Source organism: Sphaerodactylus townsendi, linkage group LG06 (genome assembly GCF_021028975.2).
Source record: "Sphaerodactylus townsendi isolate TG3544 linkage group LG06, MPM_Stown_v2.3, whole genome shotgun sequence".
Lineage (NCBI taxonomy): Eukaryota > Metazoa > Chordata > Lepidosauria > Squamata > Sphaerodactylidae > Sphaerodactylus > Sphaerodactylus townsendi.
The window spans coordinates 130862651-131006829 of record NC_059430.1 but is presented as its reverse complement, the minus strand read 5'-3'; the positions used below and the strand labels follow the sequence as shown (position 1 = coordinate 131006829).

Below are 144179 nucleotides of genomic sequence, written 5' to 3'. Positions count from 1 at the left end.
GATGCGAATTCAAATCTCAGCCACAAATGTACTGAATAGCCTTGGCTACGTCTTGCTCTTTGTATCCTGTCTGTAACAAAGAACACAGCAGCGGCCTTAAGGTTTTCACAAGAATCAGGCTCTTATCGTTATTATTGTTTACATTTTTAGGCTGCCTTTCCACCCAATCAGACGGCGAACATAAAAACATTAAACAAAACTTAAACAAAACTTGGTACACAGAATTAAAGTGAACAACCCCTTCTTTCTTCTAGTCCAGTGGTGGCAAACCTATGGCATGGGTGCCAGAGGTGGCACTCAGAGCCCTCTCCGTGGGCACGCACAAATAGAGCCTCCCCCCCCATCTAGGCTGGCCTGGGCCGCTGGCCTTGATTATTAGCATTAAACCTAAGACCTAGTTTTGGGGAGACACTGTAGGTAACCCTGTTAAGCGCTGTTGAACCTCACTGATTTTCATGCGAAGAACTAAAGCGCAATCCTTTATCTGGGAGTAAGCTCAGTTGCTGGCAATGGGGCCTGCTTCTGAGTAAACCCTCCTAAGGTCGTGATTCACCCGTTGGAAGGGATGCACGGTTGCTTCAAAGCAAAGCCACCGACTACCACCAAGCTTACTCCTGAGTAACGCACGCCTCTGAGCCAACCGGTTTTTCTAAACTAAAACCTCAGTATTCAGGTTAAATTGCTGTGTTGGCCCTTTGCGATAAATAAGTGGGTTTTGGGTTGCAGTTCGGGCACTTGGTCTCGAAAAGGTTCACCATCATTGTTCTAGTCTCTCCCACAAATTGCAAGCTGAGGCTGGATGAAAGGTGGGGGAATAGATGCAACATTCAATCAATAAGTGCCATGTTCCTCATCTGGGTAACAAACAGTGAGGAACATGCATACTGGATGGCAGATACACTGCTGAGTAGCAGTGTGTGTGAACGAGATCTTGGGTTACAGCTGGACAATATATGAGCAGCCCTGTGAGGCAGCAACAAAAAAGGCTAATGTGATCTTAGGGTACAACAACAGAGGCATAATATCAACATGTCAGGATGTCAATAGTCCTACTGAACACCGCATTGGTTAGGCTTCGCCTGGAGTACTGTGTATAGAGTATCTGACTTGCCTCTAGAAGCCAAAGTGTCTTTCCAGGGCACAAGAACCAATGCACTTCAACGGTCGGTCTCTTGGGCGTCCAGGGCCCATCTGCAAACTTGGGGCAGCTGCTCTCTCACGCAGCCTAGCCTACCTCATGGGGTTGTTGTGAGGATAAAATGAGGGAGAGGAAAACATCCCAAGCTCCTTGGAGAAAGGGTCGGAGAACAGTGTGATCGACGGATAGGCAGTGATGACAACGATGCCCAGCAGGTAGAGTTTTCTAAAGAGAAATGCACCAGAGGTAAATCTCTGTCAAGTAGATGCTCTTCCATGGAGCAAGGGTGCAGGAGCAGCAACGTCAGCGATGAACGTTCAAGAGCCACGCAATTGCAGAAGGCCCTGGGCTCAGTCCCTGGGGTCTCCAGTTCAAAAGGACTAGGCAGCAGGTGCTGGGGTACCCCTTTCTCTGCCAGAGACCCCGAGTTGCCAGAATTGACTCTGATGGACGAAGGGTCTGATTCACTATAAGGCCGTGGTGGCGAACCTTTGGCACTCCAGATGTTATGGACTACAATTCCCATCAGCCCCTGCCAGCATGGCCAATTGGCTATAAGGCATCTTCACGTGTGTTCATGTGTGCTAAGCTAGGCACGAGCACCCGATGGCTCTGGCTACGGCTTTCCAGCTATCAGTCAGCCTTGGGCCATCCCTTGTTGTCTGTCCTCTATCTCAACCAAGGCTGTTCTGTACTGTTCCAGATTGGCTCCCATATCAGCTGGATATGCAACCCCCCCCCAAGTCCCAGCCACATGGAAATTCCAGGTTTGAACCAGCGTTCACCCCAAGTGTCAGCGCAAGCACCCACACAGGCCAGGAGGAGAGCAACGCAGGTACCCGAGGAATGTATTTTTTGAAAGCCAGCTTCAAGGATGTAACAACAAAGCCCCGAAGACTACCATCGAGAGAGCTGTACTCTTAGCCTCTCTGTCCTGTTTGAAAGGTCAACAATAAAAAACCTCTCTCCACAATGGGCTTTGGCACACAGAGGACACACACAAAAATAGCATGTGGAACCCCTTGCCACAAGATGCAGTGACAGCCGCTGGACTTAAACGGCACCAACAGAGGCTTAGAGAAATCAGTGGAGAAGGGAAGGTTGCCTAACAGTTCTTAAGCGACGAGGGCGAGGGGCAAGTCCTGGGTCCAAAGGTAGGTGGGGACTCTTTGCTTAGGGGAGGGGCAAGCAGCAGCACAGGGGAGAAAGCTCCGGGGAGCAGGAACTCAGACGCAGAACATTTGTTCGGCGTGCAGCTAGTCCCTAGTCTCCAGTTGAAGGCGCTCAGGACCGTCTCTCGTCTCAAGACCCCAGGCAGTTACTCGCAGTGAGAGGAGCCAAACTCTGGGCCAGAAAGGCCAAAGAGCCAACTCTGCTTATACAAATATAAACCCTGCTGACAGGCAGACACCTGGAGCTATCTGCTCAACAGCCACAAAAAACAGGACCTTGGACTAGGCAGACCACCAGTCATCTTCATGACCATTTCTATCCTGCCTTCTTTCAAGGGGCTCAACACCTGGTTCACCACTTCCTCCTGAACAACCCTGCAAGGTAGGGAAATCGTCATCACTTGAGGCGGCCATGACTGTTGCCCCTGCCCCTTTGGGCAAAGGGATGCCAAATTTAGAAGAAGAAGAAGAAGAAGAAGAAGAAGAAGAAGAAGAAGAAGAAGAAGAAGAAGAAGAAGAAGAAGAAGAAGAAGAAGAAGAAGAAGAAGAAGAAGAGGAGGAGGAGGAGGAGGAGGAGGAGGAGGAGGAGGAGAAGAAGAAGAAGAAAAAGAAGAAGAAGAGGAGGAGGAGGAGGAGGAGGAGGAGGAGAAGAAGAAGAAGAAGAAGAAAAAGAAAAAGAAAAAGAAGAAGAAGAGGAGGAGGAGGAGGAAGAGGAGGAGGAGGAGAAGGAGGAGAAGGGGAAGGAGGAGAAGGAGAAGAAGAAGAAGAGGAGGAGGAGGAGGAGGAGGAGAAGAAGAAGAAGAAGAAAAAGAAAAAGAAGAAGAAGAGGAGGAGAAGGAGGAGGAGGAGAAGGAGGAGAAGGGGAAGGAGGAGAAGGAGAAGAAGAAGAAGAAGAAGAGGAGGAGGAGGAGGAGGAGGAGAAGGAGGAGAAGGAGAAGAAGGAGGAGAAGAAGAAGAAGAGGAGGAGGAGGAGGAGGAGAAGGAGGAGAAGGAGGAGAAGGGGAAGGAGGAGGAGGAGAAGGAGAAGGAGGAGGAGAAGGAGAAGAAGGAGAAGGGGAAGGAGGAGGATGGATGGATGGATTTATATCCCCCCTTTCTCAAAGGGGCTTACAATCTCCTTTCCCTTCCCCCCTCACAACAAATACCCTGTGAAGTAGGTGGGGCTGAGAGAGCTCTGAAGAACTGTGACTAGCCTAAGGTCAGCCAGCTGGCATGTGTTGGAATGTACAAGCTAATCTGGTTCACCAGATAAGCCTCCACAGTGGCAGAGCGGGGAATCAAACCCAGTTCTCCGGATCAGAGCGCACCTACTCTTAACCACGACTACACCACGCTGGCTCCACATCGTGGAGTCTCCTGAACTCAGCATCGGCAAAGCTCAGTTTCGGGAGAAAACTTTCCAAGGTTTACAAGGGTCATGTTTATAGCTGTTTGCACCAAGGCAGGGGAAGGGGGGTGCCACGGCATAGCCTGATCTCATCAGATTGCAGAAGCTAAGCCGGGTCAGTACTTGGAAGGGGGACCATCAAGGGGGACTCCGCAGAAGAAGGCAACCACAAACCACCTCTGCTTCTGTCTCGCCTCGAAAGCCCCGGTGGAGATCGCCACAAGTCTGTTGCGACTGGGTGACCCCTATCCACGTACTGTGGCTGAAAGAGAAAGGATCTTCTAGCCAGAGACTCTCCTTAGCACCTCACGGCAACTCAACCTGTTTGACACAGCAATCACAATACAGAAATTTTATCTGCAGTGGATGGAAAAGTTTGGCTTTTTTTAAAATGCAAGTCCCACCACACTGGCATCAGTCACAAAGAAAGCTACAAGCAGAGACTCACCGGCGGGTGCACACTCTGCCGGCCGCACGTCTTGAGCCCTCCCCGCGCGGAAAGCGCACGAGCACCCACGCATACCGATCCAGAGGCACGCTCAACCGCACTCGCACCCTCTCGCACATACCAATACAAACCCCACACCTCTTGCGCATATAAAATCGAGTTCATCAATAGACACGGCGTTCCATGCATACCAATGCCCACCCAGCCCTGCATTTAAACACATCCACCAACTGCAGGCAGTTTAGCAAGAGCTCTGGGGGGGGGGGGGGAGGGACAGGAAGAGTTCACAGCTGTGGAAAAAAAACAGCCTTGGGGCTAGCCCCCCCAACTTTCAATCTGGGGACAAGGCACTGGGAAATACTCATTGGTGGGATAAAGCGGGGGTGGGGGGGGGAGAGAGAGATTGCTCTGGGAATAATCTAAGTACAAGGCTTGAGATGTCTGATGATTGGAAAATTCACACACACCCCTGCAATCACAGAAAGGTCAAATGAAAGAGTTTAAAATACGTGGGGCTGGTTAAAAGGTGCTCATCTCAACCTGCCCAAGAGTCTGCAGCACCAGATATACAAAGACAATGGCACACAGGAGTTGGACCGGAAACAGACAGCCATTTTTGTGACTTTAAAGGACCCGTCTTCCTGGGCACATTTTAGGCAACCAGAAACCCAGAACAATTTTCAGTTCAAAGGAGAACTGCAGGACTGGTTGGAGGGAGAAACGTGAGGTTCATTCTTAAAACAGCCAGAATTATTATCCCCAGGTAGCGGAAGGGGAGGTCAAGGTTGAAGGATCAGGCTCGGGTGCCCAAGTCTGCCGAGCCAGCTCCTGACACGGGCGAGATTTGAATCAGGGAGGCCTTAGATGTGATGCCAACTTCTGAGTGGCTGTGTTGGAGGATCCCTTGCCAAGAGATCTAACGAGATGCCACCATTAACCCTGCTGCTCACTCACAGGCCTGCTTCCTTTGTGACTTTAGACAGGATTCCGGGCTGCACCTCTCGGTCACGTTTGAGCAATTGGGATGGGAAATGTGGCGTGGTTTTGGAATGGTATTTGACACAGTGGCTGCGGCCACACGGAACTGTGCATGGCACAGAAGCCCAAGATGAGCAACAACAATAAAGAAAATGCAAGGTTTAAACACACAGAGAAACACTTTTGATTTACACTCAAACACTTTTTGCAAAGCAAAACTTGCTCTCAGCTCAACCAAAAGAATACCTAGAAACTGGGATTAAAAGGGGGGTGGGGCGGCCTTCTCCAGAAACATCCCAAATGACAGGGGACATAAGCACTAGAAACCAGGGTTGAAAAGCATCCAGAAAGGAGACACTTTTCATACCAGGGTTTTGTGGGTTTTCCGGGTTGTATGGCCGTGTTCCAGTAGCATTTTCTCCTGACGTTTCACCTGCATCTGTGGCCGGCACCTTCAGAGGATCTGAAGCAGGTGAAACATCAGGAGAAAATGCTACTGGAACACGGCCATACAACCCGGAAAACCCACAACACCCTAGTGATTCCAGCCATGAATGCCTTCGACAGTACTTTTCATAGCAGCCCACCTAAACACAGACACTCTTGAACAATCTCTGCTCTACAGCCCTCCAGGAGAATTATCCGGTCAGTTCGCACCCGGCACCAATTGAGCTTGGCAGAAACACCGGATGCGCTTGGATTTAAATCAGGATTCCAGCCACCTGGACCCTCCATGTTCAGAGGCAGTCTACCTCCAAATACCAAATGCTGTGAACAAACAAACTTCCTTCAAGACCTGCCTGTGAGATTTTCCCCAGGAAATCTGCTGCCAGAGTCAGGCAATTGATCCGGCGGGCCTCTTTTGGGGAGCTTCACTGTCAAAAAATACGAAGCAAAAACAGAGCACAAAGCGGCCCCCTTCTCACAGTGGGGAGCTGCCACCATCCCCCCCCTCCCCCCGCGCGCGCAACAAGGATTCCAGTCCAGGGAAACTATTCTGATGATCAACAACATGGGTCTTCAAACTACGGCCCTCCAGATGTTCATAGACTACAATTCCCATGAGCCATGGATTCCACTTGGCCATGCTGACAGGGGCTGATGGGAATTGTAGTCCATGAACATCTGGAGGGCCATAGTTTGAAGACCCCTGCTCAACAATAACGGGTGTGCTGCGACTCCAGCAGTTGTTTGGTTTCCAAGAGATGGAAAAGGGAACCACCCGGCTCTTCTCAGAACACCAGGAGGAAGCCAGAAATAAGCGTGGCTGTTCTTGGTGCGAACACCCGACCCACTTCTAGCTTTGCGGCACAGGTCTAGCAGGTTGTGGTGCTGTTTCAAACACCTCTTTGCCAAGGCTGGAGAGCGAGGGGGGGGGGAGAAACAGCCCCTAAAGCAGTGATGGTGAACCTATGGCACGGGTGCCAGAGGTGGCACTCAGAGCCCTCTCTGTGGGCACGCGTGCACAGAGCTCATCATGTGGGGGGGGGGAGTAAATTGCCTCCCCACACACATCTAGGCTGGCCTGGGCCACTGGACTTGATGGGCGTGCACCTCAGAGAGCAGGGAGGACTTGGCTGGCGGGCCTGGTGCCTGTGCTCCAGGTGGCTGCTGCCCGAAGGCGGCAGCAGAAGATGCCTAGAAGAGCCCAAATGAGCGCATGTAGGACTTGCTGGAGGCTGCAGAGCTGTAGCCTGCTCGAGGGTTATTCGGTTAGAGTGCCATGTTGGCGCTGCGATAAATAAGTGGGTTTGGGGTTGCAATTTGGGCACTCGGTCTACGAGGTTAAGCCATCCACTGCCCTAAAAGAGAGCAAGCTTCTCGAATGCCTCTGCAGTCCCTTCCAAAAAATGGCTCTGCTTCTGCCTCTTGCACAACCTCAGCAACCCCCCCAACCCCATCAGCTGGAATCAGTTCAGCTGCCCGGCACGCCAAGAAAGGCAAATCTTGTAGCTTGACATCCCCAACACACAAAAGGGGACAACACAGCATGATGCGAGGCGGGCAGGACAGAGATTTCTTTAGTTTTGGTGTCCACCAGAACATTACTCCTCAGAACAGAACACCACAAGGCTGCCAGATGAAAACTGGGCAAGTTTCTAGCCACAAAGGTCTGCCCTGCTGGCATTTCACACAGGCGATTGTCATTTGTTGGCCTGAGAGAGAAGCGAGTTTGCGCCGACTGCTCCGCCTGGTTGTCTGGCGGACCCCAGGAGCTCAGCTTGTTCGGCTTCTGAGATCCTCAACGGGGGCGGTTAGGATTCACAGGGTTACTCCTGTGCCTGGGCAGTCGTTCTGCGCAGCAATTCTTAGTTGCCACAGGTGACCGTGCAAAAAAAAAGAAAATCCCAATTATTTAGAACCCTGCGCAGTGCCTCTTCAAACCTTCCTACTTTGGTTCCAGTGGGGCCTGTAAATTAGCCGATCCTTACAGGTATAGAGTCATAACTGCTTTCTAAGTAAGTCAAGCGTAAAATTCAAAGGCATTTTTAAATCAGCGTTTCTTTCCTGGGCAAGCCAAAGAAATGTGGAAGACACCTTGTCGAGGTCTTTCAGGGCGGAATGACTTCTAGGCGTGAGTGGGGTTTCGAATGCGTGGCAGCGTTCGGTAGCATTCTCTCCTGACGTTTTGCCTGCATCTGTGGCTGGCCTCTTCAAGAACATCACCTGGGGCCAGGCTGACTTACAGACCCTGGAACAAAGTGGAGCAACGGTTTTGAAGGGCACTTAGCAGGGAGTTCTCTACATATACTCTACATATATACCAGAATGGCAGACCTTTTGAGACGAGTGCCCAAATTACATTAAAACCCCTTATTTATGTAAAGTGCCAGCCACTGACGAATTTAACCTGAGGTTTTTTAGTTTTAGAAAAAATTATTGGCTCCAAAGTGCATTACTTTCGGGGAGTAAGCTTGGTGGTAAAATCGGCTTGCTGACAACCGTGCAACTCTTCCAACAAGTAAATCACGACCCTAGGGTGCTTAACTTGCTCAAGCAAAGCCCCATTGCCAGCAACGGAGCTCTCCCAAGTAAGGATGTACTTTGGATTCTTCTCATGAAAATCAATTGGGTTTAGCGGCAATAGGGTTACACTGCTTCCCAAAACTGGAGTCTTAGGTTTAAAGCCCAATAATCGAGCCCAGTGACCCAGGCCAACCTAGATGTGGAGGCAACTCTGGGCTGGCATTATGCCCACAGAGGAGCTCTGAGTGCCACCTCTGGCACCCGTGCATAGGTTAGCCACCAGTGATATATACTCTAGTTGCTACGAGAAAAATGCTACTGGAACACTGACCATGCAGCCTGAAGCCCCACAACACCCCTTTCCCTTAAAACACGCCTTTGAGCCATTTCAAAGCTAGGCCCTTCACGCTCCCAGCCAGAGTTCTCCGTGGAAAGTCCAGTTTCTGCTCTTCTCTAAGCTGCCTGCCTGCCCTAATTCTGGCCGGCCCCTAATAAAGGAGTGACATGGCTCTGGTCTTTACCGCTCCTCTGCAGACCCAGCAGCTCTCCTAAAAGCTGGGGAACTTGCCTGCGCCAGGGAGAAACCACCTCTTTCCCGGGCTGCGGGTTCCTCCCTCAGTGCCAACTCTGCTTCCTCCTGCAGCCCTGCTTATGGACCGGGCGTTCCAGTGCCACAGCCCGCAAAGCCCCCCAAGGTGGCAAAGCTTCGGCCTTGGGCTGCCCTCAAAGCCTCTTTTCGACCGCCAGAGGAGTCTCAGGCCATGTGCAGAGTGTCTTATCTGCACCTGATGCTAGAGCGTCCAGCCTCTGGATTTCAGAAGGGCCTCCAGACAAAGCACCCCCTTGCCCTAAACACTAACCAGTAGGTTCCATCTGTGGACAGGGAGCCTCCCGGAGGAGTCAAGTCTCCCCGCACGCACACAGCAAACCTACGAGATTCAGGAGTTACTCAGTTCCACTCGGTCCTTATGGAGCCAGACTGAAAGCCGATATTAGTTCTTTTACAAGGGCCGAGCCAAAGATGGGCCCCCATCAACAGGTGCCCCTCACTCACGGCCTGCATAGGAGCAGGGGGGGCAGAGAGATTGCCAGCTCGCCCATGTGATCAGAGGGCTAGAAACGCCAGCCCAAAGGGTAAAAGAAGGCTGGTGCCCAGATGCCCCTACCTCGCAAGAGGCTGGTGCCCAGCGCCCTCACCCCCGTCTGATTTAACCCAGGTCAGAAGTGGGACTGAGTGCGTGATGGAGTGATGGAGAGGGGCTCCCGTCCCCGCCCTGGATCGCTTCGGACCCTCAGCCCTGCCCGAATGGTCCAGCCCCGGGGGTCCCCCCCGGCCCCCATCCTGCTGCCAACAGGGGACAGCCCGGGAGGCCGCAGCAACTCGCAGGGATCGCGCCCCGACACCTCCCAATTGCAGCGGCGCCGCAGAGTCCCCAGTCAGAGCCCTCCCCAGCCCCCGTCTCCATTTGGCCCCGCCCAGGGAGTCAGAAGCCCCGCCGTCCCACTCCCGAGGGGCTGTCCCCGCCCGCCCGCGCGGGGCCCCAGCAGGCGGGACACCCCTGGGCGGCGTCTGCCCCCCTCCCCCCCCCCCCCTCCGCTCCCCTGGCGCGCAGGCAGGGCAGCTCGGCGGGTCCCCGGCGGGCTGGCCGGGCAGGGGCCTGGGGGCAGCAGCGAGCCCCTCCTCCATGGACCGGAGCCGGCGGCGGGCGGAGGACTGGAAGCCGGACAGCTGGGCCGGCGTGGCGCGCACGAGGGAGGGAGGGAGCCGGAGCGCGGGGAAGGAGGAGGAGGAGGAGGGAGGCGCCCACCAGCCCGGCCTGCCTCCCTCCCTCCCACCCTCGCTGGAGCTGCCGCCGCCTGCCGCCGCCGCCGCCTTTCACATGGTGATGAGCGGGCGCGCGCCGTTGCGCAGCCTGCTGATGCCCACCACCGGCCGGCCCGGGCGGGGCGCTCTGCACTGAGGTCCCGGGCGCTCTGCACGCGCTCAGAGGGCGAGCGGCGGAGCAGGCCGGCGCTCCCGGCAAAGTTGGGCGCACTTGGGCTGTTGGCGCGCGTTCCGTAGCTGCGCCGCCGCCGCCGCCGCCGCCGCCGCCGAGCCAATGGCGAGGCGCGGGGGAAGGGCGCAGCCAGCCAATCGCCGGGGACTGGCCGCGCCTGGGCCGGGCTGGCCCTCAGGAAGTGTGACCTCTCCCCGGGCCTGCCCAGGAGTGCTTGCCAGGTGGCTGCAGTGCGCCACCGGGCTCGGGGATTTCGAATCCCGCTCAGCCATGGAAAGCTCGCTGCGTGGCCCAGGTCACTCTGGGAGAATATCAGCCTGGCCTACCTGGCGGGGTTGTTGTAGGGGAGTGAAATGGGGACAGAGGCCACGCTCGCTGGGGAAAAGAAGCGGAGTACAAATAAGAGTCCATAAGTAATAGGCAAGAGCCCGTCGGCTTAGCATCAGGGACCGCAAACGCCTGCGGGTCGTCTGGCTGATCGAACCCCGCGGCCGCTGAAGGAGCCGCTCTGCCCGGCTTTCCGGTACCTGTGAGGGGCGCCTTCCACTGCGCACCGGGTGGGATTCGAACTCGGACCCTTCCTCATCGCGCTGCTGGGATACCAGAAGGGGTGGGGTCCAGGATGTTTCAGAGCCAGGGCCGATTCCGACGGCGGATTCCTTTCCGTCCCTTCGCATTTGCGATTCCCACGTCGGTGTTCACGTTTAGACGAAATCAATCGATCCCTCCCGTTTCTGCCCCTTTTTTGTCTCGGGTTTCTTCTGGAGGGTCCCGATCCGCGGCTTGAGCAGGCCTGACCCAGGTCGGAGGGAGGAGACGACAGTCCGACTTCGGGAGGTCGCGACGCCGGGTTGGGGAGTCAAGGCGCGTTCGCACGTGAACACCTGAACGGGTCTCCTCCAGGCGCTCGCTTCTTGGTCCTGCAATTAAAGGCGCACGGAGGTGCAAACCCCGGGAAGCTCCAGGGAGGGGCTTGAGATCGCAAGGAGACCTCAGCCTGGGGTCGCTCCGACCGGCTCGACCGACCAAAGCCGCTGGCGCCCCCCCCCCCATATCTGCGGGCGCGGGATGGGTGGCGAGCCAGCTGAATTAATGCAGGCAGACGAACGCTGATGGACAGCTGTCAGCCGTCAGGATCGAGCAGGGTCTGGCGTCACTTAGGCGTTTGAATTGACAGGAGGAGGGGGGGCGCCTCATGGAGTGGGGGGCGGGGAGGACGGAAGAGCCCCCCCCTTTGCGGAGCCTCCTTGCCCAGACATTTGGTCATCGGAGTTCCCTTGCGATGCCTAGCCATTGCGACTTCAAAATGGCGTCAGTATTGGAGCGCAGGCTTGACCCGTGTCCCGGCTCGGGTGGCCCTTAGAAATGGGAAGACCCCCACCCCCGCCGGGACTGCAGCTGCCCCGTGACATTCCCGCCGCGGGCCTCCCAGGGGCGACAAGGGGCCGTTCACACGAGCAGGTCAGGGGATTCTTCCGCCGGCCGCGGCTCTCCCCGCCCGTGCAGCTCCTTGGTGCCAGCGTCCGGCGAGGAGGCCGAGAGCTGACCCGGGAACCCGGCAGGAAGCCCGCGCGGCTCTCGGCCTGCAGCGCCGCGCTGTCAATCAATCAGCCCCCCGCCCCACACACACTCACACTCCCACACACTCCGGACGGAGCTCAGCGCCGCCGGAGCACCACCCACCCCCCCCCCCCTTTTTCTGCCCCGCGCCCATTTGGCCCAATCAGCAGCTCTTTGGGCAACCCCAGAGCACTCTTGCCCGCAGTGGCTGGAGGACAGTTGCCTGCCACAGCCCCTCCTCCGGAATAGGCAGGAGCAGGTTGCCAACTCAGGTGACAGATTCCTGAAAGATTTGGGGCAGCGCCTGGGGCTGGGAGGTGATGCCCCAGGCCCCAGTCGCGGGGGGCAGGGGAAGGATCTCTACGTGCAGGGGAAGCCCCAGCCGCCCCCGCCGGGGGGCAGGCCCAGTCAGTGCCTGGGCTCCGCTAAGGCAGAGCGCGGTTTTGGCACCTGCTCCAGAGTCGGGGCGAGAGGTGTGCCAGGGGCAGGGCTTGCCCAAGTCAGAAAGGAGCGGGGGGAGACCCCAGACGGTTCTTTTCTCGGCAGTCCTCCACGGGAATGGCAAAGAGAAACGAAATTGCGCCGCCTGCTGGCGGTAAAATCATTGCGGGCGGCTGCTCAAATCAGAGGGCCATGGTAGCCCCTGGGAGGTTCAGGCAACTTCCCAAAGGCAACTTGGTGGGGGGGGTGTGTGAGGGGTGCCAGGTAGGTATAGCCCGGCCCAGGCATACAAAGAAACTGCTAAAAAAAAAAAGCTGGCCTGGGATGGCTCCTGTTTGCTTCAAAAGGCCGTCTTCCTGGGCTCCTGCGGGGCAGCTTTGCTGATACCGGGCAGGGGGGGGGGGGGGGGGGGGGGGGGGGGGGGGGGGGGGGGCGGCAGCAGAGATGCTAGAGAGGCCCAGAGCGGCGCATGTAGGACTTGCTGGAGGCTACAGCAGGCTGGCCCCTGCTCGAGGGGGTTATTCAGGTTAAATTGCCATGTTGGCACTTTGCGATAAATAAGTGGGTTTGGGGTTGCAATTTGGGCACTCGGTCTCGAAAAGGTTCGCCATCACTGCCCTAAAGGAAACGAAGCTTCTCCCGAATGCCTCTGCAGTCCTTCCAAAAATGACTCTGCTTCTGCCTCTTGCACACAACCCTCAGCAACCCCCCCCAACCCCCCCCCCCATCAGCTGGGAATCAGTTCAGCTGCCCGCTTTGCCAAGAAAAGGCAAATCTTGTAGCTTGACATCCCAACACACAAAAAGGGGGACAACACAGCATGATGCCGAGGGGGGGGGAAAGCGGGCAGGACAGAGATTTCTTTAGTTTTGGTGGCTCCACCAGAACATTACTCCTCAGGAACAGAACTTCCTGAGAGCTGCCCAGATTCAAGAAAACCCCGGGCAAGTTTCTAGCCCACAAAAAGGTCTGCCTGCTGGCTTGTTCACACAGGCGATTGTCATTTGTTGGCCTGAGAGAGAAGAAAAGAGAAGCCGAGTTTGCCAAAACTGCTCCGCCTGGTTGTCTGACGGACCCCAGGAGCTCAGCTTGTTCCCGGCTTCTGAGATCCTCCAACGGGAGATGGTTCGGATTCCACAGGGACCTCCTGTGCCTGGCGCAGTCGTTCTGCCGCAGCAATTCTTAGTTGCCACAGGTGACCGTGCAAAAAGAAAATCCCAATTATTTAGAACCCTGCGCAAGTGCCCTCTTCAAACCTTCCTACTTTGGTTCCAGTGGGGCCTGTAAGTCGCCCGTCCTTACAGGTATGAAGTCATAGCTGCTCTCGTAAGTCAAGCGTAAAAATTCAAAGGCATTTTTAAATCAGCGTTTCTTTCCTGGGCAAGCCAAGAAATGTGGAAGACACCTTGTCGAGGTCTTTCAGGGCCGGAATGACTGGGGCGTGGTGGGGTTTCCGGGCTGCGTGGCCGCGTTCCGGTAGCATTCTCTCCTGACGTTTTGCCTGCATCTGTGGCTGGCCTCTTCAGAGCATCATACCTGTAAGGACGGGCGACTTACAGACCCCACTGGAACCAAAGTAGAACGGTTTGAAGAGGGCACTTGCGCAGGGTTCTCTACATATACTCTACATATATACCAGAGATAGCGAACCTTTTCGAGACCGAGTGCCCAAATTGCAACCCAAAACCCACTTATTTATCGCAAAGTGCCAACACGGCAATTTAACCTGAGGTTTTAGTTTAGAAAAAATTATTGGCTCCAAGGCACGCATTACTCGGGAGTAAGCTTGGTGGTAGTCGGCTTTGCTTTGAAGCAACCGTACAACTCTTCCAACAAGTAAATCACGACCCTAGGAGTGCTTACTCAGAAGCAAGCCCCATTGCCAGCAACGGAGCTTACTCCCAAGTAAAGGATCGCACTTTAGTTCTTCTCATGAAAATCAGTGGGGTTTAGCAGCGCTTAATAGGGTTACCTACACTGCTTCCCCAAAACTAGGTCTTAGGTTTAAAGCTAATAATCGAGCCCAGTGACCCAGGCCAACCTAGATGTGGGGGGGGGGGGCAACTCTGTTTGCGCGTGCCCACAGAGAGGGCTCTGAGTGCCACCTCTGGCACCCGTGCCATAGGTTCGCCACCAGTGATATATACTCTAGTTGCTTTACGAGAAAATGCTACTGGAACACGGCCATGCAGCCTGGAAACCCCACAACACCCCCTTTCCCAGCAAAACACGCCTTCCCGAGCCGCCATTTCAAAACTGAGCCCTTCCGCTCCCAGCCAGAGTTCTCCGTGGAGAAGTCCAGTTTCTGCTCTTCTCTAAGCTGCTTCTCCTGCCCTAATTCTGGCCGGCCCTAATAAAAGGTGTTTCATGGCTCTGGTCTTTACCGCTCCTCTTCGAACCCAGCAGCTCTCCCTAAAAGCTGGGGAACTTTGCCTGCGCCAGGGAGAAACCCTCTTTCCCGGGGCTGCGGGTTCCTCCCTCAGTGCCAACTCTGCTTCCACTCCTGCAGCCCTGCTTATGGACCGGGCGTTCAGTGCCACGGCCCACAAAGCCCCCCCAGGTGGCAAAGCTTCGGCCGCTTGGGCTGCCCTCAAAGCCTCTTTTCGACCGCCAGAGGAGTCTCAGGCCATGTGCAGAGTGTCTTATCTGCACCTGATGCTGAAACCAGCCTCTGGATTTCAGAAGGGCCTCCAGACAAAGCACCCCCCTTGCCCTAAACACTAACCAGTAGGTTCCATCTGTGGACAGGGAGCCTCCCGGAGGGCAAGCCCCCCCCCCCCCCCCGCACGCACACAGCAAACCTACCCCCGAGATTCAGGGAGTTACTCAGTTCCACTCGGTCCTTATGGAGCAGACCCCAAAGCCGATATTAGTTCTTGCAAAGGGCCGAGCCCAAAAGATGGGCCCCCCCCCATCAACAGGTGCCCCTCCTCTGACCTGCATAGGAGCCAGGGGGGCAGAGAGATTGCCGGCTCGCCCATGTGATCAGAGGGGCCAAACGCCAGCCCAAAAGGTAAAAGAAGGCTGGTGCCCAGATGCCTACCTCGCAAGAAGGCTGGTGCCCAGCGCCCTCACCCCCCCCCCCCCCCCGTCAAAACGGGGATCAGAGGGGGGAGGGGGGGGGGGGGGGGGGGGCCCCCCCCCCCCCCCCCCCCCCCTGGATCGCTTCGGACCATCAGACCTGCCCGACTGGTCCAGACCCGAGGGTCCCTCCCGGCCACCATCCTGCTGCCAACAGGGGACAGCCCCGGGGAGGAAGCGCAGCAACTTCTGCGGGATCGCGCCCCGACCCCCCCCCCCCTCCCCAATTGCCTTTGGCGCCGCGGGGTCCCCCCAATCAGAACCCTCCCCCCCAGCCCCCGTCTCCATTGGCCCCCGCCCAAGGGAGGTCAAGCCCCCGCCGTCCCCCCCCCCTCCCGGGCATGTCCCCCGCCCGCCCGCGCGGAGCCCCCAACGGAGCGCCCCCGGACTGGAGCGGCGTCTGCCCCCCTCCCTCCCCCCCCCTCCGCTCACCTGGCGCGCAGGCAGGGCAGCTCGGCGGGTCCCCCGTGGCGGCCGGAGGGGCTGGCCGGGCGGCGGGGCCTGGGGGCGGCCCGGCGGAGCCCCTCCTCCATGGACCGGGCCGGCGGCGGGCGGAGGACTGAGCCGGACAGCTGGGCCGGCGTGGCGCGCACGAGGGAGGGAGGGAGGGAGGGAGGGGGGCCGGGCGCGGGGGAGGAGGAGGAGGAGGAGGAAGAGGAGGCGCCCACCAGCCCAGCCCTCCCCTCCCCTCCACACCCCCTCGCAGGAGCCGCCGCCGCCGCCGCCTTTCACATGGTGATGAGCGGGCGCGGCGTTGCGCATACTGATGCCCACCACGCCGGCCGGCCCGGGCGGGAGGGCGCTCTGCACATGGTCCCGGGCGGCAGGGCGCTCTGCACGCGCTCAGAGGGGCAGGCGGCGGAGCGGGCCGGCGCTCCCGGCAAACTTGGGCGCACTTGGGCTGTTGGCGCGCGTTCCGTAGCTGCGCCGCCGCCGCCGCCGCCGCCGAGCCAATGGCGAGGGAGCGCGCGGGGGGGGGGGGCCGGGGCGCGGCCAGCCAATCGCCGGGGACTGGCCGCGCCTGGGCTGGGCTGGCCCTCGGGAGGTCGGCGACCTCTCCCCCGGGGGCCCACCCTCCTGCCGCCCCCAGAATTAACCCCCCCCTTGGGTGGCTGCAGTGCGCCACCGGGCTCGGGGTTCGAATCCCCGCTCAGCCATGGAAGCTCGCTGCGTGGCCTTGGGTCACTCTAAGAATATCAGCCTGGCCTACCTGGCGGGGTTGTTGTGGGGGTGAAATGGAGGACAGGAGAACCACTGCGCTCCTTTGGGGAGAAAAACGGAGTACAAATGAAGTCCATAAGTAATGAGCAGAGCCCGTCGGCTTAACGCATCAGGGACCGCAAACGCCTGCGGGTCGTCTGAAGCGAGTCAGACCCCGCGGCCGCTGAGCCGCTCTGCCCGGCTTTCCCGATGCCTGTTAAGGGAGGCGCCTTCCGCCGCACCGGGTAGGATTCGAACTCGGGACCCTTCCTCATCCCGCCTTTCGCACTGGGATACCAGAAAGGGGGGGTGGGGTCCAGGATGTTTCAGAGCCGGGGGCCAGATTTCCGACGGCGGATTCCTTTCAAGTCCCCCCTTCGCATTTACGATTCCACGTCGGTGTTTCACACGTTTAGACGAAATCCAATCGATCCCTCCCCCCCCCCCCGTTTCTGCCCCCTTTTTGTCTCGGGTTTCTTCTGGAGGGTCCCGATCCGCGGCAGGCAGGCCTGACCCCGGGTCGGAGGGAGGGGCGACAGTCCACGAACTGGGAGGGTCGCGACGCCGGAGTTGGGGGTCAAGGCGCGTTCGCACGTGAACACCTGAACACGGGTCTCCTCCCAGAGCTCGCTGTTGGTCCTGCAATTAAAAACCTGCGGGGAGGTACTGGAGAACCCCCCAGGAAACTCCGGGAGGGGCTTTGAATCGCGGGAGACCCTCAGCCTGGGGGTCGCTCCGACCGACCGACCGGCCGGCCGCCGGCGCCCCCCCCCCCCCACTCATCTGCGGGCGCCCGGGATGATTGACAGGCCAGCCTGATTAATGCAGGCAGACGAGCAACTGATGGACAGCTGTCAGCCGTCAGGATCGAGCAGGGCCTGGCGAGTCGCCAGGCGTTTGATTGACAGGAGGGGGAGGGGGCGCCTCGTAGGGTGGGGGCGGGGGAGGACGAACGAGCCCCCCCCTTTGCGGAACCTCCTTGCCCGAACGAGCCCCCCCCCCGTCTGGCATCCGGGTTCCCACGTGCCTGGCCGACACGCGACTTCCAGGCTCTTGGCGTCGAGTAGACGCAGGCTTGACCCGCGTGTCCGGCTCCGGGTGGCCTTAGAAATAGGAAGACCCCCCCCCAGCCCGCGGGGACTTTGCAACTGCCCCGTGACATTCCCACCCGCGGGCCCTCCGGGGGCGACAAAGGGCCGTTCACACGAGCAGGTCAGGGGATTCTTCCGCCGGCCGCGGCTCTCCCGCCCCTGCGGCTCCTTGGTCCGCCCGCAGCGTCCGGCGAGAGGAGGCCGGGCTGACCCGGGGCCCGGCGGGGAAGCCCTTTGACTCCGGCCTGCAGCGCCGCGCTGTCAATCAATCAGCCCCCCCCCCCCCACCCAACACACACACACTCCGGACGGAGCTCGGCGCCGCTGCCAGACACCCCCCCCCCGCTTTTCTGCCCGCGCCCCATTGGCCCAATCAGCGGCTCTTTGAACGCCCCCAGAGGCACTCTTGCCCGCAGTGGCTGGAGGACAGTTGCCTGCCACAGCCCCCTCCTCCGGAATAGGCGGGAGCAGGTTGCCAACTCCAGGTGGGCAGATTCCTGAAGATTTGGGGCGGCGCCTGGGGCTGGGGAGGGTGATGCCCCAGAGGCCCCCACGGTCGCCGGGGGGCGGGGGGGGGAAGGATCTCTGCATTGCGGGGAAGCCCCAACCGCCCCCGCCGGGGAGCGGGCCAGTCGGTGCCCTGGGCTCCGCTAAAGGCAGGCGCGGTTTTGGCACCTGCTCCAAGAGTCGGGGGCGGGGAATTGTGCCCAGGGGCGGGGCTTAAGTCAGAAAGGGGCGGGGGGAGACCCCAGACGGTTCTTTCTCCGGCGGGTCCTCCACGGGAATATGAAGCAATTGCGCCGCCTGCTGGCGGTAAAAATGCATTTGCGGGCTGCTCAAATCGGGGGGGGGGGGGCGTAAAATAATTTTAACCCCTGAGTTCAAGGCAACTTCCCAAAGAGCAAACTTGGTGGGGGGGGTGTGAGGTGCAGGTGGTGACCCCCCCCCTTAGCCCAGCCCAAGGCATACAAAGCACTTCATGGCCTGGGATGCTCCTGTTTGCTAGGCCGCGTCTTCCCCTGGGCTCCACCAGGGCAGCTTTGCTGATACCGGAGCAGGGCCTTCTGCGGGTGCCCTTCTGCAAATGGGCAAACTCTACAGCTGCCAGTGTAACCCCCATGCTCAGAATGGGTTGACCCAGAAAGGGGTGGAGACCCAAAGCAGGAGAAGGCTGCAGAGCTCATGTAGTTGGAGGAGACAAGGCTACCAGACTCGGACCTTGATTTATATAAGCCCTTAACACCTTGTTAAGGTAACTGCAATATTGTTGGGAACTACTGGGAAGGTAGTTGTTTATATTTGCTATGTTGTAAATGTTGGAGTTTATTGTTTCAGGGTTTCTTTTTATGTTTGTAATGGGTGAGAGTTCTCCTGGAAACCTTCATCATGTTGAATCCTGTTCATCAAGCCCTTGGGAGTCTTCAGGAGCCAACCCACTTGCAAAGAAGAATTGGACTGGGCAGTATCAGTAGACTGTAAATATAAGGACTTGAAAATGCAACCTGAACAGGACCTTGAAGTGTGATGTTAAATGTTGATGTTATATGTTAAGAAAGTAAACCATTTTGTTTTAAAAATTTGTTGTTGCAAACTCATTCCAAGTTCTGCCCCACAGAACCCACAGATAGAGGTTACACAAGCAGTCTCAAAGCGGCTTAAAATTTCTTCCCTCCTTTGCCCCCACAACAGACACCTAAGGAGGCAGGTGGGACTGAGAGAGTCCGGAGAACTGTGACTGGCCCAAGATCACCCAGCAGGCTGTATGTGTGGGAGCGGCGAAACAAGCCCAGGTCTCTAGATGACAGCCCACCTGCTCTGAAACCACCACTCCCTGCTGGCTCTGCCAAGTTGGACTTGCAGTCCTGAAGTTTATTCCAGAGTAAAAAATGTTTCCCTCCCCCATCTCAGTTCCACTAAAATACTAAAGTTGATTTCTAAAGTGGCTCCTTTTCCAGAGTCTTCAGTGCACAAAAGCAATTAGACCAGTGATGGCGAACCTATGGCACGGGTGCCAGAGGTGGCACTCAGAGCCTTCTGTGTGGGCACGCACACACAGAGTTCGTCATGTGGGGGCAGAAAATCACACACACACATACATCTAGGCTGGCCTGGGCCACTGGGCACGATGTGCGCGCACCGCAGTGAGCAGGAAGGACTCAGCTGGCAGGCCTGGTGCCTGTGCTGCGAGTGGCTGCTGCCCGAGGGGGGGCGCAGAGGAGGCAGAGATGCTACAGAGGCAGAGAGCGGTGTGCGCGGGACTTGCTGGAGACTAGAGCAGGCTGGCCCCTGCTCAAGCGGGTGGGGCGGAGGAAGAGGGAGTCACCCAGTTTTTTCTAAACTAAACCCTCAGCATTCAGGTTAAATTGCCAGGTTGACACTTTGCAATAAATAAGTTGGGTTTGGGTTGCAATTTGGGCTCTCGGTCTCAAAAAGGTTCGCCATCACTGATTTAGACACTTTGGGGCTGGCGGAAAAAACGACGGCCACCCAGCCACGACTGAGTGAGCCTGAGCCCCCCTGTGGTCAGAAGGCAGGGCAGCATGCAGGTTCGTCACAGCCACAGGGGTCCACAAAGCGCTCCACGCCAGGTATTTTTGACCCACAGCAATGTGCAATCGGGTAGAGGCCATGCTGGTGCCACACAAAAGTGCTACGGGGAGCAGCTTGGCACTAGAGCTTGAGGGGCTCCAATTCCCAAGTATTCAACCTGGGAACAGACTCGCCTGCCACGGCCTTTCTCGTACACGAGCTGCTCTGCAGGAAAAGGGCCAGTGGCAGTGGGGTGAAAAAATCCTGTCTTGGGACACAACTCACCATATTCTATGTATTGTCAAAGGCTTTCACGGCCGGAATCACTGGGGTGCTGTGTGGTTTCCGGGCCGTATGGCCGTGTTCTAGCAGCATTCTCTCCTGACGTTTCGCCTGCAATTCTGGACCACGCTGACAACCACTATGTCAGACTGCACAGAGAAGCCATTGAAATCCACAAGCACATGGACAATTTCAACAGGAAGGAAGAAACCATGAAAATGAACAGAATTTGGCTGCCAGTGTTGAAGAACTCTAGAATCAAGACAGTGACTAATCAGCTCCACACAAACACAGGACAACTATAGACAATAGCAATCAAAGGAAACAAAGACCAGGATACTTCTATTCAGATGCATTCACCTATTGACCTTGCTATCTTCATTGTTACTCCCAGGCTACAGACTTCTTTGTGACTCACAGACCAGGCTACTCTATTCAGAGGGCCTCACCTTTTGACTTCACAGTATATATACTCCACTTGCTTTCCATTCCTACTATCAGATCCTCTGAAGATGCCAGCCACAGATGCAGGCGAAACGTCAGGAGAGAATGCTGCTAGAACACGGCCACACAGCCCGGAAACCACACAGCACCTCACCATATTCTGACTCCCTGGGCTGTGACACATTTTGGCCAATCCTGCTCGATCTTCCGCAACGGAAGAGAGAGGGGGGGGAGGGGGGAGAGGGAGAGAGAATGTTGCCTCCTTTGCAGCCTGATTTAAATTCTACACCAGAACAGCCTGGCAAGAGGCTCTGGCTCTCCGTTTGTCTGGCAAGCCCACAGATGCCTGTTCTATGCCGGAGTCACCATGAGGCCTTCCCGTCACAGAGGAACAAGGCCGTCAGCCCACAAAGAATGGCTGGCTCCCAAGAGGGGCGGCGGGGGGGTGGGTTGAACACAGGCAAGAAAGCACATGCTCCCCCCCCCACCACACCATTTTTCCCTAAGGCATTCAAGGCCCCCCCTTCCTTCCTGTTTGCTGAGCTGAAAGGGTGCCCCTGCCAGGCAACAGGGCAGGGTGCCCACATTTTTCTTGGGGGCGGCGGGGGCTGAAGGAGAAGCCACACAAAGACCACGTCCACGTGCAGAAAGAGAGCTGAGTGGGGGGGAGTTGGAAGGGATCCTTTTTGTACAAGATTGATTTATTAACTATGATACATATCACGTAAGGCCTTGAAGTTTTTACACCATTCCCATTGAGACACATACAACACTCGGTAGCAAATACATGATTTTTTTTCTTTTTAAAGTCAGCAGAAAAAGGGCTCTTCTTCTTTTTTTTTTTTGTTCGCCCAGAGCTTTCAACATTTTCATGCACTAATTGGATTGGCCTGGGGGGGGTGGGGGAACCACAAATGGTTTAAAATGTCCTTAAAAGAAGCATTAAAAGAAATATATTCTATCACCAATAACTAAAGGATGTTGTTAGGCTCCTAAAATACAGAGAAATAACCATTATACTTTTCTTTACATACAGCTCTTTCAGTATTTTTGTTTCTGTGAAAAAAGAGTGTTTCGGGCACATACTTAGCTGGAACTACTAACACATTTTTTTAATTACCATTAATATTTTTTTTGTTCAACTCCAAAACGAAATTTGTTAATTCAACATATATAGATCATTTTACATGTGAAAATACAAATTTTTTGAAGAGCCAAGTGCAGAACTAAATCCAGCTGTTCAGGACAAGCCTTATTCCCCATACAATTTGAGAAACACAGATGGGGCTGTTTTTTTTTAATGTACACAGAAAAAAAATTAAGTTTATTTAAACAATAACTTATGCCCTGCCTTAAACTACATTTAAAATACAATATTTCTATCGTATTTCGACTTTACAAAGATGTGGGGGAAGAGTTAAGCCTAACAGTCAAAACTAGGACCTATTACACAAGCTGTGGGGGGATGCTCCCCCCCCCCCAACTGAACCTCTACAGTCAGAGCAATAGTTTGAACGGACAGACAGACATGCCTTGTGGGCCGCCGGGGGTCACTGCTTGGCCCGGGGACCACCCAGCACATCCCGCTGGCTACGCAACAGAAACCAAAGAGAAGCTGCTGTACGAAACAGCTCAAGTCAACAAAGCCGACGGCACCTGATCCAGGCAAACAATTATTGTTTTAAGAATTCCTTGATTGGGCTTCTTTTGAGGCTTTTTAAATTCTTTTTAGAAGAATCGCGTGTTTATAAATTATCCGTCAACCGCAAGAGCTCAGCAGAAAACCGGCGAGAAGGGGCCGTGGGTGGGCGGTTCCAGGTTCGAGCCTGGCGACTCCGCTTAAAAGAACCAGGACAGTGGGTGATCTGGAAGGTCTCCACCTGAGACCCCGAAGAGCCGCTGCCGGCTTGAGAAGACAGGACTCTCCGTCATGGACTGTAAGGCAGCTTTGTATGTGCACACGTTCGTGTGTGGCAGGCGGCTGGCAGGAAGCAGAGAGCTGCTGGCTGGGTCTAGCCGCATTGGTCATTGTCAACCACAGAGGAGAGTGCTGCAGATTTTTCTTAAAGCAAAGCCCTTTGCACAGGAAGCCCGTCCCGGCAAGGACAAGGGACGCCCCCCGCCCGCTACAGCAGTACACGATGAGAAGCTGTCCCCACTGGTGTGACCACAGGCTTTTGCAACGAGTTTTGGCTTAGCCAGGCAGGGAAAGGGCAGTTCTTTCCAATCTGAAAAAAAAGGATGTCCAGTTTTAACACAGAGTTGAGAGGCCAGAATGGACCCTGCCTTCTTCTGAGCAACCCCCTTTTCCACCCAGTCCCTGGGTGACAACCTCACACTGAAATCACCTCTCAACTGTAAGGCCACGGCGACAGCCACAGAGAATGCCAGGAATATTCACGCTGCGCACAAGTGATAAGACACGGCTCCCCAACCCCACCCCACGAGTGGCCCATCAGCCCTGGCAAAGAAACGTTCCTCCTGGGGCAGAGTGGAGGACAGGAGGTCAACTCCAACCGGAAAGGACGAACTCAACTTACAAAGCGCCTGACAACTGGGGAGACTGCAGGTAGCTTAACTTTATCCACAAGGAACCAAAAGGAGTACAGTGTAAGGACTCATGTGAAAACCAGTCACCCTGCTCCTAGCTGTCGGATCACGCACTCAAGCGTAGACAGTGCAATTTAATACCAAAAATGTGCAAATGTGATATTAGACACGCACGCATGCATGCACACACACACTGGACTGGACTATCACTTACATGTTTTAGCAAGTGCTGCTATTGTATGAAATAGGAACTTGTGTGTGTGTGTATACAGTGGTGGAATTCAGCAGGTTCGCACCACTTAGGCAGAACCGGTTGTTAAAATGGTGCTTGTAAACAACCAGTTGTTAAATCATTTGAATCCCATCTCTCTGTGTGTGTGTATAGACCAGTGGTGGTGAACCTATGGCACGAGTGCCAGAGGTGGCACTCAGAGCCCTTTCTGTGGGCACGCGCAGAGTGCCCCCCCCCCCACACACCTAGGCTGGCCTGGGCCACTGAGCTCGATTATTAGCATTAAACCTAAGACCTAGTTTTGGGGAAGGAGTGTAGGTAACTCTGTTAAACGCTGTTAACCCACTGATTTTCATGCGCTGAACTAAAGCACGATCCTTTACCTGGGAGTAATCTTGGTTGCTGGCAATGGGGCTTGCTTCTGAGTAAACCCTCCTAGGGTCGTGATTCACCCATTGGAAGAGTTGCATGGTTGCTTTGAGCAAAGCCACCAGCTACCACCAAGCTTACTCCTTAGTAACGCATGCCTTGGAGCCAACCGTTTTTTTCTAAACTAAAACCTCAGTATTCAGGTTAAATTGCCATGTTGACACTTTGCGATAAATAAGTGGGTTTTGGGTTGCAGTTTGGGCACTCGATCTCGAAAAGGTTCGCCATCACTGGTATAGACATATAGAACATTTGCACGTTTACTCTTTTTTTTTGCACTGTATTGATATTAACTTGCACTGTTGGCTTAACCTTCTCCCCACAGGAGGAACAAGATTCAACCCCATTCAAAACGGGCACTTGAAGTCATGCGTGTCAAGCGGAGAAGACGGGGTGGGAAGCAGGCAGGCAGGAAGGGGGGGGGCATCAGCGCACGTTTCTTCTTCATGCATGTAGCAGACTTGCAAGGTTGCAGGTGGGGAAAAAGTGGAGAGAAGAGAACTGTGAGGTCCACCCCACACAAAAGCAGTAACTCTTCTGCATCTAAAAAAAGGGTCCTCAAACCTTTGGAACTTGACTGGTAGGCACAGCCACAAGATGGGTGCGGCAGGAGGCAGATACAAAATGGCTGCCCCAGCTTTTCTTTAGCCACACAGTGAAGATCCTCGCGATATGTTGGCAGTGGCGGTGACAGCAAAAAAAAAAAAACCCTGCACAGCCAGTCAAATTTTCAATGGCCAATCAGAATCCCTGCTGGGCAACATTCCAACCTGGCCACACCCAATTTCTTAAAAACACCCAGAAAAGGTGTCAGCAGGTGCCAATGGATCATAAGCCCCAGGCTGGGGACCCCAAATAAAACTAAGCCTATGGTAGACTTCCAACTAAAGACAGATCTGGAAGGCCATAGGTCAGGGGTAGGGAACCTGCGGTTCTCCAGATGTTCAGGAACTACAATTCCCATCAGCCCGTACCAGCATGGCCAATTGGCCATGCTGACAGAGGCTGATGGGAATTGTAGTTCCTGAACATCTGGAGAGCCGCAGGTTCCCTACCCCTGCCATAGGTGGTCTCCCAGAGAGAACTACCAAGGTTGTGTTTGCCGGCCGCACCAGCTGCAGGGTCAGTGAGGGGCATTTAAGGTGTGCTGCCGGGGGGGGGGGGGGTCGAAGGCAAGCTGTGAATTGGGAAGGAAGGAAAGGATGCCACAGGGAACAAGCGTTCCCACGGACACCTGGCCAGGAAGGCTAGCCCTGTCTGTATCTCCACAGGTGTTGAGGAGTCTTGAAGATGGTTAGCATCAGACCCAGAGAGAAGGCACAGAAACACACACTTTGCATACAAACCAGAAGTCACCTGCCCCACGTGGAGAGAAGCATTTCCCAGCAGCCTATGTTGTTTGTAGCCAAACCCGACACCCACGAGCACAGCCCGGCATGAAAGCAGCTCTCCCCTCTGCTAGGAGGAAAGCTGAAGGGGAAACCGTCCAGCATCACCTTCCTCTCTGCTCTGTTGATTTTTAGCATTATGCGTGCACAATTATGGAGAGAGAGGAGGCATATTCAGTTTCCCTTTGTTAACATTCTAAAAAAAAAAAATAATCCAATATTTACATAAAAGCTTCATTTCCAAACACACGAGAATACAAAACTTGGGAGGGACGCCCACAAGTGGTTCTTCCTGACACCGGTACAGCTTCTCAATTCTGATTGTGAAATAATGAGCACATGAATCAGTTTATTTAGAGGAGAGAACAGATCGCTGAAGATGCCGGGAGGGGAGCTTATGTAGGCCAGGCAGAAGTAGAGTAAAAAGAGGGGCTTGATTGTGAAGGGGGCGGGGGAGGACACCCCTTTCCCTCCCCCAGGTATTTCACTCAAACATCCTTGAAATGCTTAAAAAAAAAGTGATAAACCACAGGTTGTTTTAAAGTGCGAAGAGACAGAAGGGACTCTTCATCCTCCCAGTGGTACCGTGGGAACTCCAGTTTAAAAACTGCCCTGTTTACCTGCTCTTTCTTACACTCGTGCACTGAGAAATGCCTGCACGCTGGACACGGACAACTGCCCTTCCCCCCTGCACTGGTAAAAGTGGAACACTGGATGGTTCTCACTAGTGGTTGCCTTCTTTGTCTCTTTCCCTACAGGGAGACAAGCAGAAGTCACTTGAGGCAAAGGGACATTGTGCAGCTTATCCAGCACATATCCTGGTTACGAAAGGCATTGGAGATTACAGGTTTGAGGTCTCATCAGGGGAGACAACGGCTTTTGGCGTGGGCAAAGGGCAACAGAAAGCGGGGACAAGGAAGCTAGCACACTGCTGCACGAGAGCACACAAAAAACAGCGGAGATGTGGCACGGATATCTTGCAGTTTGGGGGCAGGGCGGAGAATGGGCCACAGCAACTTGGGGGCATGCACAGAGCGCTCTTCTCCTGTGCTGGTTTTGGCAAGGCAGCTGATCCTGCCACAAGGCTGATATGTTTAAAGACCTTGAAGAACCTAACAGCGACCTCGGCCGCTGCCCTTCAACATGGTTACTGAGAGATCCGAGCAGTAGAAAGCAACGAAGGGCCTGGCCCAGACCCTGACCCCAACAGCCCCTGGAAACAGGCTCTGGGCCTCCTGAGTCAAACACACCCAAGAACCCACCCCAGGGGGGTCACAGCAGCATGTGGCTCTCTTAGTCTCCAAAAGCAGCCTCTCCCAAATTCAACACTCAGTGGAAGGGAGCTTGACAGACCTGCAATTCCCTCCATTTCAATCCTGCATCACATTCCACACTTGTGTGTGTTTTTTTTAAAGTTTCCATTGGCAACTTTTTCAAAAACTGTGGTTCTAGCACACACACACACACCCATTTGCAAGCGATCTCATGCCCCACATGAGTACAAAAACACACACATTCAAACAGTGTTTCTGTCAACATAGTGTTTCAAAAAGGAATTCGAGCCCAAGTCAGACGGCAAAAGATAGGACTGTTGGCAAAACACAGCTGTGCTCACTGCCCCCCCCTCCCCTAAGTGCTAACACCAATATGCCATGAGGGGGGGGGAGGCGGAGGTGAGAGTGAGAGATGCAGTGACTTGCCAGATGGAGGCAGGACAAACCAGGCCTGATTTAACCCAAGTCACCTTCCCCCTGCCCTTATGTCTGCCATGCACAGATTCTTCCCTCATAGAAAAAGAGCCAGTTGTCAACACTCGTTTGCAGACTAGGGACCACCCCCCCCCCCCCCCGCCCAGCCAGAAGAATTGGAGGGAGGGGCATCCTTCCGGTTTTTTTAGCATTCCTTTCTTTCCCCCAGCCTCTTCAGGAGTTCCCTCCCTTTTTACGACTGGCCGCTGCTTCACAGTCAGGAGAAAAAGTGACATTCCGGCCTTGTCAAAATGCAAAAAGCCTTCCCCTCTGACGGACTTGCTGGTCCGGGCCTTCAAAGCAGCGAGGCTGAGATGACGTAAATTGGTCTCAGATGAAATTGTGGTCCCCTGAAAAATCAGCGAGATGTCCAGCAGTGTCGGAGAGTCCTCGGTTACGACTTGTGGAATGTGTTGGGTGGAGGAGGTGGCGGCGGCTCTATCAGGCCCGCTCCGTTCATGCACAGGGAGGGGGGAAGGAAGTGATTCCCACACGCCCATCCGAACCCTCACATCAGGGCCTCCCAGCTGGACTTCACAGCGTTCACCCAGGGCTCTGGGTTCACGTGGGTCTAAGTGTACCCCAACTGAACAGATTCGGCATTCAAAGAGAGAGGCCCGCAAATGCCTGGTGCCCAGAGCAACATCCAAAGGGGCCACGGACCCAGCGGGCCCTTCCACACCAGGCACTGAGACAGAACCAAGGCTTCACAGGTGTCCAATGCCCCAGCAGGCCACTGCCGGCGTGGCTGAGGTGAGGAAAGAGAAGGCCGACGGGCACCGGGGCTGAGTTCCCGAGCTCTGCTCTGCGGGCAAGAACAGAAGCAGACCTCTGTTCCGAGCTGCTCTTGAGGTTTCACAGTGTGTGCTGCTCAGCCTGAAGCTGGGGGGGGAGGAGGGGCTGGAGGGGGGACTGCGGAGAAGGGGGAGGAGTCTGTGGAGGAGAAGGCTGGGCCATCACGGGTGTGGAGGAGAGGAAGGGGGCGCTGGCAGGAATGGTGGAAGGCGAGCTGGGCATGGCCCCGGGGGGCTCGATGATGGGCCGATTGTAGAAGAAGAAGGGGCACTGGTGGATGAAGAGTTCTATGATTGTCTGGTAAATGCGGGTGGCGGTGAGGGCATCCATCGTGCTGAAGTCGGGCCTCATCAGGGTGGGCCAGAAGCAAATGGAGAGGTTCTCGCTGGTCATCAGGTTGAGTCTGCTGTTGTGGCTCACTCTGCACAAGACACAGCCGGGCAAGGTCAGCAAAGTACCCAGGGAACAACTCCAAGCAGCATTGCCCTGCTCTGAACAGATTAAGTGCCCCCCCCCCCCCCCCGCCCCCGCTCCCGCCCCCGCCCCCGCCCCCGAGGCAGCAGAATGGGAATCTCCAGATCCCCAGCTACTTGCAAATTCATGACAGAACCTTTATTAGGCATTGGTTGCAAAGCTGTGCCCTGATTTCTGGCACCCTGGTTTATATTGGTGACACTTCCTAGCACTGGGGAGGGGTGGGTGGGTTGAAGACCGGTGAAGGGACTGGTCCACAGGTAAAGCCTGCAGATAACATATGATCCCGTGACTCTTCTGTTCATACAAGACAGGAAGAGGGGATTATTTTACATGCTTCTCTTTCTGGGACTTGCAAAAGCATTCCAGATTGAAACACTCAAGTGCAGGGGTGGGCAATTATTATTTTTATGGGGCCACATAAGAAACAGAAAATATTGTGGAGGGCCTGGCCAAAAGTAGGTTTAGGCGCTTTGAACGCCGCAGCCAAGGCAACCGCTTCTGGCTTTCAAGGCGCCGCTTCCCGGCAGAGTGGCTTTTGAGCGCCTGCTTAGAAGCCAAGGAGCAACCGACCGCGGAGACTCCAAGCCTAAACAACTGCCCTGGCAGGGGGGCCAGTCAGGGTCATCTGGCGGGCCAGATGTGGTCCGCGGGCCGTATAATGCCCAGGTCTGCTCAAGTGCATGTAACAGGGAAGCAACAGTATTTGGCCGCCGTGTTTTAAACCAGAGCGCTGTTAGAATGTTGTTGAGAACACATCCTTGAAGCACTGAACAACTGCTGCAGTCTGTCAAGAACTTTGCGAGAGCAGAACCGAAGGGGCTGGGTGATTAATTCGGAACTCGTTAGCTGCAAACTGAAGAGTGCGGCTTTGTGAACACAACCTCTGCCAGGCAACCAAAGCCCTGTGGCCGCGGCTAATGAAGCCGGGCAGACCAGCAGGCCCGATAACAGCCTCTGCCAGAGCTCTGTTGCCAATTTCTAATGGAGCAGAATTTACTGAACTTAATGAGACCCTTGATAAATGCGGCCTTAACTGGAAGCCGTGTCGGGGAAGAAAGGCAGCCACACGGCAGCTAGGAAACAAGCCGGCGCTGCACGGCTCCTACACTTGTTCGGGAAGCCCACTGCCCCCTCCCCCCTTCTCCCCTGCCTGCTTCTCAGAGGGGTGCAAGAAGACACGTGTTGGACATACTTGTTCAAATGAGAGATGACGTATTTGAAGACCTCGTGGTTCTCCTTGGGAAATTTCTTCAGCACCTCCTTCAGGGCATGCAGTTTCGTCTCTCTGTCATTGATCTCTGTTTTTCAAGGGATGGAAAAGAGCAACAAGCAGCAGGTTATTTCTGATTCGTGGCTGTTGGCAGGCAACACAAGTACCGATGCTCTGAGATTAAAACGCAGAACGCCTCCGCCTTCTCAGAGAGGGATCTAGGGGGGTCACGGGAGGTCACGGGACCCAGGCCCCACTCGCATGCATCACGCAGGTGGGGAGGCATTTGGCCAACAAGCCAGGAAGGCGGCAGTGAGGAAGAAGGCAGGATGGGCCAGGGAGAACAGGGACCTGAGGCTGCGGCGTGGCCCAGCAGTAGCCCGGCCGCTTCAGGAGCTGCCTACCCCTCCTGACTCTGGTTCATCCCCAGCTGAACCACCAGAGGAGCACAACAGCTGCCACAGCGCCCAGAGAGAAGAGAGTCCACCAGAAAGTGGCAGGCAGAAGCCAGAGGAGAGCCAGTGGGGGACTCCAAGGCAAAGCGGTTGTGCAGCCCTTCACACAGCTGTTCCTCAGGCTGCTGGTGAGATGTCCAGTCTAGGAGCATGGTGGGTAAAGGGGGGGGGAGGGAAGGGAGAGAGCGGGAGAAAGGGAAAAGTATCTGTCCCTCTCTGTCGCTTCTGTCAGAGACAACTCGCTGGATTCCAACGGTTGTGGGGGGTGGGGGAAGATCAACTGTGCCACGGATGGTGGGGGGGGGGCAGTTTCACTGCTTGCCCCAGGTGCCCTGCACCGCATTCTTAAGAGAAGGGAACCACCCATCAGTCTGCGCTGAGTCCAAACACAACTAATTTGGTTAAACATCAGAGGGCTTCATGCAGGAAGGATCAAGGTAACCGGCAGGCAATTAAAACAATTTCCCCTGTTATTTTATCACCACTGTGGCATGAGCCAAGCTACATTCAATATACACGTTCCACTTGTTCTACACCCAACCTTTGACCAAAGCTACCCTGAAACGTGAAGATCTTGGCTCGGATTTTAAGGGACAGGGGAGAAGATCCAGATCAGAAAACTTTTCAGGAGCAGAAAGAAACGTTGCACCTCCATTAACTACGAACATTAAAAGTATAACTTCTTTTCCAAATGGAGGCCACGTCCTGTACCCACTCACGAGCTGTAGGCAGACTGCTCAAAAAAACTGCCGGAGATGTGGCCATTCCTGACTGTTACAAGATCTGCGAAGTCCTGCTTTCTGTCTGTTAGATCCAAATCCAGCAGCACCTTAGAGGCCAACCTAAGTTCCAGGATGTCAGCTTTTAAGAGTGAAAGCTCTCTTTGGCCGACATGAGTAGAGGAGAAATGTAGATCTGAGTCCTTTTATCCTAGCCAGAAGGCAGGAGGTGCTTTGTGAAGGATGCTTGTAAAGGATGCAAAGGAGCAGCAGTGGCGTAGTGGCTAAGAGCAGGGGCTAAGAGCAGGTGCACTCTGATCTGGAGGAACCGGGTTTGATTCCCCGCTCTGCCGCTTGAGCTGTGGAGGCTTCTCTGGGGAATTCAGATTAGCCTGTACACTCCCACACACGCCAGCTGGGTGACCTTGGGCTAGTCACAGCTTTTCGGAGCTCTCTCAGCCCCACCCACCTCACAGGGTGTTTGTTGTGAGGGGGGAAGGGCAAGGAGATTGTAAGCCCCTTTGAGTCTCCTACAGGAGAGAAAGGGGGGATATAAATCCAAACTCTTCTTCTACCATGAACATGATCATCAGAGCAGAAATGCTTGGGGGCAGAAAACAAACTTCAAGGGGCAATGGCAACTAGCTAATTTACAAGTTTAGCACAATGGACCCCATCCCTAAGAAGAATAGGGAGATAGGATTCCTACTTACTACAGCTGGTAATTTCCTGTCCGGTGTTCATATCCAGATTCCCTATCTACGCACTGTGCAAAGAAGGGCCATCTGTGGCGTGGTTGAAGGATCTCACGGCTGGAATCAACGGGCTGTTGTGGGTTTTCCAGGCTACGTGGCCACAATCTGGTAGTGTTCACTCCTGATGTTTCGCACATGTGCAACCTGCCTCTGAAGAGGCAAGCCATGCATGCGGGCAAAACTTTAGGAGTAAAAACGACCAAATCCCACAGCCTGGAAAACCCACAACAGCTGGCCATCTGTTGCCTAAGATTTTTAGAAGACTTAAAAAAAAAACCTTGTGTGCCAAAAGCAGGAAAGGCAGCTACCATCAACTCTCCGGAATTTAATGGAGACCGGCTCTAAAACGAGAATCGATTCAGGTGAGACTGAAGCAAAAGGCTGCTCAGTGCTGAGTGTTTTCCAAGAACTGAGAAACTTGAGGATGTCTAAAGTTTCCACTGGAAACAAAGTCCTTAAAATTGTAAGGTGTAGGCAGCACCCCCCCATAGTGCAGAATTCTACGGAGAAGTGCTATGAAGCAGGTGCAGGTATTTCCCAGGGACAAGATGGCAGTGAGGTACGATCCGGTTTTCAACAGGTTACGAATCCACTTGCTTCAGAAGCTGTGAATGTTTTCAAAGATGGTGGGATTAGGGGGAAATTTCTCACCACCATATTCTGCCTGAGCATCTCTGGGACTATGCTTTTCTCTTCCTTTGGGATACCCCACTTTAGTACTCAAACATATCCCCACACTCAGCCTTCACTCTTTGGCCTTTGCCCATTCGGTGCTCCCAGGAAGTTTTCCCTGGGCAGGAGGAACACACACAGGAACACTTGGAAGATGCCTGACCCGGAGTCAGACTGTCTGTCCATCAAGGTCAGCATTGACCACTCAGGTGGGCAGGAACTCCTCCAGGGTCCTTCGCAGCACCCACAACCCAATCCTTTCAACTGGGGATGTCAGAGATTGAACCGGCAATCATCTGCATGCAAAATGGGGGCTCTGTCACTGAGCAACGGCTCAAAAGGCCTTTTCCTTAAATCATGCACCTGGTATGGCAAGAGCATCATATCAGTAGATATGCTAGAAGTCATTTATATTCTACTTACTCCAAGGACCATTTAAAAGCAGTGTTCAAAACGGACTGGCGGAATAATCACATATCCCAATTGGCAAGATTTATACAACTGACATGGCCTAAATCAGGTCGAAACAGGGCTTGAGCTTAAATTTTGGAAATAAACACCTGTTCATTCCAAAGGGGGCTTGTGGGACAAATCCCCAACAGGTGGTGCCCCACAGAGCCAGGTCAGTTGATTCTCTACTCAGCTGCCCATGGGCACTGCCCAAAATCCCAGCCAAAGCATGATACGGCTGCTACTGGTAGAAAGAATTTAGAGCAGCAGACTGTTTTCTTATACTGGGCTATCCTTTCATGTAACTCGCCTAAATACATGTTTTAAAGAAAGTAAGCAATGGCGTACTTGGAGTCATTTACTTTTCTCGGGGGGCGGGGGGGGGGGAGATCCAAAAGATGCTGCCTCAGCAGTTCTCACACAACGTAATTCTTTTCGTGTTATTTTATTTCCTATCTCTAGGTGGTGCTATAAGTGAAGTTCGTATCTATTCATAGAAGCACTTCAAGAGGGGGGAAAATGTCCTCTAAAAATAAAGTATTTTAATAGCTCCATTAGGAGCTCTGCAGAGAAGATTTGTTCCACGTTACAGCCAACCTGTTATTTCTTTCTTAGTGAAATTTATACATATATTCAATCCTTTTTATGGCAGCCACAGGGCCCCTTACAGTTCTTCTCACGGTTATACACCTGTGCTGGAAGCGGCCCGTCGTCATTATGCTTAAGGGACCCCTAAAGCCTGCACCCTTTGTTACTTTATCTGTGGCTCTCCTACAGAGTGGCCTTAAGAGCACCCGGGCAGCCGTCAAGCACGGGGCACAGGCCAAAGCCTCCCACTGCCGGCTACTGGGCTTTTCTGGGCTGTGTGGCTGTGGTCTGGTAGTTTGGCCTCCTAACGTTTCACCTGCATGGCCCGGGAAAAAAACATAATAGCCAGTTGATTCAGGCCATGAAAGTCTTCAGCAATACTTCCTCCGGCTGTTACCAACCAGCACTGATAATTCACAGGCTGAAATGGTGATTCTAAACTGCTGTGGACAACAGCCACTGATGGGCCGGTACTCCATGAATTTGTCAAATACCCTTTTTAGAACCAACTGAAAGGAGATCAAAGCAAAGACAAGATGTCATTATCTCTTCTACCCAGCCTCTGCCTCCATTCTTCAAGAAACTTGCCTCATAACACACATTTTGGCTTTTTTTCATTCCCTGAAGTTTGCCTCTCAATCTTTTCATGTTCTTCTCTGTCAGAAGTCAGCCATAACTTCAGGGAAGTCGCCAGTGTTAAGCAGAAAAACCTTAATTACTTCCTCATACAGATTCTGCATCAAGGCAAGTTATTTATTTGGAATAGAGGCTATGTTGAAATAGTTTTGATCAAGAGGAGTGGTTCCCAATCTGTATGTATACCCAGTGGTGGGATCCAGAAATTTTAGTAACAGGTTCCCATGGTGGTGGGATTCAAACTGTGGCGTAGCGCCAATGGGGCTGGGCGGGGCACAACAGGGGTGTGGCCGGGCATTCCGGGGGTGGGGCATTCCTGGGCGGGGCTGTGGCAAGGACGCAGCCGCTGCGCCGGTCTTTGGGCGGGAAACAAATGCACTCAGGCTCAGGCTGCCACGCACGCTGGTGCACCTCCTGCTAGACTGCTTCAAGTTCTGCGCGCTACTGCTGAGAGGAGGGGCGTAACTAAGGCAAAAATCACGTGGCAAAATCACCAATTAGTAACCCCCTCTCGGCACACACAAATAATTAGTAACCTACTCTCGGGAACCTGTGAGAACCTGCTGGATCCCACCTCTGCGTATACCCAATCTGTGCGGGGGTATGTATACCCCCAAGGGTATGCGGAAAAAATATTACATAACAGGTTTGCAAATATGGGATTACAATTTTAGGGAAATGTGTTGCCAAGTGGTATGTGAGTGAAAAAAGGTTGGGAACCACTGATCTAGAGGGGTACACATCTTTATTTTATAATAATAATAATTAGCAGCAATCCCTAGGAATTGCAAGGGAAGCTGTAAGTAGAATTTAAAAGCAATCTTTATTTACTTGCTGTTGTGGATTTTCTGGGCTCTGTGGCAGTAGTCTGGTAGTTTTTGCTCCAAACATGAAACGTTAGGAGCAAAAACTACCAGATCACAGCCAGACAGTCCGGAAAACCCACAATAGCCAACTGATTCTGGCCATGAAAGCCTTTGACAAGACAATCCTGATTTACAAACTGGGTATTTTTGATCTCCTCTAGAAGGCCCTGTTTAAATAAATGTAAGCTTCATGGGAGCCCCACATGGTTCCACCCGGATAAATGGCTACAATGCCTGAGGGGTTCAGGTCTTTACAAGAAAGCCTCAGGATATACGGTAGGATCCTAAGAATTGGGAGCGGGAAGCAGAGGAGTCACTGAATTAGGATGCCAAGTGTGCGCGCAAAATTTTCCAAATTTCTCTTGTTACAAGGGATGCATGTTGTATATTTGCTAGCTACATTAGTAACATTCAGGAAGGCAGTTAAAAAGGGAAAATGCTGAATTAAAAAGGGCACCCCCCCGGGGGGGGGCATTTTGTGAGTATTTTGATGCAGGAGAATAATTAGTTCTTGCAATTTGAGAAACAGGAAGAAGAAGAAGAAGAAGAAGAAGAAGAAGAAGAAGAAGAAGAAGAAGAAGAAGAAGAAGAAGAAGAAGAAGAAGAAGAAGAAGAAGAAGAAGAAGAAGAAGAAGAAGAAGAAGAAGAAGAAGAAGAAGAGAGAGGAGGGAGGAGGGAGGAGGAGGAGGAGGAGGAGGAGGAGGAGGAGGAGGAGGAGGAGGAGTTTGGATTTATATCCCCCCTTTCTCTCCTGCAGGAGACTCAAAGGGGCTTACAATCTCTTTGCCCTTCCCCCCTCACAACAAACACCCTGTGAGGTGGGTGGGGCTGAGAGAGCTCCGAGAAGTTGTGACTAGCCCAAGGTCACCCAGCTGGCGTGTGTGGGAGTGTACAGGCTAATCTGAATTCCCCAGAGAAGCCTCCACAGCTCAGGCGGCAGAGCGGGGAATCAAAACTGGTTCCTCCAGATTAGATACATGAGCTCTTAACCTCCTACGCCACTGCTGCTCCCATTGGTCCTTACCTGTGTCCTCTGAGTGTCAGGGGACATATTTCTGGGTAATTTCCACCATTTATCTGGGAGGCAGGAACAAGATATTTCTGTTTCCTGTGTTCAGTCTGATTTACCCAGAGTTCCTCAGCTCTGGCGCTCGGAAAAGCTGTAGTAACTTATGTCAGAACTTTTAACAAAGACAAATAGAGTCAGCATAAAAGGAACTAAGAGAAACAGGAAACTCACAACAGTGAAAGGTTAGTCAAATTATGCCCGTCTTAACGATGATTGAGAGAGAGGGCAAGATGCCCTCCAAAGCTCAGAGGAGGAGGACCCTTTACAGGTAAGGACCAAAGGTCACTATCCATCTGAGCTGGAGAGCATCTTTCCGGGGACTCCCGAGCTGTTCTAACCTTTATTGGGCGGGTCATCGTTGTCCACTCCCACACACGTTGCAGGATGTGACGACCAAAGGCAGAATCTGACGAACTGCACACATCGATCCTGTAGTGCCAATGAAGGTAGACACAGATGCCCCCGTTGCCGCCTTGCAAGATTTCCTCCATGGAAGCATTCTTAATCAGGGCTGTGTTCGTAGCTGTGCTTCACACACAGTGTGCTGTAATTCCAGCAGGTGGCACCATTTTACTGGCTCTGTATGCTTCCACTGTGCATTCCCTTAAGCATATTGTCGAAGGCTTTCATGGCCAGAATCACTAGGGTGTTGTTGGCTTTCCAGGTTGTATGGTCAAACACAGCCAGGCAACCTGGAAAACCCACAACACCGCATTCCCTTAAGCATTCACTGATAGTAGGTGTAGAAATTTTGCATTCTTTGTTGGGGGCAGAAATGGGCACAAAGAATGCATCAATTTCCCTAAAATTCTGTGTTCTGATGATGCAGGCTTTCAGTGCCTTTGGACGTCTAGGTTGTGCTACAATAATTCTTTTGGATGTGTGGGATCCAGACAGAAGATAGGTAAGAACATTTCCTGTTGACAGTGGAATCTAGAATCTACTTTGAGATGGAACAGCGGGTCTGTTCAGAACACTACCTGGTCCCAGTGGAAAACACACAACTTTGGATCTATGGAAAGAGCCTCCAATTCCAACACTTGTCTTGGGGACGTAATCACTATTTGGAATATGACCTTCATTCTGAGAAATATCCTGTGGATATGTCCTGTACTGGTTAACACAGTGAGCAAGGTATTTAATCTCCAAGTAGAAAAATGGTACATTTGTGGAGCGTCATTGGCCGCTGCTCCTTTAAGGAATCTAACCACATGAGGATGTTCCGATGTCAAATTTCCCTCTAGGACAGGGGTCTGCAACCTGCGGCTCTCCAGATGTTCATGAACTACAATGCCCATCAGCCCCTGCCAGCATGGCTAATTGGTCATGCTGGCAGGGGCTGATGGGAATTGTAGTTCATGAACATCTGGAGAGCCGCAGGTTGCAGACCCCTGCTCTAGGAGTAGCACCACCAACACTATCACTGCCACTTACTTGTCTGTGTAATTGAGCTTGAATGCCATACTGTAGGAAAAGAAGAATGTTGGCCACTGCACCATCATACAAACATTTCCCAAAAGTAATCATCTATCTCCTATCTTAACTTTTCCCTGGAGGCAAGGATGGTCTCTGTCACCTGCGAACTGTAGCTTAGGTTCGAGAGAATGTGCCATTCAGCTGCCAGCTGCCGCTTGTCCGGGCTGGGATGCAAGAGAGATCCCTGCTGGAGAAGATCCCTGCGATGAGAAAGTCTAAAGGGAGGTTCTGTGGCAAGTTGCAGTGCTGAAAACCAAGCCCCGCTTGGACAAAAGAGGGCCACCAGCAGCGCCTTTGCTCGTTGTTCCTGGACCTTCCTGAGCAATTTGGGAAGTAGTAGAATTGGCGGGAAGGTATACATTAGTGCATCTGCTGCTTCCACCTGCGGGTGGCGGAATCTCTTGAAAAACCTCAAACGTGGGTGATTTTGGGGTGATGCAAACAGGTTGGCTTTCAGCAATCCCATTTTGCAGGTGATGCTCTAAATCACGTCCTTTCCCAGACACCATCCTCCTTCCTGGAAGTCCTGAGAGCTGAGCCAGTCTGCCTCTATTCAGCTCCCCTTTGCTGTGTTTCGCTTTCAAGGACAGTCTCTGCCCATCTGAATATCTTGGACGCCTCTCAATGCAGGGCCAATGACCTCAAATGTCCCTGCTTGTTGAGATATATCTCAACTGCCATGTTGTCCATGTGAATAAGGACATGACAACTCACAATCTGCTTCTTGAAGGCCTGAGTGGCCAAGAAAACCATTCAGAGCTCCAGCCGGTTGATGTGGTCTCCTTGGAAGTCTAACATCTTTCTTTGGGGAACCAACAGGCTTGCATCAGTGAAGATCAGTTTGTAACTGGGTAGGTAAAACCCCCAGGTTGCTTGATGTTCTGAAGACTTGCCCACCATGACAGATTGCTCCTGACTGTTCTCGGCATGGTCAGGGACAGATGGATTTTGTTGGTGATCTGGTATAGATAGGGTCAGGTGGGAATGATATCAATCCCACTTGATGGCATCCAGACTAAAGATGAACAGACCAATGAGACCCATCAGGAAGGTGAGTGAAGAGGTTCGACTGGCAATCAGTAATTGGACCATGCTCTTGGTCTTGTGGGCCTTCTAGTCTAGTCTGTCATGAAAAAGGTACCCTTCTCGGTGCCTACGGTGACACCTAGATGTTCCAAGGTCTGGATTGGAATCAAAGAGTGTTTGGATGCATTCACTAAAAATCTGTGCTGTTGCAGACACTGTAGGATATGGGCTGTTGTATAGCACCTGTTGAAGCGACTCCAACTGACTCAATAGGTTGTCACAAGTGGACATATATTCTGCACTGCTGTAACAAAACCATCAGGCTGATTACCAGATTTGAGAACACCCTGGGTGACATGCACAGACCAAAGGGCAGGGCCTTGTATTGAAAATGCCTTCCACCTACACAAAACCTCAGATACTTCCTGTGGTTTTGGAGAATTGGTATGCCTCCATGAGGTCAATGGATGTTAAGAACTCCTTTGGTTGCAGTGACTCTGCGATAGACCACAGCATCTCCATGCAAACATGGTGCAATCTTATGAAGCAATTTAGAGATTTTAAGTTCAAAATCGCACACCAGTCTCCATTCCTCTTCAGGATGGTGAAGAAGAATGAATACACCCTCTTCTCCTCTCCGGGACAGGGACCTCATCTATTGCCACAGGTTTCTGTTATGTTGAAGGCTCTAATCCTCTTGTCGTGATTGTGGGCAAGAGGAGAGAACACTAAATGCTCCGCTGAGAACCTCAGGAAGTCAATGGCATACCTGGAGGTCACCACTTCCAAGGCTTTGTTGGACTTGGACTCCTTGTCGGAGCGGTCACTCTTGCCTGGGAATCTCCTGTTTATGGCATTCTTTTGGGGGATTATTTGGCTGAATTGTAGTTGTTCCTCTGAAAGTCCTGTTTTGAAATAAGGAATGCTGGATCCAAAATTGGAGCCCTAACAATGATCTGGGCATCGCCTTGGCTTTTTTTATCACATATCTCTACCAGTATGTGATTGACAGCATCATCAAAGAGCTTTCCCCTTGAAAGGGATAAAGGTAAAGTTCCCCCTTCAGTCATGTCCGACCCTGGGGTACCATAGGCAAGCCGTTTCTGTGGGGTAGTTTGCCATTGCTTTCCCCAGCTATTCTTTACCCCCTAGCGATGTGCTAGGTACTCATTTACCGACCAAGGAATGGATGGATGGCTGAGTTGACCATGAGCCAGCTGCCAGGATATCTGACCCACAGGGGGCTTGAACTCCTGACCGAATGAATGGCAGTGCAAGCACTTAACCTAACCGAATGAATGGCAATGCAAGCGGAGACTTATGGATCCTATTGGATTCCTGAACGCTCTGTGGGACCCTGAACCCGCCAGCACTCTCGATGAGCAAGTGGAAGACTGGAACTCCCACCTTTCTGATGCCATCGAGGTTGTTGCTCCCCGGCGCCCTCTGCGCCCCCGGTCACGACTGGCTCCTTGGTATACTGAGGAGCTACGCCGTATGAAGCGAGAGCTCAGACGGCTAGAGCGAGTGTGGAGGAAAACCTGTGACGAGGCCACGCGAACATCTTATAGGACGTTTATGAAGGCCTATGAGATGGCGGTGAATGGCGAGGCCCGAAAGGGAACATTTTTTCTCCTCCCTCTGCTTGCATCCGCCAGCTCTACGCCCAGCACCATTATTTCATATTATTCGGTCACTAACCTCATTATCTGAGGGCTCTACAAATCACCAATTGTCTATTATCTGTGAGTCATTTATGAGCTTTTAAATCGTGGATAAAAGTTGCGTTAAGCTCCGCCCAGGACCTTCAACCTTCCACCTTAAGAGGTCCAATAAGCGAACTGGGAGGCTCCCTTGCTGTCTTCCGGCCCTTGTTTGGCCCAGTTTTCCCTGCTCTCCGAAGCCGCTGTTGACAGCAGGGCCTTGGCTGCTGTTAGACCACTACTACCTGTCCTCTGGATCCGTGCCTCTTGGCTTATATAAAGGCGTGCAGCAATGAAGCGGAGCTATGGCCCCCCACCTGTTGAACATCATCAATAGCTCCCTTGAGCAAGGAGTTTTTTCAGGTGGGCTGGAAGGAGGCAAGTGGTCCGCCCACTCTTGAAAAGACCATCGTTAGATCCAGGAGATCTGGCCCACCATTACGCCCCGTCTCGAATCTTTCGCTTCTGGGGAAGGTAAATTGAGAGAGTGGTCGTTGGATGCAGCTTCAAGGGCTTTCTGGAGGACACATGTCGGCTTTGCCAGATCCCTTCCAGTCCGGGCTTCCGTGCTTTCGGCATGGGGACGGAGGGAACTGTTCTTAATAAGCTGTCACAGATTATGCTCCGTATACAATAGCCTAGACCGGCGAGGTGGATGCGGCGCTGCTGGAGTGTTGCTAGATCTCCACTGCAGCGTTTGATGTGAGTGCGACCACGACCTTTTGACCCACCGCCTGAAACTGCTTCTGGGAGTGCGCAGGCACTTTGTCCTTCCAAGTGGATTTGCCTCGTTTCTCCGGGACCGGACACAGCAAGTGTGGTGTGGGGACCAAGCCTCTCGGAGGTGCCCACTTCAGTGTGGTGTGCCTCAGGGAGCGCTGTTGTCCCCGCTATTATTTAACATCTATATGCGACCCCTTGCTCAGCTGGTACAGAGCTTTGGGCTGACTTGTCATCAATATGCTGATGACACTCAGCTCATTCTGTTGATGGAGGGGGGAACAGTCATTAAGCCCCTCTTGGCTCTCCCAGCATTGTTTGGAGTAGCGGTTGCTGGTTGGTTGAAGCAAGAGCAGGTTAAAACTATGAATCCATCGAGAGCGACGGAGATCCTCTGGCGGGAAGGGAGGCACGCTGGGGATTTTCAGCCACTGGTGTGGGAGCGAGGCTACACATTGGCACCCGGCCTTCCTCCGGCCTCGCAGCCTGGGGTCCCACCTGGATTGCGTCTCTTTTCAATGGAGACCCAGGTGGCCCATATAACCCTGGGTTGCATTCTTCCATCTCCGCCCAGGCCCGGGCGGCTGACCCCTTCACTCTCCCAAACGGACCTGGCTACTGTGATCCATTGCAACGGTCACCTCCAGGCTAGACTATTGCAACTTTCGCTTCTACAGCGGGCCTTCCCGCTCGCGTCTGATTCGGAAATTAAAACTGGTCCAGAATGTGGCTGGCTTCGTCTGCTTACAGGAGGTGCCCCCAGAGACCATATTTTACCGCAATGTGCTCGCGCCCGCTTGCACTGGCTGCCCGGGCTTCCGAGTTCCAAAATCATTTTTCAAGGCTGTGTGGTTTTGACCTTTAAAGAGCCTTAGCAGCTGGCCTGGGGAACCTCTGTACCCTCTGGGACCGTCTTGCCCCATATGTCCCAAAATGTGCGACCTTCTGCGCTCAGCAGAGGCCAATCTGCTGGTGATCCCTGGTCCCTCCATGATGCGGCTGGCCTCCACCCGGGCCAGGGCTTTTACAGCTCTGGCCCCCGCCTGGTGGAACGTTCTATTTCCAGCTACACGGGCCCTGCAGGACCTTAACGAGTTCCGCAGGGCCTGCAAAACTGAGCTGTTCCACCGGGCCTTTGGGGAGACCGGCCGCTGATGGCACCCCCCCCCCTTTTCCCCCTTCCTTTTATAATATCTGCGGATCCTACCGTTCCTCCCTCCTCTTCTTTTTGGGGATCTGTTAGTAGGACGCCATCTATTTATATTTGACTGAACGCTGCTTTTAATGGGGTAGTTTTAATACATATAGAGCCACTGTTTAATACTTATTTATTCCAATTTGATATTACTGATTTTATTGTGTGCTCTACTTCTATGTTTTGTTCACCGCCTTGAGCCCTTCGGGGGAGGGCGGTTTATAAATACAATAAATAATAATAATAATAATAATTAACCACTATACCATGCGGCTCCTTATTGAAAGGGATATGCCACCACAATAGGCTTAGATTGTAAACTGGCCTGCTAGGCCCTCAACCAATGGAGTCTTCCAGTCGCCACTGTAGAGGCCAAGGCCCTTCCAGAAAAGGCATGGTGTCCAAGATGCCTTAAGTTTTTTCATTCATTTAAGTTTTTTCATTCATTTAAGTTTTTTCATTCATTTTTCATTCTCTGGCAGCAGCTGTATGATCTTGCACGCCCAAACTCTGGTGGCATGGGATACTAATAAGGCTGTTGCTGATGATCTGATGGCCACTGCTACGGCTTTGTGAGTTGTCTCTGAGCTCTGATCAACCTTACAGCCCACACTCTCCCTGGTGTGCCCTTCGTTATCCTCTGGGAGCATCGAGAAGAGGCGCCTGTGAAAGTTCACTGGCATGTGAGGGCAACGCATAGATCTTCTTAATGAACCCGGGAAACTGCTTGTTTGACATGGGCTTAGTCCACTCAACTTTAAGCTGTTTCTGAAAAAAATGAGGAAAGGGAAAGATTTTCTCCTAAGGACTTGAGTAGGAGAAAAAAACTCTCCCTTCCCAGTGTGTCTAGATCTGGGAGCAGATCTGGGAGAGATTTCTTTAGCTCAAGGGCTGCTAGTGTCTTTGTTAACAGATACGGATCATCTTCACCCTTTGAAAAGCGACCTGCAGGTTCAGGGATCTGGATTTCTTTTCCTTCCTATTCTTTCTCAGACAGAAATTTTCCCTCCTATCTGGAGTCCTCATTGTCTCTGACTGGGCTGGGTCTTCCCCTCTTCCTTGAAGCTTTTGTGAGCCAGGAAGATCTACCTCCATCACCCCTGCTTGTCCCTGGAATGTGCTTCCTTGAGGGAAAAGGGCAGGGGGAAGATGAACACGGGCTCCTTCTGCCAGGCCGGGGCCCCTTGCTGCATAAAAGGGGCAAATTTTGCCTTCGTAGCGCTCTTTATAAAGCCAGCTAATCCTAAGGATTTTGAGGAGCCATCAGAGCTGCAGGGGATACCAGATGGAAGATCTTGCTCTGCCTCCTTGTCCCTGGAGCTTCGAGGAGTCACTGCTGAAGTTCCCTGGCCCGATTCAAGTTGAGGGATGTCACATCTCACCACTGGCAGCCACACTGGAGTGGGGATTCTGGCAACCGTTTGTCCTTGGTGCACTTCGAGCCGCTAGAAAATGGTGCTGAGCCTGGCTCTCCTAAGGTCAGAGGAGCCCGTTTCTAAGCCACGCCTGCCTGGATTTCCTCCTGCACGGCCACCACCACAATCAAAGCCTCCATGTCTCCAAGGCATCTTTCAACACTCTACAGTTGTTTGGGCCCGCCTCCAATTGAGTGGCTCTGAGGAGACTACAGAACAGCCAACGGGCTGACGAGGCTTTCCCTCCGCCTTGCCACACAAGAATCGGTACCCAGAGAGGAGAGGAGAGGAGAGGAGAAAGAGGAACAACAGGAAGGACTTAGAAGGTTAAAGAAACAGATAGAAGAAAAGAAGATTAGAAAAATGTTAGCAATGAAATAGTAGCGGCAGGCAAGGGGCCGCTACTCCTGGCCCTGAGGCAGGAAAAGAACTGAGGAACTTGGGGAAAATCCCACTGAATTTAGGAAACAGATTTTGTTCCTGCCACCCTGGTTAAAGATGGCAAATTACTCAGAAAGACAACCTCCAGCTCAGAGAGAGACGGTCCCAGACCCCCTCCCCGGGGCTGTAAAAACAAAACGTTTAAAAACTGCTGACTGGTGCACACTCACTGTGAGCCTCCACCAGCTCGACCTGCATGTTGTAGGGAACCAGGGGATCAGGCAGCTCAGAGAAGAAACTCTTCATGGCTCCAGCGACAGCATTCACTGTGAAGTCCTTCTCTGCAAAGTCCAGGCCGTGATCTGCAAAGAGAGGATTGAACAGCAGTCGCACCACACCAATCCCAGCTGCTACAATGAGGCAGAGGAGATGTGGGAACAGCACGTCCACTACTGAGGGCGACTGTAATAACACAGAAAGGGGTGAGAGAGAGCAACAGAGGCCGGGGGCTGGGGGTGGGGGTGGAGTGGGGGGAGAATAACTGGCTACAAGCTGGACAGAGACGTTTTAGCATGCAGGGACCACAGGCTCACCAGCTCATCCACTGATATGGGCGGAGGGGAGCGGGGCAGACAGCACAGCTTTGAGAAAAAGTCAGCCAAACACACTGGGCAGAACCAGGACGTTTGAGTCCTTTCCTCAATGAGCATTACAGAGCGCGGGGGGGGGGGGGGGTTGTTCTGTTTTCAAAATGCCCAGCAACCCCATTTCTACTTTTGTGTTCATGTGCATTTCTCTCACGACCTTCCAGATCGAGCATTACCTTGATCAAACTGCCGCTGTAAGCTCTCCATCTCAGACTTGTTTCCACTAACCCGATAGATACCTTCTGTGCTCAAACCTGAAGAAGAGAGTAGAAATTAAGCCTGGAATGCAGCACATCAGATGCTCATAGCCTCATTCTTGGGGGGTGGGGTGGGGGTGAGGACCTTCACACTAATGGAAGAAAAAACATCAAAAGAGAGCAAGAACCACAAGGGACATGAACGCATTATCTTCCACCTTTGTAATCCACCTTCTCTATGATGGTACACCATGACTCAGTTTTTGTTTGCATCATTTTCTAATTCTGTCAGCCTGGTACTTAACTGCATTGTTTGGGAATGTCTTATACTGCCTGACTGAATTGTTCTCTGCATTTTGCCATCCGCCTGGAGTCTAAGCAGGCAGGCAGATTGTAAACGAAGTAAATAAAATTTAAGGAGCTCTGTCTGGAGTTCTCCAACTTGTAAAAAGGCCCTTCTCCAAATACCAATAAATTCTGTTTGAGAAATAAATCTACACAATTTCCCACCAGTTGTAAAATTCTCTTCTCCCCATCGTAACATGCTTTTAAGGTTTTAAAATAGGTGGTTCTTTGTCACACATATTCCTAGAGACCAGGCACAAGATGTGAGGTTTTCAATTTTTTTCTGCAGTGTACAGAACTCAGGAAGGGCAATGTGGGTTAGAAATCCCAGCACCACCTGCTCCAGATTCTTATCTGCCCAGCTGCAAACTCTAGATAAAGATGTATCTGATGGGGGTAGCAGAAGGACAAGAGGAAGGAGTTTCAAACCAGGTCTTCTATCTCCACTCAACCCCAATCGCTACGTCACTTGTATGTAATCAAGGCATGTTCCTGCCTGAGGTTCCCCAGGTATTTGAGACACAATTAATGCAAACTGCTCCTCAAAATCGTTGCCCCTTCCCTCATCTCTCCACACAGGAAATGCCTCCACACAGAACCTCTTGGGGAAACTATGCAGCAATCCTGCAAGGAATGCATGAAAACCTCTCGTAAAACATGGTATTCGCCCATCTAGCCAGCAGGGGTTCTCAGTGCTCAGACCTGAGGCCAGAGATCCTCTTCAGTCAGGGACACACAACCCCCACCCAAACCTGCAACAGATCTGTGCATGCAAGCTTCACGCTGTACCACACAGCTAAAGTACTGTCTCCAAGTACTATAGTTTAAGGAACAGCAAACAGGCAAAGAGACTCACTCTGATCTCCCCACGACAATGAATTTATTTTGTGGCCTTTGTTGAGCCATTCTTTCAGTCTCTTTCCAAGACAGCATTGGCAAATCACCATTCCAAACACCTAAAAGCACTACATAAATGCTTCGTGCACGGTACCTATAACACACCTTATCATTTCTAAGACGGCCCATCTTCTTCCACTAGGGGAAAGTGAAAGAGGAATGGATCCCTGGAACCGAACCAAATGAGCAACTTCAAGAGAATTAATGTGATTGACCTTATAAAACATAAAGGCCTTCAGTAAGAGGCAGGAGCAACACTTCTAATTCAGCAATGGGTTAAAAAAACGGGTTCTTCCTTGGAATCCTACATTTGGAAAGGAAAAAGCAGGACGCAGGCCTCACAGCCTGGGATCAGACTGAGGGTAGGTGAAATCTGGAATGAGGAAGATTTATTAGGAGCACTACGGGGCTTAAAAGCTCTTAATTGCTGGAAGGGCTGCCTGTACAGGGACCTCATTTCATAGAAAGCAATTCACCTCATCGGGGAGGAAAACTGGGTTAATGGACCAGCCCAGAGGGCTGCGTGATTCCAAGGCTAGAACAAAAGAATCACTGTGCCCCTGAGCTGGGAGTGAGAAAGCAGCAGCAGCAGCTGCCCCATAAAAACACACACACACACACACACACACATATATATATATATATCAAGTACCTGTTGTACTTGCTCAGAGGCCAGGTGAAATATGGTAGATTAGAACACCATTAAGGCTAACTGAGTGGAAGCAAGACAGGATGGCCCATTGGAGGCTCTCCTGGGCACACTTCACTGATTGATCCTGGCTCTCATATACCGTGTTTCCCCGAAAATAAGACAGTGTCATATTAATTTTTGCTCCCTGTGGAGAAATGGCTCCTCCCCCCCCCCCCTTCCGTTTCCTTTTTCTTTCATCCTCTCCTTCTCCAACCAGGTACCAGAGATTTGGAGGACTTAGAAATCCCAGAGATACATCAGGAAATGCTACCTGACCTTGGGGGAAATGATATCTTGACCCAGCCTGACCTGGTCAAAGGAGGGTGGGGTCTGGGATCTGATAAATTGAGGGGAAGAGAGGGGTGAGCTCTTGGCTCAGGTCTCTCTGGAGGGGAGCAGAGCTCTTGCCTGAACTGGGAAGGCGGCTGCCATTTTCTGGACCATGTGCTCAGCCAGGTAATGTGAGCTCTTTGCCAATGGCAACATTTTACGCTTTAAGGACCTACCCTGCTTTCTACCATCTTTAGCCAGGGTATGTATTAGTGATAGGAAAAGAGGATTTGCGTTTTATCTCCTTTTATTTTGTAACCCTTGCTAAATCTGGTGTGTGCTAAAACATATGGTACTCAGTTTCCTTTTAATAAATACTTTTTAAAACCTTAGCTGTGGAGGAAAGTTCTCTGTACCACTTATGCCCTACTGTCTTGGACACGCTATGTAAACAGGAGGTAGAGGAAGGCTGAGCAGCTTTTCCTCCAGGATCTCCAGTCTACCCTGTGGAACCCAGGAGAGGGGAACCAAGGGGAAACTGAGGCAGGGGCCTCGTGCAGTTGGAGAGGAAGCTGGGAAATCCTGATCTTCCCCAGCAGGCAGTCCTCAAATGATCAGGTGGTGGCAGCATACCCAAAGAGAAAGTTAGCCCTCCCCAGGAAAAGTCAGTAACTCCTGGGGGTGTGCAGAGTGTGAAATAGGGCCTGCCAGCCAAAAGCAAGCCCGTTTCGCCACACTCCCAAAGATGCAGTATGTCTTATTTTCAGGGGATGTCTTATTTTTCTGTGTTCCGTTCGTCGGGCCTGCTTCCAAACAAAAACTTTGCTATGTCTTACTTTCGGGGGATGCCTTATATTTTGCACTTCAGCAAAACCTCTACTACATCTTATTTTCAGGGAATGTCTCATATTCGGGGAAACAGGGTATATATATATATATATGAGCCAGGATCAGTCAGTGAAGTGTGCCCAGGAGAGCCTCTATATATAGGGGGGAGCTTCCAGAGAACCATGTGCCTTTTGGATTTTCTGCTCAAGCCACCAAGACCTTTTGGGTCAGCTCTGCTATAAAACAACATCTTCTCGATCACCTGCTTCACATCCGCCTCATCAAATGGGAAGGAGAAAGCTCAGCTGCCCAGGGGAGGTTTCAAAGGCTGAAAAGCTGTTGCAAATGTCCCTGGACGCACACAGCACCCTGCGATGTCACTCACAGCAGCCTGTTTGCTTGTCATTAGGACACCCTGGAACACTGTTCTAGTGACAAAAGGGGGCTCTTTACGCTACCTCTCCCCACGCGCACACACCAGTTCCATTTTCATGCATAGCAGGGCCCAGACAGGAAAATCAGAAGGACAGCATGTTAAAATTAAAGAAAGGGGGCAGGAACCTGCAAGAAACATGAAGGGCTGTTTGAACACCCTGGCACAGTCATTAAGAAGGCTGTGCAAGCGCAGCTCTCCAGTTAGCATGACCCAAAATCTCCCCTGCTGCTCTACACCAAGCAAGCTAGTCTTGTTCCTGTGGTAGGAATACGAATTCCAGAGAGCTTGGCATTATATGTCTTCCCAACACAGCAAAATCACCATCACCATCAAACATTTTAGCAATTTTTATCAAAAGCCAGGCTATGTAGAAACAGAAGGGGCCTACAAAAGGGCTGCATAGTTTGCACCTCATTAGTGTGCCCCCCCCCCACCTTTGGGGAATGTCTGAGCTTCTCAAACATATATACGCCCTAATCTTCATGATGCAAACATCAGAACATCAATTGCCTCAGAGTTAAAAAGCTGGCAGCAGTTTTATAAATCACGCCACACACCGGGAATGGATGCAAATCAATTGCAAAAGCCATTCAGCTTCACAGCACAGAAACAGCTATGTTTAACTAGAGGCTTAATATTTCCTGCAATCCACTTCCACGTTTACATTACAAAATCCTGTCTCACACCATACTTGGCCTTCTACAACAGCATATGAGCTACGTGCATGCCAAAACAAAAGGAAGAAATCAAGAACGTGTGAGCTCTGTGGCACAGAATGGTCAGCTGCAGGACTTGCAGTCTGCTTAAAACCTGAATTTGATCCCACGGGGAAGTCGGGTTTAGGTAGCTGCTTCAAGGTTGACTCAGCCTTCCAGGATCGATAAAATGAGTACCCAGCTTGTTGGGGGTGAAGTGAAGACGACTGGGGAAGGCAATGACAAACCACCCCATATGTCTGCCTAGTAAACGACATATGATGTCACCCCATGAGTCAGTAATGCACAGTAATGCACCTTTGCCTGTACAGTTGACAAGAGATCCAAGATACCATTCCCATTCTATCACAAGACCACGACCAACAAGGCAGTAAAGAAGGGGGAAAACCGGGGGGTGGAAGAGAACTGACAGCACTGCCCAGATTTCTTTGGAGGGAGTGCAGAGTAAAAATCCAAGACAGACAAGACCCGTCAGCTGCCAGGTTCATTCAAGAGCACACACAAATCTACGTCAGTTCCAGGCCTCATCCAGGCAGCAATTACACAAAGATGTCACCCTGTTCGTAGCAGATTACAAAAGTCACTGATCCTATGAGAAAAGAGACCCCAAGCACCTACTTACCCAACGAGGGGGTTGTGTGGAATATCGGGTGGCTGCCACAAGACCCCACCCCCAAGCACAAACTGCTTAAAAAAATCGTTTTGGCAAGTGTATTTCACCTGAGCAAGCCCAACATTATCTAGCTCACCCACTGATTCAGGAATTCTACGTTTCCCTTAGCTGGTTCGCATTTAGCTGTACATTCCTTGTGGGGGCTACGCTCCCAACCCCCAGATTCCACACTATAGTCCAGTGGTGGCGAACCTATGGCACGGGTGCCAGAGGTGGCACTCAGAGCCCTCTTTGTGGGCACGTGTGCCCAGAGTTCATCATGTGGGCGGGATGGAAACCCCCCCCACACACACACACACACCTAGGCTGGCCTGGGCACAATCCTTTACCTGGGAGTAAGCTCGGTTGCTGGCAATGGGGCTTGCTTCTGAGTAAACTCTCCTAGGGTCATAATTCACCCATTCAAGGCGTTGCATGGTTGCTTCACCAAGCTTACTCCTGAGTAACGTGCACCTTGGAGCCAACCCTTGTTTCTAAACCAGGGGAAGGGAACCTGCGGCTCTCCAGATGTTCAGGAACTACAATTCCATCAGCCCCTACCAGCATGGCCAATTGGCCATGCTAACAGAGGCTGATGGGAATTGTAGTTCCTGAATATCTGGAGAGCCGCAGGTTCCCTACCCCTGTTCTAAACTAAAACCTCAGCATTCAGGTTAAATTGCCGTGTTGGCTCTTTGCGATGAATAAGTGGGTTTTGGGTTGCAATTTGGGCACTCGGTCTCGAAAAGGTTCGCTATAACTGCTATAGTCGCTACTGCAGCTTTTGAGTTTCCTGTAATCCAACAGCAAACCAATACAAGACCGGCTAGGGAGGTCAGGCTAAGCAAAACAGTTTTGCAAGTTTTGTTTGGTCACAAATACACTACAGTAGGGGAGGATCAAAAGGGAGCATGCACGGAACAGGAAAACACCGACAAGAGATAGGGTGATCCTACTGGAAAACTTCCCTTTTTTCCTAGAACAAAGGGATCACTGCTAAAACATGGATACGAGGTCTTGAGCAGCCTATTTGTCTGTTCCCAATTTTCAAGCAGTATTGAAATTTGCATAACAGAGCTTCATTTTTGCCCCTTCTATAGTGTGAGAGTAAGAACTCCCATGGCAGCTACAGTGGCTGCAGCCTCCAGTCCAAGGAAGCCTTAGGAACACCCTGCTACCTGTAATGGCTGTTGTTTTAGCTCAGGGGTAGGGAACCTGCGGCTCTCCAGATGTTCAGGAACTACAATTCCCATCAGCCCCTACCAGCATGGCCAATTGGCCATGCTGGTAGGGGCTGATGGGAAGTGTAGTTCCTGAACATCTGGAGAGCCGCAGGTTCCCTACCCCTGTTTTAGCTGTTAACACATATAAGCATTGAAAGGGGTGTCACACATGCGCCCCCTGGGGCTAAGGCTTCCTGATCAGGCCAGCGAGCCAGAAGAGACAACTGCCTCCCTCCCCCACTCCCGATCTGGCCAGACTGGAAAAGAGGGGCAGGGATTGCCTCAGCTGGCTCAGGGACCTGATAAGCCCTCTCAAGCCCTACCCGGTGTGGGCTCACCAGTACAAGCATCACCCCCCCCCCCCCACACACACACACACAGTGCCGTTCCAAGGCCAGATGAGGTAACCCTCTCCCCCCCCCCCAACCTAATCACATTTACGTCTGATCTGGCTGTCACCGTAACAAATGAGTTCAAAACACATACACACACACACCACCAGCAGGTCTCCATGAGCCTCCCAAAGAAATTCTGAGGCTGAGTAAAGCTTCTGTGCTTTTGGGATTCCTCTAGCAGCTTGGGGGAAACCTGGACACAAGCACAGGTCTCTCCCCTCAAGCAGATGGGCTGGAATTTTAGGAACCTGCCTCACTGCAGCGGCAACAGACTTTTCCCACATGCAAGCCTCAGACTGTAATCTGTTGAGAGTAGAAAAGCCATTTCCTTTCAAATAGCTAGAGAGAAACTTGGCAGAATAAGCACATTATGGCTAATCTGCTTTCAGATCCCCCAGTGGCTTCCTATGCAAACATATACACTTCATTCATCAAACATCCCTACGGTAAAGCTGTAATGGAACCACCAGCCAGCTACTGTTACAGGAGGGGCGCTGGGAACTAAGGCGGCTCCCCCCCCCCGCCCCCCCCCGCCTTTATGTGTACCCACGAGCTCCAGCAAACTCAACTGCCTTACTCCACTGGGCACTTCCACACATCACAAGAACCTGAGAACACGAGACTCCACCGAGCATCAGAGTCCTCTTCCTGACTATTCCCGGAGCAATCTCTAAGCGCACACTTACAGCAGTTACATGTGTAATGAGGACAACCGTTTTGAAAGAACAAATCGGCTCAGAGGAAGACTTTCACTGAGAGAGTTAACAGCTGACTAGTTGGGGATGGAGTATCACTCAACAGAGGAACATGAAGAAGTGCCCTGGGGCATGCCCTGCAAAGGAGTTCATCGGCTATAATAAATAGCCCAGTTCACAGCTGGTGGAAGCATCAGAAAGATGTCAGGATTCTGAGTTTGCCCCCCAGGAGACCTGAATGGCCCCAGGACACTGGCTACAGGAGCTACAAATCAAGCTTCCTCCATTCAACTCTCATCTCTGCCATAAAATAACTAGCCCTGTGGTGGCGAACCTTTGGCACTCCAGATGTTATGGACTACAATTCCCATCAACCCCTGCCAGCATGGCCAATTGGCCATGCTGGCAGGGGCTGATGGGAATTGTAGTCCATAACATCTGGAGTGCCAAAGGTTCGCCACCACTGAACTAGCCAGTCTCAGGCAATGTCCATACTGAATACCAATGCTGGCCTACCTTCCAGGGTTGCATGGTAGCATGAAGAACTATAAAAAGCTACATAAACACTAAGTAGCATCGCAATGCATACGTGGATATCACCCGATGACCAAGACAGAAATCCAACAAATTACATAATCAGAAGCAGAAGACAGAGAAACTCTTTTCTCTTTGCTCAAACAAGACCAGAAGTTGATTGTGGTACAGATCATGATAATCAAAGATTAGAATAAAACTGGGGAAAACACACCAAAACACTCAAGTGCCAAAATAAAATCTAAACAACACTCCTGAAGATGTAAAAGACCATTTTAATCATAGATCTGCATTACTATATCCATGTGAACAGGAACCAGAAGAACTATGGGTTGAATGCAGAGACTACTATAGTTAAAAGAAATGAAAAGCTTCAAATTTAAATGCAGTGTTCCAGTGACTTTCACTGGAGAATTATTACAAAAACCAGTGAAAAGTAATAGATGAGAACAACAAAAAAGAAAGAACAAGAAATCTGTTCCCCAAGATCCAGGTAATTAAGGGAAAAAAGCATGGTTAGGCACAAGAAAATCCATTAACTGAACAGGAAAAAATAAAGAACAGATGGGAACTCTACAGAAAAGATTAAAGGGTGATAGATTGCTGCCCAGTAAAATATTTTGAAGGCTCACCTCTAATTGTAGAAAGTGAAGTGAAAGCTGAACTCAAGGCAATTGGGAGAAACAAATCACCAGGAATAGATGGGGTATCAATAGAGCTATTTCAAACCATCAAAATCTTAACAAGACTATGCCAACAAATATGTAAAACCAAACAACAGTCCACTGACTGGAAATATTCAGTTTACATGAAAAAATGAGAGGTCAAAGACTGCAGAAATTATTGGACTAGTCCCATGGGTCTGCATTAATTCCCTGTGCAAGTAAAGTGATGCTCAAAATCTTACAGAGCGTTGCCATACATGGAACAAGAAATGTCAGATGTTCAAGCTAGATTAAGAAAAGGGAGAGGCACTAGAGACCATATTGCAAATTTATGTTGGTTACTGCAGCATACAAGAGAATATCAGAAGAAAATAACCTTGCGTTTCATAGATTACAGCAATGTTTTTTGTTGACAATGAAGAAACTGACATTATTCAAGATTTTCTATTCCTTGGCTGAATGCAATCAAGAAATCAGAAGGTTGCAGAAGAAGACTGAAAGTTCGATAATGTGAAAATTGGACAATGAAGAAACTGACAGGAGGAAACTGGTTCTGGTGGGTTTTCCAGGCTGCGTGGCCGTGGTCTGGTAGATCTTGTTCCTAACATTTCGCCAGCATCTGTTTCACACTGTGTCTAGTGAGAAGGGAAAGTTTAGTAAGGTATATTTACAATACACCTTGGGACACGGACAATATACCCCACTAAACTTTCCCTTCTCACTAGACACAGTGCGAAACGTTAGGAACAAGATCTACCAGACCACGACCACACAGCCCAGAAAACCCACCACAACCAGTTGAATCCGGCCGTGAAAGCCTTCGACAATACATTGACAGGAGGAAAGTTTTCATCTGAAATGTGGTATTGGAGAAGATTTTTCTGGATATAATGGACTGCCAAGAAAACAAATAAGTAGGTTCTAGATCAGTGGTTCTCAACCTTCCTAGGTGGTTCTCAACCCTTTAATACAGTTCCTCATGTTGTGGTGACCCCAACTTTAACATTTATGCACTTTACAGATGGAGAACACAGATGCAGAGAGTCTTAAACGACCCCTGTGAAAGGGTCGTTCGACCCCCAAAGGGGTCGCGACCCACAGGTTGAGAACTGCTGTTCTAGATCAAATCAAAACCAATCCTGGCTAGTGTTTGAATGGGAGACCCCCAAAGAATATCAGGGGCATGATGCGGAGGCACACATTGGCAAACCACTTCCAAATGTCTCTCATTTTGAAAGCACCAGGTCAGCTGTGACCTGATGGTCAAAAAAAAAAAAGATCAAATCAAGCCTGAATTCTCCCTATAAGCTCAAATGACCAAACTGGGGTTATCGTACTTTGGACCCATTACGAAAAAAAGACAATAATGCTATGAAAAGCAGAAGGCAACAACAAAAGAGGAAGAGTCAAAATGAGATGGGTCGACTCAATACAGGAAGCTGTGGCCCTAAGCTAGATCTAAGCAAGACCTAAGCTAGGCTGTTATACCTAAGGGGAGCAGCAGTGGCATAGTGGTTAAGAGCAGGTGCATTCTAATCTGGAGGAACTGGGTTTGATTCCCTGCTCTGCCGCTTGAGCTGTGGAGGCTTATCTGGGGAATTCAGATTAGTCTGTGCACTCCCACACATGCCAGCTGGGTGACCTTGGGCTAGTCACAGTTCTTCTGAGCTCTCTCAGCCCCACCCACCTCACAGGTTGTTTGTTGTGAGGGGGGAAGGGAAAGGAGATTGTAAGCCCCTTTGAGTCTCCTACAGGAGAGAAAGGGGGGATATAAATCCAAACTCCTTCTCCTCCTCCTCCTCTTCTTCTCCTTCTTCTTCAAATAACAGGCCATTTGGAAGGTCATTCATTGATAGGGTCAGCAACCTGACAGCACTTAACACCAACACAACTCTTCCAAGTATGGTCCATCCTTGCCCAGGGTGTCAGTATTAAGGATCCTAAACCATGAGAAGATTGCAACCATTCACATAAACAAACCATTTCTATGGCAGATTCAGCATAGGCCAAAAACAGCGGTGTCAAAACGCTGATAGTGAAAACGATGTAAAATGGTTTAAAATGGTGTTAAAGGGTTTACACCATTTTCACACCGCTGTTTTTGACCCATGCGGAATCCACCTATGAGATGTTAATTAACTTTTCATCATTGTATTCCCAAACTATATTTAGCTCCTTTCCTACAGAGTTTTAAAAAGTTAGATTTGTACTGGAAAATGGCCAAGTGCGCGAACATTTGTTTAAAAAGTCATTTTACACCATCACTTTCTTACAAAGTGCAAAGCTCTGCTTTTGTTCATTTTCAAAAAGGTATGATTAATATGAAGCCAAATGATACGACTTTTTAAAAAGCCTAGCAGAAATATAAACGCCCATGCAAAGTTACCGTATAAACTCGTGTATAAGCCAATTCGTGTATAAGCCGAGGCACCTAATTTTACTAGCAAAACCTGGGAAAACATATTGACTCCCGTATAAGCTGAAGGTGGGAAGCCGGGAGGCAGAGGGAGCTCCTTATTTGGGCAGTGAATCCCCCTGATGTCACTGCCCAAATAAGGAGCACCCTCCACCTCCCTGCTGGGTTTGAGGAAGCCAAATAAGGAGCTCCCTCCACCTCCCAGCCGCCTGGGCTTCCTCACACCCAGGTGGAGGGAGCTCCTTATTTGGGCAATGACATCAGGGGGAGTCACTGCCCAAATAAGGAGCTCCCTCTGCCTCCCTGGGTTTGAGGAAGCCCAGCCAGTGTTCCCCTTCACCCTCCCAGGAGGGCAGCAACAAGCGGCTTGTACAGCCGCAGGGAGGTCGTCCCGGCCACGCCCCCAGCCTCGGCAGAGGCCTGAAGAGCCGGCTGGTAAGCAGTGACTCATGTATAAGCCGAGGGGGCATTTTTCAGCCTTAAAACAGGGCTGAAAAACTCGGCTTATAAGCAAGTATATACGGTACCTAAAATAAAGACATTCCAAAATCTTCAGAGGACACTTATTTCATAACACAAGCTATAGTTCCCTGATCCATTTAATTTGGGTAACTGTTAACATTTCAGCAAGGAGGGATGGGCAAAATTACTCTGAGCTTGTCTCCTTTGGCAAAGACAAAACAGGATTTTACAAACACCTTAAAGGCTATTTATTATGGCACAGTTCTCATGGGCCTCAGCTGTTACAACCAGCAGTTAGACTGTAGAACACAGAGAAAAAATTAAACATAAGTGACAGAAAACCATGAACTGCAAGTAGTATACCACCCATTACATTTCGATGTACAGTGTCTATGTGCACAAGATAAATATATTTATTTTTCACAATTCGGAACAGAGGGGGAAATATGGTTGTTGCTGGGATGGGGGAATAACTGGTGGTTAGACCAGACTAATTTTGTGGCATTTACCCCAATGACATCTTTATAAATAATTGGCTAAGGGTTTGAACCTCCAATGACAAGCCCTTAGTCAATTATTGTGCAGGACACACAGGGACCAAAGCCCTGTGCGTCCTGCACTTCCACTGGCCAGCCCCCTCCTGCCCACAAGCACGCTGGGCCACATAGGGTCCCGCAGCAGCAGCCCCTGCCCCCCTTGCTTACTGGGCAGTGGAGGGTTAGTCATCCCTTCCACCCTCTCCAATCCCTAGCCATGCCCTCCCACCCTCCCCCCACCCCTAGCCACCTCTTCCCACCCTTCACAACCCATTTACACCCCTTACCACCCTCCCTCCACCCCCTACCCACCCTAGCCCCCCTTGCCACCCTGTCCAACCCCTAGCCACTCCTTGTCACCCTCCCCCATCCCTAGCCAACCCTGCCGTCCTCCCCCACCCCTAGCCACACCTTGCATCTCCCCCGCAATGGGCTTTGCTGCTAGTTTAATTATATCTGACAACAGAAGTCAGCATGAGTCACAGTACACACCAGTGCATGCCAACAAATCAATACATACTATGTCATGTCCTGTGGTATATGAATATTCCAATGACAACTGCATTTCTTTTATAAAAAACTAGCGGGCCCAGCCACGCGTTGCTGTGGCAAATGTCCTTCTCATCACAGTCTGCAACCCACACAGATGTCCATGCAGGTCCAATGATCCCCAGCATAGCCTTTTTGGGTGATCAAATGGAATCCATCTTTCTTTTTTCAATGCACATCATTATATGGTGCTGTCTTGTTTTTTTAGTATAAGGTAACCCTTCCCATTCCACAACGGAACTGTCCAGAGTGCGAATCCCGCTGTCCATGAGGCTGGTTGACACGCACAGTCCTGGCTTGTGTAAGGCAGAACTGGGGTAAGCAGCCTATCCCAGTCAGGCAGCAGAGGCAGGGTGGTGATGCACTCAGATCGAGACCAGCTCCCTGGGTTCGTAAAGGGCCATGTGCAAAAGAAGCGGAGCCGGTAGTGTTGGTTCGCCCCCACCCCGCGGATTTTCTTAGAAGAAAAAGGCAAACTCCAGCTCGCTTTTAGTAAAAGAAAGCTGTGGCGAATATGGGTGAGGAAGTGGGTAAGTGGTGGTTGGATGTGAGGGAGGGGGGGGCAGAGTGAAGATGATGTGAAGATATGAGCTGGATGTGTGTTCGGTGTGGTAGCAGTGGGTGGTTGAAGCACAGAGAGGTGAAGAAGTTACACCTGCGTGTGAAGGGGGGAACCCCACCTGATGTCTCACACGGCAAAGTGTGTATGTGTTTCACTTCCACTTGTATTACCTAACAGTGTTACCTATTTACTGTTTTCACTGCTCCTCTCTGCCCATCTGCGCGAACATTCTAAGCCCCCAGGCCACAGACAGACAGGTTGCACGAACATTCTAAAGGTGACAGTTAAACACAGCCTGCTTCATGGCCTGGTGCGCCAGGAAAAAGACATTTTACCTGGCTCAGGTATGGACTTTCGGCGGTTTGAAGGTCCGAGTACCTGCCAGCAACAGGGAGGGACGTCCTGTGAAAATTTGGGGGTGATCCATCCAGCAGCTTCTGAGGTACACCATCAGGGACAAACACACTGTTAGATTTTTATATATATAGATAAACAGTTCTATTGAAAACAAACAGCTTTAGTGAAGTTTCTAATGGAACAGCTAGGGTATGTTTGTCAGAACATGTGTTTAGATGAGCAAAATCTAAATGACAGCTGGACCCTCCTTCTAGCAGGTGCCATGTGCATAATTAGGACTGACTGCACAACATGTACCGTGTGCAAAACCTGATAAGGTGAGGGCACCTGATTGGTACCACTTTTGTATATAGTTAGCACAGATATCTGAGTGATGTGTGCCTGAAAACACCTATGGTCTGGCGGAGCACTTTGTCAGTAGTTAGCAATAAACAGAACTGCACTGGTGACTGTGTGTCTTTCAGTTCTTGTCTACATTGCATCCTGCAAGGTGATCTACTCTGAGTAAAGCCACTGCTTCAACAGGTTATGGGCCCAGATCCTGCCTTTACTTGTGAGTAACTGTTTTAGATGTTACCCCAGCAGGAAAACCTTATCTTTTTTTCAGCTGTAGAGGAACCCATAACTGGCAATCAATTTTCCTTCGGGATACCCTGCAACTAGAGCCCCTGGGACTTATTTTGTACTTCGTGGAACCTCAAGAGCCAGTTCACGCTGTTACCTTCTGACACTTAGTTTTGAATATATGATCCAATTTTCCGGGGTATGACAGTCATGCACAATTCAAGAGAAGCTCTCTGAGAATCAACTCCCCTCGTCTCAGATGTATCCAGCGCCTTTAACTGTCAGCTATGTTTCCGCTGTCAAGCTCTTTCTCAAGCAGGATCTGCAGCTACAGAACATCCAAGGGAGGTCACATTTATTTTTAAAGCCTGCAGGTATTAATAATGAAGCATCATCACTATACAGATTGATTCAATGAAGGGAACCAGCCTGAAATCTTTTCATAGGGAAGGGGGAGGGTAACATTTTCATTTATGCTTGCTGGGCTCATCTCTAAAATCCTGACAGGTTATCACTGCTTCACATATGCAGTCTCCACTGAGCAGCACAGAGGGAAGGTGCCAGACAGCTCAAGAGCCCCCTGCCCGGTGATTTGCATCTTTTATGGTATGTTTTGAATGTGGCAGAGGAAATCTACATACAAGGAGAATGTGCCTTGCTGGAACAAAGCCACCGCCTTTCACCACCAGTACAGGCTTGCGAGATATATTTGGTCTGTTGTGACAGCCACAATGGGTGCTGTCCCAGGGACCAGGTGCTATAGTTCTTCTAGTTCATGTGGCCAGCTGTGCCACAAAAGTCCTTTGTGTACGGGGGGGGGGGGGGGGGGGGCAGAAAAAGGTGCAAATAGTGCCCCACACTTGGAGCCTCATATGAACTCAATATTGGATGGATTCTTTTCTGCCTGCTTGTCAAATCATAGAAAGGTGCCTTAATCTGACTCAGACCACTGATCCATCACTCATGTTTTATATTCCACCTTTGTCACAGGGTCTCCAGGCAGATTACATACACGGAGTCAATACAAATAAGATTTGGGCTGTAGATCCATCCAGAGGGGCAAAAAAGAGACCTCAGCAAAGATTACGTGTTAACGTGGTGCATTAAATGATGAAAAAATTACACAATAGGATCCAGCTCGCAGCAAACTATGCACGATACATACCACAGTCCCTGGTAATTTATCCAAGTAACTCTGTAAACCCTTTTGTGCAGTGCCACTCCAAAGAAAAGCCCTCTCGAATAGGTCCACTTTGTGCAGTTTGCAGAAAGCCAGAACAGGAGTCTTTCGGGACTCCTCAGGCAGGCCGTTCCATAAGGTGGGGGCCACAACAAAGAAGGCCTGCACATGGGCAGTTGTTGATTTTGCCCATTTGCAGAGTGGCACCTGCAGAAGACCCTGCTCCCATAAGCAAAGTTATCATAAGCGCAGGGGGTAAGGCAGTCTCACAGAGAGTCCAAGGTCATGAAGGGCTTGGTCAAGGTCAGTCCTGTCCGCTCTGCCTCCCAGCAGCTGTCTAGATAGAGGTCTTTCATATCATCTGCTGCTGAACTGGAGTTGCTGGAGATGGAACCTGGGATCTTCTGCATGCAAAACAAAGATTCTTCCACTGAGTCCCATTCTAACTGACAACAAAATGGAACGGCTATTTTCATTAATGAATGCACACTAATATTTGCTCGGGGGCATACACAGGATGTGGAACTATACACAGTTGCAATGAAGCCACTGGTCTCTCCAGAAGTCATCAGAATCCTGATGAACAACGTTTTCACTTAAGGGGGTGTCCAACTCTGGCACCCCAGATGTTCTTGGACTACGATTCCCATCGGTCCCTGCCAGCTTAAAGTCCTTATTGATGAAGAGGCAGGCCAGTTGAGCAGGAGGACTGTCCAACCAGACCACCTATCCCCACAGGTCATTCTATGCCATTCAGATCTTTTCCCCCTCCCCACAGCAGACCTTTTGTCAGGTAGGTGGGGCTGAGATAATTCTGGGTGAACTGTGACTGGCCCAAAGTCATCCAGCAGGCAGGGACGTAGGTATAGATTCTTTAGGGGGGGGGGGGTTTCAGGGGAGCCACACCCTCACCTGCCCCTAGGGCATGGCCACGCGCGCACACACACACACGCATGGCCACGCGCGCACGCACACACACACACGCACGCACGCACGCACGCACACACCCGGGCAGCCGCTGTGATGCTGGAATCCACCCCCAAACAGCATCACTTTCAATGGTGTTTAAACTAGAGAGCCCAAATTCTCCTTTTAAATCCACCTTAAAGGGAGAATCTGGGGTCCCCAGTTAAACAACATTGAAAGTGATGCTGTTTGGAGGTAGATTATCCCCCACCCTGAAACAGCATCACTTTCAATGTGGCGTGTCAGTGGTTAAGAGCAGGTGCACTCTAATCTGGAGGAACCGGGTTTGATTCCCTGCTCTGCCACTTGAGCTGTGGAGGCTTATCTGGGGAATTCAGATTAGCCTGTGCACTCCCACACACGCCAGCTGAGTGACCTTGGGCTAGTCACAGCTTTTCGGAGCTCTCTCAGCCCCACCCACCTCACTGGGTGTTTGTTGTGAGGGAAGAAGAGCAAGGAGATTGTAAGCCCCTTTGAGTCTCCTACAGGAGAGAAAGGGGGGATATAAATCCAAACTCTTCTTCTTCTTCTAAACTGAGGACCTCAGATTCTCCCTTTAAATCCATGCCGAAGGGGGTGGATTTAAAAGGAGAATTAGGGGAAACTTGGGGGTTGCCTGCTGTCAGGGATGCAACTGTTAAGCTAGAAGCACCAAACTTTCAGGGTATCTTTAGGAGTCTCTCCTAATGATACCACCCAGGTTTGGTGAAGTTTGGTTCAGGGGGTCCAAAGTTATGGACCCTCAAAGGTGTAGACCCCATCTCCTATTAGCTCCCATTGGAAACAATGGGGGATGGGGGCACCCCCTTTGGGAGTCCATAGCTTTGGACCCCCTGGACCAAACTTCACAAAACCTGGGTGGTATCAATAAGAGACTCTCCTGATAGTACACCCCAGGTTTGGTGAAGTTTGGTTCAGGATGTCCCCCACCCATCTCTTCCACCAACTACATTATTTTCAAAATATGGTCTGAAAATGTAACCTCCACAGTACTGTAAATGGGAGAGAGAGAGAGAGAGAGAGAGAGAGCTCCAATTCAGACATCTGACAGAATTTGCAATTACAAACCAAAGCACAGGCTAACTTCAGTCCAGGTCTTGATAGAACGTGCTATGCTTGGAAAAGATATTAAAAGCAGATTTCTAAATGATGTTCTGCCTTTAGAATCAAAGTTGGTATCCACTTAGCATTTATTAGCAAGGCTCACCGCCATGACATATTTTCAAGCAAAGGAGAAACTGATGACTTCACTGCTCAAGATAGGAAAGGATTACTCAGCTCTAAAGGGACTTGATACAGGAAGACAAGCAGAAGATTAATGGCAAACTCTGATGACAGCTATGACAGTTTTTGTGGATGTGACAGCTTCAGTTTTACGGTCTAAGGACAATCCAGCAGGCACCCTTGGGGCAGAGGGGCTGAGGAAGTAACCAAGTGAGCTTTAAGGTAGCTAACAATTGTGATATTCTTTTACTGCAAGCTTCCATTCACACAGACACAGCCTGCAGTTTAGAAGGAACCTGGTAAGGAAAATGCCCAACCACAGAACTCAAACATGATGTTTGAAGACTATGTGCTAAGGTAATAGTTGTAAGATAAATTAGCAGCAAGAACACAAGAGAATGCTGGATTTGCATTTTATTTATTTATATCCCACTTTTCTGCCCAAGTGAGATTCAAAGTAGCTTAGAACATCATTCGCCCCTCCTCTGTTTTCTCACAACAACCCCCCTGTGAAGTGGGCCAGGCTAAGTCTGTGACGGGCCCAAGATCACCCAGTGAGCTTCCACAATAGAAATGGGGATTCAAATCTGGGTCACTCAGGGCCCCAGTCAGTCACTCTATCCACGGCACCACGCTGCATTGAGCTGGGCACGTGGTTTTGGAACAGATGATGCGGAGCTAAATTTTTAACATACAACTGGGAACATTCCTGAACTCCAGGAGGTGGTTTAGGAAAAGGCCCGAAAATGGACATTTCGTCACCTTTATTGGTGGAGATAGGTCCTATCTTACACTTGCTCATCCAGTCACAGGTTTTAAAGCCTGCAGAAAATCTGGACGAAGACTTGCCTTTGCTTGCAGTTGAAATGAGAAAAAATGGAACCTTAGTTACTCACTGTGAGGGTTTCTTCTGCTCTGAGGTTAGGAGGGCATCTTGAACTTTGGGTGATGCCCACAAATTGCTCAGGAAGGCAGAATCAACTCTCTCGCCTGGGAGTCATCTGGCTCAGTTTGATTACTTCCAGATACAGTGAACCCAACAGAGATAAAACACCTCTATTGAGGTAAAAAGCATTGTTAGATGCAAAACACCTGATAACCAGAGGAAGAACATGAGTGGATTAGGGAGGGTTAGAGCAAGGAAGCATCTTGCCCATTGCTTGAGCACGTAGCACTGATCCAAATCAGGATTTTGCTTTTCATAGATGTCCCTCTTTTCTTATCTTTCCATCTTTCTGTGTTTCTCTCTCCCACCCCCTTGGTAGAGTAAGATACCCTCCTAATCTCAGAGCAGAAGGAACACTCACAGTGAGTATCCAAATTTTCCTTCCTGCTCTGAGGCAGAGGGCATCTTGAACTTTGGGAGTTCCAACAGCAGTGTCCCAAGAGTCAAGCGGCAATTAACTACCATCCGTCACATGCTGCGGCACACTATGTCAGAAGGCGGCATTGACCAAGGAGGGGTAGTCAAATTTATAATGTTTAGCAGATGTTGAAACTGAAGACCATGGGGCAACCTTGCACGTTTCCTCCATTGAGGCTTCATGATCAAAGAAAGACTGCAGTGGAGGCTGCACTTCTCACGGAGTGTGTCATGATCTCTGCTGGAGCCAAAATCTTGTTTGCCTTGCAGGCATGGGAAATGAACTAGTAAATGGATCTGAATGCCTTCCTCCCCTTATTCAGGGCAGTTGATGAAATGAAGAGAATCCGTTTTTCTGATTGACTCTATATGGCGTCAATAGATATTGAGGGTTCTCCAGAAATCAACTTTGGGGTGGCTAGGTCACAGGCAGAAGGATATCTTGACTCCTTTGGAAAAGTGAATTCATGACGGGAACAGAAGTGGGGTCCAGCTGAAGCACCACCTTATCCTTGTGGAAGACAAACAGCGGACGTCACTGCCATGAGGAAGACTGCTTCATGTAGAGCAGGGGTCTGCAACCTGCGGCTCTCCAATTGACCATGCTGGCAGGGATTGATGGGATCTGTAGTCCATAAACATCTGGAGAGCCACAGGTTGCAGACCCCTGATGTAGAAGAACTTCCCTTGGGGGTTCAAAAGGAGGTTGAGTGAGAGTCGAAAGAACTATCTGCAGTTTCCATAAGAGGAATCTGTGACCACAGGAGGGTTGATGTGAGCAACCCCTTTGAGGAAGCGGACAATATGAGGATAGCTATGTAAGGGGACACCGACTGTCTGAGATATTATCTTGGCTACAGCAGCCGCTTGGCAACAAAGAGTGGGTTTCTATTTTATCTTTTTAATGACCCAGGCCCGGGCTAAGAGGATTAACCCACTTGTGCTAGCAACACCTTGCAAATTCTCCCAGGTAGAATTGTAGACGTGCCATGCAAAGGCCTTTCTGGAGGCCTTGATGGTCTCTGCAACCTCTGAGAAGCAGTCTAGGTTTAGGAGTCCATTGCTTTCAAGAGCCACTCAATCACAAAGTGCCACTCTGGGTCTGGATGTCAAAATGTGCCCTGCCACACAAGGCTAGGCTCAATGGAATCTTCCAAGAGGGCTTCGCTGAGAGCTACACTAAGAATGGAAACCATGACCTGTGAGGCCAACTGGAGCCACAAAGGTCCCCTCTACCTCCTCATGACATACCTTCCATAGAGTTTTCAAGATCACCAGAAAAAGTGGGAAGACCATGGGGAGGTCAGAGCACGTACTTGTTCTGATCAAGGGAGAAGAATCTTGGTATTTGATGATTGGATGCCAAAGCAAACAAATTCACCTTTAGAAACTCAACCATGGGTACAATTTGTACAGAGACCTCCTGTTTGAGAGACCTTCACTTTTGTTGGTGGTCTGTCTGCTCAGCCAGTCCACACGGCAGTTCAGGTAACTTTGGATGTGTTCTACTAAGATGGTAATGTGCTGGGAACTGCCTATTAGGTTCTCCCTTCATCACCCTTTCGAAGAAATTGGGGGAGGGAACGACCACTGGTACATCCATGAAGTACATTGGTACTTCTCGTCTGAATGGAAGGAGGACATCTAGTGGGTGTTTCCCACGCTGCATTCGAGGAGGCAGGAAATTACATCTGACTTCCTCTTCCTGTTGCCATGGGACACCCCTTCTTCAGTCCAGTAACTCTGAGAGCCGAGCCCCTGGAATAACTAGAGGATTTTAAGCAACAACAACAATAGGAAGAGGAATAACAGCAGTTTGCTGTTAACGTTTAGCAAAGGTAACAACATAGCAGGGAACAAGAGAACAGTAAACATATCAAACAATATTAGTCAAGGGTGGGATGCCTGTTAATACGGAATGAAAGGAGAGAACGGTAAGTAAACAATGGCCAAGGAGGACAGATGTCCTCTTTCCACTCAGAGGAGGACCCTTCATGGGCAAGTACCAATGGACGTTCTCCCCTGAGTCGGAGGACAGCTTGTGGGACCTCCCACAGCAGTATCCCCTATGAGGATGGGTCATCATCTGGAAAGGATAACACATGTTGCAGGACCTTGCGACTGAAGGCTGCATTTGCCAAGCTGCACAGATTGATCACATAATGTCTGATGAAGGTTGACACAGAGGACCAGGAGGCTGCCTTGCACGCTTCCTTCACCGAGGCGTTGGTCATGGCTTCTCTCACCAAGTATGCAGTGATGCCTGAAGGTGGCAGGAGCTTGAGGGCACGGTAGGCCTCAACAATGCATGACCTTAAGCATCGACTGTGGTGCTGGCTGGCTGGGAGGCTTGCTGGTCGTCGTTGCCTCCATGCTCTGTCATGCTGCCGGTCTCCTGCTGCCTGCTGGAGCCCTCCAAGACGAGAGAGCAGCCAGGCATACTGGCGGGAGTATTTTTGGGCCACAGCAGAGCCTTTGCACCTTTCCTGTGCTCTGCCGGAATGGCAGCCGCCGTGGTGATTTCCAGCGCCGGGATAACCATTGGGGGCATGTCTGTGGCAGTTCTTGTGGCCCTGGCCTCAGGGGGCAGTCTCTTTCATCCTCAGACAGGAGGTCCGAGTGGGAAGTCCCCTGCATGCTGCTGCTGACATTGGGTTCTTGTTGGTGGTAGAGCTTGATCTCCTGCCAGGAGGTTGGCACTGAGTGTGGGGAGGGGCAACCTGGGGGGGGGGAGAAGGAAGACCAACGTTGAGTGATAGAGGAGCAAGCCAAGAAGGCTGCAGACCAAAAGCAAAAATACTTAAGGGTTTCTATCCCTGGCGGGCTGCCATGGACCATGGTAGAGAAGGAGGCTACCCAGGTCACCTCGGTGGGCCACTGGGAGCAACCCAACAGGATGATGTCAAGGAATCCATCTGGATGGGAGTGGGGGTGTTTCCAGCAAAAGAACTCATAGCCTGCACTGTAGCCCTCAGGCAAAGCCACTTGCACCGAGGTGCTGTTTTCCCGCCTTTTTAATAGTGCATCTTTAAGCACTTTTGCTTTTGGTCTGCAGCTTTCTTGGCTTGCTCCTGGCTCCAGCTTGAGAGCTTTCTCCATGAGCAACACTGCTCTCCAATGCTCTGAGAGAAAATCTCTTTTGCCTTCTACATCCCTCCAAAGCCTCTGGGGTTTGTAGCTGTGCCATTAACAGGGAAGAGGGGTATTGGGGGGGGGGGGAGAAACACCTTGATGAAAACAGAAGTAGGAGCAGAGCTGAAAGGAGATGTAAAACAAAGAGAAAGAGAGCCAGGCTGGAGAGAACTAGAAGGCACCAGATCTGAATCACTCAACGACCAAAAGGTCGAGGTAATCCCTTCTGCAAGTATTGAGCCATTACTGGCCCACGGAAAGACATCACATCACGGTGTTTACTGTGTTTATGGGGTGGTTTGTCATTGGCTTCCCCAATAGTCTAAAATTTACGAAGTTGGTACTCTTTTTACTGGCCTCGGAAGGATGGATGGCCGAGCCACCCTTGAACCAGCTACCCAAAACTGATCCCCATCAGGACTGAACTCAGGTTATAAACAGAGCTTTGGCTGCAGTACTGCAGCTATCACTGCAGCCAATTGGCCATGCTGGCAGGGGCTGATGGGAATTGTAGTCCATAACATCTGGAGTGCCAAAGGTTCGCCACCACGGTCCTAGGAGAAGAGCAAGTTAAAAAGGGGGGAGGTGCTAAGAGCTTTCCCCCCCAGCTGCACTCCTTCAACGAGGCAGGAAGCAAACTGGGTCAAGAACTCCAGACCAGGAGACAGGGAGTTGTTAAAGTTGGTCCAGCCTCCCTGAGCCATTGGTGGACCTCACCCAAAGTTGAAGATGCTGCCTCCTCAGAGCAAGGAGAAATCCTATCCAGAGACACGGGCTAAATTTATTACTTCACAGTCACCTACGCAGCTCAAGCAATTCTTGTTGGTCAACCTCCAGGCCGCAGGTTTCGGCTTTATGTCCTGCAATAATCAGGGACCAAACTACTGTTCAACTGGAACATTCATGAAAATTCTCTCCATTCAAACCATTTTTCTAAGCACACTAATAAATGCCATAAGGTAGATGTACATGCCTGAGAATGACTGGATTTAAAATTTTCAATGCCAATCTGTTTTGTAAAGATCTCTTGATCTCTGGGGAGGGGTAAAAAGGTTTTCAAAAGAAACAGTTCCATGGCTAATGTAAAAAGGTAAAATATAAAAACCTGTGTGCTCACACAAGATCTTTACCCAATCAGTGTAGCAAGGCAACAGAGGTCACAAACACTAACAAGCAAGATAAAAAGATCAGGCTTTCAGCCGCAACACAGAAGTAAGATCTCTGAATGACTCATACCATATGATCTAAGGTAGCCACAAATCCACAGCTTCAGGTTTTATTTCTGGCTAGCAGGCCCTGGCCCCGGCCTGGTGGAACATGCTGCCGAGTAACATCAGGGCCCTGCGGAGCCTGACCCAATTCTGCAGGGCCTGTAAAACGGAGCTGTTCCGCCAGGCCTTTCCATTAAGCCAGCCAGATGTTTCCCGATTACGGTTTCTCCCAAGCCTCCAGTGGGAGAAACAATATGTCTCATCATCTGGGGGTTTTACCAGGATTGTTTTAAATGGTTTTATGATTTGTTTTTATTGATTGTTATTTATAGGAATTTTATGTATGATTTTAGGCTTTATGCCATTGTAAGCTGCTCTGAGGGTAGGGCAGGATATAAATATAAATATAAATATAAAAGAAAGAAAGAAAGAAAGAAAGAAAGAAAGAAAGAAAGAAAGAAAGAAAGAAAGAAAGAAAGAAAGAAAGAAAGAAAGAAAGAAAGAAAGAAAGAAAGAAAGAAAGAAAGAAAGAAAGAAAGAAAGAAAGAAAGAAAGAAAGAAAGAAAGAAAGAAAATTGGTGCATATGCTCAAACCCTGCAACTAAAACATATAATATTTCCTTCCCACAAGAACTTCTGCATTATCAGAAGTGATGAAGACCATCAGCAACCTTGCTGGTAAATTGTTGGGTTAACTAAGCCATACTCCTTCTGCCACAGAGAAATAAAATTGTTTCAACACGTAACCACACAAAGCCACAAGCAAATACTATTCATACCACAACATGAAGCCACAAGCCAAGATGTCTCCTTATAAGGAGGAAGTAAGGACTAGGCTAGAAAGCCATGCAAATGTTTTAAGCCCACAGAGTAGCTAAGCATTCTTATTTTTGTTGCAAATTCTAGAGCAGGCTGTCCACTTACAAAGTCCACTTTGCAGTTTTCACCCCAAGGTTCACGGATCATTTATCCTAGGGGGACACACATTTGTGAGGATCTCTTTTAAGACTTCAAGATCAACCTGGCTGACAATTAAATATTAAAACAGTCTACAGATGTTATCCAATTTCACCTACTGTTGCTGCAATGGATAAAAAGAATCCATATTCTGTTTGAACTTCCACTGTTAGGCACGCTGACTTTAATTACCGATGCAGCAAAGAGGTGAGGTGATGAAGAATAAAATTCAGAGCATCATCAAAGAGACAAGGCCGGATTTTAAGCAGTGAATCTGGTTTAAAGTTTAAACCAGGGATATCGAACTCATTGGTTACGAGGGCCCGGGGTAGGGGTGGCTGCCTCGGTTGGCCCCAGAACGCCACTGGGAGGACAAGCTTGCAGCAGGGTGGGAAGGCAGCCTCAAGAGGGTTATAGGGTCCGCAAGCCAGCTGAGGAATAATCCCCCCCTTGTCCGGCTGGGCTTATTGCCTCAACTGGCTTGCAGTTGGGCCACATGTTTGACGCTCCTGGTTTAAACCATCAGTGAACTGAATTATAACTTCCATTTTTATCTACTGGACTCATGATTTGGGTTGATGGGGTTTTAAGTGTAATGAAAATTACACACACACTCTTATGCCAGGGTGTTCACCCACCCATGTCACCTTCATATCAACGCTAGAGAAGAAACCGCACACAAAGCTGCCTTAGAATCACAGAGTTGGAAGAGACCCCAAGGGCCATCAAGTCCAACCCCCTGCAATGCAGGAACACTGCACTCCCAACGTATGTTCATCCAGCCTCTGTTTTAAAACTTCCACTGTCAAACAGCCCTTACTGTCAGAAAATTTTTCCTGATGCTTAGGTGGAATCTCTTTTCCTTCACCTTGAACCCATTACTCCTGGTCCTAGTCCTGGAGCCGCAGAAAACAAGCTTGCTCCCTCGCCAACATGACATCCCTTCAAATATCTAAACATGTCTATCTGGTCACCTCTCAATCTTCTCTTCAGCAAACCAAACATCCCCAGCTCCCTAAATCTCTCCTCGTAGGGTATGGATTCCAGATTTTTTATTATTTGGGTTGCCCTCCTCCAGACCTGTTCCAGCTTGTCAGTATCCTTCTTGGACTGCAGTACCCAAACTGTACACAATATTCCAGGTGAATGGAATATTTCTTCTCCTGAATCAGACCAACTGTCCATCACAGTCATTCTTGTCTACTCTGGCAATGGCCCTCCAACTTAGCTGGAGGTCTCACATTGCCTATTGCCTGATCCTTTTTAACTGAAGATGCTAGGCCAGTGGTGGTGAACCTTTGGCACTCCAGATGTTATGGACTACAATTCCCATCAGCCCCTGCCAGCATGGCCAATTGGCCATGCTGGCAGGGGCTGATGGGAATTGTAGTCCATAACATCTGGAGTGCCAAAGGTTCGCCACCACGGTGCTAGGCACTGAACCCGGGAGCTTCTGCATGTAAAACAGAGGTTCTTCCACTGAAAGACCCAAGGCCATCTTCCAAGCTTCGTGGCTCAAGGAAAGTCTCCGTGGTCGAAGACCCCACTCACTATGCCACACTAAACTCAGTTTCAGAACGCCAAAGATTTCAAATTCATTCCAGGTAACCAGAACTCCTTGGAAGCTTGTCGTTTCCTCGGTAGGATGTTCAGTAACACAACATAGGTAAGCTCCCCTGAAAGACATCTTGCCCTCCACTGCGGGCCACGAACAGAAACCTGCAATTAAAGAAGAATGCTGGGTATATTCCAGGTTGCGTTGGCAATTCACGAGGGGCAAGAAGGTGGAGCTAATCAGCAGGCGAGTGCCCTGTGAGATCTGACAGCTCGTCCTGTACCATGGCCCGGTATTCTCTGCCAATGTGCAGAGGTTTCATGGCAGACGACATGATCTAGCAAGGATTCCCGAATATAGATATTTTAGAAAATCAATGCCTTCAGTGGCCTGAGGCACAAACAACTGGAGCCTAAATTGCAAGATTACACTAAAAGCCCAGCATTTCCAACAACAGTAACTTAGCTCTAATGTATATAATGTGCCCCTGGTCATATACTGGACAGTTTTGACGGTGGCAGCTGCTCCAAATCATGTTAGGACCAGCAAGAAGACAAACGGTTCAGCTGGACTGTAACCTTTAATGAATCTGATCCAGGGGTAGGGAACCTGCGGCTCGTGAGCCGCATGCGGCTCTTCTGCCCTTGCACTGCGGCTCAATGAGCCGAGCCGCTGGCCCCATCCTTGCCCGCCCTGGCGCACCAACTGCCCGCGGCCGGCTGGGCCGCGCTGTGGGCTTCCCCTTTCCCGGCAGCTGGCGAGGCTGAGCCATTGGCCCCATCCTTGCCCGCCCTGCAGGCAGCAGGGCGGACGCATCCATGCGCTTCTCAGAATGAGCGGAGTAAAAGGTAAAAAACCCCAATATATACAGTGTTATCTTTATTTTAAATATCAAAAATTATTTGCGGCTCCAAGTGTTTTCTTTTCCCAGGGAAAACGGGTCCAAATGGCTCTTTGAGTGTTAAAGGTTCCCTACCCCTGAGTTGATTTAAATCCTCCTTGATCAACTAAAAAGGGGCCTTTGATTAACCGGGCAGCAGGCTTCCAGGCAAATGTTTCTTCAAAAGGGCGGATGACAAGCCCCACCTTAGGAAAAGAATCCACCTTCAGAAAGAATAACACGTGACACAGAACATATGAACACTATCTAGAAACAAATCTACCCTCTTCTTTCAAGATCTCTCCTCTGCTGAACAAGTTTGCTCAGATGAATTATTGGATAATTGAGAAACGAAAAGGTCCTAAATTGGGCGGCCACATCCACCGTGATGTTTGGGAAGACCCCCATGCCAACTCACGCCTGCACAGAGGACCACCCAGCTACAACCCAGACCACTGGTCTTGGGCAGCAGGAGGCCAAAAGCCTAGCTGGAGGACTTCTAACATTTCTCAAGTGATCCTTGGCTCTGAGGTCCACCGCCCAACCATGAAAACGCTGTGATGCTTGCTGAAGGCCTCCCACAACTCTTTCAGTTTTGCACACCCTGTCTGAAAGTTGAAGATGACCCTGGCATGCTAGGTAGGGCAGAATTTAAGAATGACGCAAGACAACATGAACAAAATGCACGAAATAAGAAGGCACAACTATTAATGCTTGAAAAACCACTGTTAAATGACACTTCTACAAAGACAGATTTTGTATGTTATTTGCCCCATCAAAGCATGGCAAGAAAATCTCCAGACTCCTGGTGCTTCTTCAGACTTTACCCCATCATCCAGAAATTAAATATTTGTTTAGCCCAATGTAAGGCAATGCCTAGAAATCTGACCCTGCTCCCGAAATATGAGGTGGTGCTCAAGAATTCAACATGTCTTCATCCTTTACTCTAAATCCAACATGATATTATTGTGGGGCTGGCCTCTCACCCAGCCCGGTGCTGCCAGGTATGCCATCCCTCCTTCTCATTACCAGGGTGATTTATGGCCCATCCTGGCTCCCACTGGTCTGGAAGCAGGCTGTCCTGTCTTGCTACTTCTCATGGGTCTCCTGGCCAGCCCCCGTTGGCTGGACTAGTGAGGTATTCAGCTGCTGGTGGCTGGTGGCAGTTGGCTGGTGCAGACGAGACAGGTCGGCTTGGGCCTCAGCTCCTTGGCCCAGCCTATGAAGTCTCTCCCTGACTCTCTCTTCTCTTCCCTCCTCCCCTTCCTCTCTGTCTCACACTCTGTTTCCCTATCATATTTTCCCTATCTCTCCTCTCTGCTCCCACCTTCCTGCCCACCCCTCTCTGTCTTCCTTTTATTTCCTCCTGCCTCCGAAGACCCTCCCCTATCTCATGATTGGGCCATGGGCTGTGGGAAGTCAAGTGCTGTGATGACATGTGAAGGAAATCAGATGGCTGCTCCACAAATTTAGCTTTCCTGAAGTTATCCCACCCCTTGAACAGGATTCTTGCTTAGGATTGCCTCCCCTGACTGCCTTTTTACTTCAATTTTGTGGTGGTGGGGTTATTGGGTTTTGGAAACGAAACGTTTTACTTCCCTCTCCCCCGGCGCCCCTCCCCCTTCCCCCGCCAGGCCCCCAGTGTGATAATAGTGTAATTATTTCAGGGAGATTATTAGCATTAAACCTAAGACCTAGTTTTGGGGAAGCAGTGTAAGTAACCCTGTTAAGCGCTGTTAAACCCCACTGATTTTCATGGGAAGAGTAAAGTGCGATCCTTTACCTGGGAGAAAGCTCAGTTGCTGGCAATGCGGCTTGCTTCTGAGTAAACCCTCCTAGGGCCGTGATTCACCCATTCGAAGCATTGCACAGTTGCTTCAAAGCAAAGCCACCGACTACCACCAAGCTTACTCCCGAGTAATGCGCACCTTGTAGCCAACCGTTTTTTCTAAACTAAAACCTCAGTATTCAGGTTAAATTGCCATGTTGGCACTTTGCGATAGATAAGTGAGTTTTGGGTTGCAGTTTGGGCACTCAGTCTCGAAAAGGTTCACCATCACTGCTAGACCTTCCTGAGGAACTTCGGAATGACTGGAGTTGGCGGAAACGCAAGGCATCTACTGCTTGGGCTCAAGGATGAAAGTATCTGGTGAAGAAGACGGGGAGCTGAGCATCCTTCTCCAAGGCAAAAAGGTCTACCAGGGGACTGCCGAACTCCCGGACAATCAGTTGGAATATGGATGGATGGAGTTTCCATTCTGCCTCCAGTACCGTCTGACGACTCAACCAGTCGGTCTGTACATTGAGATTCCCCTGGATGTGCTCTGCTGATAGGGAGAGAAGATGAGATTCCACCCATGAAAGAACGGTGGTTGCTTCCCGGCGAAGACAAGGGGATCTCGATCCACCCTGATTGTTTAGGTGAGCCTTGGAAGAGACGTCGTCCGTTCTGACGATGACGTTTTGGCCCTGAAGGAGAGGCTCGAAGTGTTGCAGAGGCCAAAGAATGGCCCTCATCTCCAAAAGATTGATAGGGAAGTAGACTTGGTCCACCATGAGCTGGACAGACCCTGTGCGATATTCTCTTAGAGAGAGGCGCCCCAACCACGGAGACTGACATCTGTAAATAGCTGTAGTCGGTGCCGATGTAGGTAAACCCTCCCTACGGAGAGGTTCTTGTGATGGACCACCATTGTAGGCTGCATTGGATGGTGATCTGCAGGGATCGATCCCTCTTTCTCATGATCTGCCGTTGGTAAGGGCGAAGGAACGACTGCAGTGTTCGCGCATGGAATCTGCCCCACTGCAACATGTTGATGACTGAAATAAACAACCCCATCAATCTGGCAAGTTGTAGAAGCGACGCCCATTTGGCAGTAATGAAGACCGCCACTAGCTTCTGGATCTTGAGAACCTTGGCATGTGGGATAAACAGAATTGTGAACGGTGTCTATTATTGCACCCAGATGCTCCATTCAAGTGGATGATACAAGGGAACTCTTATGTAAGTTGACCAGGAATCCGTGGTGCTTGAGGGTCATTATGACCATGTTGACATCCGCTAGGGCTTGTTCCCTGGACCGAGATCAGACCAGAATGTCGTCCAAATAGGGATGGACATGGAGACCATGTTCTCTGAGAGCCATGATGGGTGCTAAGAGAACCTTCGAGAACACTCGCGGAGCCGTAGTGAGGCCGAATGGAAGAGCCCTGTACTGGTAGAGATCCTCCCCCACTGCAAAACGGAGAAAGCGCCTGTGGAGAGGGTTGATCGGAATGTGGAAATATGCCTCCATCAGGTCCAGAGATGTCATGCAGTCGCCTGGACAGAGGTTCTCCACTATGGACCTCAGGGTCTCCATCTTGAATCAACGCAAGTGGATGAACTTGTTTACGTACTTGAGATTCAAGATGGCTCACTACTCGCTGTTCCTTTGGCACGGTGAAGAAGTGAGTAGACACCACAGGAGTGCTCCGAGGTGGGCACTGGTTCTATGGCTTGGATGTTCAACAAGTGACAAATATATTTTATTTATTATTAGTTTTATATATCGCCCCTCCCCCAAAGGGCTCTGGGTGGTGACCGAAGGGCTCTGGGTGGACCTGACAAATGGTCTCCTGGGTCCTCTTGATCTTGTCTGGGTCACACTGGGGTGGTTAGATTTGGAATCGAGCTTTGGTAGCGACGAGAACTCTAGGAGGTAGCCTGACATGATGACCTCCCTTGTCCATCGGTCGACGTGATCTCCCACACAGTGGTGATGAAAATGTCGTAAGCGGGCACTGACCGGGATGCTGTGATGGTCACGATCTGGGAGGACAGTCTGGCTGGAATGTTTTACTGGGCCTGGCTGACTGACGAAAATTGGAAGAGCGAAAGGAAGAGTTGTTAAAGGTATCACGCCTGCAAAAGGATTGCTGGGGAGACCAACATTTGCCATCTCTGGGAGCCCTAGCGAGGGTGTGTTGTGAACGAAATGTTGTGTAAGGCTTAAAAGAGGAGGAGCCTTGGTCCGTTCTTATGTACCTGGGCATGGCTTCTACTCGCTTCCAAATTTAGCCATTCCCTCCTAATCCAACGCTCGAAATATTCTGGAAGAGGGAAGGTTTTGGGGTATCCTCCATTTCTGGAAAGAAGCCCTTCTTTCCTTTGGGGCATCCTTTGATGGGCTTCTTGGAGGTTGAAGGGGCAAAGGGGTCTTCCACATCCACGGGGTCCTGTAGCTCTAAGGCTGACATTGTTTTTGCCATAATCAGTGCTAAGTTCTCCTGTTTGAAGAACTGAATGCATTGTTCACTAGTCTCAGTAGAACCCTCTTCCACCTCTGAAAAGTGTTCAGAAGAATCCCCTAGCTCTCCCTCACTACTGTCCCCCTCTTCTGGCAAGTTGAGGGGGTCTCTATAAACAGAGGTGGGAGGGGATTGGCAGATCTGGAAGATGAACTGGATCTGTGACTGCGCCTATGACCTGCCCTAGATCGGGATCTACATATCCCCCTGCGCCTTGCTGTCTCCTTTTCCCTGTCATGGAGGTTGATCTCTTCTTTCATTGTTTTTCTGAAGAGATCCATCAGCTCAGTAGGAGAGGCATTTGCCCAGGAGCCTGGGTCAGGGAGGGTAGGGGTGGAAACAGCAGCAGAATTGCCCTCCCCATCCATTTCCCCCCAATCTTGCTTGGCAGTGGATGAAGCAGAGTCCACTGGAGATCGGGGCCTGGCACCTCCGGCAGCCGTGTGCCGGCAGCTAGCACCATCCTCTGCCATCGGCGTTCCCCCATCTCAACAGCCCTGCTGGGGCTGGAATCCGGCCAGCTCTCGTCCCTGGCTAGAGGGCGTTGGGGAAAAACAGGGGCTGCACCTGCCGCGAACCTGCCAGGGTCACTGCTGCTCCTGTGCCTCGGCGCGGTTTGAGGGAGTTCCCAGCGCTTCTTTTTTGCCGCCAGGGTCATCACACCAGACTTTCCCACTGCAGTCTTATGTACTGCCGATTTTCTTGCCAATGCTGAGGGGGCGATTAAGGAAACCTCTGCAGAGGCTGCAGGTCGATTGGGCTTTCGCAAAACCTTACAGGTTGCTGCCCAGGTGCCCTCCGCCACTGACCTTCCAAAGGACTCTGGTGGTGGTGAGAAGGAACGTGAGGCGGCCATTTTAAGGCGGCCCTGTTCTGGTGGGAAAATATAAGAGGTACCAATGACAAGGACCACAGTGACTAGGGAACTCACAAACGGCTGGAAACGAAAGACAAAGACTTACTAACAACAAAGACGAATGACAGTGCCAAAAAACAGAAAAGGAAAAGAGAAAGGAGTCAAATAGCATGGAGCGCGAAACAAGCACTGCTCTCCTTGCTGAGGCAGGAAAAATACCGAAGCTAAGATGGATGCCCAAGCCTTCTACAGGAAGTAGCAACTTTAAGCTCCTGCCTCCCTGAGAATGGGTTGGGAAATCACCCATCCAAGATGCCCTCTATCGCCTCCAGGAGAACATGGAGGAGATAACTGTAGGAACTCGAGAGCCAAACCTTGAGTTACCACCACCCTGGCCCAGAGGTCGACATGATCTCCCTCTGCACTGGTCCCAAAAGTGGAGGAGATGTCCACCGACCGGAGTGATGAAAAAGTCATGACCAGGGAGCAGCATCCTGCTTGGAGTACTCGTCGAAACGGCCCTGGGAGCAGAAATTTCCTCTGAATCCTCCCGTTCTCTGAAAGGAACCCTTGGACTTCCAGAAAATGGACCTTCCATCTCTCTGTTGCCTGGGGAAGAACCTCTGGGAACGAAGGGAACTCTGTGGCCATTGTCTGGATGTTTCTCTGTCCACGCGTGGCAGAGCTTTCTTCTTGTCCTTGGTTTTGATTAACAGTTGGTCGAGATCTTTGCCGAACAACATTCCACCTTGGAAGGAGTAACCAGCCACTAAGGATTTGGAGTGGGTGTCTGCAGCCCAGACACTAAGAAGGGATTGCGTCTGGCCACTACCGCTAAAGCCACTAACTGAGCGGAAAGAGTTAGGGCATCTAGGGTGGAATTGCTATGAATGACATTCTCATGATGATGTAATCCAAGCCCTCTTTAATGGCTGTCTCCTGGGGGGGGAGTTCTAAGATATGGTGAACCCACACGAGGATGGCCCTAGTCACGGTGGATGCAGACGCTATGGCTTTCATAGCCAGTGAAAGGGACTCATGAGAACATTTTAACACTGCTGCAGTCCTTCCATCTAGCGCAGGGGTAGGGAACCTGCGGCTCTCCAGATGTTCAGGAACTACAATTCCCATCAGCCTCTGTCAGCATGGCCAATTGGCCATGCTGGTAAAGGTTGATGGGAATTGTAGTTCCTGAACATCTGGAGAGCCGCAGGTTCCCTACCCCTGAAATTCTAGCGCATCTTTAAGCGATCCTTCCCCACCTTTAGAGACGAAGCCTCCATTCTGAAGAGCTGCTACAGGGGCATCCGCTAGCGGTGTCTGCAGCACCTTATCCACAAACGAGCCGGAGGCCCTGCCTGCTCTCTATGACCCCCAAGGATCCAATGTTGAGGAAACCTATCCAAAGTATGGGAAGTAAACTTGGCCTCTCTGGAAGAAGAAGCATAAGTACCTTCAGGGGGATGGTAACCAGTAGCCCTGGTTCCCCTGCCCTGGTGGGTCCTTTCCATTTGTCTGCGTGGGGGAGGGGAATTGCCAGTAGCCCTGGCTTCCCTGCTCCTATGGTATCCTGATGGTAAACTATCAGAGGAAGGAGAAGTGCCAATAGCGCTGGCTTCCCCCCCTTCCCCCAGAGGATAGTCCAGATCTTGGCTGTGGCTGCGGAGAATTGCCAGTAGCCCTGGCTTCCCTCGCCTGAGACCCAGTGGGAAATGAAACTTGGGGGAGAGAATTGTCAGTAACCCTGACTTCCCTCTCCTGAGCCCCTTTAGGACATGGCAATTGAGGGTGAGAAGAGCTGCCAGTAACCCTGGCCTCTCTGCCCTGTTGGAGTCTCTATTAAGAAATCCAACAAAGTCCATAGGGGAGAGAGAACTTCAGTTGAAGACACTGGGAACATTAACCACGCTCCTCACTCCCTCGTTTCCCCTCTCTGCCACGCTACCGGGTCACTCTTGCCTTTCTCTGGGTGACTCAACACAGGGAGGTGTCTTGTTGCGATTGCTGGAGCTTGCCTCTGCTGGAGGGGGAGAAGCAGCTTGTTTCTTCTTCTTCTTGCCGCCACCGGCGGTGGTCTCTGGCGCATCCGTGTTCTTCTTCTTGCTTTTCTTTTTGGCAGGCGGAGCTCCATGCTCCAAAGGCTACCCCATCGGTCTGTTTTGCAGGTTAGGCTTGGGTGGCCGCCACTCGGAGCCTTTCAGACCCGGGTCAGCTAAGGTGGCGGAGGTGAGAGGACTCCTGTTTCTAGCAGCAGTCCTCGTAGCCTCCATGGCCAAAATGGCGAAAATCACAGGCCAGAGTCGCTTGTCAGCCATTTTCCCTCTCTCCTATTGGCAGGAAATTAAAATCCTAAGCTGAATCCCTCCTGAGACAAGAGATCTAACCTAAACTATGTTAGGATGACAGGAAGGATCAGACTTAGAAAGGAGAGGGAAAAGGTAGGAAGAAAATATGAAAAATAAGTAAGACTGCTGGAGGAGTCAAAGAATCTGTGCACTCCCTGTAGAGGCAGGAAAAATACTGACAAAATGGGAGTCCAGAGCCTTTACAGGAAGTGGCGAATTCTTTCTCCTGCCTCCCTGAGCAAAGGCGAGAAACACCCACCAAGATGCCCTCCGCCTCCAGGAGAAGCAAATGCGTTTCTGAAGCACGGGTCAAGCACCAAAGTCTTTCTGACCTTTCAACATTCAGGAATATCTATGTACGGCTTAAGGATGAGCTCATGACACAGCTGAGATCCATAGGATACTTTAAAATACCAGATTCAAAACCTGCTGAAACAGAAAGCCCTAAGTGGATTTGCCAAGTATTCTAGTCTACTCCTTTAGATGAACTGTCAAGGAATCCTTTGAGATTATAGTCATGGAGTAACTTGCTACTTCACACTTCCTTGATTCATTTTATGGCTGCTGATTGAATAACACCCCCTCCCCCAACACCATCTGTGAACTAAGATCAAGAATATTAAAACCTACTAGTTGTTCCACATTTATGCCCTTAGAAGTTCACATTCTACAAGTCCTGCTTGTGCTAATTCTGCGATAACCATGGGCCCCACTTATTGCCCTGGCAAGAATTTGGGTGCTCGAGTCAACATATGGCATACTGAAGTCTACTATTTATTTTTAATCAACTGCCAGTATCTGTCTGCCCTAAGAATACAGGACAAAGCATGTTATTGCTTGCTTCCTTCTCCTAAGTGACTGGGGCAAAGGCAGATGGGACAAAGCTAATAGTTGTCACAGAGAACCTCAATTCAAACAGCAGTTGGGTTAGAGGGGGTTATATACTACTAGCTCTGGAAAGAATAAAGACAGGTAAGGAGAAGGCACCTGTCTTTTCGTTGTATGTGAACACAGTGAACACACATAGAAACACTTGTATGTATACCTCAGCAAATCTGAGTCAGGAATTCAATCTCAGTCAGAGCTCCACACATCGTTAGATTTTTAACGGCTCATGTTATACACATCTGTTTTGGCTTCTATGCAGCTAAAGAAAAGCAAAAACAAAGCAAAAAAATCCCCTAGGCAATTTTAGGTCTAGACTTCACGTTTAATAAACATGGCTAGTACCTTAGTGCACCTTACCTGTTGCTTCAATGTACTCGATGCATCTCTCAATAAAAATGGGAATGGGTTTCTCTGGTGTCACCACAGTGATCAAAGGCACCCCAAAGTAGTTGCTCTCCCATGTCGTCTTTGTGATGGACGGCCGAGGCTTAGGCTTTGGTTTCTGTAAGATAGAACCCTGCCAGGTTAATACCCTCGAAAACAAGCAATTTTAACAAATCAGGAAATCATTGCTTTTGAAAGAAATGTTATCAAAGCAGCCAAAATAAGCCAACATTAAAGTCTGGCAGATTTAAAAATGCCACGGTAGTCTTTGAAATCTTTTGGTTGTTTAGTCAAACAAAAAATGTACTGGGGTGCTGTGTGCAGTGACGTAGGAATAGATTTTTTATGGGGGGGTTCGGGGGCAAGGCCACGCCCCCACCCACCCCTGGGGGCATGGTGGCCACACCTCCCCAAGCCCCGCCCCTGGCCTCAGTGCTTATAAAAGCAGCTCTGCGAGGCCAGAGATGGCAGACTCTGAAGATGCCAGCCACAGATGCAGGCAAAACGACAGGAGAGAATGCTGCTAGAACACGGCCATACAGCCCGGAAACCACACAGCACCCCAGTGATTCCAGCCATGAAAGCCTTCGACCATACAAAAAATGTACTTCTAACCAAAGGTTTAACCTGCCATTAACTTGGTTTTTGCTCAGTAAGTAGCATATCAGCATGCACAACTATACAGCATTTTTCTAATACACAAATAAAATTAAACTTTTTAAACGGCTAGTTGTGACATTTGCCTATCATAGCCATTTTTATATATAATGAATACCTTTACACCTCAAGGTCAAGAGATTAAAATTGCAGTAACCAGCAGTAAAACACAAAATAAATCCAGCAAAATCCTACTAGGAAGCAGGATGCTCCTGTGGTAACTACATTCTACTCACTGGGAGAGGGGAAGGGAAAGAGACAGACATGTTCTGATGCCAGCAGGTATTTTCTTCCCACAGTGGATAAAGAACTACAAACAAATGAGGACTGTTTCAGTCCCAAACAGATCTACTCAAGCAACAATGTGCCAAAAACAGCTTAGCAAGCACAAATGAGGGCATGAAACAGCAGGTGAATCTACAACTTTCTTTTGTGCAGAACACCGCAGTACAACCTGCGCTTCACGAGGAGGCAGCAACTGAACCGGAGGCAAAGGACACAAATTGGCTACATAAGAGATACCGGTAATTTTAAAAAACGGGACAGATAAAGAGGGCAAATGTGATCAGCACTTTTCTCTCAACGCATGAACAAGCATCGCTCCATACCAAGAATCCCCTAGCAAATTCTATGGTCCTCTCCAGGGCTGCCAAAATATTTCCAAGAGCCAAATATCCAACTTTTGATTCCAGCAGTGCACAAGACTTGGGACAAATATTTCACTCATCTTAGATGCCAACATTATTATTTTTACACCGGCATGGTGCAGTGGTTGAGAGCAGTGCGCTCTAATCTGGAGAACTGGGCTTCATTCCCCACATGAGCAACAGACCCTTTCCTGGTAAACTGAACTTGTAACCCCTCTCCTCCACATGAAGCCTGCTAGGTGACCTCGGACTAGTCACAGTTCTTCCAAACTCTCCCGGCTCCACCTACCTCACAAGGTGCCTGTTGTGGGGAGAGGAAGGAAAAGGAGTTTGTAAGCTGCCTTGAGTCTCCTTATAGGAGAGAAAGGTGGGGGTATAAATCCAAATTCTTCTTCTGAAATCCTTGTCCAGGATTTCCAAGATGTTGCCAATGTAGATTCTCTCCACCTAGGCACCCCATTTGATTCTGTTTCTAGTTTGCAGATGTCACCTCCTCGGGAAGGTAAAACAATAAGCTACAGTGCAAATCTCCTCTATTTGTCCTGTATTATCACCCTTGAGATACATGGGGTCCAACTGTACTTTTCCAGCGCTAATGTTCCTCTTCAGAAACTAAAGCGGTTCTCTTCCTGCAGTGCCCACTTCTAACAGCTGCACACAATAAATGGGGAGATTTACGGCCCTTTGGATTTACGAAACTAAAAGAAGGGGTTAAACAGAGCAGAGCACATTCCTCATGAACAGCTCTGGAATTTGTCTGATGACATGTATGAGGAATGTTTTCCAGACACAGGCCTCAAGCACCAGCCAGAGAGTGGAAGGGCAGTTCCAAACACAAGAATTTGAGAATCCCTTTTCATCGGTTTCTCCAATATTTTTTAAAACTGTGAACATCCAGTAATGGCAGGTACAGGATATAAATAACTTTACACAAACACAGAATTTCCACTAGATGAGGCAGATGGCCGGAAACCTGGAAAAAGGTGGACAAGCTGCAGCAACTGAGAAGTTTCAGTATCTGGCGTATGACTCAGTCACAAGGAGGCTTCCAGCTTGACAAAGAAATCACACAAGGGGTAGGCAGGTGTCCTGTTATTTTGAGCCCAGGCGGAGATTAAATTGCTCCCAGCCAGCAGCTTCCCTTGAGGACATCTGGGAAATCTCCTTCCCCCTTCCTCCACTGTCTATGCCCTATTCCCCCAGCTGAAAGCAATCACTTCCTGTTTAGTCTGTTTTCGTACAACTTCCTTTTCTCAAGCACTGGTGGCACAAAAATATTTTGAGCGTTTTTTCTTTGCAACAACAGGGAATGGGGGGTGTGGGTAACAATTTGCTTCCAAACAACAGCTATAGCAAGGGACTTTGCTCTTTTTCTGCATAATGTATATCAAACCAACCAAACAGTGAATGAGCCAAAACTCTACTACTTGGGAGTCAAGGGATTTAGTGACACATGGTTTAACCACATGCTCTGCTGCTTGTTACAACTCAGGACATATGAAAGCCTTTGTTACTCTGTAAATTAAGTCCCCTACGGCAGACTGTGTTTCAAGTTTATATGGAACAAGTTCAACATATGCTCTTTAGGAAGCTGCCTGCAGGAACTCACTGACAGAGATTGTGCCACTATAGAAAGCTCACCACTAACACAAGCCCATTCAACAGGCAATACCAGCAAGCATATGCATTTGATCCTGTCCCTAGTACAGAACAACATGAAATCCACCTTTTAAAGGGGCTGGCGAACTTGCAAAGCAGCATCTCAGGGGTTTAAAAAGGAGGAAAGACGAGTGCTGTGGTGAAGCAAGAAAGGATGGTTGTGGGAATAGACTCCCTGGAAGAGTTGCTCTACCGGAACCGGCTCAATGGCTTTGATGGCAAGGAGATGCGAAATCGCTGTGGCCATTTCTCTAGATTCTGATAAAGTGGAGATGGAACAAACTTTGGTTTTGTCCAGGTGTTGAACTCGAGACAGTAACCGGAGGAGACAATTTCTCTGGTCCACTGATCTACATGTGTTCCCTTTCACTGCTCCTGAAAGAGTAGGCGACTCCCAATAGGCAGGGTTGGACAGTCATGCTTTATTTCCGGGTTGTTGTCGGAAAGAGTGATTTGAAGAGTTTCCTCCAGCATGAAAGGACTGCCGCCCACGGAAAGGTTCTGATGGTTGCCAGTTGGTACGTCTACCATCTCTGGGGGGTCTAGGCAGGGTCCAAAAGGAACGAAAAGGCCGAAAGGAGGGCCAAAAGGACTGAGGCTTGTCAGAATGCACTGATTTTGGCATGACTTTGCACTTGTCTCTGGTGTCAATGAGGATCTTGTCAAGATCCTTGCTGAACAGGATACCCCCATGGAAGTCATAACCGGCCATGACAATTTTGGAGTGTGTGTCAGCTTGCCAAGGCTTAATCCAGAGAAGCCTGCGAGCCACTGCGGTGGCCGCCATGGAGCTGGAAGAGGCTAACAGGGCATCAGCAGACACATCCCCAAGGAAAGACACAGCGATGAGAACACGTTCTATACCCTCACGTAACCCTTGGTCTTCTGGGGGAATTGAAACTAAGATCCTTTTCAACCAGGAAACAGCAGCAATGACCACAGTAGCTAAAATTCTAGCAGCGGTGGCCAACCCTTCGTGAGCCCTTCTCAGTGCAGTGTCCAAACACTTATCCAAAGAGTTTTTTTAGAAATGCTTCCCCATCCCTGGGCACCCAGCCCTCCTGAGTGGAGTGAGTATACAGGTGCATCCACTAAAGCCGTGGTGGCGAACCTTTGGCACTCCAGATGTTATGGACCACAATTCCCATCAGCCCCTTCCAGCATGGCCAATTGGCCATGCTGGAAGGGGCTGATGGGAATTGTGGTCCATAACATCTGGAGTGCCAAAGGTTAGCCACCACTGCACTAAAGGGATTTTTAACATGTCCTGAATGTGCTGGGGATACAACTTTTTAAAGATAGAGGGAAGTAGCTTGGAGGCAGAAGGATTTTGCCATTCTTTCCTGATATTACGTTCAAAAAGCTCTGGAATGGGAAAGAAGGCTGCACCGGAGTCGTCATAGTGAAAATAATCCTAACTACTTTTGGGGCAACCCTTAATGTGCTTTGATCCAGAAGCCGTGGAAGGATCCTAGGCATCCTCTGAATCATGCAAATTGAGGGCAGAAATGATCTTGGCAATTAGTAATTACAGATCGTATAGCTTGAAAAGCCTCCGACGATGGTCTAAAGAAGAGGGAGCTATCTCCTCGCTGTCTGAAAAGTGCTCGGAGGCCTGGTCTACCTCTCCCTCACTTAAATCTTGATACCACTCTTGGAACGGAGAACCAATGGGTCCCTCTTCCCTGCGGCCATGGGAGGGAAAATAACCTCTAGCGGGGGACCTGGATTGGGACCTGAATAGAGGAACGTCTTCTACAACAAATGCGCACCTCCTCAGGGATAGTATCGCACATGGCCGAGAGAAGACATGAGGGGGGAAAGTGTTGCCACTCAATGAGATATTCCCTCAGGCTCCCTTCCTTCCCCCCGGTTGCCCCGATCTTGCCTGCTCAGCAGTCAGCTTGCAACGATCCCATCGGACCTGCGGTTGGGAGCGGGGGAGGAAACTTGCTCCAGCTGAGAAACCGATGCGGCCAGCCCCTCCTGCCCTAACAGAGGGCTGTTGGGCTATGTGCTGCCGCTTGGACGCTCCCTTGGCCCGGTAAACGGCCGAATCAGGCGCCAGAGACCCTTGGCTGCGCCCTTCCCGATACGTGCAGCCTGTGCACTCTCTCGACCAAGAGGCTGATGCTGGCGCTCGCAGCTTCACAGTTGCGTCTCGCCTTTGACCGAGGCCATGAGCAACTGTGAACTTGCAACCGCGTGACCATGACCCGGAGTCTTCCCCAACTAGGCCCAACCAGCTGTGAGGGAGGAAGTCTTCTTTGCGGCCACACGAGTGTCCTCGGCAGCCAACCTAGAAAAGGAGTCCCTCTGAGGGGAAAAGGATAGAGCAGCCATTTTAAGGTTGCCTCTCCTTTTTTGGCAAGAAGGGCACTGAAAGCTTACCAACAGGAAAAAATAGCGGAGAAGGGCAGAAATCTGAAGATATAAGCGATAGGTCGAATTTTAGGACAGATGGAAGAAGCAACAGGTAGAAAAATGCAACAACTAGAGAGAGCCTGTCGAACAGTCTGCACTCCCTGGCGAGGCAGGAAAAATACTGGAGAAGATGGACACCAGCCAGGCAACAGGAAGTGTTGAAATTCTGTTTCCTGCCACCCTGAGAGTGGGTGGGAATCACCCAACAAGATGTCCTCCATCTCCATGAGAAGATAGTTGTTCGCCCCTGCCCCCGCCCCACTATCTCTTGGAGATCTAATGATGCAGCTCGAGTTTGAGAGAGTAGGTCATTGAGGACTGCTAAGGGATTTCTATCTCCTCTTCCTCCCCATCTGATAAAAATTTTCCTTCCTCTCTGTCTTTGCTGGGTATGGAACAGGGGCACTGGAGGAAGATTCCCAGCCTCATTTGTTATGCTGCACCATTTTCTGAGCTGCTTTAGTCGGTCACTTGTTTGAAGGAGCCTGCCTATAACCTAACCTCACAAAAGGCTTCCATTTCCTTCCTCGTGGACTGTCTTTAAAAGGTTATCAGCTTGGTTGGAATAGAAAGTCTTTCACGATTAGTCATCATCATCATCATCATCATCATCATCATCATCATCATCATCATCATCATCATTATTTATTTGATTTAATTTACCGCCCTATTCCCAAAGGGCTCAGTAAAGCTAGAGAGCATTCAATAGAGCTGGAGGTGGGTACTCGGGCCTCCCGGACCTCCCTGCCATTTCCCATGCCTGGCTGACCTTTTGGTGGGGTTTTGTGCATGAAATTGGAGCCATCCAAGTCAAGGAAGAGCGATAGAGGCAGTGTCATGTTGGTTATATAGTATTTTTGTGGTCCTATATACCACTTAACCTGCAACCTAGACAGAAAGGCTGACAATGACCAGATCTCTAGATGACATATGGAATGCTCTCTTGGGACATCCATGGTTGCTGAGGTAAGCAGAGGCACCGAGACAGCACCATCCACACCAAAGTCCAAGTAGTGTTGTGCATAAGAAAGGGAAGAGAGCTTGAAACAGATCCCATGGATTTGGAGCATATGTATGACACTGCGACAGCTTCAGGAGTCTAATGGTGAGTTCCAGGAAGAGCCACGGTATTGTGAGCAGGACAGAAATCTGCCTGAGTTACTCTAGTGGTGATGAGTCAGGTGAAGGGTTGGAAATAAACTCACAGAAGGGAATTCAGTAACTGGATGTCTGAAGGCTGAATGGTATCAGACAATGGGGTTCTCAGGATTGAGATGATCTCCAGCATCCAATTCCAATAGTACCATGATTGGGTCTACCAAAATACAAGGGTGAAGGGAGCTCATCTCTTCCTTGGGTTGATGTTTCCTATTTCTTGGTTCCAATGGTGATTAGATCCAACTCTTGTGCTTCAAATCTTGATCAGTCTGCTATGGGCCAGGTAGAATTGGTATAAATGATTTCAGCATCGTAATGTGGATCAGCAGCATACAATGCCAAGGACACTCCAATTGGTCATCTGCTGTGCCAAAAGCTGAGAGGGCTCTCTCCCAAAACGAATCTTGGAGACAGGAAGGTCAGTAGCATTTGTCTTTTATGCAAAAATAGCCTCCACCTTTAAAAAACTGACCCTGCCTCAGAGGTGCCAAGGTGTGACAGAGACTGGATCAAAAAGTTGGAGAAGAGAAAGAAGGGAGTGAATGTCTACTTGTATTTGTGAGTTTGTTGCGGGGAAGAGAAAAAGGAATTTCTGAAAAGAGTACTCCCAAACACAACTATGACAGAAGAAAGAACTGAACAGGAAAATGTGACTCCTCTCCCCGAGGCACGTGCAATCAAGAGGATTTTCATGCTTAATAACTCTAAAAGATTCCCCGTCACAGGCACAACACCCGGCATGATGCACAGAGACCTGGAAGAATAATCGCCGCTGCTCCCCAGAGAACCATCCAAAAACCTTCTTAGAATATGTTTCCATTCCTTATTAATGAAGCAATTATATCAAAATCCATTTGCAAAGCCCAATTAACTCTAATATAAAACTAACATCAAACCATATTTAGCTTCCTCACAGAAACTATAGCTCTTTCTTATGGAATTGTCCAAAATGTCCGAGCCCCATAATTTACCTGGGAATTTTGTCCTTAAATGGAGGGTTCATGCACTTCCTTGAAAGAGGAATATACAGACGAAGAAGAAGAAGAGTTTGGATTTATATCCCCCCTTTCTCTCCTGCAGGACACTCAAAGGGGCTAACAATCTCCTTTCCCTTCCCCCCTCACAACAAACACCCTAGGAGGTAGGTGGGGCTGAGAGAGCTCCAAGAAGCTATGACTAGCCCAAGGTCACCCAGCTGGCGTGTGTGGGAGTGTACAGGCTAATCTGAATTCCCCAGATAAGCCTCCACAACTCAGGTGGCAGAGCTGGGAATCAAACCTGGTTCCTCCAGATTAGATACACGAGCTCTTAACCTCCTACGCCACTGCTGCTCCACCAGCACTATTCTTATCTGCCAACATCAGCAAACTGCAAATGTGCTAATTCTTGACATTCTTCTGTGCCCGTGCTATGATAGGTTTCTCCGATTCCTTGCAAAAGGTCAGTCTCCTGACTTGGTTCCTGCAGCCAGCTTCTCTCTGATCTCCTGTAAGCTAAGGCATAGCCCCCTGACCTCTACACAGAACCACGGTACCAAAATCATGTGCCTCCCTCTACTCACATGCAGTACCTCTCATTAAACCTCATCAGCAGCCTCCTGTACAGAATACCTCCTTACCTCCAAAGCCCTCTGTGAATTCTCCTCACTTACTGCAAAAGCTTTCAAGGTGCTGGGTGCTGTGGGTTTTCCGGGCTTTGTAGCCATGGTCCAGCAGTTTTTGCTCCTAATGTTTTGCCTTCAGATGTGTTGTGGAAGGATGCCTTTCTCTGCAACTGCAAATGTACTCCACCAGGACACACGCAAATGCACCTTGCGCCCCAGTTTTGAGGTGGACAAAACGTATATCCCACCACACAACCACTTCATATTGTGCCACAGAGAGAAATACATCTTACCATGGCATGCCTCTGAATCCCCTCCTCTCTAAGAGGAAAGGGCAAACAGGCAAAAACAAAACAAAACCCTTGGGTGTAATTTCCTTCAGCAAATTTGAACCAAATTACAACAGAGTCTGCACTTAGGCAGAAGAAAAGAAATGCACAGATGTAGGATGGGTGACACCTGGCTTGACAACACTACATGTGAAAGGGATCTGGGAGTCTCAGTAGACCACAAACTGAACATGAGTCAGCAGTGTGATATGGCAGCCAAGAAAGCCAATGCAATGCTGGGATGCATCAATTAGAGTATAGTGTCTAGAAGATCGAGGGAAGTAATTGTACCACTCTTCTCTGCATTGGTCAGACCTCACCTTGAGTACTGTGTTCAGTCCTAGGCACCGCAATTTAAGAAGGATACTAACAAGCTGGAAAGGGTCCAGAGGAGGGCAACCAAAATGGGAAAAGGTCTGGAATCGCTGCCCTATGAAGAAAGGCTGAGGGAGCTGGGGATGCTTGGTCTAGAGAAGTGAAGCTTAAGGGGGACATGATAGCTATGTTTAAATATTTGAACTCCCCCTGCCGAGTGGCACCTTACGTATGCAGCACCAGTGAAGGGGTCACACAGCCACGCATCCGCATCGCTTACAGGGAACGCTGCTCCTCACCAGTATCTTTTTATTTTCATATCACAATGTATCCAGTCCCTTGAGAGGGCTCATCACCATGAGCCAGCTGAAGCAATCTCCCCTTCTCTGGATCAGATCAAGAGCAGGTGGAGGTGTTGCCTCAGCTGGCTTGCAAGCCTGATAAGCCGAGATAGTCATCCCCCAGGGCCGATCTGCACGAGGGGGTCCAGTGCAGTGCAACAGCCAAGCCAGCAAACACCCCGATCCCCCGGGCCCGCCCCAACCAAGTCACATTTATGTTATGTCCGGCCCTCAAAACAAATGAGTTCGACATCCCAACTTCACTCTTCCGCCTTCAACGATCTGTTCATTCCAATGACTCCCCCCTACTGTTTTCCTATGCCTGGAATTGTCTTCCAGGCCATCTTAATAATTTCTGCCTCTTTTTCTTCCTTCCTTCTTGAAAGCCCCACAATTTATCACAAAGTCTTTGGCCCAGCACTTTACTACTCGGTCAAGTCTGTGCAAGTGAACTGAATGCATCCTCTTCTCCTTTTTACCCTCCCCTCTGAAGTGCCAAATTTTACACTGTAAGCTCCCCTGTCAGGGGACATGGCTTGCTGCTAACTCGTAAACCCCACACTTACCAATGCTGAGTAACTAAGAATAGTAATCATGTGATTTGTCTGCTGCACAGAACACAAAGAAAGGGCATTTAAACGCATCGGCTTTAAAAAGCACAGAAAACAACATCAGGATACCAAGATGAAAGGAAACAACATAACAGTTCAGCTGCTTGGCTTCTTAAGAGAACCACCTAATAACCTTCACACACAAAAATACCCTGCCTATGCAACCCCCATGCTCAGAATGGGTTGACCCAGAAAGGGGTGGAGACTCAAAGCAGCAGAAGGCTGCAGAGCTCATGTAGTTGGAGGAGACAAGGCTACCAGACTCGGACCTTGATTTATATAAGCCCTTAACACCTTGTTAAGGGTTTTTTATGTTTGTAATGGGTGAGAGTTCTCCTGGAAACCTTCATCATGTTGAATCCTGTTCATCAAGCCCTTGGAGTCTTCAGGAGCCAACCCACTTGCAAAGAAGAATTGGACTGGGCAGTATCAGTAGACAGTAAATATAAGGACTTGAAAATGCAACCTGAACAGGACATTGAAGTCTGATGTTAAATGTTGATGTTATATGTTATATGTTAAGAAAGTAAACCATTTTGTTTTTAAAATTTGTTGTTGCAAACTCATTCGAAGTTCTGCCCCACAGAACCCACAGATAGAGGTTACACCTACTCAGCCACAGTCCATCATGCGGGCGTCCTAAAATGTGTGAAATAAATGAATGAGCTGCAGGGTCCAGAGCTGCCATAAAACACCAGAATAAGCTTGGACAGGTGAGCACGGGAGCTCAGAACATAGAGGATGAGATACTTATGAGCAAGACCTACCCATTAATCTTGAGACAAAAAAGAACTGTACAGATAAAGGCAACTCCACACTTCAGTGACATATGAACTTCCAGAAGGCCAATCCAATGCAGGGGAGGGTGTGGCTCAGATCCTCAATGATTAAATATAACCAAAACTAGGAAGAATTTCAATGAACAGAACAGATGCAGCCAGCGGTCCAGATGACCCTTATTATTAGGTGCTACCTACTTGCCTCAAGCTCAAAGGCAACTGGGGCTCCTGTGCTGCTTTGCTCTGGGACAGCAGTTTCAGTTTACCCAGGAGACAACTCCACGGAGAAAAAGAAAGATCCCCAGTTTTATGACACATCAGGTGAACCTTATTCCACAAGGGAAAAGAGCAGATGTTGGAAAAACTTCAGGTGTTCAGTATCAACCAGGTTTCTTTGAGTAAACTAGCAGTCCAAGGGGTTTCCAACGTCAATGCCATTTTGAGTTTCGAACACAACTGGCAATATGAGGATCAGTTAATAATGCTAGGCATGCTAGAAACCTTTCCAACAACAACCTTGACTGGGACCAATTAATGAACTGGTAATTGTGACATTTAGCATTCTAATGAGCCACGGGTGGTCATAAGAACATAAGAACATGCCAGCTGGATCAGACCAGAGTCCATCTAGTCCAGCTCTCTGCTACTCGCAGTGGCCCACCAGGTGCCATTGGGAGCTCACATGCAGGATGTGATAGCAATGGCCTTCTGCGGTTGTTGCTCCCGAGCACCTGGACTGTTAAGGCATTTGCAATCTCAGATCAAAGAGGATCAAGATTGGTAGCCATAAATCGACTTCTCCTCCATCAATCTGTCCAAGCCCCTTTTAAAGCCATCCAGGTTAGTGGCCATCACCCACTCCTGTGGCAGCATATTCCAAACACCAATCACACATTGTGTGAAGAAGTGTTTCCTTTTATTAGTCCTAATTCTTCCCCCCAGCATTTTCAATGGGGGGTGTTAGTTTCAGTTAGTTTCATGGTAGCTGTGTTGATCTATAGCACAAGAGCAAGATTTGAGTCCAACAAAGCTTTAAGAGACCAATGAGATTTTTGGGTTATAAGCTTGCGAGAATCAAAGATCCCTCTTAGTCAAATACAAGCCGGAATGCAGATCTCCAAGTATGTATATCCCAGTCAGAGGGAAACTGGAGGTCGGAGTAATCTAATCACTTTGGGGCCAAAATCTGGGGAAAGCAATGGGGTTGAGCTAACCATATTAAGTGTCCTTAAGTTTTCTTAAGCAGAAGACAGTGATTTCTGCTAACTGCCCCCAGTGATTTTTTGCTAACTGCAAACCATCACTATGTTTCTCCTGAAGGACTGTTACGCCCATGGAACAAAATTTCAGGGGGTTACGCAGACTGGAATAGGAGAGAACTGAAATTTAACATCCCTTCATAAGAAAACATAACGGCAACTTAAGTTTCTTTTGCTGCACAGCTAGAGTCATCCTAGCATATTTGAGATAGATTAAATAGTTCACAATGTTTAATCTTCTGCAGCAACTAAAAAAGATGGCTACAGCAAAATGTAGTCAGTCCCTCCATACACAGTTGACTTCGGCCATATGCTGAATCAGCTATTAAGCTCTGTAAGAATGGAGATAAAAAGGGGAGGATTTATCATGAAGGAAAATCAATGTGGCAGAAGAAAGTAGAAATCCATGAACCAAGCATGTAAGAGCTGGGCTGATATAGTTGCAGGCGATAGAAGGTTTAAGCATTCAACATCCTTGCTACATGGATTAGGTTAGGATCGTAATGCTGCCCAGCCTGAAGAGAAACTGATTTGGGGGGAAGGGAACCAGGGAAAGGAATGTATTCTAAGCCTCTTTTGCCCAGAAAATAAAGCGCGTGCTCACTACTTGGAACTCTTCCGGAAGATACTTTCCACAGACAGGAGGCAAGAGGATTATCAGCAAATAGCACAGCTGAGCTATAAAAGGTGACAACGTGTCATTAAAATGAGTACAGTCTGAGAAATCAATCAAGGTGTCAGGGAACAGACCAAACTGAAGACCTGGAGGCCCCTCCCTTGCATTGCTATCAATGCATTCCCTTTCCTAAGAGTCGGTAATCACACTCATCTCGACCCATTAAACAATGCCCCAGAAAGAAAGCTGTTCTCAGCCTAAGAAGAGGACGACAAGGAAAACAACATGCCCCGGGGCAACTCCACCATCTGATGAAATGCCAGGAGACTTGTGGGATCTGGCACCTCACCTTAACAAGCTGGCCATTGAAATCAGGAGGATGCAAAGGAAGCATGCCCTGAGCACATTTGCCAAGCTCAATTACCTTCTAGAGAATTTTAACATCAACTGCTTGGAACGTGACCCATGGAGTCAGTCCCTCAAAGCTGCTTACTCTTTTGCATCTAGGTCAGGCCTCTAAGGGAGATTGTAAGTAGGCTCTGGGGTCACTAAACAACTATGTTTCATGAACTAAGAATCTTGTGGCAGTGCTGAATCAGTACCTGAAAGCTTGGTCAAGTGGCCAAGGGGGGAGTAAACTGAAATAATTCTAGATGAAGGTGATATAGGTTTGGAAGACCAATGTTCTGAAAAAGACCCATCTGGCACCTCCAGTCAGGGGCAAATCCAGATCCTGCAGAATAGGTGAAAAGTTCTGGAGTACTCCTGAACCTCACTCAGCCGTTCGAGAAGCAGGTGGCTACAGCTGCCGTGAGTGCTTTCTTTCAGCCACACAGCTCAAGCTACTGGAAAGCATCCACACGTTTTGAATTGAAAACCATATTGGATGCAATGGTAAAGAAGAAGTGTATAAACAGATCTCCCTTTCTAGACTCAGCTGGTCAAGATATACTCAGTACTGTACTGCAACCTCCAGGCTGGACTACTGTCACATATTCCATATGGTGCTGCCCCTTGAAAACATGTCAGAAGCTTCAAGTGGCGCTAAATGCAGCCGCTTGGTTTGTGATGGGAGCAAGCCAGTGCAGGCCGATCACGCCAGTTTTAAAAGAACATCACTGGTGGCCTTTTGACCTCTGGGGTTCCTGGCCCAGGACTCACATCCCCAGCAGAGACCATGTTCGGCCTTTGCCTACACATAAGCTTGCTCAGTTACAGCACTTTGCAGAGTTAAAGGGGGATGACGTTTTTGGTGAGTGTGTTCTCTTGGAGGCTTTTTATTAAGTGTAAAGCTTTCATCTTTTTCTTGCAACTGTGATGCTATATTATGAAATTCAACTGATTGGGTTTTTTTCATAATATGTATAACATTTTACTATCCTCAATAAATGCCTGTTGGCATATAGATAGTACGTCACTTTGAATTATTTTTGAGAAAGGTGGGATACAAATGTTTTTATACATTACCTATTCAATGAGCAGTTTCTAATAACTGGAATTAAATTATTGATGCACCTAAGAAAACTCTTCCCTCACCACCAAACGCTTATAACCAATCTGAATAACTAGCACAAGGTGCTCAAGGTGGTGTCGCAGACACCTTTCTTGGGTCCTCCCAGGTGTTTTTAGAAAGTAGGCAAAGCCAGGTGGGGCTTTTGCCCAGCAGGGCTTCTGACTGGCAGATTTTTAAACAAATTGCTTTGGCAGCAGCTGCCACCTGATATAAAAATTATAAAGATATGCTGGCTGCAAGACCACAGTTGAGAAATATTCATAGCTGAAAATACATTTTGCGGTTGCACTCAGGAAATCAGTGACTGAGTGCTATTGGAACCGCCGCGTTTGCTATTTTGCAAGAACCAGCAGATACTTGCTTATGAGTGAAAGGGCAACAGTGAGCACTGACCTAGGAGTTTGAAGTATATGGAGATGGTTCACCCAACTGGTTAGGCTTTTTGCTGATCATGCTTGCTGGACAGAAAATATACGTAGCCCCATACGTAACCAAGTCAGATGATGCTGAATGTATTCTTTTAAAAATATATCTTGGAATGTGCTGATTTGCAACAAGTCAAGATTGTGAGCCTGCGTGGACAGCCGGCCAGGATTGGCCAGAAGTGGTCAGGAGGGTCTGTTCAGAAATGTCTTAAAATGAGCTGTATTGCAATGCAGACTTCAGAGAGTTGGTACCACGGTGTTACTCTCTCCATGTCTGCAGACATGTCAATAAACCTAGCTTGCTATTAGCCATCCTTGTGTGGAGTTTTTAATGGGTAAAAACTTCCATAACACACCCCAGCACCGTGGTGGCGAACCTTTGGCACTCCAGATGTTATGGACTACAATTCCCATCAGCCCCTACCAGCATGGCCAATTGGCCATGCTGGCAGGGGCTGATGGGAATTGTAGTCCATAACATCTGGAGTGCCAAAGGTTCGCCACCACTGCCCCAGCACAAGGACCTTCTAGGTATGAGTGGAGATAAGCTGTGTGTAGGCAAGAACATGTTTTTACCCAATACATTAATTTTAAAATGCATCCTGTTAAAAAGAGCTGCTGCCTAAAATGCCGGAGAGTTACTCTTTGTGTTATAATGAAGAGTTACATTTTCCAATTTGTCACATCTCCTGCGGCAGCCACTTTGGCTCCGCCTCCTGCGGGAGCCGTTCTGTGACTGTGCCCACCATCCAACATCAGAATTCCAATGGTGTCCATAGAAGTCAACAAGGGTGGGGACACCTGATCTAGCTTATAGGGTAGAACGTCCAGGGTAGAAAGAGAGAATTTTGAACCGGCACTTCTCATTTTTGGAATTAAGCACTGAGACCCAAAGAGCAAGCTGCATGCTGAGATCCAGTCCATCTTGACTTAATGGGCATATTCTTTATAACTGGGAACCCACCAACCATAGCTGCTTACTGTATAAGCCCAAACACTTCTCTCTTTATTGTGCCTTCCTTACCTGCTTGGCAAGTATTTAAGATGGTCTTCCTGTACTTCCAACAGAGCTTGAAATTAACAAAAGCATCCAATTTGCTTAATTGTTTACATCAGCCTGGCAGCTGACATGCACGCCCTCTGCTGGCTCTGGAGAAGCATAGCACAGAGCCACCCTCCTCCCAGACCCTTCTGTTCCCCCACCCCTCCGATTTTGAAAGCATTCCAACTGCAGCTTTCATCCTGCTTTCTGGCTGATGTATTCAGAGGCAACACTTTTACGAACTGCACATCTCAAAACTGCTGAAAGCATTGAGGGTACCTTCTTCTGTTCAGCAACAGATGAAAACGAATGCTTCACACAAAATCAATCTGCATAGGTTTTACTGGTCCACTCCCTGGAAGAGAAGGGGTTAATGACATTTGCACTCTTTCTGATCAAGGCTCCAACTGGGAGACTTGAGAAATTATTGTGGGATTCAGAACTACGGGGGTGGGGGGGGGGGCTGTATTCTACTCTTTATTTCCACTGTATGAAGCTGCAGAATTGTTTCTATTTTTAAAAGAAACATACAATAGCAGGCTTTTTTTTAATTGCAGGAAAAATAAAACTCTAAGCTTCCTCTAAGACTTTTTGCCTGTTTAGCCCACCTTTGTGTTCCTTCTTCCCCGGCCCTCTCTCTCCCCCTCTCTTCCAGGAACAGGGCTCTAATGCCAATGAAGAGAAGTATTCCCTCCTGGCAAGGGGACAGCTGCTGCAAGTATGAAATCACCACTGTTTTGCAAAGCAGTCACGACATTGTTTAAAGAGACAAAAGTCTTTGCATGAAAGAAGTGAACCTACTTCTGTTCAGTAGCTCTTTATATTGTGTTGCAATAGCGCAGGGCGGGGAGAACCACACTGTTCTAAAACGCAGGTTAAAAAAAACTCTCAAAGGAAATATTACACCTCGTGAGGAAAAGGTAGCTTCCTTTATATGTCCTATTTACAGCATTAAAGCTACAGTTTAATTGGCTTCTCTGAATATCTTTGGATAGCTATGGAAAGAGACTCCTGTTAGTTCACAGGTTGCATTCCGAATCCTTCGAAATCCACGACTGCTTAAAGCCATGGCCCCTAATCTTCTGCAGACACCTTTGGAATTCTGACACATGGTGGTGGACACCAATACAAAACAGCTGCCACAGGAGGCAGAGCCCATCACAAAATGTCCAGGATTGAGGTCCTGCATAACTTCAACAGCAACTCTTCAACATTTCAGGCAGAAGCTCTGCTTAACAGGAGACCTTTGACAATGAACGCACAGAGTCACGCAGTGAAAGATCCTTGTGTAGTTGCAGCACATGTTGCTGAAGCAACTCTTCAAAAAATCTGCTCAGCCAATCAGATTTCCAGTGGCCAATCAGAAGTTCCTGCTGGGCAAAAGCCTCACCTGGCCCCACCCATTTTCTAAAGACCAGTTGGCAGGAACCAGGGTGCTCACGGACACCAGGGTGGAGATCCCTGAGTTACAGGGATTAGCTTTTCCATAATTTGCTTTTTTGATTCAGGCTGCTAAGGGGGAAAAAATCAATTATCTTCTCTTTACAGCATATTTTTCATACTGATAAGCAGGCACAACAGATCTACCATCCTGATCAAAGGTCAGCAGCAACCATCACAATATAGGCATCGTAATCCCTGCTTTTATGCTATTTATCAGAGTTGGGGCAAACATCTGGATTTATTACAGAACTACTTGCCTCCATTCCAAATATGAAGAACACCTCTCAGCCTTTCAGCCCTCCCAACTGTACCAAAAGGTTTAGCGAAATACGAATCTGAGTTGGGAGTTAAAAGTTGGAGGTAAAAGGCTGTTGCTCAAACACTGGAAGGCATAAAATATATTACCTTTGTGGTCCTCCTCAAGCTACGCAAGATGTTCCTTTTCCTCGGATCTTCATCAGTAGTTTCATACGGGATGATCGCATTATCTCCTTTATATCCTTGGGAGGTCGGGTCTTCCTCTTTCTTCCTAATGGGCCCCAGCTCATCATCACTCCCTACACTAAAACTGGTCCTGTAACTGGCAAATCTCCCAAGCCTCGAGCACCTTGTCCGATACAACACTGGTTTGCTAAGGGTGGACATCTTTCGGCCACGTTCAAGTGAGCTGGTGTCCATTTCACTGTCTGAGCCATTCCCGCTACCGTTGGAGTGGGTTTTGTTAATATTGCGAATGGTGATGATTTTGCCTTGGGTGCTGTCGTGAGGCACAGAGTAGATATTTTCCTCCTCATTTCTCGGTTTTACTACCGCATCCATGGGCTCTGCGTAATCAGAAGGGTCAAAGCCGTCTGTGGCTGGCCAGTTACTGGAAGTCACAGACTTCCTCTGTCCCTCCCTATGCCCTGGATCCAAATAAGAGAGATCCCCCTTTGTAATATCAAAGTGGACAGGGGGCTTTGGTTTCACTGGCGGAGGTACTTTGTTGTTCAGTTTGCTTTCAAAAGTGCTCATTACAGAAAAGACAGAAAGACCATCGTTCCCCTCCAGTTCCATAGAAAGTTTAGAAAGATCTTTGGACAAAGTGGGCATAGATGTGTCCTCTCTGAAAGGGCTGTAGGTTGGAGGCTCAATGTCCTCCTCTGAATCCTGAAGGTTTGAATTACACAGAGGAGAGCCAGCCCGGGGGGAATTAAATACTTCTTCTGTTGTACTGCAGGCTTCTGCCGCATTATCATACATATGGGTGGCTTCAATTATGTTTTTTTTCTCCACCACATCCTTGAAAAACGGGTGAAAAATCTCAAGTTTGTGTTGAGGGTGACTGCAAGGAATGGTTGTAAACTTTCCATCTATATCCAGGGCAATTTCCTCTCCCTCTGTTAGCTGTTCTCTGCTCAAATCGTTGTCTAGGACATCTATGGAGCCATCAGTGAGAGCCACTATCTGAATGGGGACGATGTCCTGTACTTCACAAAGAAAGGCACGTAACATAGCCAAGGATGCTTTACGTTTAGCTGAATAGAACAAAATGTAACCATGGACCAACCAGCTTTTCCTAATGCTAAACGAGGAATGGTACGAAAGCAAGGACAGTTCGATGCGCCTCTTGTGCGGTCCGACCGGAAGTTCAAGTAACACAGAATTGCTGCTTCCACACTGGGAGGGCCGACAGCTTTGGGACTGCAGAATGGGCAGAAGGATGTCGTCCGCGTTAAAAGGATCTCCGCACAACAAGCACATGACAATTCGAAGGTCAAGGTCAGCAAGATCTTTAAGGCTAGCTGTTGAGCTCACAAGGTTTAAGTTGCGCTTGGAGTCCAGCAGTCCTTTGAGGACCTGGCTGATTTGCTTCTCATTAATGTTGCGCCCATACCCAATGCCAGCAGAAGCTGGGTCAAGGAAGACACACTGCAGCTTACTGGCAATCTGCTGGCCTTGCTGTATCAAGCTGTGTAGTGTTTCACCACTGGTATCGCCTCTCTTGTTCACTAGTATCAGAGTCAAGGGAAGATGAACTAAGTGGTTGTCCCTTCGGCCTAGAGTCGACTCCCTACTCTTTTCAATGCTTTCAACAACGTAAGACAGAGATTCCTTAGAGTTATAAAGGCAGAGGCAACCGTGCGGCTGAAACGTTGGTGTCTGGAAAGAATTAACAGGAAGCCTAACATTACCCTCTATTGGCCTCAAGGACAGCTCGTACATTTTCCCGTCTATCACATACTTGTCATCATTTGTGCAAAGAGCTCGAATCTCATTTGCCAGCTCCCGGGCAAGTCCATCTTTACCAAGAATCACGAGATTGATTCTGTCAATACTGCACTCTGAAAGCAAGTTCTTCTGATTGCGATCAGACGGCCTTATAAACCTGGAGCTTATCAAATGCTCAATTTTAGCATCTATGCAGATTGGACAACTGGGGCACGTTTCTTTCATTGGGTGGTAGACGAAATGAATGTGCTTCAGAATTAGAGCATCTCGTTCAGCCTGAAGCTTCTGTAACGCTTTAAATCTTTGCTCTTCACCCAACACATCCTGGATAACACCCATTTTCTCCTTGCTGGGTTTGGCATCAAGCTCCAGCTCATAGAACAGTTCGGAATATTCTAGAAGCAGCTCTTGAAACTCCTCCTTTGCCTTCTCTATGATTCGCTTTTGATGTTTGCTATAAATATCCATGTAAACAGATTCTTCAAGCCACATGTAAAATTCTTCATTCATGATGAAACTGCGCGCCTCTTCCCAAGGTTTTCCAGGGGTTATGAAAGGGGATGTCTCCAAATTCTCCTTGAAAGCCCTTCTCATTTCTGCTTTCTTCCTCTCATTCCTCAGCTTTTCTAGATGGGCTTCATAGAGCTGCTGTGCAGGCAAAGTCTCCATCAGGTCAAATGGAATGCGATCGTTCTCCATGTTGTCTATATGACTGGTTGCATCCCAGGGAGTCTCCTCAAGAACAACAAACCACTTCAAAAAGTCCGGCTTACTCTCCAACTGCTTCTCCACTTTGAGGCAGCTCAAGTGATTTATTTCATCCAGGTCCGGAATGAGGGCATCAAAAGCACGAGGCAGAGAGGCCAGGTACAATTTCCTCCGGCGCTCTATGTGCTCCTGTTTGAGGCGATGGATGTGCTGCAGGAAGAGCTTCTTGGCTTTCTGCGTCCCTTCCAGATACACGTAATCCTGATACTCCGGGGAGGACTGCATCTTCCGCGAGACATTCGACCAAGTCTCGTTGTGGCTTTTGACAATGCGGCTCACCAGCCACTCGTACTTATCTTTCGCAGCAGCGATCTGCTGACTCTGCTGCTTCAGAGCCTCAAAGTAAGGGATAATTTTAGTCTTCCCCCGGCTCTTGTCAATCAGCTGCACTAAAGTGCTGAAAGCCAAGTCGACGTTCACATTGGATCTGGCAGACGTCTCCACCACCTGGAGGTTCTTCTTGCTTAAGGCAAAACTGTGCGCGTCTCGAATGTACCGCTCCACGCCTTCGTCACACTTTGTCAGGACCACTACAATGGGCTTTTTTGTTTTTGTGAGCTGATTGTACAGGTTCGAGACAAACTTGACCTGATCGTCGAAACTCCGGTTCATCCCCCGGCTGACGTCGATGCAGAGAAGAAAGCCGTCTATCAGTAGTTTCCCGTCCGGCATCTGCTTCTGCTCAAAGTCCTGCTCCAGTCCGAGCTGATCAGTGCAAAAGTACATAAGCTTTTCAGCCGAAGCAAGTTTGGTGGCAGCTGCCCTTTTAATGTAGGGCTGGAGGGCTGTGCTGCGGTGAGGCTGGAAAGTCTGGTCATCAATAAATTCAGTCTGTTCCACAATGTGCATTTTACATTCCACACAGTCCTCCAAAGAGCGAACCACTTCCCCCCAGTACAGGAAGTGGTCATTGTTAACAACCCTGCCTCCGAAGTCGCTCGTGCTGAGAACCGAAGTGTGGTCCAAGTGGAAGTCATCTGCCCTGGGACGTACGAACCGATTACAGAGGCAGGACTTCCCAATGCCGCACTGCCCCTTCTCTTTTTCCGTCCCCGACAGCCCCACCACACTGATGTTGTAGGTGGGAATGCGGACATCTTGCTTCCTGGCCATCATCATCGTCCAAACATCCTGCCACACTTGGCTGCTTCCGAGAGTATTAGTGTCTTCCGGACCCCGATGCAATTTCAAAAATGGCTGGGTGACTATTTGCAATCCAGACAGATTATCGCCAGGGCAACGAAGACAGCTGTTCCCACACTGCATACGCCAACAAGCAGCTCAGTTGTCACCAATCCTCACAACTGGACGGGCGGCATTTCCTCCTAGAGAAAACAAAGCAAAAAGTCTTAGGATGTTTGAAGTCAGAGCCACAAGAAAGATCTCGAAGTACAGTTTTTATAAGGCAAGCTTTCAGGATATTCACCTAGACAGGAAGGGAGTACAGAACTGCCTCCTTCGCAATGCATTTGAGGAGTTCTGAAAGATGCCCACAGAACTCTCCCTCCCTCAACTTCCAGAAAGTGAGCAGCCCCCTTTATGAAGTCTTTACAACTCAACCCCTCACAGCAGCAAGAGGCAGCATATAAGGCTGGGAAGGACAAAGTCCTGTAGTTAGTTTCCTTCACCTACAGTGAAGGCAGAACACTCCTCTGTGGAGGAGCAGTAGATGGTAGCAGTGAGCCACTCCCTCTTCTTTTGCATAGCACAATGCTATGCCCTGTTCCACCTAAGTAAAATGGCTACTTCATCCTGCCATTTCTCCTCCCCCCACACATGCTCCATGCTCCCCCCCCCCACTCAAACCCTAGTCCGGACCAGGATGCGACGAGTGGGGCGGGATGGAGCACGTGCATGGGGGGCGGGAGGAGAAATGGCGGGATTAAGCTACAAATTTTACTGAGGTCTTTATGTGGAACACAGTTATAGTCAGACTGCTCTTCATCCTGCAGGCAACCTCTCAGATGATGTCCCTATGGGCGGGGCTCTCTCCTCCCGGCTTTGGGAAGGAAAAACCCTAACCCTAGCCCTCCTTGGCAAATCCCAGCCAGCAGAGCAACGTCCTAAAAGCTGCTTGCGGAGCTCACTCATTTCCAGGAAGGCTGGCAAGGAGAAAACCTTGCCTGCAGCTTTCAGAGAGCTGCTCTGTCGGGGCATTCAATCGAGAGGGCTTTTTTTCCCTCTTCCTAGAACGAAGGAAGAAAGGGAAAGCCCTGCCCACAAGCTCCACAATGCAGCCCTGTTAACAGAGGCAGCGTCAGGGAGGCTGCGTGAGAGAGGAAGAAGCACCACTTTGTGCAAAGCAGAACGGTGGCTGGGAGGGCTCCTGCCCCTCAAGCTTCCCTTTCTGATGGGGGAGGGGGGAGTTGAGCCCATGACAGCGTAGATGGGAGAGCCAGTAGAGCATAGGATGGGGAAGGGGCCTCAGGGGCTAGGCAACTGCCCTTTAATCTTCATTCATAAGGGTGCTTAACGTTTTCAGCATTCAAACCCCTTTAATGTTTTTATCTCACTCATCTTCAGTGTTGGTCTATTCTCATGATAGTGCTGAGAAAAAGTGAAACCAAAGCTGCCAGGTGCAAATCAAACCCCCTCCGCTTGTCAGCGCAACTGTAACAAAGATCACGGCCATATCATGAATTCTGGTTTCATTCTTTAAAAAATAGCTTTAGCCATCTCAGCCACTATCAGAAATTGGATAGCTTTTAAACATCATACTTCCCACTGCGCAACAGCAGTCGAGCAACATTTAGACTCGTAGCCACTGCCGCCGGCTGGAAATTTCACCTGACGGCATTCCCAAAAGAGACAGAGTAGTAGTCTCACATGAGTCACACCTCTGATATCAGTGCATAATCCAGGAAGCTCTTATCTTGCTCCAGGTGAGTCCAAGTTCCCCAGTCAGAAGAATGTATGCTTGAGTATGAGGCAAGATCATTTCCACAAGGTCCAAAGACCAGAAATATACAAGAAAAGCTCACTCCGCTAGCTTACAAACCAAGGAGTTTTATTCACCAGGCAAAAGACTATGCTAATAAAGGTTCCAGTGGTCAACTAGGTACCTAAGTTACTGCTCTGGCAGCAAATACTAACCAACTACCAATTAAAGGCCATATCATGTGGTCTGTGGGCACCAACCACATGTAAAATTTCATGCCTGCAAACTATAAACGCTGTCAGTAACCTGGCTACAAAACCCAGTTAAACTACTGAAGGGTCAGCAAGGATGGTAGGAAAGTTGACCCAATCTGGCAAGAGGCCAGGAAAGTAAGAGGAAAGCTGCAACAGCTGCAAAGGCACAAATAACTGGACTGATGAAGGCATACCTCTACCCCATCTTACTTCCCATCTTTTTAACATTACGCAAAAGCAGTATCTCCCTTGATTTTTGTTTGAGCTCAAGAATGGTACCAGATATTGGCTTCCTCTTATCAGTAGGATTATCTCTCCCTGAACTCCCAAAATTAGGCTCAGAATCTCAGTAAATTAAAAGAGTAAAAAGACTCCAGTAAATTATTTAGGAATCGTCAGTTAAGTAAGATTTAGGTACTAAAAGGAGATGCTACCCTAAATTAAAAAGCAAGCAGAAAAGTGAATGGCTTTTACAAGTTTAAATATTCTAGGTTTGGTTTCTAATTCGGATATAAACGACACTGTGGTTCAAAAATTTAGCCCGGGGGGTGGGGGGAGAGAACCTGGCACTCAGGTGATAGCGCTGGCTTGCACAGCTCCACCAAGCCAGTTGTCAGAGAAAGTGGACTTTGAATACGCAGCCAGAATAAATCATTCTTTGCTTTGATAGCTGAATAATGTAGTTCGACTCGTTCTTCAGTTGGAATGAGTTACACAAGACAAAAGACTGCTGTAAATCCGAAAATGCTATTGTACGCCTGAGTCACAAGTAGAACCCTTTCTGCATTTGATCTTAAGAGCATTCAACTTTTCTAAGAGGCGGTTAAAAAAAATCAGCTGAGTCACCAGATTGGGTTTTTTCATACTACGACAGAAATGGGACAGAGGAAGCTGACATGAGCTAGAAATTAAAGGCACCTCCTAATCCTAGGCCAAACGGAGATTGTGATCCTAGAGCAGCCATTCTCAACCAGGGTACCATGGTACCCTGGGGTGCCGTGAGCATGTCCCAGGGGTACCGTGGCAACACTACCGCCCCCCCCCATTTTTGTGGTGTCTCCCACCAGCACCAGCAAGGACATGGAGCTGGCCCATGGGGCAGGGCCTGCCACAAGGTCAGCAGCCACCACCACCCCCAGTGCTTCCCTTCACCCTGGGAGGGGAAGGTGGGGTGTGTGGCAAGCAGGGGCAATGGGAGGGGAAGGTGGAGGGTGGCGGCAGGGGTACCGTGAGATATGAAGAGTGAGGTCAAGGGTACCCTGACCTTGAAAAGGTTAGGAAACACTGTCCTAGAGGAATACAGTTATAACTCAGAGTTTTCCAACTGATTCAAGGCCCATTTCAGTGTGGGGCGGATACCCCACACTAGAGACAATGTTTTCAGGAAGAGTGTCTGAAGAGTCAAGTCAAACACGTGATAAGAAACCAAGTTCTAGTCTAGGTCAACTGGACAAGTCTCTGGGCCAAATGTTCTACCTCCAAGAGTTCGGAAAGCACTTAAACACAAAACTGCTGATGTTCTATGCCAGGGATGGGGAACCCTTTTTCTGCCAAGGGCCATCTGGATATTTATATCATCATTCGCAGGCCACACAAAATTATCCAAAGGCCACACCCCTCCCACCTCTCAGTAATTCGTTTCAGCTCTATTCTGACCTCTCTGCAGTCCACTGCTGACGTTCACCCAATCTCCGGGCAAAAGCATCACCTTCCCAACTGCCTGCCAACTAAAACTCTCGGTGAGACCCAATTTCAACCAGCGGCGAGCCAGAGAGAGTGAACGGCAGTGACAGAAGGAGAGGAAGGGAAAAGAAGAGCCCAACCGCTGCTCCTTCTTGTGACCCCCCCCCTCCCTCGCTTTCACGCCTTCATACAATGGAATTAGTGTCTGTGGCTCCTGCCATGCTTTGGTGGCCTCAGCCCCCGGAGCAGGTCTTGTGGCACCAGCTCCAGCCGATGGGCGTCCCCGGCCAAAATGAGGGGGGCAGCAATGTAACCGACGGAGCGAGAGCAAAGCGGCAGTGAAACAAGATGGCGGCAGGCTGGGACTGAGATGTAGGGTAAGCCCCGCCCCTTTTCCTCCTCCTCCTCATCTTCTTGACAAGCTCGATTTCCAGATGCGAGAGAGATGGGTGGAGGCGAGCCAGACTAAAGGATTTCGGAGGCCTTATATGGCCCACAGGCTGGATATTCCCCATCCCTGTTCTTTGCGGTATAGGTAACCTGTTGCTACAATCAGTTTCCATACCAGAGGGCTGGAAAATGACAAACAGAACACCAACTTTTAAAAAGGAATCCAAAGGAGAGCTAGGAAATATGCCAGTTAGTCTCATATGTCTTTCAATTAGATTAGAAGAAATGTTTAATGAAGACAGTAGAACAGAAAAATCAGCATGGCTTCTTCAGTGGAAAGTCCTGCCTCCTCAATCTTTTGAAGTTTTTTTGACCGGGTGTTAACAAGCAAATGGGTAAGAGTAATCCAGCAGACACGACGTTCTTGGACTTTTGACAAGCTCCCTCATCAAAAACTCCTGACTAAACGTAACAGTCATAGATGGGTGTCATAGATTTAAAATTGACTCAACAACAGGAAGCAGACAGAGATGTAAATAGAAGGAAGCAAACAGCAGTGTCCCACAAGGATCAGTACTGGAAATCAATGCTGTTTAATTTGTTCATGAGTGATCCGGAATAGGGGAGGGAATAGAATAGTGATTATAAGTTCATAAAGGACTTCGGATGGACAGTTCAATTCAAGTAAAAGCCCTAACTGCCTGGGGCCCACTCCCATATGAACCTGGACTCCTGTCAGTATTTTTGATGGAAGCCCTTCTTCTGTGCTCCCACCAAGCAGATCAGGGAGAGAATACTGCTAGAACAAGGCCATACAGCCCGGAAATCACACAGCACCCCAGTGATTCCGGCCGTGAAAGCCTTCGACAATACAGATCAAGGATAGAAATAAAACATAAAAGATTTTTGACAACATCACCTCAATTGTGGAACTTAGTGGTTAAGAGCAGGTGTACTCTAATCTGGAGGAACCGGGTTTGATTCCCTGCTCTGCCGCTTGAGCTGTGGAGGCTTATCTGGGAAATTCATATTAGCCTGTGCACTCCAACAAACGCTAGCTGTGGGCTAGTCACAGTTCTTCTGAGCTCTCTCAGCCTCACCTACCTCACAGGGTGTTTGTTGTGGTGGAGGGGGGGAGGGAAAGGAGTTGTAAGCCCCTTCTTCTTCTTCTCTGAAGCTTCTCAGCTGGTGCTTAAGTCTTTTCAGTTTTCAGCACTAGATGAAAACTTTTTGGTCTTTAGATGAGATAAACCATGTTGCTGCTGTTTCTAATTTGAATCCAAATGTGCATTTTTTTAGCTAGCAGCATCTCTCATAAGCCAACAATACCACTTGTCATACTGACAGGAGATTATTGCTGGCTCATGATAAACGCTGATAGGCCCCTGCAAGAAGCTGTAAACATTCATTTAAAGTAGTTATTAGCTGTCTTTCTCCCTTGAGGAGCTCAAGGAAGCTTACAAAATAAATAAAACAATTGTAAAAAAAAACAATCCACAACAAAAACCACAATTCTAAAACTCATAAAAGTCAGTTTAATCATTCCAATTACCGTATATACTCGCGTATAAGTCGACCCGCATATAAGTCAAGGCACCTAATTTTACAACAAAAAACTGGGAAAACTTATTGACTCGTGTATAAGTCGAGGGTGGGAAATGCAGCAGCTGCTGGTAAATTTCAAAAACAAAAATAGATGCCAATAAAATTACATCAATTGAGGCATCAGTAGGTTAAATGTTTTTGAATATTTATTTCAAAGAAAAACAGTAAACTGGCTCTGTAAGTGGAAAAGAGGGTCAACAAGAACAATATGGGTATCAACAATAACTTTAAAAGTTCAAAAACCTTAGCTCAACCAGCAACCAAGCTAAAAACACAAGAGCTAAAATCCCTGAAAACCGGGATTCCTCATCATCATTCGTGTATGTCCAAAATGTAACCCAACTTTTAGATTTTAAGAGGGATATTATCGTAGAAATGGAAAATCTACTATTAGCTTCCATTGGAAACAATGGGGGATGGGGCATCCCCTCTGGGGGTCAATAACTTTGGATCCCCTGACCCAAACTTCACCAAACCTGGCTGGTATCATAAAGAGATTCTCTTGATGAGACTAGCCATAATTTTGTGGAAGCTATTCAGAGGGTCCAAAGTTATGGACCCTCAAAAGGGGTAGCCCTCTATCTACTAATAGCTCCCCATTGAAAACAATGGGGAATGGGCGAGCCTCTCATTTGGGGGTCCATAACTTTGGACCCCCTGAACCAAACTTTACCAAACTTGGCTGGTATCATCAGGAGTGTCTTCTGAGGGTACCCTGAAATTTTGGTGCCGCTAGCATAAAAACTGCGCCCCCTGCTGGCCAGCAAAATAAAAACACACACAAAAATTAATGACCCGCATATAAGTCGAGGGGAGCTTTTTCAGCATTAAAAATGTGCTGAAAAATTCAACTTATACATGAGTATATACGGTAGGACTGCCAATAATAAAAGCAAAATCAATCAAAAGGAAGTCCTTCGTGAAACAGCCATCAACTGCCTCCTGAAGACTGACAATGAGGGGGACGGGCACACCTTCCTCATTGTCAATTTTCAGGAGGTTCTTCCACAACTGTGAGGCTGCCACAGAAAGAGGTCCTAATGGCGACATGGGATATTCCATGCCCCCGGGGGCACACCGTTTCATCCTGCCCTCTCTGCAGTCTGGCTACTGTCCTCCCCAGGTCTGCAGGGAGGCTGGGAGGTGGGGCTCGGGGGCCAGCGACCCAGGAACCGGCCTGCCACTGCAGCATCCCCCCGAGTCCCAGCTTCCCCCAGCCTCCCTGCTGGCTCCCATAAGTGGGGCGTGGGAAGCCAGGCAGGGAGGTGGTCATGCCCCCGGGGCCTCATTTAGGCCTGATATGCCACTGGTCTTCTCCTGTATATCAACCAAATGAGTGTATTTAACTAGTGGGACAGTCAGGATGGCATCTTAATCCTTAAGCTGGAATGTACAGGAGAAGGCAATCGTTCAGTTAATTTTTAATTTTAATTATTTTCTAAGTTTACCCAGTCCTGACCCGGATGGCTCAATCTTATCAGATCTCACAAACTAAGGGGAGTTGGCCCTGGTTAGTGTTCACTAAGAGGCCACTAAGGAAGTCTGGAGTCACCTCACAGGGGCATCTCAGAACAGTTTCCTGCCTTGAAAATCCTTTGGAGCTGACATAAGTTGGCCATGGCTTGACTGTACTTTCTACCACCACCAAATTTGCTCATGCTAAGTACATACCCAAAGAATGTACAGCTCACTCTACAAAAAGACGTGCACAGAAGCGAAAGGGGATCTGTCCCAAGGCAAGCTCTGGAGAAGACTCTTGACAGCTGTGCATTGAAAGCAAGGCTCGAGGCAAACAAAGCAGTTTTCTCCACCAAGTGCTCTCAGAGCTGGTCAAGCTTAAGTTCCTGGGAAGAGCACACAACAAACCAGCCACAAAATAAAACATTAAGAGCTGAAGCAGACCAGATGGAGGCTGCTGGTGTAGAGGAGAGAGCTGGAGGCTACCACAGCAAGCCAGCAATGTTGACACACACCGACTTGTCAAAGGAAAAGGGCCATCGCAGTGCTAAAAAAAGACGCTGAAGACTTTTCTCTGAATGAGACAAAAGGAGGACACATGCAACAAACTGATGACACAGCTGAAAAAAGGGATCATCAAGATATCTGCTTGGGAAACTTGTCAAGTGACAAGCACCCTCAATGGGGAACAACATTTTTAAAAAACCCTCTTTGTCGGACACCAAAACTCTCTATCCTTTTGAAAAACTCTGCTTACTAAAACAGTTCAGAGAGCTTAATGAAGCCCTGTGGTTTTGAGGCATCCTAATACAGACTGCTATTCTGCCCAGATCTGGCTGCTCTTTTCCTTAAGAGGGGAATTGTAAACATTTGAGACAAATGAGGTGTCAGCAAGCCCTAAAATCAATAATCAGAGGGGAAAAAACTACAAGTGATAAATGCCTCAATGGCCTTATAACCCGCTGACCATTTTCTTCCTCGTTCTTTCTCTGTCGCCTGGCATTCTGGGTAATCTAGATCTGAAATCTGTGCACCAGGCACCCTGTGTGGGTGGCCCCACAGCGAAGGATGACCAGTCTGGCCCCACTAGGGCACCATTTCAGTAGGGAAGGAGAAAGATTCTTGTTACAGGCGGCATCTTTAAAATACAACAGCTTCTTCACAATTTAATAGAGCTGTCATTTGATTAAAGAAATCTCAGCTGACCATATAATTTTAACTGCAAATTTAATCTGTGTAAATTTGCATATGAATAAAACAATAGTTCTGAAGGAAAAACTACTTTGCTTTCAGATGCATCTCACAGCAGGTACCTTCTTTTAAGAAGTACGTCTTCCTAAGAGGACGAGTGCCTCTTCTCAGATGGTGCTGGCCACCTGCAATTCTTACAGGTAATTATTTTTTTTTTAAGTGTTTCTCAATTAATCAAGGCTCGACTATAGTAGCACTTTACAGATCTACAAGATTTTCAAGGTACTAGCTTTTGAGAGTCAAAGCTCCCTTTAGAAACAAATCTGAGTCATATCTGGTGAAGGGAGCTCTGACTCATGAGAGCTCATACCTCGGAAATTTTACTGGGCTTTAAAGTGCTACTGAACTCAAGTTCAGCTATTGTATGGCACACCAGCACAGCTACCCTCTGAAACTACCAATTAATCAGGGACGTCTTTAAAATTAATTCTACAGGTTTTTAAAAATCCAATTTAGGCACCCGAATGGATGTTTCAGCTCTGAAATTTAACTTGACCTGTATACCCAGGCATGCCCAATGAGATCAGATCTTGGAAGTTAAACCGAGTCAGCCCTGGTTAGTACTTAAATGGGAGCAGAGGTGGGGCTACTGGAAGCGGGCAGTGCGCCACCCACTGGGCGCACAGTTTTGGGTCACATGGGGGGCGCAAAATTCCCCCTCTACCAGGCCCCTCCCCCTTCCCCCCGCGGCACCCCCCACCCCCCTTTCCCACACTTACCTTAGTTCCTTTCCTTTTCCTAGAACTTTTTCAGGCTGAAAAAAAGGCCTGTTCACAGTACAGGCTAAAAACGGCCTGAGGAACTACAGTTCCCAGGAGACGGGGCTCATAAGGTCTCCCGGGAAGCATAGTTCCCATCAGGCCATTTTTTTAGTCTAAACTGTGAACGAGCCTTTTTTTCAGCCTGAAAAAGTTCTAGGAAAAGGAAAGGAACAAAGGTAAGTGTGGGAAGGGGGGAAGCCACGGGGGGGGGGGGGCGGGGAATGTAGACTCCGCACCGGGCACAGTTTGGTCCAGCTACGCCTCTGGATGGGAGGAAGTCTAGGGTCAAAACACACAGAGGCAGGCAACAGCAAACCACCTCTGAATATCCCTTGCCTTGAAAACCCTCCAGGGTCTCCATAAGCCAGCTGTGACTAGATGGCCCACCGCATAATTTAACTGGCACCGCTTCTAAGAATTGGTCCAGGGACTATGCTGAAGGTTCCTCTCGTCTGCGGAAGTCACAGAATCACAGTAATGCAACAGCCTGAAGAAGACTCTCTATCCATAAGTATGATTTGAAAAGGGGGGGGGGGATAGAGGAAATCCAGGATTCCACAACACCATAAGCAACTAGATAACCACAGCAGTGCGGTCCAAGAGTGAGCCCAAGGTAAGCCTGTGCCAGATACACAAAAACACAACCTTAAATTAGGACGTTATATTGACGGAATACAGCTCCCCTGCTGCCACCTGCACAACTAAATGATCTTTCCTGCTTGCCGGATACTGTTCTTATGCTAAATTAAGCACATCCCAACCTAGCACTTTCTTTAAAACGCACCACAAATTAACCTAATTTAAGCGGTGTCTGCTATAGCAAACAACATTTGCAGTATTTTGTATTTAATGCTAAATTTCAGTCTGGTGTGGTTTTAATGTTCAGAATCACATTGCTGAAAATCACTTTTAATAAAGGAAACACAGAATGACCCTGAAGCACAGCGGCACAAGGGGGTGCCGCTTCAGTCCGCTGAAGATACTGTCTATGTAACAATGGGCAAAGGATTTCCTCACAGAATCGTAAATTTTCTCACTTCAGCCTTGTGGCTCAAGTGCAGAAAATCTCTGAAATGGGTCATTTGTATCTTTGGAAAGGCTGATTTTGAACCATCTGCATCTGACTCGTTTAATCTCAGGCAACAAACGTGCTATTCTTAGGTGAAGGAAACGCAAGAGCTCACAGGCAATCCACACCAAACCCAAATTCACCCCATCTCTGGACCCTCTGAAAAGTCACCTAGATACCGTGTTTCCCCGAATATAAGACAGTGTCTTATGTTAATTTTTGCTCCCAAAGATGCGCTATGTCTTATTTTCTGGGGATGTCTTATATTTCTGTGTTCTGTTCGTCAGGCATGCTTCCAAACAAAAACTTTGCTACGTCTTACTTTTGGGGGATGCCTTATATTTCGCACTTCAGCAAAACCTCTACTACGTCTTATTTTCCAGGGATGTCTTATATTCGGGGAAACAGGGTATGAGGGGACACTCCATGTATAGGTGAAATTCACCTGGGTATTATTTATTTATTTATATTTATTTATTTATTTATTTATTTGACTTGTATACTGCCCGATCCCCGAAGGGGATTATATTGTACACACCTTCCACTTATTTCATCGGTCTTGCAGAAGGTAGTATGTCCAAGCCCTTCAAAAAAATGAAGGTTGCTGAATGACAAGTGTCCACTGAATGCAGCTCTTACATTGAAGCAGCCCACTCTCGAGAGAGAGGGTTTTTTTTTCCTTTGCTATTTCCAAAACATACCTTTTGGTGTGACTGTGCTCAGTGTACATCTTCTAACATTAGCAAGAAGCTTCGGCAGCAACATGGATTCTCAATTTAAGTAAATATATTGCAAAAGTTTCCAAATCTATGACACGTTACTAGCTCAACACAACCCCACCAGGGAGAACTGAAGGAGAATCCTTTCAATTTTATGAAATAATTTACCATTTATTTTGCAGTTCTCTCAAGGAAAACAAGGATCCCAAAAGATCTTCTGTGCACATGCCTAAGTGCTTCAACAATTCTCTTTTTGGAGTAGCAGAAATCAAGCACTGTATTAAATACTGCTCTACGTATTGAGAAGTTTTTTCCAAGAAATGCAGAGGAGCAGGAGGAAAAGGAGAACAGCCGACATTCCAGTGTATGCAGTGAAGTTCACACAACCCTTTGGGCCTCATGTGGAAAACCTGCTCTGTACTTAATAAAAACAAACATTAGTATTTTTAAAAGAAAACAAAAATGTTATTCTTCCTAGTGAAACAGACAAAGGCTTCACTCTTGCCCAATTCGTACTGACTTTCATAGGGTGTGCATACTTATTTTTGCAAACAAAGGATGGTTTCAAAAGTGTGCAGTTCAATCACAAAAGTTAACACCTGTTTAAGGCCAAAGATTACTATGCATGCCCAGCTTTGTTTTGTACACAACATCACACATGGAATGTTGCACAAATGCACCACTGCTTAGAACTGCCACAGGCTTCTAGCTGTGTATTTCCCAAGCTAGCCCTGAATGGGATGTAATATCCTTACCCCCAGGTAGGAAAATCAAGAGAGCATCATCAGTTTAAAGGGACAGCAGTCCTTATCTTGCTGTTCAATTGTGGCAATATCTTAAAATATTGCCTGATAATGGGCAATATTTTACATAGACACGCACAATCAGTAATAAGTTTAAAAACTCAAGGCACGTCGTTACCACTGGGATCTAGAAGATTAAACCTCCCAAGAATGCCACTGCAGAGGTAAGGAGCCAGGTTTTTCTTCTTATCTGGCCCCCAAATGTTTTTGGAGGAAGACAACTTGGCCCCAGTGAAGAAACAGATTTGTAATGAGAACTCACATGAATGAACCTATGTCAGCCACTTGCTTCACCATTTCTTGCCTTCAGTTTTTAAATAATGAGACTTCCTACTTAATTATAAATAGAAAATCAGTTATTAATCATCACTTAAGATAGCAGACATGAAAGCACCAAGGAACTTAGAATAACACATGAATAGCATAGCTAACAACATCAGAGAGCTATTGCAATGTGATTATTTTGGAAGCCAGTCTCCTGAGAAGCTTAATCTTAAAATGAAACGTGCCCCATTTGCAGGACTCCTGTTTACACATGGGCACACACCAATTTTTTTTTAATGAAGGCTCTGCGGAAAAATAGTATGCTACTTCAGATGCCCATCAACTAGTTCACCATAACCTCCTTTTTAAAATCGTAGCACATTGATTAGAAGGAGAAAACTAGATCCTAGTGACAAACACCTTTTGCAGTAGGATTCCTGAGTAGGGCCAAGGACATGATTGACACAGACGTGGATAGCCCAGGCTAGCTGGATCTCATGAGACCTTTGAAGCTAAGCAGGGTCAGCCTTGATGAGTACTTGGATGGGAGACTACCCAGGAAGTCTGGGGTCGCTAGGCAGAGGCTGGCAATAGGAAACCACCTCCAAATGTCTCTTGCCTTGGCCTGTGGTAGCCTGATTTCATTGGATCTTGGAAGTCAAGAAGCGGGGGCTCAGACTAATACTTAGATGGGAGATCACCAAGGAATATCAGGGTCAGTGTGCAGAAGACGACAATGGCAAACTACCTCTGACAATCTCTTGCTTTGAAAACCCCAAGGGGTCATAATGACTGCACTTTCCATCACCATGGAAACAGTTGGGCCCAGTAGGGTTTTTTACTTTTATCTTCCATGAAAAAGCAACCGCCTCCCACCCAACATGAATGCTGACATCTCACAGACTGAAACAGAAACTCCTTTCTGGTTCAAAAGCAATTTTAACATTGCAGAATGTGATGCCGCAGGGCAGCAAAGCCACTTCTGCTCACTGCAAACAGAAATGGTGAAAACAGTCCATTGGTTACCTACCATGAAGGGGCCTTCTACTGGAAGGCTAGGAGGACATCTTGATGGGTGTTTTCCAACCAGAACTCAGGGAGGCAGGAACTTGAATTTCTTGATCCTCAGTAGATGACTGTCAAAGCAGTAAAGAAGCACTTCCCACAAAGAACATCAGGAAGTAACCCAACAAAACATGGAAGCGACAAATACAATAACTAACTGTAACTAGGACAAGCACAGTGAATGTGAACCGATTCAGGGATCCCACTGAGGATAGTGTGGAGGATGACTGGAGACTAATGATGGTCCTTGGAAGGCCAGTAGAAGGCCCCTTCACGGTAGGTAGCCAATGGACCGTTCTACTGGAGGCAGAGGACATCTTGATTGGACCTCCCCAAGCAGTGTCCCTCAATGGGTGGGTCAGGATCAGTTTCCAATAATATGCTCCAGCACTCTTCTCCCAAATATAGCCTCTGAGGCTGCCATGGAGTGGATCTTATAATGCCTGACAAAGGAGGACACCAAAGACCAGGTGGCTGCTCAGCAAATATCAGACACTGAGACTTGTCTCCCGAGTGGAGCATTAGTAGCTGCACTTCGTGTGGAGTGGGCCGTGATCCCCAGGGGAATGGGCTGATTGGTGGCTTTGTAAGCTTCAATTATGCATGCCTTGATGGAACGACTGATGACTGCTTTAGTAATCTGCCCACCCAGATTGGGGGGGGGGGGGATGACAATGTTAATGAAGAGGCTGCTGGATTTATGGAGGGATTCAGTCCAGATGATGAAGGCCTTCAATGTTCGCCTGACATCCAAGTTGTGCCAGAGCCTTTCTTTTGGGTGGGACGGAGTGGGCAGAAGTTGGGGACTACAATGTCCTGATTCAGACGGAAGAAAGACCTGACTTTGGGCATGAAGGTAGGGTCGGGTCTGAGTACCACTCTGTCCTGATGGAACGTGCAGAGGTCGCTATTGACTGAAAGCGAATGCAATTCCGAAACCCTTTTGGCTGATGTAATTGCCAGGAGAAACAAGGTCTTTATCCTAAGCCACTTAAGGTGGATGGTTTGGGTGGGTTCAAAAGGTGACTTGGTTAAGGCTGATAAGACCAGGGGCAGTCTCCACGTCGGGAACCGATGGCTAGCTGGAGGTTGAAGCTTCTTAACTCCTTTTAAGAATCTAATGATGTCTGGATGTCTAGACACAGGGAAGCCCTGGTTAAGAGGCTAGATCAGCGGTTCTCAACTTGGGGGTCGAATGACCCCTTCACAGGGGTCACCTAAGGCTCTCTGCATCAGTGTTCTCCAACTGTAAAATGGATAAATGTTAGGGTTGGGGGTCACCACAACATGAAGAATTGTATTAAAGGGTTGCGGCATTAGGAAGGTTGAGAACCACTGGCTAGATGGTAGTGAGGGCCGCAATCTGCCGTTTCAATGTAGCGCTACGCAGGCCCATTTCAAAACCGTCCTCCAGGAACTGAAGGATTTAAGGAATTGATGGAGATTCCAGGTCTACTTGTCGGCTTTTGCACCACCTCATGAAGGTTTTCCAAGAACAATTGTATATATTATTGGTTGACTTCCTGCGGGAAGCTAGGAGTGTGGCTGTAACTTGTTCCAAATACCCCTTCCTTCTCAATAGTCAACAACCTTCAACAACCAGGCAGTTAGTCAGAACCACTGGGGTTTTGGGTGGAGAACTGGACCCTGGGACAGAATGTCCTGTGGAGTCGGAGGAGTGAAGGCTGGTTCGACTGCCATCTCCAATATGGACGACAGCCTCGGACGATGTGGCCAGAAGGGTGCCACCAGAATTACTTGAGCCTTCTTTATCAGGATCTTGCTATGACCTTGGGTAAAATCTGAGCCGGAGGAAAAGCATAGAGTAGGGTCTTGGGCCAGGGGCGACGTAAGGTCGTCTACTCCGAATGCTGCCGGGTAAGGAAATCTTGACATGAAGGTCCGTAGTTGATGGTTGGATGCTGATGCAAACAGGCCCACTTCTGGTTTGCCAAACCTCTGAATGATTTGTTTGAAGATTGAGGGGTTGAGTCGCCACTCCGCTTCCACTACTGCCCAACAGCTCAGCCAGTCCGCCGTGGTGTTGAGTCAGCCCTGAACATGTTCCGCTGTCACTGATAAAAGGTTCCAGGAGGACCTGGAACCCTCCTGGTTGTTCAGGAAGGCCTTCGCCAACACGTTGTCCTTACGAACCAGTACGTGGCACCCCTCGATGACGGCCTGAAGTGTTGCAGAGCCAGCAAGATGGCCCTGGTCTCCAGCACATTGATGGGTAGTTTCACCTGATCCACTGTCTATTGACCTTGGATTAAATGTTCCTTCGTGGTGGCCCCACAGCACTGGAGGCTGGTGTCTGTGAACACTTCCATCTGGTTTAGATGAAGGTACACTTTGCCCATCTCCAGATTGCAATGGCTTGTCCACCACCTGAGACTGCATTTTAGCTGAGGAGGTAGAATCAGAGTTCGATCTTGTTTGTTCATGATTTGGTGTTGGAACGGGCGAAGGAATCGTTGAAGCGGCCGTGCATGAAGTCGCCCCCATTGGACCATATCGAAAATCGACACCACCAGTCCCAGAAGGCTGGCCAGTTGCAGCAGGGACGCTCTCCTGGCTGTGATTTTGTGACATACAGAGTTCTGAATCTTCTCTGTTTTGTCTGGGGCAGGGGCCAATTGGCCATGCTGGCAGGGGCTGATGGGAATTGTAGTCCATGAACATCTGGAGAGCCGCAGGTTGCAGACCCCTGGTCTGGGGGGACAAACAATGCATTCCTGGTGGTATCTATGATAGCCCCCAAATGTTCCATCCATTGAGACGACATTGGCGACACTGACCAGGAACCTGTGCTGGCGAAGAACCTCTTGGGTCTTGGTAACATCTTTTTTCGCTTGCTGACTGGACTTGGAGCGAATCAAGATGTCGTCTAGATATGGGTGGGCATGGATGGCCTATTGTGGAAGGAGGGTGATGGGGGCCAGGAGGACTTTGGAGAAGACCCTGGGCACTGTAGATAGGCCGAATGGGAGGGCCTTGAATTGAAATTGTTCCTCTCCGATGATAAAGCGTAGGAATTTCCGATGGGATAAATTGATCGGGACGTGAAGGTACACCTTGGTTAAGTCCAGAGAGGTGAGGTGATCCCCCGGTCGCAGATTCTCCACTATGGAACATAGGGTTTCATCCTGAAGTGTTGAGGTCTGATACTTTTGTTGATGAACCAAAGATTTAAGATGGCTCGCCAATCGCCGTTTCTTTTGGGCACGGTAAAGAAGTGAGAAAATACGCCCAAGGACCTCTCCGATGGGGGTACCGGCTCGATGGTCGAAAACCACAGTCTCCTTGGCCAGAAAGGTGCCACTAATATGAGGGTGGTTCGTTCCCTCAACAGTCTGCGCAGTAGATTGGGGATGAGTGGGATCGGTGGGAAGGCATACATCATGCCCACTGGCCAAGGTGACACTAGTGCATCTGTTTCCAAGGCTGAGGCATGGAAATATCGGGTCATAAACTGAGGTAGCTGAGCATTCTGTGGAGGTGCGAAGAGATCTACCTGTGGATTGTGGAATCTGAGCATTATCTCCTGAAAAACCTCTGGATGCAGTTGCCACTCTGAGTTGGATATCACTTGTCGGCTCAGCCAGTCCACCTTGGTGTTCAGTACCCCGCTGATATGCTCCGCCCGAATTAAAGCTAGATGACCCTCTGCCCATGACAGAATCTTGGAAGCTTCCTTCTGTAGGGTTGATGATCTGATGCCATCCTGATTGTTTATATATGCTTTCACCACCGTATTGTCCGTTCTCACGAGGACAAGTTGATCTTGAATGCTGTGAGTAAAATGGTGAAGTGCTAGGTAAATTGCCCGCATTTCCAGAAGATTGATGGGCATCTTCTTCATTACTGCAGACCATATCCCCTGAACGATCTGTCGATTCAGGGTCACTCCCCAACCCGTCAGGCCAGCATCTGTAAATATTTGATTGTTGGACTTTATCAGGTAGATCTTTCCTTGTGACAGATTGTTGCTGGAAGTCCACCATGTCAGACTCCTCTTGACGGATGTGGGGACCATTAACTGCCTGTCTTTCTTCTGAATGCTGTCCATCTGATACGGTCTGAGAAAAAGTTGCAATTGCCTGGAGTGGAATTGGATATATTTCACTATGTGTAAAGTAAAGCCTTTGCAACGGAACGAGAAAACACTTCCAGAGGGGGAAAACGGTGGGATGTCATTTTGCCCAGCGCAGTTTTGGCGGGGAGGGGGAGAAGAAGGCAGTCCCGGTTTACACCAAGGAGACCTTCTTAACACAGATGGGAGAAGACAAAATATAAGACTTACAAGATGGACAAGCACAATTAACAGAAGGTCAAAGTTTCTCTGAAGCTAGAAGAGCTCGCTCAGAGTGCTGCTTTCCCTGCTAAGGCAGGAAAAATACTGAGGATCAAGATGGGCGACCAAGCAGACCACAGGAAGTGACAAAATTTGAGTTCCTGCTTCCCTGAGATCTGGTTGGAAAACATCCATCAAGATGTCCTCCACCTCCAGTAGAATGTTCTACTTCTAGGTGAAGCAGCCAGTGTCTGGGCCAGTATCTCTTGCAGCATCACAGGTCAACAGTTTCTTAGATCTGTGTGCAACAAAGAGGGCTTGGTTTCTTTCCTCTTCCCATCAAGCAAGATAATTGTGCTTTCGTGGTCTGATTTTTAAAAGGAATGAAGGTCCATTTCCCTCACCTTCCTGCTGTAGGGCCCTAAACTAGCAGATGGAACACTGCCTGCCCGCTTTGTTCTTTAAGCAACAAAGCTCCCTGTCTTTGCCAGCAGTTAATTAAAAATGATAAATGAGACAGAAAAGGAAAATATATATGTCAACAGCATTTACAGCATTTAGTATTTTCCCCACTCACCCTGGAGGTTTCCACAGTTGTCGCAGGACCAAGAGCTGTAAACTGCATGCGCCCTCCCTTGAGAAGGACTGCCTTCAAAACTCTCACATCTACTCAAAAGTTACAACTGAACCCTGCAATGTCAAACTCCTTCATAACTTATGATGAGCCAACCACAAAGTCAATGAAACCTATGCTGTGTCCTTTCGTCCTGCCTCACCCCTCTACTTTTTAGCATCAAGCTCAGAAAAGAAGTTCTGCAATACCCAGAAGCTATTTCACAGCTTAGAGGTTTTAGCTGCCCTTAATAAAAAGTGTCACAGCCTCTATTCAGGTTTATTAATTATACTATAGAGCCCTGTCAAACTCAAAGCTGATAAGTATGATTTTTTTTCAATATATTATTTGAAATGAAGTGGAGTGTGGCAACATTTCATCCGCATTTGTTAATTGCAAATCTAGGACCCAGGAGTGGATGGATCAAATCAGCAGAAGGGAAAGTCTTCCGTTAAGAGGAAAGAGCAACGGGGCAAACTTTGTGCACTGAATAATTATGAAACTCTCCATTCCAAGATAAGCAATGCTTTAGTCAGGGAAACATCTGAAAATAAACCTGTACAATTTCTTTACTGAGCCCAATGCAACCGTGGGATGAATGTATGTCCAATCCTTTGAAGAGCTATTTTTATCAGTAAGGTTTCACAAATCACCTTGCATCATCAAATAAGAATGTTCAGAATCGTCATTGTAAGGTGTTAGTAGATCTGGATGCCAATTAAGATGTAAGAGCACAAAACCAAGTTCTGAGATGCATTATCACCCTGAATTTGTCATTCTTCTCACTTTACTGGGGACCTGCCACTGTGCAACTGCCATTCATTTTAACTAAGCTTCTTTCAAATGCCCAAAATGGCAAACCACAAGTCCACGATATACCTCTTCATGATCTATTATATGAGCTTTTTTTGGCCATCTGTGCATTCGCCTCACACTGTTACAATCCAACAGAACTATGCTAACAACAAGGACTTTCTTCCGCTTTCTATATTTGGAAAGACGAGGCAGGCACAAGCCACCAAGTCAAGCACATTTGTCGGGAGCAATGAAAGTCCTACTTTCCCATTTAAAGAAACTCGAGCAGCAAGAAAAAGACCCAGTTCTGCTGGCGCCCATTATTCACTCTGAGCCAGGGCTTACTACAATCCCAAAGAAAAATTTCGGGAAGCAGAACTGGGTCTTCAGTGTATAAGAATCATGCAAATAATGCAAGGCATTCTACAGCTCACTTAGGCATTTCCAAAGCCCCTATCACTGCGGTATCAGAACACTCTGAAGCATCTAACAGCTCAGATGGTGGAAGACTTGGACAGAGGCCAAGAGGCTTGGACTCTCTCCCCAGCTGGGTTATTAAATCTAACTAAGGCGAAGGGGGGGGGGGGTAGATTCTAGTAGTTAAACAGTATCTTAGCCTATCCACAGGCTGCTCTCCCCAACTCCAGCAGTCTCTTCAGTGGACAAAGATGTTCTCGAAAGGGACAGGTACATCCATTGTTGCAAAGAATTGCTTAAGACTTCCGCAATTATAATCGGGCAGCCAGCATTTAGCCTCCAAAATGACACGCTGTAAATTTAGCAGCCCGGTTAGAGTTACAGAAAAGGGGGCAATTCACTAGGGAATGTTACTGCACAGAGACCCCAATGAATTTAATGGGAGCTGCACATAAGCACATCTTTCGCTGCCTTTTTTAAAGGAGGAGATACAATTGAAACATTTCCAGTGAATGTGAACCAGATCCCACTAATAGCTTGGCTAACAAAAGGCTGACATTTCCCTACAAAGATTCTTCTCGAATCTTCTCATCAGCACATTCAAAATAATGGCTAGGCTGGGTGCGCGCACACAGGCACAGGCTACAAAAACCTTCCAGGAATAAAATCGAATCACAGTAGCAGGACTGCTAACCCAGAGACAATGCCTGAATCACCTGGGTCTCCTTCACACAGTGTGCACAAGACCCAAGAGCGTTCTAGGATATTCGTAAGTCAGTTCTTGAAGGTCAAATAGATATTTGCCTCGAATGGAAAGACGTTTTAAGACTCAGACAAAAATAATTCTTAAAAATTAGCACTGGACTTCCCACCCTGGGGTGAGAAGACTTGAAATGCCTGAGCAATTGAATCTTTAGGGATTTAACATCTCCAGAAGATAATTAAGGCTTTAGTGAACTCTATAAGGAAAGGGGGGGGGGTTCCCTCTGTAGTAGAAGTGTGTAAATGCACATAGGGTGGGCATGGGGCTTAGGTTTATACGTTTAATGAAGACACAATAAAATATACAGTGCAATAAAAGTTGAGATGAGAAGGCAAGAGGGCAAAAAAACCTATTATTTGTGGTATTTTTAATAAAATACTGCAAAATCAAGTATTTGGGGGAGATTACTTGAGCTTATTTCTGCAGTTTATGGAGGTTATTTCATAGAATATATTATCAAGTTTTGGTATCTGGCTGATCAGATTTTCAGAGAGTGGTTGTTGAAGGCCTGAACACAAAACTGGAAATTTCTTATTCCAGCAGTCTGCTGGATAACCCTTCCACAGACAAATCATTGTAATGCATTCTGTACCATCACCCCCACTCTGGATCTCAGTAAGCCTGCAATGTCATGGCCAAAGGCGAATAGCAAACACTTCTGAAATATGAAAAAAGCAAATTGCAGAGCTCTGTTATCAAAGCATGTAACACTGTTAGAGGTTTCATTCCTACACACTACCTTGAAACCACAGCTAAGGCCATTAGCTATAGCCAGCAAATGGAAGCGCTTATTTTACACAGACATTCAAGCAAATGGGAGATCAGGATCATGCTGGCTCATCTCAGTCTCCCTTGCTCATTATAAGCACCCCCACTCATTCAGCCAGCTGTTCTACCTCACATAACCACCCTCTAAAAATAAAGAAAAGGAGGGGTGACACTGGTCTAAACCAAGTGTCTGCAACCTGTGGCTCTCCAGATGTTCATGGACTACAATTCCCATCAGCCCCTGCCAGCATGGCCAATTGGCCATGCTGGCAGGGGCTGATGGGAATTGTAGTTCATGAACATCTGGAGAGCCACAGGTTGCAGACCCCTGGTCTAAACGAATAACCCCTCAGCTAGCTGGTGGAACTTCAGAAAGCCCCTTTGGGGAAGCAGAAAAGTGAATGAGTTCACCAAAACTAATAGGCAAGCCAGCGGACAAGAAGAAATTCTCCAAGTAATAAATGAGGGACACTGGGCCAGTCGCCAGAAGGTAAGTGACGGAGCAGTGTGTTGCAGAGCTCAATTATAATGGAAAAATTCAGTACAGAGACTGAGATCTGACATCATCAAGACCATTTATTGGAACGCTCTTTCCCCAAGATCTGTTACAAGCAGTCCCACCTGCGGCTCTTGTTCCTTTTCTATTTAACTTCCAATTTCTGTCACCTTCGCAAATCGCTAAATAAGGACATGTTGCAATTAGCAGAAGCCGGGTGTATACCAAAGGTATTTCAGATCACATCTGATGCCCACAGTTCATACCAAGGCTTGCCCGTAACGAGATCAGGACGCAAGGGTAACCGAATCAAAGGGACTTGTTAACGATTTCTCCCCAGCTAACCAACCGGCGAGTCATTGGTCCAGCATAAATTAGGTTGGGTCAGGGAGCACATAAGGCAAGTGCGGCAGCCAGTTCCCATCACTCACCGATAAACTAAGCCCGCACACACTGTTCCACTTATCGTGCTTTAATGGCACAATGTAATCCACAGCAGCCGGGTCAGGAGGGAGAGGGGTCCTAAGCATTAAACCATAATGCTTACAACCAACTGAACAGCACTGGCAGTTTATTTTTATTTATTGAATCCATCTATCCGACACCTTTCTCCCCAATGGGAACTTACAGAAGCTTCCTTCATTCTCCTCTCCTGCATTTAATCATCACAACAACCCTGCAAGGTAGGTAAGGGTGTCGGTTTGACCGGTCCAAGGTCCCTAGCAAGCTTCCATGGCACGAGTGAAGATTTGAGCCTGGGTCCCCCAGATATTAGTTTGACACTCTTAACTGGTACACCACACTGTCCCTCCACTCTCCACAAGAAACACTACAACAGATAACCTAGAATTCAAAATCAAATAAACAAGATGGGAGTGGAAGGAAAGCATAATATTAATTTCAAGACCACAGAGGCTTTAAAATTGTTAGTCTAATACAGCAACAGATCTAACATTTCAGATACCATTCAGCCCTAACCCTCAGATGCAAACAAAAACTAAAGCAAGAATACCTTTTCTCTGCATCAAGACAAAAAGGATTACCTTGCAAAGTTTCCTGTGCCTTGAAACAACGAAATCCAGACACACTGATTTTCAGTACGTTTGGATGAACTTCCGTGTTTCCACGAAAATAAGACAGTGTCTTATACTAATTTTTGCTCCCAAAGATGCACTATGTCTTATTTTCCGGGGATGTCTTATTTTTCTGTGTTCTGTTCGTTGGGCATGCTTCCAAACAAAACTTTGCTACGTCTTACTTTTGGGGATGCCTTATATTTCGCACTTCAGCAAAACCTCTACTACGTCTTATTTTCAGGGGATGTCTTATATTCGGGGAAACAGGGTAGCTGTATCTTGGACACACGATGTCCATAAGAGGAAAAGGATGGGTGACACCAGGGTCAGCAGGGCTGCCCCTCAATTGATAAATGAAAACAAAACTCTCCATACAGTGCTGTTTTATAAAATTACAAGGAACAGCCATTCAAAAATAGGTGTATCATCACATTCTGCATAGGATGGAAAATGCCAGTGATGCGACAGAACAATGAAGAATGCACACAGCTGTCACAATTGATGTTGAGAAGGGAGACAATGGTTCTGCAGGCAGGAAAAGCAGATTTACCGGTACTTCTTACAGTGTAGCATTTAGCATGACATCACAACTACTCCTGTCTTCTCAACCACTGCCATGGATGACACAGAAAACATACAATACTCTGGGACAGCAGGAGCTGGGAGGAGGGAGACTAGAAGAACGAAAACGAAACAGGTTCGTTGTCATCTGACACAGCAATGTAACTGGCTCATTCATGTCCCCACCTATCACAACTAGAGATGAAATTTCCAACTCCAGTCAACTTAGAAGGACTCTTCAACAAGTATTCAGGGCATCATTTACAAGACGCAAAAAGGCATTCCAGCCACGTGGTTGGAAAGCTTGGACCAGATAGATGACCTGAATCAGCATCTCAGTTCCCACACAGCACCCACTCCAAAAGACACAGCATGGCTATGACCGTCTTCAGTGTTTTTTGCAAAGTACAAATGCCTCCCACTTTAAAATTCTTCATTGATATTATTCTGCTCACCCAGCTCATATTTCCCATTAGACAGGAGATGGCTGGGGGGCAGGGATCAGTGTTTTGGGCCCTTAAAAAAACTACATCATTATAGTAGCACCACATCAGCCAGAAATAGCATTCAATGAGAAACTGGTGTTTGCTTTTGACTCACTTTATAATGACAACAATCACCAAGGCATTTAAAGTAGTCCCACCTGCCTAGAAATGAAAAAAATACCTATGGTTGTCCCCTAATTCAGCACTGAAAGACCAAGGAATAACAGCAGAATTAATTTAAATTCAGTGTAAGGGAAAACAGCACACGATTCTTTAATAGATTTATTCTGAAATGGTTGTCCTTTACAAAAGTAACACAGATTTAAGACATAAAAAAACCTGACATACACCCCAAGCCTTAAAGGCTTTTTATTTGGTTCCTTTTTTTCCTTCCTTCAGCTCTTTTACTGTACGGTACTATACCCAGATGAGCAGGGTAAGCCCAGTGGTTTACAAAAATGACAGTAAAAAATCAGATTTTTTTGCCAAGCCATTTTAAGTGTCCCTTAAAAGAACATAGTTCAAAATATCTGAAAATGCAATACAACCAGCATGTTTGTATGTCCCTGTCCAAATGAAGCTAGCCATGGCTTCTTATTGAAAACTGTGGATTGTGTCCAAAATCTCTTTAATACTGAAACCATAATTTTAAACCTATTTTTCTATTTAAAGGACCAAGCCAGGGCCAAATTAGACCTTTGAGGTCAAGCTGTACGAACAAGTCATGTTTATGTTATTGTTCACATGATGATGGGCATGGTCCTGACATAAAGTTTCAAATGGAGGGAGGGCCATTTACTTTCCACGTTGTAGAGAAATATTGTTCTGCCATGTTAACACCAGCCACCTTTTCTGGAAAGTTCAATTCCCTAATTTGCAAGTTTACTTAATACCTTTACATGAGTAGAAAGCAGAGTATCAAACAGAAGTTGTTAATTTCACAACTGCTCTCATGAGCAAAAATAAATTCTGTAGTGCAAAATGCATTTGAGTTTTGAATTAGGCTTCTGGATAGAATAAAATTTCTATTTAGTTGCAATTTTATATTTTAATTATTATTGGCAGCCAATTAATATGCATCATAGTTCAAGAAATATGCACATTAGCAAATTTGATTTAAATCTATTTATATCACTGATTTAAAAATCAGTCTATCCTGTTTTCTAAATTGTTCTTTGTGTTGTTTTTAAGTGACACCCTGGATCTGGGTGTGAGGTAAGTTTAAGAAGTCCCACAAGATGTGGTGTCCTCATCCCTGTTTAGTAATAACCAAAGTTTCTCCGATTGCCTCTTTGACTATTTTTTCTCGCATGCTGGGGTCAAAAGAGAAATGGAATACTTTTGACCTTTCCATAGAGAAGAAAAAATCTTTTAAAGCTTTTCTCTAGATATAACACTGTAAACACTATATTTAAGCTGATGTGCAATACATTTAAATAGGCTGTATTACATTGTTTTTTACTTTGGGGGCATGACTAACTTAATTCTCATAGCACACAAAACATTTTACAACAGAACAGAGACACAGCACAATTTGTCTGCAGTTCTCTTGCCCACTACTGTTTTTCTCTCCCCCACAAAAAGACTGAACTATTCCTCATCTCTTAAAAGATTACATGAATCCAGTTTTTCATCATTTCCCTAAAGAAATAAAAGGTGCCAAGATTAGAACAAGCTGAACAATCAATCTATAAGATTCAGAATAAGCTTCTGTGACCTCATTTACAGGGTGACCTGCAGAGATGGATGCAGCATAACTTAAGGCCATGGTGGCGAACCTTTGGCACTCCAGATGTTATGGACTGCAATTCCCACCAGCCCCTGCCAGCATGGCCAATTGGCCATGCTGGAAGGGGCTGATGGGAATTGTAGTCCACAACATCTGGAGTGCCAAAGGTTCGCCACCACTGACTTAAGGAGTACCTTCTCCTATATAGTCTACTGTTCATTCACACCATCTGCACACTTGCACTACCTCCAGAGAATCAGTCGTCAGCAGTCATGCAGAGCGGGGCCTTTCCTGTGGTGTCACCACAAATGGGGAATTCCTTCATAGGAAGGACTGCCAAGCTGCCAAGTGGTGGCGAACCTTTGGCACTCCAGATGTTATGGACTACAATTCCCATCAGCCCCTGCCAGCATGGCCAATTGGAATTGTAGTCCATAACATCTGGAGTGCCAAAGGTTCGCCACCACGGCTCTAAGAACTGCCTCTTTCTTCAAAGATCTCATGAGTGCAGCAACCCACTTTCATAAGACTTTGTTCGAAATTCTTTGTAAGTATTATGAACCACAAGAGATGGCAAATCCTAAGTACCACAAAAACTCTTGCCAAACGGGAGCCCAAGATTTTTTCCAAGAAGGAAGGATCTGTTTATTATTTTCAGATCTCAAAATGCTAAGAGAGCAGAACCATGATTTAAAACTTTTAGAAAAAGCCCTATCAAAGCTCTTGGTCATCCCAGCTAATTAACATACTATAGGTCTCCTGCCTTCTACAGCGATCTGATAGATACCAGACCTTTCCCCATATATGCTACATGCAATTCTGATATGTCAATAGGTGAACACTCCCCAGTTTCTAGGTATTTCTAAACATATCTTCCAATACCAAAAAAGTTGTAGGCCTCTAATCCAATGTCCAGTTGTATCCAGTTGTGAGAGAACACTTTTCTCCAATTCCAAGCAAATTTGATAATTCAAGGAATTCCATTTTTAACCTTGCAAAAAAGATGAAAAGACTGTAAGCTATCTGTCAGTACACAATAATGCCTACGCTATGTCAAAAATAAGAAAGCAAGCTTCAAACAAGAGGCTTCATGATAAGTATATAGGAAGATATTCAATTTTAACACACAAAAGTGGGGGGAAATAAGATCTTTCAGGGTTCAAGAGAACACTTAACACAGAAAATAAAGAACTTTACAGCACATGAAAATCTCTTTAATAAATCTGAAAACTGCCAAATTTGTAGTTTAAAATAATTGTACATGATCCAAAACACCATCAAGTTTGTTACTAAAACAAAGAGATTCAAACTATTAATTCAATTATTTCAAGACAAGATCACTAGTTCCTCCAAACAAAACATGTGGAATTGCATATACTTTTAAAATGTCCTTAAAGTACTTCCCTACACACTCTGTTTACTAGAAGCCAAATGAAATCAAGAGTTCTTACTCCCAAGTAACCATACTGAAGGCTAAGATGCCAATAGCAATTCCTGGATTTCTCTTTCACACATACTAGCATACCCAAATGTGTATTTGTGCATCCAAACGTGACTGTAGAAAATAAAATCAGCATAAAGTCTGGATACCTTCAGACCTTGTGTAATGCAAGACAGAAAAAGACATTGCCATCACTACTGACTTTCATGCAGGAATTGCCAAGCCAACCTTCCCAATAAAAAAAGCTGGAACAACACACTATTCTTTTTGAACAGCACATCCAAAGTACCCCAGCTTCACCTCCCCAAAGCGACACCTTTGGGGGGAAATGATAAAGCATCCTCTTTGAGGGGAAAAACACCCCTCAGCAACAGGCATCTAGAACTATCGTAAAAGACATTATCTCCAAGGATTCCCTAAGCCAGTGGTGGCGAACCTTTGGCACTCCAGATGTTATGGACTACAATTCCCATCAGCCCCTTCCAGCATGGCCAATTGGCCATGCTGGGAGGGGCTGATGGGAATTGTAGTCCATAACATCTGGAGTGCCAAAGGTTTGCCACCACGGCCCTAAGCCATCAGTTCCAGCACAAAAGCAGACTGAATTTCCCCCTTCACTGCCAGCTCTCTGCATGGAAATGCAGCTTTTCCAACAACCTTTATCTTACCAGTTGAGGGCACAGGGAGGAAAATCTGCTCAGAGTGAAGTTGTCTACTTGCTCTCCTATGCAGAACTCTTTAACTCTTGTCAAAGGACATATATCAACTTTTGTTAAGAATGTGAATGATGATAAAAAGCCAGGTCCAAGGTTTCATCCAGAATGCGCAAACAAATACACACACACACACCATTTACTGCCACATCCTGAAAATTTGCTCCTGGTAACATTCTCAGGCTTCACGAAGAAGAGAACTTGAATTCTTGAAACCAGAATGCCTCACAACTAGAGATGTGGATGAATCTTAAAGACCCTTCACAAACAAATTAATTTCCTACTGTCTGTAATTAACTAGCTTTACAAAAAGCTCAGTTAATGGTGTGTGCATCCTCTTGTTCCTTGCTAAGATTTCTCTAGCACCACTTAACAATTAAAAACTCACGACTGCCCCCCTGAACTATTGCAACTTGCATCACAAAGGAAGATTTTTTTTCTTTCAGATTTACCTAGAGCAGTAGGAGATACATGTGTGCATGAAATATTTCCAAATTTAAAGCTTGATACAAACAAGGACCGATTAGTCATTTCATGTTGAATGATTCTTTGCTGAGAAGATCCTCAATGAATTTTACTGACCAGACCTTGTTGGCATTCCCACCAATAGTGCAGATATAATCAGGTCTAAAGTTAAACCTGGAACTTGTTAGTTGTTGAAATTGCAGCTACAAAAAACGAAAACCCACTGCTCAATACCACTAACGCTCAAACTGAAGAAGACAACACTTAATTCAAAGGAAAGCAAGCAACATCCAACAGAAGTCATTGATACAACTATTTTTGACCAGTAAAGTCTCAGTTTCTAGCACAAGAATTCTGAGATAATATGGTGGGGCAGAAATGTTTATAACAAATAAATACAATTTGAATTTTATTACTGGCGTAAAGTATCTTATACCAGATAATAGTTACTAGATGCTATTTTTAAAGCTCTAATTCTCACACAGCCAGAGCTTGACAAAACATAAAACATGGATCTGGTTTTATTCTAATCTACAACAAGAACCCTTGCAATGCAACCAATTACTAAAAGTAGACACCAGAGATGCTGTCTAGTAAACAGGGCGCCCATCACTTACTGTTCAGCTGTGCGCATTCTAACTTATTTCAGAACAGGCTGTACAGAGATATTGTTTGACAATGGCCAAACATAGATGAAAAATTAGAAAGGACAAGAAAGTGAGCAGGAAAAAGTTAAGTATTGACCTAATCCAAGATGCCTGTGCTCAGACGTGAGAATACTCTCCCTGTTTGCCAGAGGGTTAAGGAAGTCCAAGACCAAGAAGCACAAGGTCAAGTAGTTCTTCCCTTACCTCCAAAGTTGAAGGTATGTCATCTAATCCTGCAAGGGGGGAGAAAGGGAGAGTAAGGCAGCATTCTTGCATGTCCATCTATTCACAGCAAAACCTCACCAAAACAATTTTACTGAGAAGAGAGACTGCAGGAAAAAAGGCAACTCTGCCTTGAGAATTGTAAAAATAACATTCAATGACAGAAGGGGGGGGGGAGATAAGATGAGTCCCTAAGAGCACTTCCTTTCTTTTATGTGTGTGGGGAGGGGGGGGGCTCATATAAAATCAGACTTTGTTTTGGCATAACCCCAAAGTGCAGTCCCATAACAGCCACTCCTTCCCTGGCATGCTAGGGTGCTCATCTTTCTTCCTACAGCATCATCTTCAGAAGGAATCAAGCGCTTTGGTCAATATAATCTTGAAAAGGCTCTTACATTTATTTATATTTTAGATTTAATAGACCGCCCACCCCCGAAGGGCTCTGGGCGGTGTACAATTTAGGAATAAAAACAGCATAAAACTTTAAAATAGAAAGCAGAATATTATTATCCACAGAAGAATAATTTGTGTTTGAGCCATCCAAGAGGCAAAACCCCAACACCTTCTATTTCTGCCCATGACAGAAACCTGCCATCTCTCAGAAAGGTGAGAAACAATAAAAGGAGAGCAAAAGAGGAAACAGACCAAGGTGGTGTTCTTTCGAACACCTCAATCTGGAAACTGTGCATTTCCTACACAAAAAGCTGTGCAGGAAAACAGCTCTCCATGCCTAAATCTTGCCTATAGTTACCAGACAGAGTAGTGGGGTGGGGGGTGGGCGGCAGTGTTCTTCTCAGCCCTGGTGAGGTCCCCAGAATTTGGGGGAGATGCTCTCCCTCTGAAAGCCAGGTTGACAAGCTCGAAATGCAGACTCATCCCCCCCCCTCGAGGCGTATCCGAACTCCTCCAAAACGAGAGTGGCACCGTCGGCCTACACCCCCCCCCCCACACACACCCCTCGAAAGCAGGGCAGGGGGGCAGGAAGGAGGGGACCTGCGGAAAGAGACCTCCCAGCCCTTCCCGACGCCCCTGCGCCACCCCACTCAACCTCCCAAGAGCAGCACCCCCAACAAGTAGCCGAGGGGGTGGGGGTGCGTCCCCGCCCCTCCTTTGTGGGAATGCCCCCCACCCTCCGTCTTTGGCTGGACGCCATCCCACGAGTGCCATCCCAGAGGTCACGGGCGCAGGGAAGGAGCCTCTCCCTGTCTGCTCTGCTCCCCATCTCCCACCCTGCCCCACCCACTACTGAAAAAGGGGGCGGAGGGGGGTCCTCCTCGCAGGACCCTGGGTGCGAATCCTGCCCCACGAAGAGGGAGCGGGGTGGGTAGCGATTAGAAATGCCACCCCCGAGGTAGGGATTGTGTGTGCGGGGGGGGGGGGGCGACTGGGTGGCAATTGCAGTCAGCTCTTCTGCCCCCCCCCCCTTGGGTGAGGAAAGGTCTTCCCTTCCCCAGGCGAGGGGGGAGGGGAGGAACAGGCGCATTAGGCCGAGGGTCTCTGCGTCCATCTTCGCCCCCCCCCCCACACAGAGAGAGAAAAGCATCTCTCCTTTGACTGAGACTAGCGGGGACGGGGGGGGGGCGCTGCGGGCCCATCCCCCCCCCCGTTTGGCGTGTGGGGGAGGGGCGCGCCCCCCGCCCGCATTGTTCCTCCCTCCCGCTCTTCCTGGGAGGCGATGATACCTACCGGGGCGGCGCGGCGAGGGACCACAAGCGGCCGCGGGAGGAGAAGGAGGCGGCGCCATGGCCCTCCCCTCCCGCCCCTCCTGGCGCCCGGCGGGGGAGCGGCCTGTAATGGCGGCGGCGGTGGCGGCGGCTGAGGCGATTCGGGCCCCCCTCACAGGCGGCGGGGTGCGCGCGCAGCCCGGGACGGAGGGGGCGCCGCCGGAGGAGAGGAGGGGGCGGGGCCGCAGCTGGCGCGCGCAGCCACAGAAGGGGGCGGGGCAGGCTGCGGCGAGGAAGGGGGCGTGGCTCCGGCGTGCTGGGGGGAGGAGGCTGCGCGCGCATCCTCCACGGGGTTTTGCGCGAAGCGTCTCGCTGCGGCGGCTGCTGCTCCGACTTGCATTCGTTTATTTATTTGGTGCGCGTGCCCGCGCACTCCCCCTTGACGCCCACTCCCGGGGCGGCTCACGGGAGCGTGGCTGCTGATAGGGAAGGCCAGGGGGGTAGGAGTGGCCGCCCTTCTGTCCCATCCCGGTTCGCCCCGCAGTGCAACACGTTTGCACGTGCAAACGAGGGGTCGTGCAAATGCAGACTGAGTCCCGCTCCTCCAAAACAGGTTGGCCCGACCTTCTCCAGTCTCTTCTCCCTCCACCCTCTGCTCTTGGGGTTCGGGTCTGCTCCGAGGGCGGCTACCTCCAATCCACACGCGCACCGCAGACACGTGTGCGGCCGGTCGAGCGCAAACTCTCCGCCTGGTTGTTCCTCCACCTTCTCGCCAAAAAGGCAGATTTTGAAAAGATGGGCGGGATGCCGAGATCGAGCCGGGCGCGTTACGGGGGTCCTTCGTCTGCGGGGAGGGTGGGCAACTGGGCGCCCCCGGGCCAACTCTTCTCCCTGTGGGGGTGATGACGTGCTGGTGGGGGGAGAGGATAGGTTCTTGGGGGAGATGACCACCTTCCCTTCTAAATCTGCGCTCCCAGTGGCTTCCGAGCTAATAAAATAATACATTTATTTCTGGAAGGGGAAGAAACAGCAAGCCCCCCCCCCCCGTGCGCCGCCTGTTCTGCTGCTCTGGCCTGTTGTGCAAGAGGGAGGCGCCAGTTGCCCACCCTGGACTCGGCCTATTTGGGGGGTGGGGCCTGGGGAGAGCAGGATGGGGGTATAATGCCACAAAGTCTGCCCTGCCAAGGAGAAGAAGAAGAGTTTGGATTTATATCCCCCCTTTCTCTCCTTGTAGGAGACTCAAAGGGGCTGACAATCTCCTTGCCCTTCCCCCCTCACAACAAACACCCTGTGAGGTAGGTGGGGCTGAGAGAGCTCCGAGAAGCTGTGACTAGCCCAAGGTCACCCAGCTGGCGTGTGTGGGGGAGTGCACAGGCGAATCTGAATTCCCCAGATAAGCCTCCACAGCTCAGGCGGCAGAGCTGGGAATCAAACCCGGTTCCTCCAGATTAGATACATGAGCTCTTAACCTCCTACGCCACTGCTGCTCCTGGAGGCGTTTTCTCCAGTAGTCTGGAGATTACTTGTAACTCTGGGAGGTCTCCTCCCCTGGGAGTTGGCAGTCTTTGGGGGCCAGCCGCTCTGTGGAAGCAAAAGGCATCCTCGCTGCTGTCCTGATCAAGGAATGATTCAAAGATTTGCAGCATTTCCAAACCAGGACAGACACAGACTCATGATGGGATACTGTCAGACTCTACGGAAGGCTTTCCTTGGGTCTAAACTAGCTAAAGATATTACCTGCCAGGGTTGGGCATGCAGCGTATTTTATGGGGCCACAGGCTATGGCAGGGACCACTCAATAGGACTGCAACTTGATCGTGTCCTGTGTTCAGTGCTTTGGGAACTATGGAAGTTGCTGTGTTGATGTGGCATTTCTTCACGCAACGTGTGATTGGTGTTTGGGATATGCTGCCACGGGAGGTGGTGATGGCCACTAACCTGGATAGCTTTAAAAGGGGCTTGGACAGATTTATGGAGAAGTCGATCTATGGCTACCAATCGTGATCCTCCTTGATCTGAGACTGCAAATGCCTTAGCAGACCAGGTGCTCAAGAGCAGCAGCAGCAGAAGGCCATTGCTTTCACCTCCTGCGTGTGAGCTCCCAATGGCACCTGGTGGGCCACTGTGAGTAGCAGAGTGCTGGACTAGATGGACTCTGGTCTGATCTAGCAAGCTCTTTCTTATGTTCATTGAATTACATAATCGCAGAGGACTACTTCTGTACCTAGTGGTCACAGCATTCTACTGAGGAAGAACTCACGAAAACATCTCAGTATCACAAATGGCGTTTTAGAATGCCTCATTCTGGACACTTTTACACTCCTAAAGAAGGATTGCAACTATTATAACCACTAACCAAGTCCTTCATGTATGCTGACAGTAAAGGACTAGAATTATCTGTGTTTTGTTACACAGCAAAACAAAAAGAACTCCTAGATTGTAATTGTCCCTATGCATACAGTTGTATTTTTTGTATATGTGTATTGTCAGTGGTTTGTATTTTTGTATTTACTGCTGTTTTAGACAATAGACTACAGTGCACTTATTTTCACTTTTAATTCCCTTAGTAAATTTCTGTAAGTATCGAAGTTTGCATATTTGTGTTCTTAAGCAGCAGAGGGCTGCAAGATGACCCCAGCCAGAGCACCCTCCAGTTCTGCCTCATAGTAGGGGGTGGGGTGAGGCTTAAAGGTCTTGTCATGGGGTTACCAACCTCCAGGTAAGGCCTGACACTCTCCTGCCATTATAGCTGGTCTCCAGACTACAGAGATTGGTTTGGAGGGGGACCCACAGAGTCTAGGACCGTGGTGGCGAACCTTTGGCACTCCAGATGTTATGGACTACAATTCCCAATTGGCCATTCTGGCAGGGGCTGATGGGAATTGTAGTCCATAACATCTGGAGTGCCAAAGGTTCGCCACCACTCGTCTAGGATAAACTCTCTGTCCTCAGGCACTGTCCCACAAACATCCAGAAATTTCTCAAGGCAGAGCTGGCAACCCTAATTCTGATCTCTTCCACTGCCTGTTCAATGATTCCTGCCAATTTTGCAGGGGAAAAAATCAGCATTCTGGGAATTCCCCTTGCTTTCTGTTAGCCTCTTGACCACCAAACCCCGGGGATTCTATTCCAGTCCTGCAAGAAACAATAGATGTGAAAATCTGAAATTATAACCTTGGGTAGGGGGATGGGGGGGGCGGGGGGTAGAACCGGGCAAAGCTTCTGCTTTGTGGATCCTAAAGAAACAATCTGTGTGTATTTTTTTCTCCTAAGTGTTCACGGATTTTAAATCTTTTTTTTTTTAAATCTCACCCTCTTGTCTTTTGTATCAGCTCTGCATCATATTGAGATTCGTCTTGGGCAATTAGAATCCACCGTGAGTTAGAAATTTGGCAGGGCCCCACGAGGCATGACACAGCCTTGCCAGTGCTCCGCATTCTGGCGAGACAGCTGGGCTGCAAATCCTCTCTACCGAGAATGACCACCGTAAAACGCATCACAGCCATTGACGCGACTCGATATACATAATGGGCATCCTAATTGCATAATGGGGACACGGGCTGTGGGCTGCGCTCTGGGATGCACAGCTTGCTCCCCCCCCCAAACTCTTCCCACAGTCACTTTACATGACCCCAGAGGTGGGGACGCGGGTGCAAGTCCCTGTCGAGCCTGCATGGCAGCACCAGTTTCTCAGATTTGTGTGAGAGAGGAAGGGCTCTTCAAAAGAAGAAAGGTTTCCAAATCAGAACCCGGAGGTGGATTCCATGACACAAAGCTTCTTTATTTGCGTGCAGAGCCAATCACGGGGCTTTAGAAGCAACTGATAACAACAATGATTCTCATCGTCCCAGACCTTAGGAGCAGCAGTGGCGGAGGAGGTGAAGAGCTCGTGTATCTAATCTGGAGGAACCGGGTTTGATTCCCAGCTCTGCCGCCTGAGCTGTGGAGGCTTATCTGGGGAATTCAGGTTAGCCTGTACACTCCCACACATGCCAGCTGGGTGACCTTGGGCTAGTCACAGCTTCTCGGAGCTCTCTCAGCCCCACCTACCTCACGGGGTGTTTGTTGCGAGGGGGGAAGGGCAAGGAGATTGTAAGCCCCTTTAAGTCTCCTGCAAGAGAGAAAGAGGGGATATAAATCCAAACTCTTCTTCTTCTTCTACTTTCGAGCAGGGGTCTCCAAGGTAGTGCCGTGGGCACCAGGACTCCAACCAACACCTCTCCTGGCTCCAGCCAAGTGTTTCTTAAAAGTCGGTGGAACCAGATGGGGCTTCTGCCCAGCAAAACTCCTGATTTTACAACCAGAGAATTTTTGGCTGGGCCAGTTTTTTTTTAAACGTTTTGGCTGCAGCTGCCACCCACACACAAAGATCTTCACTGTCCGTTGAAGGTAAGCCACAGTAGCCATTTTGTGACTGTGCCTACAAAGCGATGTCAGAATTCCAAAGGTGCCCGTCGGATTGGGGACCCCTGCTTTAGAGAGAGTGTCTGTGGGGGGGGAGCTATATCAGACGTCCCCACCTCCAATTCCCAGCTGTTGTTTGTATGCTAGGCCCTGTTCATGTATGGGAGTCCCTCCCATATTTATGTGCAGGTCTTAGCCTCCTTCCGCACATGCAGAATAATGCACTTTCAAACTGCTTTCAGTGCTCTTTGAAGCTGTGCGGAATGGCAAAATCCACTTGCAAACAGTTGTGAAAGTGGTTTGAAAACGCATTATTTTCCGTGTGCGGAAGGGGCCTTGGGGAAGACCCCTTCCCCAGGTTTTGATAAGAGGGCAGTTTCCTGTTGTTGTTTCATGAGCGGGCAGAAGCGGAGGCCTTATTGGACGGGGACCCACCCATTCAAGAGGACAAACCTTTTCCTCCAAAATCTTTTGCGTTAATATTGGGGGAAAGAGGGCTGAGCTATTTGCATTCTTGCTTCCCCGCAAATCTCTGCACCTAGTAGTAAGGAGGCAGGAATTCTCAAGTACTCCAACACTGGCAGCTGTGAGCACCTGAAAATAGATCTTTGCAGAAGTGAAGCGGGAAGGGATTCCAATGAACCTTTCCTGTCAATCTGACAGAGTCCTAAATCGGTTACTTTTCAACCAACCGTTTGACCTTTGCAGTGGCCGGGGCTTCGGTCAACATGATTCATTTGGCCTGACACGCTGTGAGATGAGAACTCTGCTGCTTCTGCTATCTGAACTTTGTCCAAACATCCCTACTAAAAAGCAAACTCCGTGGACGTCCTGGCGGCCCAGTGGGAAGTTTGCCCTTCAGCCAATGGGGCTGCACTTTGCAGAGGGCACCTTTGGATTGCCATTTGAGTCAACCACGTAGTATAGCTAAGACCTGTCCCCTCCTCAAACTTGGCCTTTTCCAGTGTGTGCCCCCCCCCTCCCCCATCTCCAGGTATTTCCCTAGGAAGTGGGCAACCCGGTCTTCTCCCCCTTCTTCGCGGCTGTTGGGCATTTTTGCAGATGGGGAAATTGCAAAGTGTTTGGGCTGCAAATTCTGGAAAGAGGTCCAATTTGGAGGCTTACAGAGGGGTTCCTGCCATTCTCAAAATGACTCGGTTTCAAGCTACGTGGTTACTGGAGACACCAATGGATTCCTTGACAGCCACAATGTTGTATTTTGTCCAGGGTGGGTCTGTGGTCCCTTGATCTTCCATATTGTAGCTCTTGCCTCTCCCTCTTCAAGTAAAGGAGGTTTCAGAGGAGCAGAGGGGCTAGAATCACCTGTGGAACGTGGGAATCCCCTGGGGCTGTTTTAGAGTTGCCCCTCAAATCCCAGCCCCTCAGGAAGGGACAGTAACACTTGTTGGTGCCTTCTTCTGACCAAAGAGGGGGAAGAGTCCACCTTGCTTGGAAGCAGGATCCATGACTCAACACCGGAGAGATGTCTGCAATCGCTTTTGGTCCACGCCGGGAATCCGGGACATTGATGGGTGCCCTTACTGCCACAGGTGGGAGAAATCACTGGTCAGTTGTGATCATCCTGTCCAAGGATTCTGCAAAAGATGGAGCCCGCAGAAGAAGAAGAGAAGAGTTTGGATTTATATCCCCCCTTTCTCTCCTGCAGGAGACTCAACGGGGCTGACAATCCCCTTGCCCTTCCCCCCTCACAACAAACACCCTATGGGGTGGGTGGGGCTGAGAGAGCTCCGAGAAGCTGTGACTAGCCCAAGGTCACCCAGCTGGCGTGTGTGGGAGTGCCCAGGCTAATCTGAATTCTCCAGATAAGCCTCCACAGCTCAGGCGGCAGAGCTGGGAATCAAACCCGGTTCCTCCAGATTAGATACACGAGCTCTTAACCTCCTACGCCACTGCTGCTCCCTTTGAGGAGGGTCCCCCCCACTTATGTCTTCTACACCATGCGTGGAGGGCAGAAGACAAATGCCACCTGCTTTCCTCACGCAGGGAAGTAGCCCCGTGGCTGCTGGGAGTCTGTTTCCCAAAGGCCGGACAACAGAGAGTGTGCCTGTGGGGGCTCAGACCAGCCTGGCCAAGGAGCCCATAACTCGTTTCCCACTTACGCCATGAGTCTTCCTAGGCTTGCCAATCTCCAGGTGGAGGCTGGAGACCTCCCAGGATTATAGACTGATCTGCATATGACAGAGATCGGTTCCCCCCAAGAGAAGGGCAGCTTTGGAGTGTGGGCTCTGTGGCATCGCATTGCACTGAACTGTGACCTCCTCAAACCCGGCCTTTCCCAGTCCCCATCCCCCCAAATCTTCAGGTATTTCCCCAGAGAAGAAGAAGAAGAGTTTGGATTTATATCCCCCCTTTCTCTCCTGCAGGAGACTCAAAGGGGCTGACAATCTCCTTTCCCTTCCCCCCTCACAACAAACACCCTGTGAGGTAGGTGGGGCTGAGAGAGCTCCGAGAAGCTGTGACTAGCCCAAGGTCACCCAGCTGGCATGTGTGGGAGTGCCCAGGCTAATCTGAATTCCCCTGATAAGCCTCCACAACTTGAGCGGCAGGGCGGGGAATCAAACCCGGTTCCTCCAGATCAGCGTGCACCTGCTCTTAGCCAATACGCCACTGCTGCTCCAGAGGAAGCAGGCAACCCGGTCTTCTCCCCCTTCTTCGGGGCTGTTGGGCATTGTTGCCGGTGGGGAAATTGCAAAGGGTTTGGGCTGCAAATTCTGGAAAGCGACCTGGGCACCTGCGGCTGACAACCCCGAAAGTCGCCTCTACGTCATGCAACTGCTCTCCTCCCCCCCTCCCAGCCGCAGACTGGTGCCTGGGAGAAATTACTCATCGATCCTTAGGATGAAGTCATCTCCAGCGTAGGTTAAGCAAGGTACCTGGGATGATTCTGCCCCCTCCCTCCAGGGCCTAGAGAGGGAGGTGGCTGGCACAGCAGATGCTGGGAAGCAGATCTTGATTCCCCGCAGCAGGCCGGCCTCATGCTGGGACACTATAAATAAATAGTGCAAACAATTAGCACGCTCTGACTTACGGCAGGAGGCAGCAGCCAGACATCAGGGGGATGGGATGGGGGGAGCCAGGGCCTCCCCTACTAGATTCAGCCGTCCCCCCCCCTCCCTCTCTCTCATCTCTGTTGCGGCCCCCTCCGTATTGGACAGCCTGCTCCAGGAAATCAGGAAGGCTCCCATTCTCTCAGCCTTTCTCTGCAAGCAGTAGGATTGCACTGTACTAAACGATTCGCAGACTGACTTGGATGAGCAGTCTGAGAACTGTGTGGCCTGTGCTACGGTGTTCAGTAAGATTCTGCAGCGTCATTCTGCATCATTTCATGGGTCAAGTTAATATGCTTTGCTTCAGTTCTGTTAATTTTACAATACAACAACCTTTGTTAGGCATATTAAAATAGGCTCCAGAGCATTACAGACATTTCTGAAGTACAAATCAAAAGTACCTTCAAAACACAGACAGATAAACTGTATCTAGCATTGGACGTTACTTAGAAAATTCTGCCACTTGTAAAAGAAATTTTGCTACTTTTTCCAAGACTCTGTGTTATTTAACAAAAGCTCCACAACAGAGTTGTCAGAGTCTCTTTCAGATGTGTCTAAGACCCGCCCAGGAGAGAAATTCCTAATACCCACATATTTCGGACAGTCAAGTATAATGTGAGCAAGAGTCTCCACTTGGTTTTTACAGTCTGGACAGACCCGATCCTGGAGAGGGATAGATAGGTAGCGACCCTTTGTAATGGCCGATGGGAAAGTATTGCATCTGGCCCTTGTAATAATCCATCTCTGTTGGGGTTCAGTTAATAGTTCAAGATATTTGGCTATGTGCCCCTGTTCTGGTACTATTCCGACAGAAAGGGGTGAGCATGATTTATTTGCTTGGCCCAACAAGATATGGTATTCCTGTTCTAGAAGTCTGCTTTTTAAGGTTTGCAGAATCTCTCTGGGTGACAGCATACAGAGATTTTTTTTTAATTAGATTTTTATACCGCCCTATCCCCGAGGGGCGGGGATTAAACCTAGAGAGTGGATTTTTGATTTAAGAAGTTGATACCATTTGGAGGCAAATAGGTCTGGGCGCACAATATATGTTAAACTGCGCTCATCAGAGTTAAAACATCGTTTGATCCAATACTTGAATGTATTCAGCCATGCTCTTGTTTCAAGTAGGTTCTGACCAGTTTCTAAGCATAGTACAGTGTATGTGGTACAGAGTGTGGTACCCCAAGTATTTCTGTTAATTTCTGGTGGGTTCTGCGACTGTAATCCTATCTCACTATTTGCTGAGTGGACTCGCTCTAGGTAGCCTGCCTTAGAACCACGGTGAGGAAGGTGGACTATAAATAATGTCAATATAAATAAATGCATAGTAAACATGGCCAGTGTGGCATGGGAGGACCCAGAAGGCCTGAGTTCAAATTTGCACTCCCAGCAAACTTAATGGCTGAGTGTCTCACCCCCAAAAGACCTCATAGGGCTGTATGGATAAAACAGAGAAGGGAAGATATATGCCCCTATGAATTCTTGGAAGAGGCACAGGATTGATATGCAAGAATCATGGCATCTGAGTCGTCCAAATAAAAGACAGATATGCATTCAGATGTTGTCCATGCAGATGTGCCAAAAAGAGGTCGTGCAGAGAACTCAAAAGTTGTGTTAGCTATACAGAAGAAGAAGAGGAGGAGGAGGAGGAGTTTTGGATTTATATCCCCCCTTTCTCTCCTGCAGGAGACTCAAAGGGGCTGACAATCTCCTTGCCCTTCCCCCCTCACAACAAACACCCTGTGAGGTGGGTGGGGCTGAGAGAGCTCCGAGAAGCTGTGACTAGCCCAAGGTCACCCAGCTGGCGTGTGTGGGAGTGCCCAGGCTAATCTGAATTCCCCAGATAAGCCTCCACAGCTCAGGCGGCAGAGCTGGGAATCAAACCCGGTTCCTCCAGATCAGATACACGAGCTCTTAACCTCCTACGCCACAGCTGCCTCCTACGCCACCGCTGCTCCTTGATGTACCTCGGTCTTGGAAGAAGAGAAAAAAAGTTTGAATTTACCTGCTGTTTTTTTCAACCATAGGCATCTAACACAGATTTGGCCATGCTGGAAGGGGCTGATGGGAATTGTAGTCCATAACATCTGGAGTGTCAAAGGTTTGCCACCACGGCTATACACAGTCCTTGACCCAAATTTGTGAACCGTTTTGAACAGTACAACCCTATTACTTGTGCAGAAAAGGTGCAAAATTCCCTAAGCTATGTATAGTAGTATAGACCACAATTCACAATCGTTCTAGGCATATGCCCTTCCTGAATTAAAACAATTATAATAATTGACCTATTTCTGTATCCAGAATCATTGCCTATGGCACCCAAGGACCTTGAAAGAAACGCAGGATGAAAATGTAAAGGGCAAAGTCATTAGCCCCCCCCCCTTTTTTTTTCTCCTCTGCCGACAGATCTAATCCACCTGCTTTTTGCTCTGTTTTGTGCTGTTGTAAAAGCAAAGAGGGTGCTTGTTTTTCCAGTTAAAGTTAATCTGGGAAAAGATAATTGCCCTGCGAGGATGCTAGCAACAGTGAAAAACATACCTCCACGTAGAGTCATGGAGGAGGCCACGGGACTTAGCATTCACATGCGGCTGTTTACTTGTACAATCTAGAGGCCTTTTCTAGAGACTGCTCCCAAATCTGGAGACAGGAGCGGAACCCAGATTGAAAAGATAAATGACATTCGAACGAGGCATCCTTCTTCCTGTGAAGGTGGGCAATAGGGATCAGCTGTCCCAAAACAAGAGTCGGTAGAGAAAAAGCAGGATTCTCTCAGCCTCAGTTCAACTGTAAAATGGGTTTTAGAATGCTGCTTATTCTGAGTTATGTATTTTGACTATTTATCACTTATTTATTGTGCACATTGTTTTAGTTGTGGTTTTGCTGTACACCACCCAGAGCCCGTCGGGGGTGGACAGTTTATCAAATTTAATAAATAATAATAATTATTATTATTCCCAAGCCAAAGTGGCATAGCAGCCTAACCAGCCCAGACTAATCAGAGCTGGGAGCTGAGCGCGGGTTGGCCCTGGTTAGTGCTTGGATGGGAGGCCACCAAGGAAGCTGGGGTTTGCATTGCATAGGGAGATGATGGCAAACCTCCTCCGCTGCAATAAGCTGGTCGCAATGTGACAACATTCAATTATTATTTCTTATCAGAGCCGTAGAGCGGTTACAATGTTAAATGAGATGAAAGTTCAATTCCCTGCTTGGCTCGAACATTACTGAAAATAACCTTTGGCAAGTCACTTTCTTTCAGCCTGACCTACCTTAAAGGGTTGCTGTGAGGATGGCTTTATTTTAAAATATAGATACCTACCTAGCATTATAGAGGAGAGGGAAACCATCAGACAAAGGGAGCTTTGACTCTTGAAAGGTTGTACCTTGGGGATTTTCTTGCTCTTTAAGGGGCTACTGGACTTGGAATGTTATGCTTCCGCTGCAAGCCAACGTGGCTACCCACCCAGGGTTGCCAACTCTGGGATAGGAAATTCCAGGAGATTTAGAGGTGGAACCTGGAGAGAGATCTTAGTGGGGTTTAAATAATGCCTCGAAGTTCACTCTCCAAAGCAGCTCTCCCCCCCACCTACCCCAAACAGAGGAACTGAAGAAGAAGAAGAAGAAGAAGAAGAAGAAGAAGAAGAAGAAGAAGAAGAAGAAGAAGAAGAAGAAGAAGAAGAAGAAGAAGACGACAAACCACACTTAACGAGGTTTCTTACAAGGCAGGACTTACACTGGAGGACTTTTGTCTCAAAAGGAAGGAAAGAAGGAGGAGGAGGAGTTTGGATTTATATCCCCCCTTTCTCTCCTGCAGGAGACTCAAAGGGGCTTACAGTCTCCTTGCCCTTCCCCCTGTGATAGATGAAAATGTTGCTTTTACATATGCCAAAGAGGTGTGACTTTTATAAAGTATACACGGGACAATGACAATGATTGCCTTATAAGTTATAAAAGAAGGTAGCTTTAGGTGTTTTCATAAGGTGTAAGATTATATTGAGTTATCTACACACATAAACATATTTAGTGCACAAATATTGGATTTAGAAGTCACAAAGAATATACCCTTCACAGAATCACAAGATTTAGTAGGTGAACTCTGAATATAAAGTCCATGTATAGTATCTACACTTGAATAAAGCCTGTTAAGTTGGATGGAATTCAAAGAGAGATGGGAGTATGATGGTTAGTATATTCCATTTGACTTGTGTATTTTCTTATCATATCCCAATTAAAAGCACACCTGCTTTAAAATGAGCTAGCAGAAGAACAGAAAGGTCAAGGGTTAGAGGGGAATAATAGGTGATGTGGTGATGTAGTAGTTTATAATCATGTTTGTATATTTGAATGCTTTTATATTGTAGCTAAATAATGAAACTTAAAGAATATGTTAATCACTCATGTTCAATATATGTATCCTAATGCTTCATGTGTAATGAATCCTGCTATAAATGTTATTCTCTCAGTTTAAAGTGTAAAATAGCTAAAACAGCTTGCTTCTCTAGATCCTAATCAGTAGGTGCTATTAAGCAGAAACTCCATTCAGAAGCTTCTTAAGGCCTCTAGCTAAAGTCTTTTTCTAAGATGCTTCTGAAGCCTGGTTTCAATAGTCATAAACAGTAATAGAACATGAGTTCTTGTGCCAAACAGACACCTGCTGATAAAAAAAGGCCCCTAGCAAGCTTGGGATAGTGTCTTCAAAGCAGGGGAGTGGGTCAGGAAGACCTAGGTTCTTGTGCCAAGAGGTACCCGCTTATAGGCGGCTAAGATCATGTGCCAAGGTAGAAGGCCTTTGGATGAAGGGGTAAAATATGATGGTGTCTTCACAGTAAGATAAGGGAACCAAAGACGTGGCAGGTGCATGGATATATATCATGAAGACACTAACGAAGGGTTGACAACTAAGAACCAAATATTAATTACAGGAAATGACCATATAGAGATGTATTAATTGGAGAAGATACCACCTGGTATATGACATAGTATGCCTAGATGAATTGTAATAGGCTATGGCCCTCATCTCCTAGCCAATGGAGAAGTGAGGGAGGGATTGGGTGGTCCTGAAGAAGTATTATAAACTGTTGTAGAACAAAGGAAGGGTGTGCCTACTACTGGGTGGACACCCGATCTTGCAAGACCGTAAACCAATAAAAGCTTTGTTACCTGCTTCACCAACTTTGTCCAGATTATTTTGAGGGTCCTTGGACCCACGTTTCTAACACCCCCTCACAACAAACACCCTGTGAGGTAGGTGGGGCTGAGAGAGCTCCGAGAAGCTGTGACTAGCCCAAGGTCACCCAGCTGGCGTGTGTGGGAGTGCACAGGCTGATCTGAATTCCCCAGATAAGCCTCCACAGCTCAGGCAACAGAGCTGGGAATCAAACCCGGTCCCTCCAGATCAGAGTGCACCTGCTATTAGCCACTGCTCTTAGCCGCTACGCCACTGCTGCTCCCAGGAAGTGATCTTGGTATTCTGGAGAGTCACTGTAATTCCAGGAGATTTCCAGGCACCACCTGGAGTCTGGCAACCCAAACCACGTAGTTCTCTCTGAGCTCCATGGTGATAAAGAGAGACAAAAACGTGCTTTCTAGTATTATAATTCACTATGCATTTTTTATTTCACAAGGGCATGCAAAAGAGGCAGCAGAAGTGCTGGCTTCATAAAGCGAAATGAACATGTTAATATAATTAGCATGTGCAAGTTAAAGATTTTTCTTCGCCTTCCTCCTCAGGAGGCCAGGCCACAGTTTCCAACCATGTTCTCTCTGCTGGGAGGACCCTGCCCACTTTGGCCGACTTGCCCCCTGAGGGCCTACTAGGCCTTTCCAAGCTGGGGGCTAAAGTCAGGCTCCGACGCCGCCCGAAGTGCCAGGCAGTCGGCTTCGTTCCTCCAGACAACTCCCCGGCTTTGCGTCGCAGCCATGTAGCACGAGTGCCCCCTGCTGGAGACAACGGGTACCCCGCAGCCTTGATTTTTTTTCCCACGGCCGTGTTCGAAGAAACTACAGGTCCCGGCATGCAGCGC

General features: G+C 48.8%; 1 protein-coding gene across 2 annotated transcripts; it reads right to left on the bottom strand.

Moving 5' to 3' along the window:
- Nucleotides 1-24083: 24083 nt before the first annotated feature.
- Nucleotides 24084-130858, bottom strand: ARHGAP35 (Rho GTPase activating protein 35). 2 transcript variants are annotated; one of them, XR_007244816.1, is made up of 8 exons: nucleotides 130710-130858; nucleotides 96765-100663; nucleotides 79512-79656; nucleotides 44494-44571; nucleotides 43901-44032; nucleotides 29527-29632; nucleotides 25012-28278; nucleotides 24084-24852 (listed from the first exon to the last, which is right to left on the bottom strand). XR_007244816.1 is itself a non-coding variant. In XM_048500296.1 (7 exons), the coding sequence occupies exons 2-7, from the start codon at nucleotides 100602-100604 to the stop codon at nucleotides 27918-27920; spliced, it is 4662 nt and encodes a 1553-aa protein (XP_048356253.1). In that variant the 5' UTR covers nucleotides 100605-100663; nucleotides 130710-130858; the 3' UTR covers nucleotides 24997-27917. The 2 variants fall into 2 exon arrangements, 1 of the variants encoding a protein (XP_048356253.1); XM_048500296.1 differs by lacking the exon at nucleotides 24084-24852 and having other exon boundaries at nucleotides 24997-28278.
- Nucleotides 130859-144179: the final 13321 nt, after the last annotated feature.

Coding starts and splice junctions, on each gene's coding strand:
- ARHGAP35 (XM_048500296.1), bottom strand. CDS start 100,604: ATGCAGTGTGGGAACAGCTGTCTTCGTTGCCCTGGCGATAATCTGTCT. Junction 44,572..79,511: donor CGAGTACATTGAAGCAACAG/GTAAGGTGCACT, acceptor TCTCTTCTTCAG/GTTTGAGCACAGAAGGTATC. Junction 44,033..44,493: donor ACAGCGGCAGTTTGATCAAG/GTAATGCTCGAT, acceptor CTCTCTTTGCAG/ATCACGGCCTGGACTTTGCA.